We start from the raw sequence: 129,650 nt of genomic DNA on the forward strand, positions 1-129,650 counted from the left end.
GAAACAAATAAAGAATCATTGGACAAAAGACTTCTGGTAGATTATTAACGACAAGTATTTTAGTTTAGTTTAAATTTCATTGTTAAAGTGAGGCCATATAATGCATAATAACAGACCTATATCGAATCGATCCGGCGGTGCTCTTGGAAAACCAAGTTGGTTTTTTTTTTCAATTTAAACAAAAGTTCTGATTTATTGCAGCGTTATAGAGTTTCGTGCCAACATCCTTACAAGACATCTATTTCAGAATTCACCAATCAAATGCCCGCTTTTATTTGACTCTTTATAAAGTTCCATTGCAACTGTTGGGCTGCTTGTACGCGGCAAGTGGCTTTTTATTGCAAGCTAGAAAATAGCAAACTACCGTCCTCGGTTTCACTTCGCAAGAACCTCCAGTAACATCAGGAGTGCCACAAGTGTCCATCCTTGGACCGCTGCTCAGTATTCCTCTCATTTTTGTCTCAATATTCCTAATTTGTTCACGTTGGTTGTTTTGTGAAAAACCAATTTCATGTCGTATCATGTGCATACTCAAAAACTGTTCATTGAACTTTGTCACTCTTAATTATGATCTCTGAGACATTGAAATGTTAAAGTCTGTTATGTTAGTTTTTATGGTAAAAGGTTTACCAAAAGCTACAGTAATTAGAATTAATCTAGGACCAGCGTCTGGACTAGAGAAGCGTAATCATCTCGTACAACCAGTCAGAGTAACACGACGCAGAGTAAAAAGTATTCTTCAAGATGTGCAGTGATCACGTTACGAATATTTAGCGTCACGTGACCTTTCAATGCGGAAATTTGTGAAGACTGCACAACACAGCCGTTAGAGCTTGTTGACTTCGCTATCTATAGGCAGCGCAGATTTTCTTCCAAACCTTTTCTTATCGCCTGAGTTGGAAAATGAAATGGAAAGTGCTGTTTGTGGTATTATAAGCAAGACCATTGCTTCGTGAAGGTAAGTGGTTATTTCAGTGTTTAAGATTCGTCTTTTTCGCAGTCAATTGCTTACAGTACATTGCAAACATGTGTGTCTGGCTTGAGACCCCGCGTAACTAGAGGATTGTACTAGAGAAGTGTATGATGTGATGGTCAACGATGCAATTAAGATGTGATGCATATTGTCGTATGAATAATAATATTGCTAAAAAATAAAATAAAAATCTCTCTTGATATAAGTTTTTAGCAAAAACACCATTATTATGAAAAATTAGAAAGTTCACGAATCTAAAAAGCGGCAATGTCATCTAATGGAAATAGGCGACTTGCACTAAGAGGTCACGTGATCAAATCGGCCATCGTTTATTGGGAAAAAATTGAAAGGTAAATGTATATATTTCAAATGTTTGTCCGAGGAGACCCTTTTGAATGTCAACACTGCTTTAGTTCAATTCGAAAAATTAAGTATTCTTTTTATAGTCTCTTTTTGACAGAGTATAGTCGTAGGCAGAACAGTCTAGTTGTTTGTTAAAAATTCCTATAATTCCTTCTGAATACCTTTGAGTTTGGTTTGACTGAGAGAAAATTGTGCATAATGTCTTCTTTTTCAGATTCGAAGAAAAACGTTGCAAAAGAATTTCTTGAAGCAGTGCGCTGATTTAGAGCAAAGGGAAGATGGGCAAGAAAATGAGAAGAAGAAAAAGAGAAGAGGAAGGGAAGGAAAAGAAAAGGGAATCAGGTATTTTGGTCATTAAATTTCATCTAGCCCTACTCGCAATCTCGTACCCAGAGTCTTTATTTCTGAGCGCGCATGCGTAAAACATGATTCTATATCGTGCGCATGTGCATGAGCATATGTTAATGGACAAGTGCGCGTTACAAATAATATTCAAGTTCTATTGTCACTCGAAATCAAATATCTAAATTTCGATTGGTAAACTTTTTGATATTTACCCACACACACACAAAAAAAGGAACAGAAGATGTGCAATGTAATAATTCGTTCGACTGAATAAAAAGACACTCGACTCCAGACACCTTTCTTTCTTACTGCGCATGCTTAACCAAATAAGCATGCGCAGTAAGAATGACAGGGATCTGGGGTCGAGACTGCTAAAATGACTGTTTAGGCATGCGCACTACGATCCGCACCTCCTGATTAATGTAAAGATGGCAGCTATATTTCGAATCTTTCGTGGGGGGGAATTTAAAAAATCTAGTTAGAACGAAATAAGAAATCCATAAGAAAACGCATAAGAAAACGCATAAGACCAATAATTGAATGATCAAACGTCGAACTTTGCTATTTAAAACTTTCATGGTTTTTCAGTACGGTTGGGAACGTTTGTTTGCTAAATTTGTAAGTTGTAAGCTAAAGTAGAATCAGTTCCTTTAGCGAGTTTCGTGCAAATAATGACATAGTTGACAAGATGGACCGAATCTATCAACCTGAGAGGAGGGCGGTCTTCTAACGAACCTACTTAATTAGACTCAAATAAATAGACTTAATTCACTTATAAAAGTTCTTTTATTAAGCTAATCTCCAACAGACGTCGATATTCTCATAACAAGGAACATGTGATTTTGTAATAACGAGTTAGGGACATTCCTGATATGGTGAAGTCGGTGTGACCTACGCCCTCAAACGATGTATGGCCGGCATTTTCGAAGTGTTTTTTCATTGTCAGCACTTAACGGCACTGAAAGCAATCATCAACAGGAATTATATCATTTAATAACCTAATCAGTCAAAGACAGCTTCTGTCAAATAAATTGGTACCAGGCAGGGGATTGAAAGCTATGTATAATTGGATATGATATTAGAGTAATGGAGTGGATATTTTCTCATCCACCAACGTGCTAAACCCCTGTTGTTTCTTCATGTTTTAAGTACCCACTCCGTGAGGTATTCACTGATGCAGGAGGCTTTGTCTATGGATTCTGCCCTGTTAACCTGGCGAAGTGCTTCCGTCAGTGTTCTCTTCACTTGGAGATTATCCTCAGCGCTGTCACTTTGACTTAGGGCAGTAATAAATCTATGTGTCTTGAATAGTATCAAGATAGTTCGATAATGTAGCCGGTTTCAGTTCACAAAGCAAATGCTTTTTCAAGGTTTACAAAGCTAATTAAAATAGCGCATGACATACACTTTCTTGAGATCAGTTGTTCTTAAAAAACGGTCAAAAAGAAAAACTTAGAGAGATTTCACTTTGCTTTACAAGATAAATTCAGTACGAACCGGAAATGCAAAAATAGTAATGGAATACCTTAGTTAACTAGTTTTAAGAAGCCGTGTCCAAAATAAGCACTTGATGGCCAGTTGATGGCATATACCATTAACGCGGGAAAATGTCAGTTCTCCACAGGGTCACTAAAAATATTCCCTTCGAGACACGTGTCCCAAATATACTGGGAATATTTAAGCACTTTTTCGACTGGCTGAGTTGAAAATGAAAAGTTTGGTCTTCGAAGCAAAAACGAAGAGGGAAAAATGAATAAACTAATGGGAAAAAGGAAGGAAAGAAAGAAAAGCGGAAAGGAAAGAAAAGAAAAAATGGACAACTGAAGAGTAATCAACGACCATTTCCACGACAATTAAGTCTTGGAGCTTCAAAATTCTAAGATTTCTGCGATTCATTACTTATTCCTAATTCGTAGAGTTGTGTGAAAAGTTTATATTTTGCCGCATGGGAAAGTTTATATTAACCGATAAAGAGTCAAGTTACTGTTGTTTGTCTTTGACGATAAAGATTTCAGCAATTGTCAGTCGTTCTTCTCCAAGGTCCGATGTCAACCTTTGCATGGGGTAAAAACTGCAAATTTAATATTCGCATGAGGCTCTAGAACTCTCACTGTTACTGAATGCTAACAAGAACCATGAGACATGCTGTTATATTGAATAAATGATTCGTAATTTAGCTGAATTAGTGAACCAGCCTCAGGCAAGTTATGAGTGCGTGTCAGTGGTATTGAAGCACTTTTTAAGTGACAGCAGAATTTGAACTTGCACGATAGATAGAAGCGTCCTAGTTATTCAACGTCAGAACAAATGCGCAAGTCGAATTCAATATCCTGTTCAATGGGAGCTTACCGCAGCTTAAAAACTAATTATCACCTGATATTTAGGTTAGATTGTTCGCTTCGTGTTAAAACTGGAAACTGGAACCGCTTCGTTGAATTTGAAGCTCTTGTAACACTCCCCTTAGATTGATCGCACTTTATGATTAAGTGGAACCGATATTGCATGCGTTACTGACAGCGTGTGTTTGCCCGTGGGCTAATCTTGACATTGCATAAAAATACAGCAACTTTACGAAAATGACAAATTAAGAAATGACAAAAAAAAAAAAATAATAATAATAATAATAAAAAAAGCAAAAATGCTGGCATTACAGTAGGGTGACAGCACTAACAACCTTGACAATTGTTACTTAAGATCTTATCTTTTTAGACTTTATCCAAAGAGCTTAAAACTAAAGCCTTATAAAATAGCATAGAGCCACAATATTAGCTACCTAATTGTTTTGAACAGCAAGCGAGATTTATAAGAGTTTGTCAAGGCGACTTTCTTAATGCAAAAACAAGGAACATAAAAGATGCTATTATGATTTAGCAAAGCAAATTATACCCAAAACGATTGTCAATAAAACTTGTCCGCATTCTCAACCCTTAAAATGACCCCGAGGCTCTACTCTTGACAGCAAAATACACGTATTTAGACAGTGAAAAAGCAAAACCCGTTATTATAGCGTTTAACAAACAATATCTGTTACAGGACGTGATCTTCTTAGGAATGATAGCTGTCTAATCACTTCACGTTGGTCCGTGTCGTGACTTGTGACTACACCTCGGACCGCCTCGTCTTAATTATCGCTGATCTGTTGTACGGTTTTCTTTATTTTTATTTTTTTATTTTTTATGTTTTTTTTTTATCTGGCTATATTTAGCGCTCATGTGAGCTTGGTTAGTTAACAGCCCTGTATTTCACCCCTGTGGTCATGAAGACAATAAATAGATAAATCTCTCTGTCGAGTTACATCAACACTGCATAGTTCGGAAATACTTATTGGACCATGTAACTAGCGCATGCTGTAAACCAGATACTAATAATTGAAACCACAGCTTCTTTTAAAGATAGAAATGCACACACTTACAATTGTAACTACGGATAAAATATAAATGTTATAAAAAGCCGGCTTCCTGGTTGTTAATCGACCTATGAGAACAAGGCGGTGCAAAAGTCGGGGGAGGTGCGATGATAACTGCTACAGCTAAAGAGTTGCAAGCAGTCATGAAGAGTATATCGATTTTTAATGTAAAAACGAGGATGGTTTTCGGAAGTATCATTAATAATAGTTAAAAATCAGTAATAATAGTTTTAACAGCAGAGCACAGCAAACCCTGTAATAATAGCTGCAATAGCAGTAGCAGTAGCAGTAGCAGTAGCAGTAGCAGTAGCAGTAGCAGTAGCAGTAGCAGTAGCAGTAGCAGTAGCAGTAGCAGTAGCAGTAGCAGTAGCAGTAGCAGTAGCAGTAGCAGTAGCAGTAGCAGTAGCAGTAGCAGTAGCAGTAGCAGTTAAAGAATGATCCTGCCATTGGAAATGCATGCATAGATAATAACTACCTCATGCAACAACTGATCGACTTCCAATTCACATTATTATTATATTCTTGACCATGCAAGCCTTTGTAGTACTTGTACATACTGATATCACAATGTGGATCTTGTTTTATTTGATCTAATATAATTATTGCAAAGTTCTAAGCTACTATTAGCATTTTGATCTATATAAACTTTATTGAACAGCCCTGGTTTTCAAACTCAACATAATTTTGACTTCTATATATATATAATCGAAAATAAGTAGGCCAATGGTGCTGCAAGACGGAAAACTGAGCTCTCCATAATTGGTCTTAAGCTCTATCATTTCAAGTATCATTTCGATCTAGCATTTCTCATCCAACGCCAAACTATTTGAAAATTGTAAAAAAATTAACCCACTTTAACCAAAAACTGAATTTCAAAACTTAAAAGAATCAGAGGAAAATATCTCATAGATTTATAAACCCCTTTTGACTACTTTTTTTTCATGTATTTGTATTCTTACTTGATCTGTAAGAAATTCTAGTATTGAGCATACTTTTAGCTTTGTCCTCCCATTGTGGGGACTGTTTATGGGGACACTGCTGTGCGCTTGATCAAAATTAAGTTAAGAAATTATTATCGTTATCGTATTTAATGATCATATAACTTTTTTAGGAAAAATTACTCGTATAAACGTAGGCTGTTTCTCTATTATTCTTATAAATTAAAAAGTTTATTAATATTATTATTTACAGCTTTTCGTGCGAATTACTCAAACCACTATAACTGAACGCCCGTAAGCATTCACTCAGCCAAAAAATCTGATTTTTCTTTGATAAAATATAATTTACGTTTCTTCGTTTTTCACAGTTCTGCAGTATACAATAACGTACCATATTTGTTATTTTCATTTTCTACGTAGACATTTTGTTATAAATTTCTCTAATTTAACTTCTAATCTCTTCCGAATGTTTTCCTCGTCACAGTCATTATAGTTATAATGTTCTGTTTTTTTTTCTTTTTCTTGATTATCTGATGAATGTATGGAAGATTGTTTACGGTACCAGTACCTGATTCTGGATCTATTATAGGGTTATTTAGTGTATAAAAGCCATGAAGATCATGTTCAAATATTGAGACAACGCTATTGCTCCGTTTGTTTGATTACAACATCATACTCGCGATCGTGCAATTTTTACGGCTGTCTTAATTGAATCCAGTTATAGACTGAATCTTAATTTCTTTGTCTACGTTTAGGATTTCATTTACAATCACCTCCAAGTCACAAATCGCCCATTTACGTAGTATCGATGACTCTTTGACCCTCATTAATACTGAGTCGAACGTCAAAACTCAAGCGCTTGTCTTTCTTTCACTGTATATTTATATCTCTCCCATACGTCCATTATTCTTTTTCTGGCCTTAATATTCCATTCACCGGCACCCACAGCCCTCGACCACCATGTCTTGATAATTTTTAAGGACCACTTTTTCGTACTCGTCCATATATAGCATACTTATAGGGGTCAATGTTGTTGGTACACAACAAACGTTAGGTACCTTTGGATCTACACTGTTCATAACAGTCTGTACTATAGCATGATTAGTAGCGTTCAGATGTTTAGTAATGGGATATGGGCACTCTCCGTTGCAGAAAAAAGCATAATATCCCGGCGGTGCAACGATCCAATCATTCCAGCCCACATCACTGAAGTCTACATACAAAGGATGTCTCTTACAATACTGTGGCCTGGTTCTCTTCTTTTGCGAACGGCTTTTCGAAGCACTCCGCTTTTTTCGAACATGATGATGCGTTAGCGCATCGTGCGTGTATACAACAAGTAACGGTCTTTCGTCGTGCCATTGCTCCTTATCCATTGACAAATTCCTTATAACGTCGTCAGCCGAGATATTTAAACTGTGACCATTCTTCGTGGATATGTGTACCTCGATATTGTTTTTGTCTGAAGGATTTGAAATCCAATGCTCCACTGCAGAGCGTACGTCGAACGATTCCCACCCACTGTTTGCAGTATTCATAATATGGGAATCGATAAGAGTTCTATTCTCAAGACTCGAAGGTAATCGAGAGTGCGTGATTTGATAAACACTCACACGCATCTCTGGATCGCCTCCATGTCTCCACAAGCCATTTTTATGAAGGCGCAGCTCAGCTGATTTGACTTGCTCCAGTTTAGGCAGAGAGGAGACATCGAACTTTAGTCTTGGCCGACCAGGGGCGTCTGGATGACTTATGGGAAGGTCATCTGTCAAGATAAAAAACCGATCATTTATACGATATTCTAAAATGTAAAGGAATACCCATGAAAGGGAAACATTTAGTAAGAAAACCAGGAAGGGAGACCCGTGTGCCAGTTGTCTCTTTATACTCACCAAGATGATGAAACGCTCGCACTGTATTCACTGATGTCCACTTTTTGTTAAATCTGAAGTTTGTCGAGATCCATTCGGGATGTTCCTCATGGCTGTGGTACAGATCCTTCATATATTTAGGTATTTTGATTCCTCTTCTTGGCCTTGGCCGCGTTTTTATGCCCATTGATTTCAGGATAGCTTTTTCAACCCCTAGGAAAGCTTGACTGTTTTTGATTTCTACTGATGCCCGGGCTGAACTTGTGGAATCAACCGGCGAGGAGTTCACTTTAAAGGGAAAAGCGATTCCAAATATCAAACACCAAACTCGAAGGACCAACATTTTTCTTGCTTAGCGCTGACAATCTACGAAGCAAACAAGAAGTTAGAATATTTTGGCCCAGTTGGTTGTTGTTGGAAGGTTGTTGGGTGCAACGGTCACAGCGGAAAGGGCATGAATGATATCATGTAATGAAAAAACCTTAGTCGTAATCTATTGCTAAGGCATTTCTGGTAAACTACTTATCACTATGTCGCAAAGCTAGACCATTGCTTTTTAAATTACTAGCCGAAAAAATCGGGGGGGAAATCTTCGCTTACTTTACTCACTACTGAGGTCGGGTCAGATTACGATTTTCGCTTTAGAGGAATGTAAGCAATTCCTTCTTCAAATAAATAGCCTTGCGATAGAAGAATGTCGTTTAACGAGCCGACCCGGTTACATCAACGGTGCAGTTGCCGAGTACAGCAAAAAAGTACATCAAATAGCAGTAAGCACACATATTGCGCCTCAGTATGACAGGATGAGTTAATTGCCTTATCGAATTGCTATTTGCTTTCGATGGAGTGTGATCTCCGTTGGATCTAGCCATCCACACCTCAGCGGGGTATTTTGAAGAGTTTTTCTTTGATAATGACTGAGAGGCTGGTTGATGCGATGGATGAGTTAGCAGGGGATGACACATTGGAACATCGCAGAGGGAGACAATGAACCCGGCGGGTAACCCATCAAATAAGCCCCATGGATCTCTTGCGGCAAGAAAAAATACAACGCACGAGCCAATATCAAAAGGAATAGCTAGTAACCTTAAATACTTGACTCTTCAGCCCTCTTCAACTGACAATACACTGGGATTAACAAAGAGAATCCTTCCTATGTCCAACAATGGCACTTTCCCAAAAGCACCTTGGCTTTCAAAGCATCAGTTCTTGCTCAAGGGCTTTGTTTTTCTGGGCCAGTTTATTGTGGTTGTCTTAAGTTATATATATACATATATCAGTATATACAAGAGTTTGAAGAGCAAAACAACAGCTCTGTAGGAGGTCCATTTATGTACTAGAAGAAACGGAAGTTGCTGGGTAATTAAATAGGCCATTAAAAGTGAATTAAAGCTGTTGTTCAAAACCACAAACTTTTGGAACGACTATGCAGCAAACAAGCTTTTTATGATTCTCTTAAACTTATGGTTAAACAAAACAACAAAATGTATCAGTTAAAACGCCAGGAGTTGAAATAAACGATGAGAATATACTAGAAAATCTCGTAAAAGCTTCCGTGACCCAAAAGTGAGCGAATATCCAATATGTAGCATGACGTTAAAAATGACTACAAAAAGGTTTATCGTGAAAACACTTCAGACGACCCTGTTATTTCAATATGACTCGCGTATTTACGCCTCTCGAATGATAACCATGTCTGAGTTTATTATTTTTGTCGGACGGATTTTAGGCCGGAACAATAATCAAAAGTCATAATGTCTAAAACGTTAACCTGCCGGCGAAGAAGCGTTATGATTTAGGATGTTTGAGAGCTTGGAGGCTTAGAAGATAAATACTTGGCTACATTAGTAATGTCAAGGCATGGTAAAGTTGATCCCCCACTTGTTCTCATCGAGATTAGCCAGCGGATCACAACATGAAAGGAGAGCGGAATGCTTTTCGCGCGCACCGACAAAACGAGCTTGACTACTGTCTTTGCGTAGTGCCGCCAGTACGTACTAGGGTGCATGGGGTTTCGGTATACCTTCAGATAACGGAAGTGCATGTGTCGTACGTATGTACCTAAGTTTCTTATCCCTGAAAAACACGAAATATAATCCTATCGTTTTAGTAGCCAATTGACCATGTCTTCAGCACAATACAAGTCCGTGGGAAAACTGAGAGTAATAGTGGACATTAATGTATATGTTTGGAAACCTTATAGTATCGATCGATGGAAGTCAAATCTTTCAAAATGACCTTGACTCATTCACTTTATTTTCGACAATGAGTGCTTGGGATTCAACGTTCTGCAAAATACATTAAGAATGATTTATTTTCGAATGTTATCTTGCTGCTCTGTCCGCTGTTACTTAAAAAGACATTTCTTCTCGAGGGACGTTTGCAACGATGCCAAAAAAAGTCACTTCAGATCTAAACGTAATAAAACAGAGCATTGAAAACTCTCTAGAATGTATAGTTAAGCCATATCTTAAGTCTTATTTTTATTTGTTCTTTTTGTAAATTCTGAATGAATTGTTTTTTCATTTAAACTTTTCGTTCTCAAATAATGCTGTTTTGCAGCATACAAATTGTCTTCTCAAAAGGCGCATTAGTGCTAATATTCTTTTCCAATTTTATTGGATACATTTAAGAACTTAGGTTATTTTTGACTCAACATGTAACGTAATCTTGAATAGATGCAAAACAAATATAGACGATGACAAACAAATGAAAATTTTCATGCCCTGTCCAAACAAGTGACACACAAATGTGCATTTCTTGTGACATAAATTCCATTAATTTTCTAACCTTCATTGTCGTTAACCTTAACTCTGAGATTCCTGGAACGTATCAAGTCAATTCATATTTTTTATTCTCGTATTTTCTTTTACTTCTTTTGAGCCGCACTTTCTTCTCTAGGCCTTACAGTTTACATTCAAACTTCAGAAAACTGACAACCGCAAATTAGTCAAAGCAATCAAAGAATCATTAGGGAATATTTCAATAGCGATTACTATATAACATTTGCAGTTCTGTTGTATTCTGTCAAATAACACAGGTTAATAACGCCTCATGCTTAACAAGAGGTAAGAGTAAGCGACGTGAAATTGTTTGCATCGCAAGAAAATACTCTTCGGCCGGCACGATTCGTTATAATCACTTCAACAATATATCTAATTCTTACAGAAACCTGGATAGGAGTTAAAATAGTGAAGTATACGTTTATGCCAGCGGGAAAACCTGCAAAGAAGGTGTTTTAAAAAGTTTCGAAAAACTTACCAAAGATCTGATTTGAATCGAAGCTCCACGTTGGCTTAAATGTCCATAGTTAATAGGAAGATGGCTAGGTCACGGGCACCCAAGCGAAACTAAAGTGGCCTAATACCCCCGAATAAAGAATATCGAGCTAAGACTGTCACCCACACCAATTATTACTAACAGTTGATTGAACGAAAGGTTGGCTAAGCACGGTGCCAATTCCCCCCTACGTAGATGTTATCCAGCGACGAGAATACAACCTGCTTTTTCCATTTCCGATCCTGCTACCTACGACAGGCTGATCTTTTTTCTTCATGAGTCAAACGCAAATCCACCACCTTAGAACTTTTTTTTATGGATTTTTAGTGTATTTAAAAGGGGCATTCGGTCGGAACACAAGTGGAAATGTTCCTGTCATTTAATTGTTGAGAAGAATTCTATTTATCGTAGGGTTTGATCGATCTTTTCTCGCAGCTAGACCTTGTTCTAAATTTAGACCAATCTTGATAGCCTACTATTAGGTATTTGACTGCAAAACAAGGTATTTCTATCTTATCTTTGTACTATGCGTCATACACACTTCTTACTTTCTAAAGCACCCGTCTATCGTGCACTGGAACTCTTGGATAGAGAAAAATCAACTTGCTTGATTCTAGGGTAAGGCAATTGGCTTGTTTTCTGACATTTTCCCTGAAAGCTGTGGTTCAGTAAGATTTAGAAAGTTTGAAGAAAGTACGGGAAATATATGTTTCGGTGCCGGAGTGAATAAGACTTCTTCATTATATGGATCTGTAGTTATGTTTAGCATGCATGTTTAGCTGCGTGCAGAACGACTGCGTAATTAACCTTAGTATATTTTAAGTAAATTACCTTGATTTTAGCTTAGCCGGTAAAGTTAGTGTTGAACGCTGAATCCAAACGTGTCCACAGGGTCATCGTTAACCTGGTTCCATTCCGTAAAAAAGAAAACAACAAAAATAACTTACAATGATTTTTCGGCTATACAAACAGCACTGGGGGAGAATGATATACGTCACAAACAACAGAACAAACAATCGTATTCACCGTGCAAAGATGACTCTTTACACATCCAACACCTCGCGAAGATCTTTTAATTAAATACCTCGGGTTTGTCAAAACCTTCATAAGGGGTCAGGATCAACGGCTTCACACAATGGGCATGCATTCATTAAGGGCTAAGGCCCAGAAAACAACAAACAATTCGCCCAGAGCCTTAACGAGAACTGACACACAAAATATGTCATGTTTGTGGCTAGAACCATCTGTGTCTCTTATGGTATGCACTCGATCAGAAAGGAAACAATTTGGTGAATAACTCGTGGTAAATTAGCGCACTGCACTTGTTCGTTTTGACAGTGAAGGGAGATTACAGGGCTATTTTTTGAAGCTCGGGTTTTTTTTAGTTCTCCTTATTTAGGTCATGTTGTGTTAACAAAACTAGACATCGCGATCCGTGACGGGCTAGGGTTGCCCGTTGACAGCTCTACTTGTAAGTAATGTCTAAATATTTCCGGATCTAATTAGTCATAGTATGATCTAACCGTAGCACACGCGCGGGATACCCGGCAGGTACATGAGATTTGTATTTGCTCCGTAGCCTCTAACTTAAGCCAACACACACGTACGCATAAATCTTACACTAACAGAACTGGAATACTTTGTTTAGAGACTATAAAACTATGAAAATCGAATTTTGATCTATGAGGAATATTTATTTGGCTGTTCTAAAGTTCGAACCTCATCCATTAACTTTTTGCTCATTTCTTGCTGCACACTCTCTTTGGGGAGGTCTTACGCGGCATTACATACAAACTACTGCTCATGGTTCTAAAGAATAGATCAATTAGCACTGGTATTGTAGGGTATTAAGTAAGATAAGAGCCCCCACGAAGTTTGCAGAACAAAACGATAGTGTGAATAAGAATAAGGTACAGAGAACTAACTATGTTTCTTACAATGGCTATTGAAGAGAAAAGAAATCAAATCGGCGTGTGTTGTCCAAGAGACTTAAGATAAAGAGCAACTATTAATTCACACATCTTTGCTAACACAATGGATAACTAAGAATTATCTGTTTCCTATATGAATCTTCTGGATAATTCGGAAGACAAATGAATACGAATCTTTGTGCTTGAATTTCGACAGCTGTTGCATTTACTTTTAGCAAGTGCCTTTATTATATGCCTTGATTCCATTCAATGCGATTTTACGGTTTCTGCCTTGAGAATATATTAGAGTTAATGGTGCAGAAACACATAACCTTATCAAAAATACAAAACTGAATATTATTGACTTTACCTGAACGAATCTCTTATTATGACAAAACCTAATGAATTTTTTTTTTATTTTTAAAAAGCACGTTTTCGCCTATTTTTGTAAGCCAAAACTGAGCAAAGTCTGATAATCACTTACCACGACAATTATAGAATAGCCAAATTGAAAAGCTTAAGTCTTATTTTAAGTATTTTATGGAACTTTCTCAAGAAAGAAACAAAAGACCATGTTAATCTTCAGAACTTCATTCGGTAGAATTGTTTGATCCAAATTGCAGGAAAAACGCCATGTTGACCTGGGGTATTTAAGGTCTCTATTAAGGTTACACGGTAATAATTTCAGTAAATTTGATTTTAGGTTGGAATGACCTGTATTTTAAAATAAGAGCGTCTTATCCTAGTTCTATATGTTGTTCATATATGACGAATTCTTGGAATTCCGTAGATTTTTGTTTTATTTACTTAAACAGTGCACCATCCGCAGCTGTTGAGACATACTTTGAGAAACAACTGCCTTGTGGCTGTCAAATTTTAATTGAGCAAGAGTTTGTCAAGTCCAACCAATATTTGTTTTTTCTTTGAGTGCTTATTTACAGTAAAATGACAATAAAAACATTATACCAGCACAATAAAATAATGTGTTGTTTACACTAGATAAATACCAACATTGTATTCAGTAATTTGATTGATTGACAGCGTTGCCAATTTTGCCTAAACTTCCCAAAACTGGTCTGTCAGTTTCTCAGTGAAGAACGCCTGAACGACATGACCACTTCATATGCGTTTTTCTTCTTCTTCTCTTTATTGATATCATTTTTACATTCTTTTTTCACTTGTTCTCTTGTTAAACTAATGATTTTCTTGTACGAAGAATCACTGATTTTACCTTATTTCTTATTAATTCCATCGACTATCTTTCGTTTTCTCACTGGACTCTGAAAGATGATTTCCGCTCAGGCGGTCGAAACGTCAGCCTCACCAACAACAACAGTCTTTCTCAAGACTACACTCACCCGGACGGATCAAACTTCACAACAAACTGATTCATTTCGTTTAGCAATTCGTACGTAATTTTTCGATTTTTTGTTAATTTATTGCCCTTTTCTTTCAAGGCATACTACATATTAATTTTTAGTTTTTCTCTCTGATCCCACTCCTTCTCTCTCTTTTCTTTATTTCAGTTTCGCTGGTTTTATCGCTGTTGACTTCTTTTTCAATCAAAGCCATTCTTGCTCAATTATCTCAACAACAAAAAAACTTAGAAAAAAAAAATGAAGAAAAGCAAAAATACTTCTATTCTGATATAATATCGTACCTAATAGTTGCTTGTCTTCTGCAACATCTTCTTGCGAAAGATAGTATCGTAACTAAATTTTCTTCTCCACAAACGTATTATTCTCTTCATAATGCAGTTATACATCCAAAATGTTTGAACTCCAGCTACTTGATTTACTTTCTGACTTTTCAATCGACTCATGACGAGAGGGGCATCAAGTGCTGCCTTCCAATTGGCCTATTTCCGAGAGCCTTTTTCTCTTGATTGGGGGCCAATTCCTTGCTCGCGTGCGTGCTAACTTACAACTTGTTTTCATCAACAATCTGTAACCCCATGTTCAAAAGAGCGGACCGCGGTGACTGCATGGTTCATCTCAGTTTTTAATACAGAGTGACCTCGCTTCACTACATAGCTACTCGTTAACGGAAAACTTTGAAAATCCAAATTTTACGGAGATCTATGCAAGTACCCTTTATACTGAATCAGTCACGTGCTGGATGGCGTTTTATAGTTCCTGGCAGAGATCGCCCGAAATAGTACTTTGCGTTTGAACCAGAGAGACCTTAAAGACCCCAGGTTAATATGATTAAGTAGAGAATGATGTACAATGAAAAGACACGTTTAGAAAATCACGCTATGACTTTGTCGGTCCTTCGAGAAAAGTTATTAATAGTGGAAAAAATGTCGAACGTTCGTCTCGATGATATCGTTGTAAAAACGGTGGCAGTAAAATTAGACCACTCAACTCTGTGGAGGAGATGAAGCACATCCTCTGCTTGCAGGGTAATATGCCAGAACTTGGCGTTGTTAAAATAAATAAAACCTTCAATAAACTAATACTAATAATGATTATCTTTGATAGATAATGTTGAGGATTTAGGTGATAAACGGTTCAACTATGTTGTAAGGTCAGTAGATAAGTGTGCCATTTAGACAATCTTACCGAACGAGTTTGAAAAAAATAACATGATAGCATCTTCTAGATCCCCTGCCGAGGTCCAAGTTAAATTCTTGTCCTCTGGATTTGCCCTTGTCATATGCTTATTTATTCCTAATAATTGAAAAACAATATAACGATTTCAAAAAAAGCGGTAATCACGTGCGTAAACGTGCCGCATTATTCTCAATGACGTGAAGAAGTCGGATCCCTAGCAGAGATGTCAAAAGAGAAGAGCTACAGCAGCACATATATCAAGCAAACTCTCACGAACGTCTTTTCAAGGTAAAAAAAAGTCTTAATGCCTTCGGTAAATGACCCCGTGGCGTGTGAGCAGAGCATAGTATATACATTTTTCATTTTTAAGAGCACCTGAGAGCTACAATCGGTAGTTAATTGCCAGTAACAGCACAGTTTTTCGTGATGTATTCCTAATTAAACGCTTGTGATGTCTTTAACTTCTATTCTTCTACTTCCCGTCGTTTGAAAAAGCTGTGCTGCTAGACTCAACACACACTTGAGTCTCAACGATGCAGAACAAGGCCAAACAACACGAACAGATCTTGAAAAACACTTGAAAAATCATTGCGAAATTTAGGAAACAAAAACCTTTTTCTAAGCGTTACCTTTTCTATTTCTCAAGCTTTTGACGCCGGATTCTTCGTCTCCCTTTAGTGCGGTTTGACCGTAGCCCAATTTTAGTTCTCCTTAAAGCGACAACACATTTTAAATGCATGGAGCGATTTCTTTTGATTTGCTGAACTTGACCTCCTAATCAAAGATGTTACACAGATCCACGCCTTCTTTAGAATCCGTCATCATTTTTCATCATTCTGTTCATTGAATCGGATGCACTCTTAATTAAGACTCCTTTTACCTCGTGTGGGAGCAAGATAGAGAACCTGTAAGCTAGTCGCGACCGAGATGAACTTGACCTTCGTTACGTCCATAGACTCTTGAGTGGTTAGGTCTCATCTTTAATGCCAGTGGCGGTCAGTCAATTGAGCGCAGCCAATCTGCGTGCTTAAAGTCAGTTCCGTAAGGAATACGGTAAAGGTTCAGAAGAGTATATATTGCAAAGTTCTTATATCAATGATTATATTTTTAGACGTGACCTTCACTCTTAGCTAATGTTTACTCGCTTGTTTATGCTCAAGAGACTGAATCACACGGGGGTATTTCGTATTTTTGCCGATTCTTACAAAATTAATGACCGACCGACTGCAGTACAACTTATACAGTCAATTCAAAAAACGTTATCGTCGACCGGCTCAAGCCTACGCGACTGGACCGAAAGGAATATGGGTAAAAATATTCGTTAAATATTCGTTCTGAATCAATTGTTCCCACTAGTAATAAGATAATAATGGCGAGGAACAATCCATCAAATGCATGTCTTTGAGTTTAGGGAAAGAAAAACAAAGTAGTTATGATTCAGTTCACAAATCCGAAAATACCAAGGCATTAAAAAAACGTCTCCTTCAACACTTCCCGCTCGCCTACGAAGATTCGTGCTTTAAACTAGTCAGATAAAATTATGGAGTCAACTCGGCTTTAATGATTGCTACCCAGAGTTCCTTTCGGTCCAGTCGCGTAGGCTTGAGTTGGTCGACGACAACATTTTTTGAATTGACTGTATTTTTGACGAGTCTGACGTCGCGTATGAAAGTAGATGTCGTATTCTTGCAGACTCTAAAATGAGAAAACGACCAACTTGCCGCCTTAAAGCGACCAGTATGAATATCAATACTATCCATCACCTTATCAACCGTCCAATTAGTAACGTAGATGTATGACTAAGCTATTTTTATCATGTAAAAAGACAATTTTCAGGGTGGTCTTTCATAAAAAGAAACCTGAATATTTCTTTAAAAATTTATGATGATTAGTGGTCAAGCATTTGGCAACGCATCAATGACCTAATCAGCTGCAGATACTCCGCAACCCTCGTTTAGATGAACGGAAACAAAAGTTATGTTAATTAACCCATTGTTTTTAGGCCATTGCGAGACTTTGGATGCATTTGCATTTGCATGTATTTCGTTTGTACTTTAGTGGTAGCAGTATCTCGGACTACGCCTCTCACTTCTGGGCTCTCCCATCCGTTTCCTGGACTTGGCATCACATGTGAGCAGAGTTTGTCAGGTCTCTCCTTCGATTTGAGGTTTATTCCGAGTTCTTCGTTGTTTTTTTCTTCTTTGTTTTGTTTTGTTTTGTATTTTTGTTTGCTTGTTTGTTTGTTTTTGTTTTTGTTTGTTTTTTTGTTTTTGTTTTATTTCCTTCCTTTGATTAATGCTCTCCTGAAAAAAACCTAATATATGCTAAATTCCTGTATCTGTGAGTTACAGACTTCAGTAGATTATCACTAAGAGCGCGGTCGTTTCAGGGTATCGATAAAATTTGAACGTAATACGGAATGTAAATGTCCATTTATTTATCGTTACTATAAATTAATATTTGGAAGGACTTTTCCTCTTCAATCTATGGCACGCCATTGGTCAGGGATTGTTACAAGTGAAGTTAGGTCGCCTTTGATATCTTGAGACTGAGCCAAGTCTGGCTTACGTAGTACCGATAAGAAATTTTGAAAAATGGAAAAACAAAACAGAACTGGTTAATTAATTTGTTGCTGTTAAAGAGTCTTGAAATTTTAAGAATGTTAAATGTTAAAAAAAAAAAAAAAAAAAAAAAAAAAAAAAAAATCAAGAACATTAAAAATATCGGATTATTTTAATCATTATATATGTTTAAACTGTACTTGTGAATTTTCTTTAACTTGTCAGCTATGGTTAATAATCCCGAAAAATACAAAGATCAAGTACTGGAATTTTGCGTGTTGAGTTTTGCCTTAGAGAAAAAGCAGTCGAATTTCAGCCCTTATTTACCCTTTTACTATACGTGAAGTTAGGATGACCAATGACCTCTTGCTGGGGCTAAATATTTAGTTTTTATCGTCTAGGGAAAAACAAGAAACAAAATACTTGTCCCTAGCACTTAGGTCTATCGTTTACCGTACCTTTACGTATGCGGGGACTTGCCAATAACCTATTTTACACCTCTGTGAAATATTTTTGAAGTAGATGCGCTGGAATCGCTAGAATCTCTTTTTAAGCTCCGGTTCTTCCTTTTTCTTGTGTGTGTGTGTTTTTGTTGTTGTGTTGGTGGTGGGTGTTGTAAGTACTGTGAACTGAATCATTTTAAGAATGGAATCTTAATGGCACGAACCATCATACAAAATGATTTTCTCCGATGTCCCTGCGTTCATTGATGATTATTATTTATCTTCTCCCAACTGCCAGGACCATATGTGACGTGAATTACGTCACCACGTCCAGGCCTCAGGGAGGAGGGGAGTGATGACTAACGACACACTACAACTTCTTGTACATTACTGAGTATATTAATACCCACCCACGTGTACATGCCTCAGGGAATTGGATGCTCATGTAATTAAGTAAACTCCGGACCCCAAACTGGACGAAAGATCCTAATCCGGTTCGAACCACTCCCCCTACTCAAACAGAAGAAAACCTCTTGTTTTCTCTCAATTTTTTTTTTTTTAGGCTCAACAATCAACAATGATCGAAGAAATCCCCGGAACCAATGGGGATTATACGATATCATTGGGAAAGAATGGCTCACTATTCACAAATTCCATGCATATCAATGATGTTCATTGATTCCAGCCATTGGAATGATAAATGAGGTTTTTTTTCTTCAAAGAAATCCGAAGCGTTTGAGTAATTTACCGATACGATCAGTCTTTACCCTCATTATCCATCATTACGTTAAACATCAAATCGGCCTATCTACCTCTCGTCCAATCAGGAACGATTTCTTTTGTTCTTTTCTGGTGCTCTCATCTTGAACCAAAACATTAACACTCTCGACCGACGTTTGTTCATTTTCTTTATCAAGTTAATATTTCAATTAAGTACTACAAGTCTGTTAATGTTCTAGAGATAGATAAAAAAACAGTTGTTTTAGATTACTACACCGACCTGAAGAATTGGATACTCAAGCCTACCCTGCGAGCAGAGTCCAAGCCAGGAGACCAGCGTTCATTTTTGAGCCAAGGACTATGACGCAATGAAAGAAAATAAAGGAAATGGTCTCGCGATGACGAAATTACGTAAATATTAAGTGCTAAACGATTTAAAGCGAATTTAGCACCCTTTTGAGAGAATGTTAATGCTTTGAATCCCCTTTTCACACTAAGTTGCAGACCATTCTTGGTGAAATGTTACTGAAATGACCACAGGAATCTTGCCGGCTAGAAACTCAATAGATAGTTTTGCTATTTTTGTCGGTTTGTCTAAAGCTATTCGAGTAATTCAAGTCGCTTAGAGCGACAATTACAACCAAAACATAAAAAAACAATAATAAGATTCGAGTCTAGACGACATAACTAAGTTCCATTCATGAGAAAAAGTGACAAAAGCACAAGAAAAAGTACATGTAAACACTTGAGGCCACACTGTTACAAAACCTTGATAAATGGGGATAGAATGCTGAAATTATCAGTCTATAATAAAGCATTTTCGAAGCGAGAAAGAGGTGTTATTTCAAATAGTACATTACTATATAAACAGACCATCGCATTATCACGTTCACTGGTATGAATATCGCACCAAAGTTTACTCAAAAAATATAAATATAATCAATCGATACGATCAATATATCTAGGTAGTGATAAAGATTGACCGCTGGAATGTATGTTTTTGGTCACATACAACTTGGATCATCCTAGTACAATTATAATGGCTGTAAGACGAGTTAGTTCTGCTTGTTCGTAAGCCTCCTAAACGTGCCGAGCGATGAGTCTTAGTCGAGCCACTACTGAGGAGTTCAAAAAAAGATACACGTAGCATTGAAAACGTTTGGGATTTATCCGGTTGAAAAGCGAAAAATAAGAACAGGCTATTTAACATTCATTGCAACTGATAGAAAATGGAGAAAGAACTAGATGCGTTTATGGATTGCGATTCGAATGAACACGAAAAATACCGATGGACCAATGAACCCCAACATAATCTGTCTTGTTCCCGCTAAGTGACGACTTTGTTTTCTCTATAGGAGCTCCTAAGTCAAACTTCCTTTTCCAAGGTGTAACAGTAGCTTATAATCCGATAACCCATATAAATGTGGCTCCTTGCAGACTCGGCTCTTAGCAGATAGCAATGGGGCCGATGTGGTTTTTCTTCTGTTATCAACAGTTTAATGGAAACACAAGCCTATAAACGATGTCTATTAGCACTCTTAAAGCTTTACTCACCTCGATACGACGAGTCCTTGCTAGCTATGTCGAAAGATTCCCTTGAAAGCTTGTCGGTAGCGGTGGCTATGAAACAGCAGTTTACCTGGTTCACACAATCGTGGACTCAGTTCGTGCGATAACTCGTCAACTCTGCTTCCAGCGTTCGAGAAGTTCTTAATTACCTAACTAGTATCACCCTTATCGGGCAGCTCGGCAGTGACCAAAACTGATCAGCGAGTTCATCGGAAAGGTACTTCAAAAACGAGATAACAGATGCTACTCAGATATATCTCACGCAACGAGACACCAATCAATCCAAAACCATTAACTCATGCCCTTGACAATGCTTCCAATTAATCGAGAAAGAAAATAAAAATGATGGACCCGAGTGATTCCCCCTTGTTTGTACTCAATGCAACTCTACAGGATTCCAAACCAATCAGATGAATTCTAGCGAAGATTTTCTGGCCGAAATGCGAGCTTCTTTTTCCGTGGGTTCTTCTGCTGAGCGGGTCTTAAAACGGTGCGCTAATGTCCTTAATTTACGATGCTTTATAAGTGAGTAAAATGCCAGTCACCCCGAAATCTCTCTTACATATTCAGAATTCCCGTACCAAGTAGGTAAATAGCTGATAACTACATCGAGGTTTCTGATAACGGAAATACCACTAATATGAGGAAATTGTATCCACACCTCCCCTTGGTCTCGTCAGTGATGTCTTCAGTTTTCTCGCGCTTGCAAATCTTAGAACACAAACACTCAAGATTACAAATGACAATAGACAATCGAAAAAGGGGAAGTCTAGCCGTACTGTAATCATGCTCGCATCTTTGAGACAATGTACATAACCGATGTACAGTTACAAATTCGCCCGGTAAAGTAAATATACAAAGTGGTGGTCGTAATTCATCCTTTACTCAAATCTTTCTGGATGATATTATGACTTGGGGTCAACAATTGATTTTTCTAATCTTATTGAGATTTTGGGATTTAAAAAAAAAAAGATACTCGACTAAAGAAGAATAAAATAATAGAGTTCTTAGGTCTTTAAATGCATTGGATTAGCCCGACTAAAGAATTGAATGAGCATTACTGAAATATTCACTAATTTAATTTGTGATTCCAGAATTAGAACTTGAGGCATTTTTGTCCATTATCTAGTTATATTATAGCTAGAAATAGCTAGAAAGCTAGCTAAAATACGAAGCAAAGTTGAAATCCTATTAGAGAAATTTTTCATCTGTGCGATAGTCATGCAAGTTGCTCAGGTGTCATTGAGCAGATGAGAATTTGACTTAAAAGACCAAAGGGGTTGTTAATCGTGCTAGCAGATCTCTAAAGTTGTGATTAAGTTCATCGTTATCTCTCTAACAGTAGAATGGGGTTGAATGAGGCCATTGCCCCAAGCAATGTCAAATAACATTATCATGATCTGCAGTTGCAGTCGTCTTTCGGCTTTCCTCACAACAGATGAAAACTCTCGAAAAGAACTCAAGGAGGTCAATAAGAAGCATAAGGGGGACAGACAGACAGATATATGGGGTACATGTTTCTCTCGAAGTCAAAGGGGGATGGTAAACTAAGTTCTATCATTTCCAGATCACTGAATTATATCTGTATTTTGACTGAAGTTGATTGCCTTTGAAATGAGAGGACCGGAGAACATATAGATGTTATCTGGATGAGTTACGTCAGGTCGGCGCCAAGATGGAGATAGAAAAACCATATATATTGTATTCTAACAGAGGAAACGTCGACCCAAACTTAACAGAGCTTTCATATGGTTTCGATAACCCGGAGGTCTGCTAAGATGTTTGTATTTAGTGAATAGATTCTGGTGTCAATATTGCAAATGGGCTTTGGGGATTAGCATCAAACATTCGTTCGGAATATGCGCTTTGTGAATTAGATGATTCCATGACTAACTTCCCAGATTGTCTACAGTACATACAGCCGTTACAGCAATTATTGGTATTGACGGCGATACTGTACATCATGGATGCTAGCAACACACCTGGTACACACATGAAACATGCGGGTACTGCTAATGGAAATAAGAAAACTAAACGCGTGCGCTGAAGTTTTTGGATAGTGAGAGGAATTAGATCCAAGATGGTGAATTCTCGAAGTGGAACTTTTTCAATTTGGTGCTCAGGGCCGCCGGTTTTGTGGCGCGTACATGATTGGATCAAGGTTGGTGAAGAACGCTAAGACTGCGTGATCGCTATTCTTGGATGATGATCGAGAATAATGGTCCTATATGTCGACGTACGGGTATGATCAATAGCACCAGAAAGTGGTGTTATGTGAAACGTACCGGAATATGATTTTGGAATTGATGTTCTTATAATGGTGAACATAGTCGATGATCCGTTAGCTCACCGCTTCCGTCGCCAGCCAGGCACCAGTAAACCGCATTGTGGGTTTTTACAGTTTTACAGTTATAAGGTCTTATGAGTACAGAAAAGAGTTCTTTGCCAGCAGCCATGCAATACTTGTCATATAGTAATGTTTGGGGTTTATTCTCGTTGGATGATTATAAGGGAAGGCAACTCGTTTTATTATCTTCTTGAGTTCAGTTGAAGCGTTAGACTTTTTAAGGATTCTATCGTATGAATAGAGGTGACTAAATGGATGGATGGATGGATGGATGGATGGATGGATGGATGGATGGATGGATGGATGGATGGATGAATGGATGAATGGATGGATGGATGGGTGGGTGGGTGGATGGATGGATGGATGGATGGATGGATGGATGGATGGATGGATGGATGGATGGATGGATGGATAAGAACAAAAGGATCTAATAATCGATGATGGATCAACGAAAGAAAGAATACAAAACTTTACGAGGCGCCCAACCAACTTCCGTGAATAGCTTTTAAAACAAAACAACCAGTATTAATTTATATGAAGTGAATAATTTTTATGGAATTCAGCTTACAAGCTTAAATCATTACAGTTATTAGGGTGCACTTAGGTGGTACAATATAGCCTATTAAACAAAGTAAACTACACATATTATTTCGGTAACAAAGTAACCATTGGATAGTTACGATCACAACAGGTTTTTCACATGCGAGATAACTTTTTTGCGCATAAGAAAGTCACGTCAAAAGCATATCAGAGCACCGCTCTAATCTCTCAAGTGTTTCTCTCTAGTGTCGTTGTTTTGGCAGCTATGATTGTGTTAGTTTGATGACGTTAAAACGTTTTGAAAGTATTCCAATTTCGATTGCATGTTGTGTAAACTGAGCAGCAGCCTCAAAGGTGGCTGATGGAGGAAGCGTGGTCCCTTCAAGAAGAACCTGAGGCTGACTACGACTTTCGTTCAAATGATTAGGATTAAAACCGGTAGATTAGAAATCATGCAAGCAAAATATGTAAAACCTGCCGAATTAAATTTTAGCTCATTACAACGGAAAATCTAATTAGTTAAATAGTTATAAGGGTCAACTACTAGCCTTTTAAGGTATTATGGGGGATGAAATATGTGAGTCAATCATTACATTAGCTCAATCATCCCTTTACTTTGATCCTTTGCTTGCCGTTAAACATGTTAGTAATAGCCTATCGGTTTGTCAAATACATCTTGATCATGACTTCAATTTTTGTATTGCTTTAATTATAAAATTTAATGTTCTTTTATTTTTGCGTTCCTCTCCCCCTTTTTTGTTAAAGATTCATACCGCAGCTGTGTTTAAAGATGAACTAGGACTTATTGTCGTGCGGGAGCGAAAGCAAGACATGTGCATGTTTCTGTAGTACAAGGGTCTCCCTTCTCTCACGTAAATGGGGCTTTAAGCTAGCTTGAGGGCTTCTATACTCATTGACCTCTCTGCCTCTGTCTCTCCCTTTTTCAATACACAATTAATCTCAGAATTCTTAAAACTAACGGACCTCAAAGACTTAATCTTCTTCTACCCCCTTTCCTCCGACCTCCGAATACTACTCCTTCTGCTCTCTCTCTCTCTCTCTCTCTCTCTCTCTCTCTCTCTCTCTCTCTCTCTCTCTCTCTCTCTCTCTTTCTCTCGAATATAATTTCGAATCGGCACAGCATGCACTTTATCATTTAGTTTAGGTTCTTGTGATTAGGGTATTCGATCATTCTATTATGAAGACTCAGTCAAGTTTAATATTGGTTTAGCTAGATAAATGACATTCAAGACACTCTTTTTCTATACAAATTTAAATATGAGTACAAGCTCGTACAAGGCGATAACCCTCCCTTTCCGTGATATCAGTGCTAATCGATACCTTCCTATCATTTCAGTTGCATTCCTTAAGGAAGTGATTTCCAGATAAGGTAGAGTAACCGAAGAGTGAGAATGTCGGTGCAGAAATTACCTCGTGTCGAGCATCCAAAACCGCTGTCATTTTAAAATCATATCTCAATGTTCGGTCAAAGATATGTTAAGTCATTGGTTCATTTGCTGAATTGATATAATCTGTATTCCTCGCTTTCCTAGTGTGGAGGGAAGTTGAGGTGAAGCGTGGGTTGTACGGTCATTGGACTATTGCTAGGCAACGGAACACAGAGGGAGGGGTGGATGGGACGGGGGGTTACGGGAAGGGGGAAGTTGAGGTGAAGAGGGTCTACTTACTCATTGCTAGGCAACTGACCACAAAAGGAGCCAGGGTGGATATGGGGCGGCAACTACCGGTGAGGGAACAGGAAAATTGAGGTGAAAGTCGCGGCTGCTGCGCTAGTGAACTGCGCATGGAGAAATGTTTGGGTGGTTATTGATGAGGAGGAGTGGCGTGAAGAGAGGAATGCCATCTGCGCACGAGGAAGATGTGGGAGAAGATGGGTGGTGGTTACCTCACCGCATATCAAACCGCTGCCACCGCCTACCTAGACTAAGGCTTCGTCTTCTTTGGCAAGATACTCGAGAGATTACAAATGAGTTTTACGGAGAATTTTAAAGTGTTTCTTGTTTATCTTCTTTCCTCTCTGACTGCAGGACGATGCTGACAATGCTAGTATCGAGAAAAATGTTTCAGTACAAGGTTGATCACGCAACAGATTTATACTAGATTTAGCTACCCACGAAGGCATTAAAAGAGAACAAACAAACTGATAAGCACGAAACATACGGTTGCTCTCTCCCTCACCCACAGAAAAAAACCAAACAATTAATCACCTCGATAGTGCAAGTTGAGACGTTTTGGGATGCCTGTGTTTTGTCAGATATTTGGGCGTGCTGTGGTTTTTCATGGTAGGAACGCCTGTCGATAATTGCTGTTAATGCAGACATTGGAACTGATAAGTTACGTAACCTTGTAGTAAGCTTACTCCTTCATCTAAAAATGCTGTAGTTTAGCTAAGAGTTTAGATTTGCTCCTTACTGCACTTCTCCTTTCTCGTAAGAGTTTGCTTTTCGTTATAATTTGGATCTTCACTTTGCGGCATGTTTCGCTTGGTGTCTTCGATTCAAGGAGCTGTCTGCAATGGCGGGAATTTCAGTTTACGTCTTGCTGCCCTCACTCGTCCAAATATTTGGCCTTATTTTCCAAGTTTTAGATATTATTCCACCACGAGAACATTTTTTATCAACTCTCCCAAGTTTAATGCTCCTTTGAGAGTGTTTGGTAGTGATGGTCGAGGGTTTTCAACTGTTAAAGTTCATTTTCGATTTTTTAGCAATATTCAAAAAGAAATTGTTTCAAGAAATGGCAAAAATGCTAATGGTTCTGTGAAAAAGACACTGAAAAAGCCTGATGCATACCGATTATTGTCCTTAGCCAAGCCAGAGACTGTACATCTCATAGGTAAGTTAGTTTTATCTTCATGTGAAGTAAACTTAACTAATCCTCCTTTAATTCCACCCCTGACTGAGTAGTGGACAGGCATGTCTCAGTGCTGTATATGAATTTAAACATGCTGGGAGCTTTAGAGCACAAGAGAAGCAAGCTTTTAGGAACATATGTTTCTCTTGGCATTTTGTTTGCTCTACAGCTCACAGAGTGTTTATATCACAATACAGTAGACGTATATGCAGCCATTTTATATTACATTTAATTAAATATTGTTCAATGATTTTGCGTAGGCATGTTTCTGTCCTCTGATATGAACATGGTATCCAACCAATCAGCATGTGTGCTATATTTCAAATATTTTGTAATATCAATTTTAAAATAATTGAGCAGTTACCTTTCATGTTGATCATTATTATTCTTTCTATTATTATAGCTGCTGTTGGTTTGTTAATTGTGTCATCTGCGGTCACCATGTCTGTTCCTTTTTGCATTGGGAAAATCATTGACATTATTTACACTGCAAGTAAAGACCCAGAGCAGACAATGAAATTGCTGTCAAATATTTGCAAGATTCTCTTTGGAGTATTTTTGGTTGGTGGGATGGCTAACTTTGGTAGAGTTTATCTTGTTCAGATGGCAGGTATGCTACATACCTAGTGATAACAGTGACAATCCGACCCAATAGGACGTTTGCACGATGGCGTCATTTGACTCCCACTACCATAATGCTTCGCAAAATTTCTTTTTTATTTAAATTTGTATTCCCTCATGAGAATAGTAAGACAATTGGTGGTAATTAACTAAACAATAGAAAATGTGCAAGGGATTCTGGTAGTAGAGGTCAATGACGCCATCGTGCAAAGGTCCTACATGTATAACAGTGATAAAAGGACCTGATGTTGCTGCCACAGGTAGCCCACCAAATTACATTTATACATTTGAATTTTTTTAAATTTTAGGGCAGAGGATTGTCAAAAGACTCCGACATAAACTATTTAGCTCGATTATGCTACAAGAAACAGCATTTTTCGATCTTAACAAGACAGGTGAGCTCATTAACCGCCTGTCAGCTGACACTGTCCTTGTCGGCAAAGCTGTGACTGACAATGTTTCTGATGGACTTAGAGCAACTGCACAAGCTATTGCTGGGGTCTCTATGATGGTGAGTAGATGAGCTGGGGTTTGAGTTGCAGTCACATTAATTAATCTTTTATTATATATCACAGCTAGTTTGGCAGATGGTCCTGTTATCAGAGAGGCAGACAAATGATTTTTTTAGAATGCCGACTAATAAATTGATTGTAAATAATGATAAAGCATAACAATGTCATCTGTCAGGTATATGTCTCACCCAAACTAGCTGGCCTAGTCCTCGTGATAGTGCCGACCGTCGCAGTTGGGGCTGTAATATATGGAAGGTTTTTAAAATCCATTACAAGGAAAGTACAAGATTCCCTGGCTGATGCAACACAGGTAAAAAAACTAATATAAACCTTTTCTTGATATATTTTGACTAATTATTACAGGGCCGTGGAGCACATTGCTTTGATTGGGGAGAGCTAATCTTCGGAGTGGGAGGGGGGGGGGGGCTAGGGGAAATTGCTCCATGTCATCTTATGGCTTCCCCAGTTTCCCCTTGAGCCCCCTGCCTCTAAGGCACTTTAATTAAAGATGGATCTTATGGGTTGGAAAAATTTGAATTTATTATATGATGAAGCTGGTTTTGATAAAGATTGAGCACTGTGATTGGTTGCCTGAATCACTTGATGTTGTGTGTCTTTAAAATATTATTTTCTCAGCTAGACACCTAGTGTTACCCAACTCCCTAGAGGTGTTCTATAATGGGGTGCTTCTTATTTAACTCACACTCGTCCTATTATACCCAAGGGATGCCATGTGTTTTTATTCCTACTGAGATTTGGTAATCTAAATGCTTGCTATTAGGCTACCTGTGTTTATTATGTGGTGTGAAATGTTGATAGATCCTAGCTTCCTCTGCAGGAATCTCTTTGCCTTTATCTCTCTCTGTAGGAAACAAAGAAATGAAAACTCTCTTTACTTTTCCATGTTTGTGCTCAGTACTCTAAATAGTTAGATTGAGTCTCCAGCAGAGGAGGCTTAGATAGATAAAAAAAAAATCACTTTAAGTCTCTGACATTGTATGTATTCTAGGTTGCAGAAGAGAGGATTTCAAACATCAGAATAGTAAGAGCTTTTGGTCAGGAAAACAAAGAAATCCAAAGGTATTTTTTGCAGCAACTTACAATGATCTGACTTGGGCCACAATGTAATGCCAAATTCATATAAGACAAACTATATTCTTTTGTAAGTCTAATACTGTGCCGGATGTAGGCATATCAATGAAAAGAAACTTTATCTGTGTTAGATCATGTTTTTTCAATACAACAGAATTTTCAGCCTTCTTGACCATCATTCAATCATTTTATGATCATTCTTTTGTAATCTATTTATTCTGTGGCATTATCCCCATCATTACACAATTTATTCTTTTGGCAGAAATTTTAAAATAAAAAACATACATATCCATATATTAATACAACACTGTTTTGACAGGTTACAAAGAAAAAATAATGCATGGCAGACTCATTTATCAAACAGGAACTTTGTACTTTGGTACTTTTGCTTTGATTTTAGTCAAGAATGGAATGAGGTTGGGCAGGAAGTCTTAGAGGGTCTGTAAAAATACAGACTCTTTCTTTCATCACAGAAAAGTTTATGTTTAGACGTAAATGTAAAGTCCTGTTTACTAGACAGGAAATGACAAGAATTGTTTTTGTTAAGTGTTTTGTCTTCTGCTGTAGGTATGGTGAAAAGATCGAACATGTTCTCAGCTTGTCAATGAAGGAGACTTTAGCAAGGGCTGTGTTCTTTGGCTTTGTAAGTATAAAGAATAACAAAACACAAATAATAGGTCAGTATCTGGAGCACTCATAGGTAACCAAAAAAACGATTTCGTAGTCAAAGCATGTACAGTTGAGGCAGCTTATGGCCTGATGCATTTTGAAATGTAAGCACAACATTAATGAACTTCAATGAACTTAAACTTGAGCTCATACTATAACTTGGCAATGCCACGTTTATCAACATTGGAGTGCTGTGGTAGCTGGATAATGATGGAATCAATAGATGGTGGATGATGTAGAAATTAAAGTTGATGAGAATGTCAAGAAAATGTGATAATTTTGATTGCACACTGGTATAGTGTCAATAGATGCTGATGCTGATGAATGATAAATATGATGACGGCTGAATATATGCTTGATAAAACCAAAGTAACAAGATGATGATGATGATACTCTGATGTGGCAAAAATAACAATAAGCAAAAGTAATCAATCCATCAACAAGCAACAATATTTTATCCCAAATGTTTAGACTGGTTTTTCAGGTAATTGTGTGGTCCTCACTGTCTTATACGCTGGTGGATTAATGATGACAGATGCACAAATCTCTGTTGGAGATCTCACCTCTTTTCTCCTCTACACTGGCTTTGTAGGAATCTCTGTTGGAGGTAAGACAAATGTTTGATTTATTTAAAGTAAATTCCACATGCCATTGGGATCTCCCTACGGCACTGTAGTGTTATGTTTTTAATTCAGGTTTGGATTCCAACATGCTGCATGAAATTTTAATTAATTCCCCCCTATTTTTGCATAAAATGCACAGTTTCTAGGGACAGATCTAGGGGAAGGGTGCGGGGGATGCAGAGCTTTCAATATTTTTTGGAGTAAGTGGCTATTCTCAAATATTAGGGGGCAATAAATGGAATTTTAGACCCCTTTTTTATTAATTATGTGTACTATTAAGTCGAAAATAGCCGGCAGTTTAGGCAGAAGTATCTGCCGCCTTCTATTGAAAGCTCTGGGGATGCAAACTCCCTTCACCCTTCTAGATGAGCTCATTCTTACTGTGTTATTGTTACACGAGTTTATGAATGTTCAGATCATAGATAAAGCATCATCCCCCCTATCAAGAACCTGTTTCCATCTCTGGTTTCTGCATTATCTTTTGTGTTAACCTATGTTAAATTAGCTAGTAAGAAATTATTGTTTGTTGGGGGGTGGGGGGTGGGGAGAGAGGGAAGGCAGCAATAACTTATTTTCTGTCATTTGGGTACCCTTCCCACTGCCAAATAGTACACAAATCTTTTGAAGTCTTTCAAATTTTTATTATTTTTTAGAATTTTTAAAAAAATGTTATTTCTTATGCATTTTTTATTGGAAATTCCTCTGTAGGTCTAAGTTCATTCTATTCAGAGTTAATGAAAGGGATAGGTGCTAGTGAGCGACTGTGGCAGCTAATGGACAGGAAGCCCGCAATTGCAATCACAGGTATATTGACTCGAAATATTCTCTCAAAGTAAGGAGGGAAGACATTATTAAAAGGCTCGACTGGATTTGTAAAGCACCATGTTTATCCTTGCCAATACACTACACAAGGAACTTTCAAATTTTAATTAATTCTCTACCCTTTGTGGATCAAAAAAATCAATAAGGGACTGCTAACCTATAGGTCAAATACTGAAACATCCTCTGGGGTTGTGAAAGTCAGGGCACCTATCGTATTGGAATTTAGGGTGTAAAACAGGAGAACCCAGAGAAAAAGCCTGGAATCCAGAGAGAAACCTAGTAAACTATTCACACATAGGAAGAGTGTTCAAACTCCATACCCCTAAGGTGAGAGACGACTCTACTACTGCTACAACAACCTTGATTCCCGTTATTAAAAAAGTAAGATCCTGAATACAGAACACAGGAATCCCTAAGTAATGGATTTTCTTCTTTTTTCTCCAGGCGGTTATGTCCCACCGATTAATGCCCTCGAAAAAGGAATCCAGTTCCAGAACATCCACTTCTCGTACCCTTCCCGCCCTGATGTACCCATTTTCAAGGACCTAACTCTCGACGTTCCTGCCGGATCAGTAACGGCTCTAGTAGGTCCGAGTGGGTCGGGTAAAAGTACACTAGGGTCTTTATTGTTACGTCTGTACGATCCCGATCAAGGACACGTGATAGTCGGTGGGCATGACGTCAAGACGCTCTCTCTTGATTGGTTGAGGGGAAGTGCTGGGACAGTGCATCAGGTAAGATTGAATGAATAAGGATAGTTATCCAATCAGACGTTGTCGTATTGCCAAGTCACGTGTCACATGGATTGTGGCCGTACCTTGCTGATGCAATAGAACAGATTTTGTATGACTATAATATCCCAGTACGCATGCCTTGCCGTGCAAAACGTTCTGTCTCCGTGCATTCTGATTGGTCGATCATTGATCTCGCGCGCTTTGATTGATTTAAAGGATAACATGAGTTCCGTGCTGAACATGCTGAACGCGTTCTGATTGGTTGACCAGTAATCTCGCGCGCTGTGATGGAATCAAAGGTCTCCAATGGTTTTATTTGTAAACACAACGCGCCTACGAATTTCCCGCCAAACGTCCGAGCATGCGCAGTGCGTTTTTCACCTTGTCTGCACACGTAGTAGTCCATGTAGTATGCTTATTTATTTATTTATTAGTTTCGCCATATATTAAGCTGGAAATGTAATGACTGAAAAATTCTGTGATATATATGACAGGGTGACCGCAACAGCGTTAAGCCAATTACTGCGGGCCCAAAAAAATTTCTTAAATGAAATTTAGTGCATAAAGATAATTTAAGTAGATATATTGACACATTTGAATCAAATAACTAACAACAGGAGGTAGCAAGAGTGAGGCTTCTGCAAGAGTTACATTTTAAACAAACTGTTTTGAAAGTACGTGGGTCGTAACAGTTGTAACTGTCCAGTGACAGTTTTCTCGCTGTTGCTGAAACGTTGGAGTAAGAATACCTTTATATTTCTGTAGGATCCTATTCTATTCTCTTGCTCTATCGGCGAGAATATAGCTTACGGTGCTGCCGCGGACAAGAAAGTAACTGCTGACGATATTATCGATGCTGCCAAACAAGCTAATGCTCATTCCTTCATACAGTCTTTCACTAAAGGCTATGATACTGTTGTAGGAGAAAGGGGACAAATGTTATCAGGTAAATTGGAGGATAGCCCAGAGGGTGAATACCTTGCGAATGAAAGCGAGGGTGTCTCTTTTCCTTTCCTCTCTATTTAGTCTCTTATTGCTTTTTTTTCTCCTCTTTCTTCTCCTCTTTCTTCTTCTCTTTCTTCTCCTCTTTCTTCTCCTCTTTCTTCTCCTTTTCCTTCTCCTCCTCATCCCACTTCTTACCTTTCCTTCTACTCCTTTTCAATCCTTCTACTACCTTTTCTCACGCTCCTTCCAGCAATTGGTAAAAGATGCTTGAAGTTTACCATGCACACTAAATTACCCCTTGTCATGCGTTTCATCAAGAATTAAGTATGTCCTCTTCTTTGCAATAGGTGGTCAAAGGCAAAGAATTGCTATTGCAAGAGCCATTCTCATGGTACGTACGTACAATGTTTTGGGAACATGAAGAAAATTTCGTATGTCAAGTATACTGAGGTATTGCTTACTTTGATCATATTTATTGGCAAAATTTTAAATATTCTATTTCTTTTTAGAATCCCAAAATACTACTCTTGGACGAAGCTACCAGGTTTGTTTGTCCAAAATAAACATTTTTATTTTTTCATTTTTATCAACTTAATGATTTTTTGCAACGTTGGATAAAACTCCTTTGCGCTAAGTTTGTATGAGTGAATTGCCTTGACATTCACATGGCTTCCAATATATGTCAAGCATTGCGATTGGATGATATGCGTTTTCCTGCTTTTTGATTGGATACGAACTGAATCCATTCCGAAGTCACGGTAACGCAATCCTCAACGCTCATACGAAATCCTTTTTATTTAGCGCATTAGACGCAGAGAGTGAACATTTGGTCCAAGAGGCTCTAGAACGCTTGATGAAAGGACGCACCGTCATCACCATTGCACATCGTTTGTCCACCATTAAGAATGCAGATCATATTGTGGTGCTTGATAACGGCGCTATTGCCGAGTCTGGGTCTTATAACCAGCTTATGGCCCACGATAATGGACTGTTTAAGAAACTTGTTGAAAGGCAAACCATCGCAAATAGCAACAAATAGTTGAATGAGCAATGTCAAGGTAGGGTCGACTTGAGGAAAATCAGGGGAGAGGGGGTAGGGATCTAGTACGAGGAAGTCCCATATGTATGCTTGAGGAAAACATCACGATATAATTAAAAAAATCAAAGTTAATTTTAAGTTTTCAAAGTGATTTTTAGAAAACAAATAATTGGAGAGAAATTGAATGTTTAAATGAAAATGGATTTTAAAATATTAAACAGAAATTAAACTATTTGTAGAATTTTGAACATCTATATAGAAGAAATTGAAAGTTATAAGGCGTTTTTTTTTTTTTTTTGCTTATACATCCCCCAACAGACCTTGATAAAAAATAAAAATCTCAAAAGTAATAAAGTGCAGAATGAGCAATTTATTTTCAATCCAAGATCCAATATTATATTTTTGAATTTTATGAAAATAACAAATCTTACCTTATTTCTGCAAAATTTCAGCGTAAAATTACTAGTAATAGAAATTAAAATAAACGTTATAGAATATACGCTACAAATTCGGCGTTAAAAAAAATTGTTTCGATCCACGATCCACTTACCCGACGTCCAGTCCATTCCAATTATACGCGGTTCCTGATTTTCCAAAAAATAAAACCTCTTAAAATTCAGAATTTGGATGCATAAACCAAATTTTAGAGGTTGGAAATGTTCTTACTATATATTAAGATTATCCCTACTCCTTCAAAAGTTGAAAATGCATATTTTTTTTCGATTCAAGCTCCACTTAACTGACATCCAGTCCAATCCAGCTAGTTATACGCAGTTCCGGATTTTCCAAAATAAAGGATTTATTGAAATTCAGAATTTAAAAGCGTAAGTCAGATTTCTGAGGCTGGACATGTTTATGTCATACATTTAGATTTTCCCTACCATTTTAAAAGCTGGAAAGTCAATGAAAAAATTATTGCAATCCCATGCATTATACTCTGTCTATGCCCTCAAAACAGAAGCTTTTCTCATAAGATTTCATTGTCAATTATTTCTGTTTGCATTCCTGTTTCTTTATCTATTATATTATATTATATCATTTTTTTTTTTTTTTTCCCTTTCGAGTAAAAACTTCCCTTCAGTCTGTTTCTCAACTAGGGGGGCCTTTTTGCGCCTTACTCAACAAGCATACAGGTAACCCATAACAGAAGCTTCGCCCATACATACAAATTCCCGGTTCCCTAGCAACAAGCGTACAAGAACACAAGAAATCAAGATGGCGGGTCGCGATAGTCACTTCGCGGGCACCAAAACCCTCCCCGCCATGAAAGTAAGGAGAACAGATATACGAAAAACACGAAAGGCAATGAAATACAAGGCATTTGCTAAGCCATTGACACTACCTAGTATAGAATTAATGTACGCGGACTTGAATGATGTAAGTAGTTTGTTCTCGAAGAAGCAAGTTTGTAAAAAAGTTAGTGACTGGTTTACGAGCTGGAGGCCTTGGCAAAAACGGATCTTATTATGTAAAATGACTGAAAAAGTCTCTAAAAGTCAACTACATTCACTCATTACGACCTTAGAGCCAGTATTTCATAGGGATTTTGTTCTTGAACTGCGTGGCTCGTACCCCACGATATTTTTAAAGCCAAGATTTGTTCATACCATTTCGAGTTTACTTGGTGATACTGATCTGCGAACTTTGCGTCAAGACAAAGGAGAATCCATCGATGCTGGAGATGAAAAAACAAAGAAATCACTAGGAAAACAAGATTTAGAAACTCTTAGAAGAATCTCAGAAGAGCATGATGAGTTAGGGGATTGTTATCATGAAATTGCGGTCGAAAAAGGTGTTGAATACGAACATGTATCAGAAGTGGACGACGTAACTCTACCAAGTTTTGCTGTAACTCCAGCAGCAACGGTAGAAATACGTCCTTCACGCCGACACGAACATGCCCCTCCATTTTTGAGACTCAGAAAAGTCAGCACTCGAAACTTTTTTCCGGACAGTAAAATACCGAAATTAGGAACTATGAAAAGTGTCCTTCGTCCTGAAGACAAGAAGGTGTTTGGTAAGGACCCTGTATCTTTTAAATATTCCAAATGGTGGGAAGGACATGAGGGACCAAAGCTCTTGAATCCCAGACGAAGTCGACTGGCGAGGTTTTTTAAGGCACAGTTAAATCAAATCAATCAGGTAAGATAAAAGATCCTAATTTTAATTATGACTATCCAAGATATTTAGATAAGAATAAGCCTAAAGCGAGATGACGTTTTACCCCCGACTCTATACCATAATAGTTCTTAAAATTCTTTCATACTAAAATTTTTGATTCCTTAGAGAATACAGGAACATTAGTCATAATTAAAGAACAAAAGCAGTGTGAAAAGGATTATGGTCTAGAGACAGGGGGTAAAACGTCATCTCGCTTCAGGCTTATTGCCAATTGTTATTCTTGCCCCCACCTCCTCCCTACTCCCATCCATTTAAATTTAGGGGCTTTCATTCATTTATTGGCTAATGGGGAATGTCGGCTAAATCACATGGTGTTTCAATGCCATATTGCGTACCCCCCCCCCCTCCCCCAAAGTTGAAGGGGGAAATGATGGTACTTGTTTGACAGTGTTTTAGCAGCTCTACCCCACCACTACTATCAAGGTTTGGAAATCATTTCCTTATCTGGTTTATGACTCTAAACGGTCTCTCCTGGCATGACTGACAATGTATTGCACTTATATTTGACAAAAATATATTATTTTGATAAACTGTTATTGATTTATCTCAGTGGCTTGATGAATGGGCTCCACACGAACGAGTTGATATGCTAGCCGAAGTCGTCAAGTGCTGTGATGCAGATTGTCTGAATTTCTTTGCTTTATGTCTCAGTAGAAGGTACTATCAACAAACATGTGTTTCTTTCTTAGTCTTGATCCCCCAAAGAATTATCTCGAACCACTTCACCTTTTATATTTTATGAAACTTTTTAGGTTGAAAGACCAAACTGGTATAGATAGCATTCCAGATGTTCTGCTTCGTAAAGTCTTTTCTTATTTAGATATCAAGAGCTTATGCAGGAGTTCACAGGTAATTTTTTAACACTTAATTATATAACATTGGCACTTTTATGTCATTTTGGTCGGGCATGGTGGTACTATTTAACAAAAGATTTCACATTAGCATCCTTTGTTAATCTCTTGACTCCTTTGAGAATGATTGCATGACTGGGAATAAAGAATCTTACTTTAATCCTCTTACCTCTTCATTAGGTGTGTCGCCGATGGAGGTTCCTAAGTCAAGAAAGTGGCTTGTGGCGAAGAAAAGTTAGAATTTTAGGTAAAATTTTTTGTAAAGTTAGTGGAGATCTCTGAATCTTTCCCTAGTTTCACATTTATGGCTTTCAATCTCTAGATGACCCACAATCTCTAGATGACTAGATAACCCTTTGACTTCATATTATATTGATTATGTCAAAACGATTCTTTGACTGCATCTAAAAGCTCTTAAAGAAATTATTTCTTAGATAATCAAAAAACTTTAAATCGTTTTATAGTATAATCTAGTGCATTCTATTTTTTTTAAATCGTTTTATAGTATAACCTAGTGCATTCTATTTTTTTTAAATCGTTTTATAGTATAATCTAGTGCATTCTATTTTTTTATTTTTTTTATTATAATTTATTAACTATTCGTTATAATTTATTTTTTAGTGTAGGGGTTTTTATCTTGTAATTATAATTTTATAGTTTTTTATACACATATATTCATAGTTTATATTTTAGAGGGCCACAGGTTTGTTAGCATATTGCTATTTAGTGCTACCCTCAGTAAATAAAGAGTTTATTATTATTATTATATTATTATTATGTCCCTTTGACCTAGTCTTACATTGATTCATTATCTGTACCCTCCCCTCTCACTCTATTCTAGATCAGTCTGCAATTGTAGTTGGATTAAAATTTGGGTATTAAGCATAACAGCCCCTTCCATTGCAATTATTATCATGACAGAACTTGAATACAATCACCTGTTAATATCTTGTTTAAAGGCTTTAATGAAGGAATAGTTAACCTGCCAATGAAGATAATAACTCTCGGCAAGGGACACCTCGTGGACTGGAAACAGGCATATCAAGAAGTAAGAACATTTTACAAACAGTTGGAAAGCATGGAGACAAAAGAAGAAGTACAGGGTATGTCCTTTATTTTATTTTAAGTTGTTAACAGCCGTTGTCCTGATTCTTGTCTTATGATTGTGTGTTAATGGGTGGTGTGGTGCTTCACCTCTCCCCTCCCTCGGTCTGGGTTCGACCCCAGATTGGATCATATGTGAGTTGAGTTTGTTTGATGTGTTGTTCTCTCCCTTACCACAAGGGTTTTTCTCCAGGTTCTTTAGTTTTTCTCACTTTGTAAAAATCAACATGTGAGTTGAGTGTTGTAAGTTGTATATAGGGAACCAGTGATATAATATAACGTGTTGAACAAACCTCACGGAAGAGCCCCATACGGGGATCGGTGGTTGTAAAGTATGTTTTTTATAATTCCATCCTATAACAGAAACTCAAGAAGAAGTAGTTGTCAAAAAGAAACCTGTACAGAAATCTTTGGACGAGAAGCTGATCGGCACTCCATCACCAGGTGAGACAACCTAACATCCTAGAGGGGACAATTACTACTGAATTTTGATTGGATGATGATGGAGGGCTTAATCATGGCCCATTAATAACTGCATTATGTACTTAGATATTTACTTGTAAATGAGGGCTTACTGTGCAGACACACTCACCAGGACCACTTGAATAAAAATGACCAATCAGATAACAGTAACGCTATGCTATCTGATTGGTGGGTTAAAAATATCGAACTAAATGTTGGAATATGATTGGTTAATAATACTAGATTATCAAAGTGTTCCCGCTTGGAGTATCGCAGCACAGTAAAATAACAGCTAGCTATACAGTCAAACACCGATCATGATGACGGACCAAAATATATTTAGCTTGGGCATAACTCATTTCTGGCTCACAGTTACAATTTAAGTCAAAATGGCTAGCAAGGCAAAGTCCATTTAACCAGATAATTTCAAATTCTGGCTGGACATTGTCCAATGAACTGCTGTTATTTTAAGCCATTCAAGCTTGGAGATTTATTGATCAATTTAGCCAAGTTATTGTAACCTAATTATTTATATTGTCGTTGCCCCAGCTATTGGTTGCTGATATGGCTATGATAGAATCTACCCCTCCCCTCACATTTTTGTACTTATATTTATTTCATAGATGTTGTTAAACCATCTATCGTCAAGGAAGTACCTAAAGAAAGAGCTAAACCTCCTGCAGTTGCCAGTGGGCTTGGTCTAAGTATGTCTACCACTAAATTAAAGTAGATGATTTTGTAATAATTTACATACAGGGTTTGAAATTTATAAATAGACATATCTGTTTGTTTTTTAAACACTTAGTCGACATTAGTGTTGTCCAGACGTTGAAAGATATTGGCCCCGCCCAGTCACCTGCAACAACAGACCAACGAGGCCACCAAGATGAATTTGAAACCAAAGATGAAGACAAGAACGACTTGACTGGTGGGAATCTGAAGATGCTTGCAAAAAGCTTGCGTGCATTAATGAGAGAGAGACGTGAACCAGAGGATATTGCTTTAGATGTTCGACCGACACTGGTGCAAGCTCTTAATCTGCTGGTAGGTTTTCCTTCTAATAAATCTACAAAAATTTATTTAAATTCCAATTCAATCTGCTGTCACGTACTTGAGTAAGACATGAGCTTCTGGCTTATTAGCGTTTTCAAGGTTGATGCAATGTATTTCCAAGATGACATCTATTTTGTCCCCCAAAACAATCCCACAATGCACTGCAATGCCAACTCATCCCAGTTTTCTTTCCAGTAACCTTGGATAACCTTGGAAGGCTATTAAACAACCTTACTTACAATCATTGTTATTCTTGATCAGGATGCCAAGCGCACCCCCCGCTCCAAATTCCACTACATATCCCTAGCAGTTCAAGGAGTACTAGCAGTGCAGAGAGTTAAAAGACTGCAAGTAAGACGAACCAAAAATATCCTACTTTCAGAGTTTGTATTATAGACCTCCTTGGGCATAATGTTTTACCATTTCAGACCACATGTCATATAGTATCATTTCTTTGTTTAATGGTTGCACATGAGAAGTCACATGGATATGGATACAACTCATACAAAGAATTGGAATCTTTTTCTCAAATGAATGACACGTGGTCTCAAATGGAAATTCATTACGCTGAGGACTGTCTATTTTAACTCCTGCTTGTGTCTTGTTTTTTAGGGTCACATGGACGGTGTGTTGTGTCTGGAGTTTGATCTTAAGAGAGTGATAACAGGATCATCTGACAGAACAATAAGGTATATTGCATAACCTCCATGCTACTGTATGTTGGATTGACTTTTCTTAAAATACACAGCTGTATTCCTTGACAACAGATTCATTTATGCAGGGCTAAGCCTTGATTTTGATTTCGCATAGAAAGGACCATTATCATGTGCCAGCCATGTTAACTGGAACAATAATTTTTCCCAGCATGGCATCACCTTCAAGGGCTCGAACAGGATGAGGATATGTGTGGTTAAACAAAATAATATGCATTAGATTGCACTGATATACTATGCAGGCTATATTGTTGGAAATTATGACATCTGTTGCATGAGAAAATATATCTTCATCTACCAGTTTTTATTTCTAGGGTGTGGGATGTGAGAAGTGGAAGAAGTATAAGAAAACTCAAAGGGCATAAGGTAAGAACAACCCTCCTTATCATCAAGTAGCTTAGGTTGGATTATCTTGATATGACCCTCGGACATTGATTATATTGACACTGGATTTCTCATTTCCTGTTTGCAATTCTGACTGTCACTCAAAGGGAACTTAAAGGGAACCAGAATTGCGACCTGTTTAAAACCGTACAGAAATGTATAATAGATTCAAAGCGCTTTGATTAGAATTAGTATTCATTTAGAATGCTTTTTGTAATTAACTGCTTTTCACACCACCTATGTTACTTGTAATATGGTAATGGTTCCTTTATATTTTTTGTTCCTATATGTATATATTTTCTTTTTCTTTCATCCACATAACTATATATTTGCAATATAATTACAAAATAGACCCCCTCGATGAGTGTTATGCTCTTGGGGTTAATGTAATAACAAAAGATGTTTAAATAAAATTTTAAAAAAATTCCTGTTTGGGTAACTCCTCACTAATATCAGCAAATAAATTATCATCCAACCTTCCCTCTGGGGAATATAGGTTTTTTTCTTACTTAAGAACAAGGGGGACTACAGCGACCCTTAAGCAGGGTTTTAAATAGAAGCCCGAGCAGCCAGCAAATCTTGTGAGGTATTTTTCATGAACTCACCAACCATTTTGATTAAAATTCCCCAAAATTTAGGTAAAATGGGAAAAAGATTCACTCTCTATTCCCCACCTATTTATTATGTTTTTCTGCAGAATCAAAGTGGGTATTGAAAACCCTGTTTAAGAACCTCCTTTCTCGGCCCTTTTAATATGCTTGTAATGTCTTAATTTATAAGTGGACACTAATGTAATTACCTGGCCTTTTGATTCCTGATTTGGATTTTTTCCTTTAAGGGAGGTGTCCGTTGTCTTCAGTTTGATAGTAAAAAGATACTAAGTGGATCCTGGGATATGACTATCATGGTAAGTATTGTTAATCAGTATAAGAGCTTGTGAATAATTTAATATGCAGTCCTATTTCAGTCCACATGACCAATCCTTTAATTGTTTGTATCATATCCATATGAGGCAGCATTTATGTAGAACATCTGTTACAAATTTTTAATGATTAAAAATTTGACCTGTACATGCCGTTAACACGAAATCATCTCTTTATTAATAATATGTGTATAACAAATATGTTATGAGAACAGGCTCAAAATTTGCAAGGCTAGGCATACAAATTTTTGTTCAGAGAGCTCAGTCCTGTGTTAACTGAACCATTAAACGTATAACTTTTTAACCAGTTAAAAAATTTGTCCATGTGAACGCAGCCTAAAGCTGTCTGTACTTGTAAACAAATAGATCTATGTTCCAGCCCAAGCCTACAGTTAAAGTTTATGCTTGTGTTAATAAAATACAATTCCCTTAATTGCATTCCTTTATGTATTCTTAATAGGTATGGGATATTGTAAAATTTGAGTGTCTACGAGTGCTATATGGTCACAAGGGGTGTGTTTCTTGTCTTAAGTTTGATGAACATCACATGTAAGTTCAATTCATAATCTTCATCATTGATCACTAACTACTTATTTCTTAACCTTTTCTAACTATATCAAAAAAAATTGAGCATCAGTGAATTCTCTATTAAGATATTATTTATTACTCATTTTTATTACCAGGTGTGCATTGGTTACGGATGACCATGCTATAAAATATACTGAATCGAAAATATATGGCGACCAATTGAATATTATAACTATTGCTCTGGACAAAAGTGTTTTCGGATGTGATGAGAGGCTACTTAGTTAGTCCACAACAATAGTATTCAAATCTGTCACCATGTTTTGATTTCACCTATAATTAAACTATTATTTATTATTATTATTATTGATAGAGTGAGTGGGTCACATGACCATACTATACGTGTCTGGGACATCAATACATGGGAATGTATCAAAGTTATTAATGCACACGATGGTATGTACAGTAATATCTCTTCCCTCTTGCTAATAATCTTGCATGTTATTGTCATTTTGCCAGTCTTTCATCCCTCCTTGTAATTTGGATTTATTCTTTCTCATTGCATCCTCTTATACTGCTTGTTTCATGCTGTTACAGGAGTCGTGATGTGTCTTGAGTTTGAAGGCCAATATGTGCTGAGTGGATCCTTAGACAAGTAAGTACAAATCTAGAGCAAATTTTAAGGTAAGGAGGAGGGGGCGCAAGCCAGAATCGTTTTTTCTTCCATATGAAACTTAAACTAAGACAACATAAGATTTCACTCTCGTAAAATGTCCCCCTAGGCTGCATTCATGATGTATGAAAGAGGGGGGGCAGGTGAAATTGAGGGGGGATCAGGAAGATATTGGTAGGAAAAAGGGGGGATGGGAAAATTTTTATCAGAAAAATGGGGGGATGCACATTTTTGGAAGAACCTACAAGCCTTGCTTAGGGGGGATCACATTTTTGTTGCATGATTTTAAGGCGGGGTGTTATGAATTATTGTGGATATTTCAAATTTTCACCAGCCCACCCCCCTCCCGCCATACAATTTGAATGCAGCCCTAGCTCTGAATTCCCATAAGTCACTCAAAAACCCCTGTAACATGGTAACTGAGCTCTTTGTCTCTGTGTAAAACATGATCATCTATACCTACTTTTTTTATGGCATTGCTTCAGAACACTAAAACTTTGGGATGTAGAGACTGAAGAAGTCTTAAGAGTCTTTACTGGACACAGTGATGGTGTGACATCTCTAATAGTAAGTTGGTTTAGTGTTGGTGTATTAGCTATTATCATGGAGTACTCCTATTTCAATCTCTCTGTTGCTCAGGGTTAGCCTCAACTTTGTGAAGAACATTCATGTGTCGACCCAGTGAAGGTCTGTGAAATTTCAAAGTTTTTGTATTGTTGAAGTTGTGCATTCTTTACCTTACCATAATTTTGAATATTTAGGGTACACTGATACGAGGGTAAACCTGAGCAAATGAGTCTGTGATCAATTAGGAACACAGTGGTAATTTGGAACTCCAAAAGATCTTATAAGAATTTTAGAAAGCATGACAAATTTTGGTCTAGCTTAGGTACAGTTGTTTGGGTTGTTCACACTAGCTTAAACTAGATCAGTCACGAGTGCTCTCGATTTATTCTTATGCACTCCACGTTACCATTTATATCACTCGAGACCGACTCAAATTAGACCCCAAAAGAGGTGTTGTACTTTAGTTCAAACTACTTTACTATGTTATTGTTGACCTGTTTTAGGTGGTAGGAGGTCTTATGATCAGTGGTTCAGCAGATGGTATGTTGTTTTTCTGGGATGTTGATACAGGCCACTGTGAGGCTGCAATCCAAGCTCATGAAGGTTCTGTTCATTCTATCTGTGCTTCTGTAACTGGAGAACACTTCCTTTCTGGGGGAGGGTAAGCAATAATGTGTTGTTCTAACTCACAACTCTACTCCCATATGACACTACAGGGCCATAACCAGGGGGAGCACAGGGTGCACGTGCACCCCCCCCCCCCCCCCATAATCTATCTCCTTTTGCTTTAAAGTTGCATGTAAAAGTTTTTTGATTAAATGACAACCACTTTCCATCTGCATATTGTAGCATTTTTAAGAAACACTCGCCCATTATTCCCTTGTTTTTTTTATCTTGGTTCTGCTTTTTGTTTGGTTACCTGCATTGCCTGTGCACCTCCCCTGCAAGGCCCCTGGTTATGCCACTGCAACAGGGCTCGAATCCTGGACTCATTGGTGAGAGGAAGCCTTTTAGCAGTGCAGACCACCCTTGCTTCCCTGGAGGCAGGGGCGTAGCGAGGACCTAGGAGCTGGAGGGGGGGGGGGGGGGGATACTAACCCCCCAAAAAATTACTCCTCCCCCATAGAACAAATAAACAAATAAATGTGCAAACAAAAAAGAAACAAATTCGTATTCGTATAAACTGATTTATACAGCTTACTCTTCTAGGTTGCAATAATTTATTTTCCTCTTTCCTTTTGGTTGAATATGTTTTGTTTTTGTTTTTTTGTTTTTTGTTTTTGTTTTCAAAAACTTTTGTTTAAAAATTTAATGGGGGGGGGGGGGGGCACGTGCCCCACCATGACCCAATCCCCCCCCTTCGCTACGCTACTGCCTGGAGGTTTAATATTGGTAGTGAACCCCTACTCTTTTCCAACAGGAAATTCTGGCCTTTATTCTTTTATTAGTCTTTTATTCCTTTAAGATGACCCTCAATATTGTCCTATTTCACTATGACGTCACATCAAAACAATTGTTTAAACGCAAAGGATCATGGTCGTCGGAGGGGGTCAAATCAACGCAAATTCACCGAAAATTGTTCTAAAACACGTATCAATCCACGAAGAGAAGTAGAATAGCCAGCAAACGCTCAGAATATTTTTTAGTACATAATAACACATATTATATCTGAAAACCAGGTCATTTTAGATTTTTCACTAGGAGCAAATTATGTCGAATTTTCTATTGGATTTGGCGATTCTATCCCCCTCATAAACAAGCAGTGGCGTCATAGTGAAATAGGGCAATTGACACTAGAGTGCATACAATATATCTGAGAAAAATATCGTAAGAAATTGCACTAATTTGAACACTTTTTTCGCTGACATATATATAGTATGCACTCTAATTAATGAACTAAAAGCATGGATAGTTCAGAAACATTAAGGGAATAGTCAACCTCAATGTAACTCTTTTTTAATGCAAAGAATTTTTTTTAACAGGGATAACTTGATCAAGGAATGGGACACTGCAACATGCACTTGTTTACGGACGTTACAAGGACATAGGGGTGCGGTGCTGTGTGTTAGGGTAAGAAGTCGGTGTTGAATGTGTCCTTTTTTTCCTTTCTTTATTTCTTTTTAATTTTTTTTTTTCTTTTTTACCTTTTTTAATTTAAAAAATCAAGACAAATCCTCGACGTATTCTTTCGTGTTCTGGTGATGGAACTGTCAGAATTTGGGACCTCGAGAAACCTAATCCAGAGGTAAGATTATTTCATGTGTAACACATCGCGTTACTTAGCCTTTCAGATTGGTTCCTTGTTATAAATTGTTTTTAACTCAGCCAGCCACGATACGACAGACGAATGATAAATGTTTTAGAACGCGCTAAAAATTATACATGGCTTGACTTGAAATAGATGACAGTCAATATTCTCCTTGGCTTCTCGTTATTTGTATTTTATTTTAATCCAAAGAACAAGACGACAGACGAAATATGAGTTTGGAGTTTAGTGTTTTGATGACGTCTCGTGAAAGCCTAGAATATTGATAAATTTCACTTTACGTGATTAATAATAAGCAACTGTCATGCTTTCTTTGTTCAAGAAATTATGCCAAAAAATGAAGACAAAACTTCATAATTCAGGACCTTTTGAAATTCCATATTAAAAACAAAAAGAATAACGAATACATTTACATTTTTAGGGCCAATCTCGAAATATCTCAGTTCAAGGGAACAATGTAGATCCCGCAATGGTCAGAGGAGCAAAATGAGACAAAGGAAAAAACAGCAAGTTACCTATATTTTATAGCCAAATTATATTATAAATGATTTCTGTAATATAAAAAAACAGAAAAAACAAATAAACCTTGGTTGCTTTATTGCTTTGGCGCATAGTTATTATGGATGGAATGGATTCAGCTCCATTAAATTACAGTGTAATTACTGTCGTTGAGTGATTGAGAAGTAATGATCATGTGAATGTAAAAATACTCAAGACCATGCATATGATTATTTTCACAAAACAGGTTTTAGGCCAGTAGGGATGAGGCGCGATGGATTTTGACCGGAGTAGCTTGTGATAAAGTGATGGTTATATCTTAGCCTGCGTTCAACCGGTATAATTTCTCTCGTTATATCTTCAAAAAGCCAAGAATGCTATACGTGATTGAGAAGTAATGATCATGTGAATGTAAAAATACTTGGGACCATGCATATGATTATTTTCACAAAACAGGTTAGATTACACAGCTGTAGCCCACCCAGGAGACTACATGCATACATACATACATACATACTTTTATTTGATAAAGCAGGTTAGATTAAGATAGGCAGCCATAGGCTGATGTGGACCTGCATCAACATTATATACAAGAAACTAAAATTTCACTATGTTTATTTGCTACGCGGAGGGGGGAAGTACTCCCATATATGGACTATACGGGGATGAACCGCTGAACAGGGTATGGTTTTTCGAGCTTCTCGTCATAAACAGGGTATGCAATTTCACTCAAGTTCCAAGTTCTTCCTGAGTTTCCTGTCATATTTAGGGTATCTAATTTCGTATTGACCGAAACTGGTTATTATGGTCGTAAAACAACGATACGCGAGATGAAATGATAATTGAAACAGGAACTCAGTGCAATAAATTATATCTTTTGTCATAAACAGGGTTTATAAATTTAATTTTTTTTGTTATAAACAGGGTACCCCTTTCAGAATCCCAGCGGAGTTTCCCCCCCCCCCCCCCCCTCTCCCTCTCCCTCCCCCTCCCCCTCCCATTCCGGGTTTGCTACAACGTACCACTACATGTACTAGGAAAAACCTCCCTTAGGGTGAGGGATGAGGTACGATCGATTCTAACGTCTTAAATATAAAGATGAAAAGTAAACATCTCATAGTCCAGACTGACGTACGGCACCACGTGGTGTTTGCTATTACAGGCTCATCTCTTAGCTTCCCACGTGATACTAGTCAAACAGGTTTTCAAAACCAGTTTGATGGACCTAAGACAGCCGACGTTCCGATCGAAACGAAACGTGTTTCTAAATCCTGCATGAGAAGCTGTACGACCATAGGCAATCGAGAGATTCATCGCATTTTAACAAGGTATTTTGAACCAAATGCAATACTTTTGCTCATTTTCCAATATTCAAAGTGTAAAATAACATTTTAGTTTAGCTTGGATAGCGAAAATGTGGCGGAAAGTCAGACCTCTTTCGACCGCGTTTTTCAGTTAATTTGAACAGAATATTCGCTGGAGTAGACGCGAAAGCTTGCATCGAACAACACCTCTTCACACCTTGTTGGCTTCGTTCGGTGAAAAAGAAATTCTCCTCGTTCCTGTTATTCTTTTAGCGCAAATTTTCGAGAATCTTTCATTCTGGCTATAACTAAAGAATGCGTGTAGACCGTTTTGCTTTCTCGACGGAATAATCATATTATCCGTTGTTTTGCTCGACCCAAAGATGTTTTTGTCGTGGAATTTAACATTTTTTAAACATGCTATGTCTAGAGGACCGGGATTTCTTCATCCATATAGAAGTATTTATATTGAGTTATACATTTATAAAAAATTATATGAATTTTTATGCCAATACTTCTACACTTTCTAATTGAAAAAAAAGGTTTTTTTAAGGAATCATTTTCGTGATAAGAAGCGAGCGATAAAGGTCAATATTGAAAGAGGTTTTAATATTTACAGATAGTTTGGATGGCAACACGTATTCGTGATTGCGTGAGAAAGCTAAAGATACGTGCGAGCAGAATTTCCTTGAGAGACCCTGGTCCAAAAGTAAAGAATTACCTCATTATCAAATCGCCCTTTGCCAAACTCGTGGATACTAGTATTAAAGTTGCACTTTTCAGAGAGTAGGTTACCTCGGTAGTCTTCTACGCGTGTCGTCACGCAACGCTCACTCAGTAGCAGCTGCTTAAGGAGCCAAGCACAACATTCTTAAATTAGCCAATCACAGCTCTAGTCCCAAAATCTAGTATAATCACTACAAAACGTCAGGGAAAGATCGAGAGAGCTTTCGAGAAAGCAAGTAAAAAATTTCAAATAACAGATTTTAACGATTATCAGAGGGTAGCTATATGTTTCATAGGAGAAGAGAAAAGAGATGTGTTTATAAATCTGCCGACAGGCTTTGGAGAATTTCTTGTATTTCAAGCTTTAATAACTGTTCGTGTTTGATGACCTTACAAATGAGCGAGAACTTAGCACTTGTTGTTGTGTCATTTCTAATCAACTGAAGAGCATGGTATACATGGACATTAATAATATTCCAAACATACTCCAGCGGTGCCCCTGGATGCCTGGTCTACTGGCTAGATAGTACACATGGACATTAATAGTATTCCAAGTACACTCCAGCGGTACACCTGGATGCCTGGTCTACTGGTTAGATAGTACACATGGACATAAATAGTATTCCAAGCACACTTTGGCGGTACACTTGGATGCCTGGTCTACTTGTTAGATGGTACTAGCCTGTGTGCAGCCGAACTAACTAACTTTTAAGTTACAGATATTTTTGCATTTTTAGTTCTGGTGTTTTTAAACATTTTCATAATTTCTAAACAATTTACTCTCTAACTTTCTTTCTATCATTCTAATCTAAACTTTTAAAATTTATAATAATAAAGTGGCCTCCATTATTGCATTCGGTGCATGGCACACTCGTGGATACCCTATGAATTCTATTTGCACTTCAGTATAATAGAATATATATCATAATGAAATTTGTTTCAAAATATTATTTCTTGAGATATGTGAGGAGGTTAAGCCCAATTTGTGACGTCATTTTGTTGACACGTACTCTAGATTCAGTAGTAATGTACTAAATATAAAATAAAATAACAACAAAAGGCATATTCTATTCAGCTTCATTTGATAGCTTACGTAGTACTCTTCAAATTTTGGGAAACTGATACTACCTGAAATTAAGATTCTACATTCCAACATATTTCGTGTATTTGCAACTAAATCTGGCTGGAGACTCGTACGACTTGTCACAACGTCACAACTTGTGCTAAATTTTCTTGAATTTCTAGAGAAAAACGTTTTTGAAACAAATTTAACCGTGATATTTTTATTAATACCAATAAACTACATATTTTTAACATTAATTTTTTTTTTGTCATATGCACTTTAACCCTTGGGGGGGGGGGGGGGGGGTACTACAACCCCAACTTGGGTAGGGGTGTGCCGCCAGGACCTCAAAACCCTGACCCTATCCCAGACCTAAAATTTTGATTTTACATTCCCTACATATTGGTGTCTGTTATTAAGATAGGATTTAAACCAGTCTAGGACAATGCCCCTTATTAATTCCATAGTTGGATAGTTTCTTGATTAGGATTTCATGGTTTACAGTATCAAAGGCCTTACAAAAATCTAGGAATATACCACAGCAATAGATTCCTGAATCACTGGCTCTTTGAATTTTATCAGTATTTAAGAGAATTGCATGAGAAGTGTTATGAAGAGAACGAAAACCAAATTGTTTATTGTAGAGGCAATCACTCTTTTCAAAGAAATAGATCAGTCTTTTGTACATACGTTTTTCAAGAATTTTACTAATAACATATATATATATATATATATATATATATTATTAGTTCTTAAAATTATTTATTTATTTTAAATTAGGGGACTTATATAGGGCTAACCTCAATGTCTTCCTTTTCAAAATATGTAATCTGCATTTTTGAATAAAGTATTATTAATTAATTAACAGAAAGCAGTGATATTGGACGATAGTTTGAAGTCATTAAATTTGTCCTAACAGAGCATTTGGATTAATTTCCGAGTAGATTCTTTTAAAAATCTTTGCCTTATGAGAAAAGTATTTTAATTTAGTAATGAACAAAAAATTAGGTAAATGATCAGACAAATCAGATAAAATATTACCACTTATGGTAGAATGCTCAAGAGAGTTAAAAAATGCATGTTGAGCCTGCATTGTTCAAATCGCATTGAAACTTTGAGAAATTTGTCTTTATTTAGATAATTAAGACCGAAATACGACTGCTTTATTGTTTATCGGCTAGTTCTTATAATTTTTTAATCTTACAACCCGAAAATGTTTTCATTTTTTTTTTTTTTTTTACAAGCCGTGAATATGACTTTCGTACGCTGTTAGGTATAAATGTCAAGAAAGTTCGGGTAATCCACAACCGGCAGAATAAAGCCTGGGAGTAGATAAACAAACAATGAATGGTGAGATAAAACAAAGAACGCAGCTTACATGTAGAACAATACACATTGTTCACCATAATCCATGCTTTCTTTGTTTTTGTTATTTTGTCCATTCCCAAGGTTCGTTCTACCAGTGGACACCGACCCGTCAGTTCTGAGTTTCAGTCCTCTTTTTTTTTGGATATTGGCTATGGCTCAACAAAGAAACCGAATTCAAGGATAAATAAATATAAAAAATATTTAATAATTATGAAGTCTTTTCATGTAGATTGTGCAAGGGACAGCTCCCTAGAAAGCGTGTTTATTAGTATATAAGAATCTCATTGTAGTTGGATTGCCTGAGTATCCAACCATCGTCATTACGTTTGTTTGTCATTAATTTAGACAGAATTAGGTAGAAAATAATTTACGTTCGTTTGAGCACAGCGAATTAGAACGTAAATGCACTTTTTTGTTTTTGAAAATCTACAATTCCTAAACGCTAATGAAAGTTTGAAAACGTTAATGAACCCACGCAAACATATTCATGATTGTCAAATTCAATGCTAAATTTCTTAATGAAAGTTCCATTGCACTCTTGAGACTCCGTTCGCCTTATTGTATGCCTGTTCGCTGTAATGACAATACTTCTTCGCTTCAATGAATATTCTTTCGCGGTTAATGAACAGCAAAAGGTGTAGTACGTCTTAGTAGTCTATTGTACTAAGGTGGAAAACTAGTGAAAACTAGTGTAAACTGCGTCGGTGTTTTCAGTAAAACAGTTGATAGATAGATAATATGTAACACCGTATGGTGTGTAAAAATGAAACTGACGTTTCGGACGTTAGTCCTTCATCGGAGTGCTCCAAGCACTCCGATGAAGGACTAACGTCCGAAACGTCAGTTTCATTTTTACATACCATACGGTGTTACATATTATCTATCTATCAACTGTTTTAGTATTGTACTGATGTATTGAGACAACGGATTGCGTCTGCAGTTATCGCGCAAACTAATTACACCTTTAAGCAATATTAACTTTATTTATCTTCATTTATATCTTTATTTCAGTTTTAAAAAAGTCGACGACATTCAATGGAAAAAATCGACGATTTAAATCAAAACACTTCGGATAGTCTTTCTTTTGGAGAGTTCAACTCGTCGGACAAGAACGTATTCAACAAGAGCTTGAAAAGCAAGTCTCCCGATGTGGTTACTCTAGGGAGCCTCTACTCCAAGGACGTGCCGAATGGCTACTTTATGCCAGAGCGGCCATCCTCGTTCAATCCTCGGGCCAAGTTCCGTAATGACGAGCGGTACACCATTCATGACTATCCACCTTGGCCACTTTTTTTCGCCGAACGGCTCAAGCCTATTCAGATTTCCTTCGTCGTTGGCAACGAACTCCCAATTCTCATGCGCTACTTCCCTGCGGAAGAACTAAAAACTCATTGGAAGAAATGGATTCCTTTCTTCCCTCTGGCGGACGCCCGTGACTTGGTCACCGAAGACACTGGTGATAGTAAGTTGATTACTTACTTTCCAATTCAGAGCTTGCCCAAAGAAAAACACGCAAACGATCCTGATATGCACCACAAGGTACTCTGTAAATTAACCATCCCTGAAATGGGAGCAGTGACTCCTAATCATATGACAGTGTATGACTATCACGTACCCTGTATGATCAAGGTCACTCACGGTGTCTCAGGGCGAGGTACCTTCATGGTCAAGACTAAACAAGAAGCAGAAACACTTATCAATAAGTTACGCGACGAGGTCAAGTGCCCAGAGCCGAGTATCTCTGAAGTCATTGAAGACATCACAGGAAATTACTGTGTCCAGTTTTATCTTTTTAAAACTGGCGAGATACATTGGCTCGGCTGCTCCAGGCAAACCGTTACAGATGAATTCGAGTGGGATGGTGGTTACATTGACTGGAACAAACAAGACGAGCTGAAAAGAATGTACTTCAACACGGTTATGCCTGTCAAGGAATACCTACATAAGAAAGGCTATTTCGGTGTGGTTGGTATTGATGTCTTGTCCAACAAGGAGGACAACTATGTGGTCGATGTCAATGCACGAATTAACGGCAGCACTTCGCTTCTCTTGATTGCGCCTCACATGGCCGCTAAAGGCTTCACTTCCTCCGCTATCCTCATCATTCCTGATGTCAAAGGCAACGAAAGCGAGTTGATTGAAAAGCTTGACCAAATCAATTCCGAAGGAAATGGGATCGTCATTGATTTGGCAAGCGTCGAAAACCCAGATGGAAAATCATGCGAAGCCCACATCTGCATGTTTGCAAAATCCGAGCAAGGAGTGAAGAACCTCTATTCTAAAATAATTAACCAATGAACTGACGACTTATCTGCTTATTGCGTTGAATATATTACCAGCACACGATTACTCTTAAACAAAACATGCATATGCATAAGTATATATATTTCTTGTTTTTTCTTATATTTGATAAATTTGCACATTTTTAAGGTATTCAGTAATGGTTTGCAAGCATTCCCAACAGCATAAAAAGATGTGGCGACCATGTTGTAGGGCATAAGACCGTTCATATTTTGCTTTGCCTAGGCATAATTGGTATTCTCCAACCAGTTGCTGATCTTGATATCCCGAGGATGAAGCGAGTACCAGACTAGTAACGAAGTATTACATGAAATGCTTTGTTTCGGAGGCAGATCGTTCAGGTTTTTTCGCTGCGGGCGGCGGTAATCAAGCATTGGTCACAATCAATCGGCCCGAATAACGGGAATATAAAGGCTTAACTAAGATATGTTTAAAATGAGCAACAAAAACAAAAAAAATTGCTAGCTTATACTGGTCATTAGGTAAGCTAAGATATAACCGTGGAGTCGCCACAATAAATAAATGAGCTTTCTTATAGAAAAATTGTAACGGGAAAGACCTTTCTTATAGAAACAAATTAATGTAATGGGAAACAATTAGATTAAAAAATTATTCAAACCACCATTAGCCCTGAAAAACATTTATGGTCGACTCCAATTTTTTCATCTTCCCGGGAACCCAGGTGTAAAATTCTGTCGCTCGTTTCTGGCTCCCATAAAGAAATACTTTTTGAATTTTTTTTAATGGGAGCCAGAAACGAGCGACAGAACTTTAGCCCTGTGTTTCGGAGGATGATTTTTCCTATACGTTCAATCTGATTCAGGTCCATTCTTATTAATTTACGTTCTTCCCATCTATTTCATCTATTTCGGTGACACAAAAGCTAAGAGGTGTATTGAAGTGAGGATCCCCCCGTGTCTGCTTTGGTTTTACAGTCGAACCTCTATTAAGCGGTCACCCCTGGGGAAACAGTCGACCGGTTAAATAGAGGTCAAGTTTACAGTAAATACAGTATGAAAAGCGAATTTCGGGAAATTAAGTGACCGCTTAATAAAGGGTGACCGCTAAATAGAGGGCCGCTTAATAGGATTCGACTGTAGTTACTAAATGTGTAACTGCATGAACGTAACATTTCTCAGTGTTACATTGGTTCCTTTAGTGAGTGTGTCCATGAATGGCATTTCGACCTGTAAAATCATCAAGTGTCAAGAGCTTGAGAGCCTCCTTAAACTCGTGTTGAGATTCTAGATTATCACCATGGTAACCAGACCAGGGTTTACGTAGGACAAAGCAGGGACGTTCAACACTGCATGCACTGACCTCAACGACCTAAGCAGCTCATAAAATAATTAATATTTTTACAAAATATTCAAGAATAAGCACAATCTAGTACAAACGGTAGTCTTAAGCTGGTGACCAGCAGGACAGCCCGTACCTGATGATTATATCGCTGACCAAATGAGAAGAGCCCGAAAAGCCATGCCGACAATAGCAAAGAAGGTGGAAGGTGGAAGGTAAGAAAAGTCCAAAAAATTCTACAAGCTGTTAAGTATAGTACTTGACGTGACATATACGATGAAAGTTTGATACAGGGGCAAAGTGTCCAATTTATATTGTGCCCTGACGTCTTTGCAAATATTTTTAAATATTTTAAATAAACATCTTAAAAGACGGCTATAAATCTGGGAAGGATTCAAGAATATGTTTTATTTCATTTTATTTTTATAGGATGTAACATTACGGATAAAACATGTAGACTTGGTAAAAACATGATTTTTTTTTTTTTTTTTTTGGCGAAACTTATCAAGCAATGATTGCGTCAAGTTCTGAGCGTATAATAGCGCAGCGCACTGCTTCTAAAAATAGCTTTAATATTCGGACAAACTTTGCATTCTGTTTAACCGCTACGAGGATTATACGAACCGATTTTATTATTTTCACTTAAAGTTACAATAATAACCCATGTAAACTAATATCAACTGCGATAGGCTGTGAAAATTATCTGTTGAAAGTAAACTTGTAAGTTTATTTGTCCGAATTTCGCCTTTGTCTTCTTTCTCATGACGTCACGGTTGTGCTGCGCTATTAGTAGTTGAGAACCTTGAGGACAACGCCGTGCGCTTACGCAAAAAAATACTAAACTCAAAGCCCTTTTACCGTTGTGGTAGTGAGCATTTAGATGCAGGCTTTGTTACTATCGAGCACTGTGATTAGATATTATAAGAAATGATTTGATTGGTGTACAGCAAACCTTCCTTCAAAAAGAAACTCTTGATCGACTTCTTTAATAAATGAGCCGGTTATTACCAAAGTATGTGAGCCGCAGTCTGATTGTATTACGTATGTAGACACCGAAGAAAACCTTTTTCTTATCAAGGTGCTTGTCTTGATTGAGAAGAAGTTCCTGTTTGAATTCGAAATGAAGTGAAAGCGCTTCTCTTATAGGGATGTTCATCGATAATTAATCTGGATTCTGATGTTTTATATTTCGCTGGAGAGATAAAAATCACACACAATAAAAGTATTATAGAAGTCCTAGTTCAATTCAAGTGGAAGTATTAATATACAAACACATATTTGATATATTCGCTGTGGAATGAGAACATTCGTAGTTGGACGGAAGTTTCTTGGAAAACCGAGTAGCAAGTGTCAGAAAGTTTTTAATTGTCGAGAAGCACATCGTTGATCGTCGGAAATCTATACCAACTGTACAAACAAAAACTTTATTTTCCCCTCTTTAATGATATCTTGTCGAGGCACGCTAATCTCGATGGAGAAAGAAAAACACTAAAGCGTTTCTTGATGGAACGGAGCTAGTGCAGATTCAATTATTGCAAGACAATCTTTTCTCCCGTAACAGATGAAATAAAAAAATATTATTTCAAAAAGATCAAGTTAAAATGTAATTTAGAAGAAGGAATTTAATCTAAGGCTGCATATAATTTTAATCCAAATTTTCGCGTGACAATATCAATAAGCATGCAACTGTTTGTTTAGCGCATGATTAATGAGGTGCAACTCTTAAGTAGGATTCTGTTTCCTAATCACGAAGAGGCAGATATCATTCGTGATCGTTGTATTCATTCTATCATCGCTGCTTTTCGATAAATTATCTCATATACATTCGTCTCGCATTTTGTCACGTTTCTGGGTATTCTGGTCCACACACGTAGTCAGAAATTGTCTACATCAAATAACGGTGGAAAATTTACTGTGAGTGAGGTTAGTAGAGTTTATTTCTGCATGAATTTTAAACTCCATTCTTATATATGACTTTCTATCAAAAGCTATGTGAGGTCAAGTTGATATCTTGTCTATAGTTTTTTGAAAGACTTTTGTAGCCTTACACTGTCAAGTATCCTTTTTACTTTCACCTATTTGAGTATATTTTGCATGCTATGGCGGGATTCATAGCTGCGAGTAAGTTAGCGCCCGACTAAACAAACTTGTAGAAGTTTTGAACATTTTTACAAAAAGTAGTGCTTTCGAAAAAATGCATCGAATAAAACTTTCATTGGATTAAAGTCTAGTTAATAAGGGTTTTCTTTCAACAGCCCGTCCGCGCCCACCTACTGAGTAACACATCCCTTCTATTCAAAACTCTGTTCATTTTGATCCATACGTGATACGTGTTTCATTTTCTGTCGATCTGTCGTGAGATAGAAGACTTCCCTAATGCACATTCTAGCCTAGTCTTAAACGATAGAACAATGGACCGATCTCGGTCCTAGGTGCCTGGGGTAGTTGCTCTGTGTGAGGTCGAACCAAGTCGAAATTGTTTTTAATATCATAGCCCAGTTCTACAGCATAACATCAAGCAACAGACCCTTGCTAGACCAACAGTTCAAGATATACATTGATAGAGTCAATGACCGCTCATTTCCCCCAACGAATCCTATTGTTCCATAAACTTTTAAGACAGATTGACAGACTGATAAATCCTTTAGATCCGACGACGAGTACGAGAACGAATACGAGTTTTTTCACTTTTAAAGATTAGCGCTATCATTTCGTAGTCGTGGTCGAGTACATACGTAGTGCGGAAACTTTAGATTTTTAAAAAATCGGAAATTGACTACGATTCAGTGTTAACGCGTACAGAACCAGTTTGTAAGGCTCTTACTTCGTGTACTACAAGTTGCGAATTCCTTTGAAGTCTCTTGATTTTAAGAACAGCCTTATTGTTTCTGTTGGTAAATACTTAAAAAAGAATGTACAAATTCGTACAGATTAGTACGATGCCAGTTAAACGAATTCTAAATTTTTTAGGACGCGATAACGATTATATTATTAGCCTAGTGCCAACTAGAAATCAAATATAAAAATCAGGTCAGGTTTTACTTGGCTAAAATTAGAAAAACCTTAATTTTCAAAACTTTTGAAAATCATTTTGGCATTACTTATGATAATAATTAATAAATAAAGTATTTTTGGAAGTTGAGTTTTTTTAGTTTATGTCGCACAAAATAATATTTTTGCATATAAGGAATTTTCTGCGGAGAAAATCAAACCTTCATGATCTAGAACAGCTCTTTTAGTGTCAATGCGCTTAGGTTCCCTACCCACTTTCCTTGGGTACTAAGCATATCTCTAAGCTCGTCTGTCACACAGACAAAAACAGAAAAAATATGAGATTAACAGTGAGACATTGTATCACTTGTCGTGACGGGTGTCATCTTACGCTGATCCTGTTTGCTCAGTACTTTACTTTGAGTATTAAAAATGCAGAGCATCCAAGATTGTTAAAGTTTTGATTATCTAATCCCCACTTTCAAACAAATCGCATTCCTTTGTCTTAAATCCCTCTTAATTCAATTCATTACTTCCTTACGCTATGGTAAGATAGCTAGGACTAGTCGTGCACTTTCTGTTAACTCTCTTGGACTCGCAACAAGACACTGAATAAAGTAACAGAGACTAGGCAAGTAAGTTCGATAACATGATTTCATCTGTCGTCTCATAATAGCCATGAAAAGTTACTTTTTCAAGTGTTAATAACTTGAGTCTTAAATAACAACTCACAATTGCTACAAATGCGGTTTTAGCTTTCCTCTGGAAAAGCAGTCATCTTGTTTTAACTTTACAAATCAAGAAACTTCACCTCTTCACATCTTTATAAGTTTGAATTGGTTAAAAAGACACAAGAGATACTATACTAAGAAGATCCAACACAACTAGCTGCTCGTGCCTTTACTAGAAAAACTTGCTATAGTATTGATCACCACCCCAAGTACACAGCAGTGGCGAAGCTCAACGAGGTCAAACTGAAAGCATGGTGAAGGTGCGCGCCTCTGGCAGTCGCCGGTATACAGTCCATGTATGACGCCGGAGCACAGCTCTCTGATCAGTTTAAATTAGTTAGGGTCGGTTTGAGAGGATGGATAATAAAATGGAGACTAGAGAAACGCCCTCGGAGTCAGAAAGAGAACCACTTAACCGATTTTGAACCAACCATCTCATACTCACATGCTGGGCTGATTGGGATCTAATATGATTTTCGAATAGGATTCATTATTATTGGCATTTATGAACTCTGCATTTTCTCTATGATCACTGAGAGTTCTTTCCATCATGTCATTTGATTTCATGTGATTCGGGTTCATTTTATCTCAATCTGGGTCAAAGACCCTTGATTTTGTCGTTCCGCACAAGATAAGTGTGACGACATTTTTTTTCATTAGGGAATAACACTCGTACGGTGTAAAATGCTTATTTCTCATGAGCGCTTTGCCGAGGATACTGACATCAAGCTAACCTTTATAGCATTAACTAAAATGCGTATCATAACACCACAAGCAACAGCAAAAAAAAAAAAAAAAAAAAAAAAAAAAAAAAAGAAAAATCGCCAAGAAAACTTTTCAAATTCTGCGGACACTATATTTTATTGAAAGTGGATGAAAAAATTTCGCTTTCACAGGAATTTTCATTTTGACCCAAGATGCATTTCGCGTCGAGACTAATTCGAGACCCCCTCGTGTTGCAACATATTTAGGGAATGATAGCAGATAATCTGTATTATATATGGCCACAAGAGATACGTACGGAACTTTATCTTTAAGTGTTTGACTCAGATAACCGTTAACGAGATAAATTCTCTATCTTTCAAGTGGAATTGCGGTGTTGTCCAGAAAGTCACAGAATGTGCATGGAACATCGAGAAGTAATCTTGAACAAAATTAAAGAGTCCAGAAATCTTGAAGATCATTGGCAATAATCAAATGCCTCTCCAGAGGAAAAATGGACTCCAGAGAAAAATGTTCAAATTTAAATAGGGACCCAACAAATTTTATTCATTTGTGATGCCGTGTCCCAGAAATCGAAACCGGCCGAGAACCCAGAGCAAAATCCACAAAATTTTCGCAATTTAGCGTCAATAATTGCATTTTGTAAACGAGTGTGCTGGCTTTATTATACTTCTCGTAAGACGTAACCCGACTTTGCATGAGTAACTAAGATTTCCAAACAAGTAGGGCTAGTTCAAATATTCTTACTGCAAACTAAAACCATTAAAAGCAACGTATTGATATATTGTTTTGTCCAAATGAAAATCGATTATTTGCTTTTTTAACGTAGGCGTGAAAAGCAGCTCATTTTATTTTCTTGTCATTGTGACGTCAATTATATACACGTCAATCATTTTGCTGTTTCCCGATTTCTGGAGTTAATAAATTTATGTTGGTTGTTTTATGTTGCCTCGCGATGTAGTAAAATAATCTTTCTACTCCTCAATTTAGCTGTTACATGGGATTTAAGATCTTTTTAATCAATGCTGAGGGGAAATCACAGATAACGATTTAATATTTAATCTAGGTGGTAATATCAGTGACTACCATAGATAGTCATTCCATACTGTAAGTGCATCGACAAACACTTGAGAAAATTCATTACAGTAACGTGCGATTAATGTCGTTGTTGGACGGCTTAGATAATAATGCTGTTCTTAAACATCACCAAGTTTTCTTTCTTTCCTAGAATGGACGGGATAGCTTCTTCAAACAACGATGAAGACGTTGAACCAGAATTTCGCGTGCTGGACTTAATAGGGGAAGGTTCTTTCGCTCAGGTCTTCAGGTGCGTCGAAAGGAAAACCCAAGCTTCATTTGCGCTGAAAGAATTCGACACGACGAAAGAAGGATACGACCACAAGATTGTCCAACAAGAAATCAAACTCTGGAAAGGACTGGAACATGAGAATATTGTTAAGCTTTATGCAAACTTCAGAACAGGAAAATATTTATATTTTGTGATGGAATTTTTGACGGGAGGTAATCTTTTTCATGACATGTTAACGAGACATCGCTACAGCGAGCAAGAAACTGCTGGGATTACGAGACAGGTAGGAAATCTCGTGCTATGATTATTCTCAGTTTGCTAAATTAAAAACATAAAATTCATCTCAAAGGCAGTCGGTATAGACTCTCTAGAAGCCAATTTGCGTTATCGCGTTTTCATTTCAAAAGCCAGATGGAGGACTGAGGACTGAATTGTTCATAACTTATGGCTTTAATATTTTTATTTCTTAGCTATCCTAGCGCTCTTTTCTGTGGTATGTATTTAGTCGAACTTCAAGAAATGCCTTCTTTCTAAACGCTGTTAGACTAAAAAAAGTATTTTGGAAAAGTCCTTTAAGAAAAAAAGAGAAAAATCTGTTCACCATTGTCAGTTCAAAACACTATAGATTTAAAACTTCTGTAAACAAGAATTCTTTATTTTAATTATTTGCAAGAGAATAATCGTTCTGGCAATTCAGTCAAAACATTAGCTGTTTAGGGACTCAGCTAATTTTGCAAGATATTTTTTTTTTCCTTATAATTATCATCATTTGATTTTTATCAATTTTATCTTTACAAGAAAAATGTTGCTTTTCTTGACTGACCTCAGAGGGGTTCGTAGTCTAAACAAAGTGATAAAAGTACTTCCAAGGGCAAGATTGTGGACAAGATTGTATACTATTACTGTTGACTTAATATCTTATACACGCACCAACAATCAATTTTTGTGATAACTCCGTTAATTATCTGCGTTTTATGAAATCCGGAGGTGCTTCCCTAGTCTCCTACGCAGTAGCCTCCTTCGCAGCCGTTCTTAGGGTCGTCACGCAACGCTTCGTGACGACCCTAAGAACGGCTGCAAAGGAGGCTACCTACGCAGCCGCTGTTAGTGTCGTCACGCAACGCTACACTAATAGCGGCTGCGTAGGAGACTAGTGCTTCCCCGCTTCCCAGACTTTCACAAAGGATTTTATCTTAACTATTTTTTATGTCAGTCTTAATTCTCATGCTCATGGGAAGAAATGCATATGTCGGCTGAAGTACAATTTACTGCTCAATGAAGTTAACAGAAAGTGTGGTTTTCTTTTTTTCAATAGGTTTTAGAGGCACTCAATTATCTCCATGCAAGAAGAATAGTTCACCGAGACATCAAACCTGACAATATCCTCCTTAAATCAAAGCCTGTTCTTGGTTCGCGCCAACACATCGAGGCCAAGATATGCGACTTTGGATTTGCATTAAGACTTCCTAGGGACTCTGACGTTATTCATTGTCAGGCAAAAGGCGCGCCAATGTTTTTGGCGCCAGAAACGATCTTAGAGGATCCTATTGGGTGTCCTGTGGATTTGTGGGCTTGTGGAGTGCTATTGCACACTATGATCGTAGGGTATCCGCCATTTTGGGACGATAATAGCGAAAAAATGCTTCTCTCTGCAGTGAGAGGACAGTATTCTTTAACTACAAAATGCTGGGAAAACGTCTCTTCGTCTTGCAAGGATCTTGTGAAGAGAATGCTTACTGTACCATCGTCACAACGAGTAACAGCATCATCCGCCTTGAAGCATCCTTGGATATTCAAGATGTCATTATCCTCACCCCTCCCCCCTCGAAAATCAAACCGATTTCTTTCTCATCATACACTGAGCACTAAACTGAAGAGCACGCTTTGTAAGATGCATGCAAGTATGAGTGCGCAGTCTCTTGGAGTCGGACATTTCAAAGGGAAATTTTTTCCTCTTCATCACTCAGCGCATAACTTATCTACACTACAATGAAAAGGGCTTTGAAGGGCCTGCAAGAGGGTCAAGAAACTCAAATCCTTCGAAATTTACACTCAACATCTTGATTTACCCTGGGTCTGTGTAGACCCCTTCGAAAACTGAAACTGTTGCTTAAAAAACTCTTTGCGGCATTTGAATTGAAATTCTGATAATTATTGTTCATTATTTTTAAAATATGAAATATTGCTATTTGTGTGTGCCCCAATTGATGATATAAGCAAAAATGAGTGGGCGAATGTATCTTATAGATGCGTCTAATATACTGGAGCAGCTTTTGTATGACTGTGAGATATTTATGGCATGTGCGATGACGTGTTGTACCGTGATCGTGAAGGTGTGAACATTCTGGCATTCTGATTGGTTAAATCAGTAATCCCGCGCACTGTAATTGGTTGATGAAGTGATGTCGTACCGTGACTGTGCTCTAAGTTTTCACAGTCATGCGAAATCTACTCTTTATCAAACACTTCAGGTTAAGATCAATCTTGGCTGGCCACAAGATTGGGTCTTCTTTTTAATCATCGTGTTCTCGATATTACGTCATGTCATTTGAGAATGCAGTATTTATTAATATGTTGTCAGCGGATGTATTTTTGAATTTTGTAATTATATTTCAAATAAAGCTTTTAGAAATATCTTTTCTCTTGTCTCATTATGTTAGCATAATTGTTTGTTGGTTTTAATATTTAGGTATGGATAATATTGGATAAATATAGTGAAGAAATTCTAGTGAAATTAAAATACCAAGGCGTACGTCAAAAATATCAAATAGAGAATGCGGAGTGGAAAATTTATATATGTGAAAAAATAAAAATGACTTGCTAGTATAATCTTAAAAGGGTCTTACTAGGTCCACACAGGAGCCTATCCAGGCAAGGCAACAGTTATCTATATCGATCCACCATCCAGCAGTCCAAGTCCAATTCTATATTTTCCAGTCACGCCAGCATTACTTACGAGTCAGCGTTAGTTCTAGCCCCTGCCATATTGCCTGGGTCCCCCAAAGATCTTCCTCTTTCTCGTGGCTCCGCCATCTTGGATCAGTCTGAATGCTGTAAGAATATTCAACTTTTATTCAACTTTATCTTTAATATTCCAACTATTTGACTGCACAGAACGAACGTTTATATATTATTCTGTATTCTAGGTAAATTTGAGCCCGAAGCATGCAGATTTTCGTTAAAACTTTAACGGGTAAAACCATCACCCTCGAGGTAAGCTATCTTGGATTGCACGTGGTAGACGTGAATATTGCTAGACATTTTGTCCTTTTGTTACTTGTCAGTCATTTAATAAATATTATTTATAGGTTGAACCCAGTGATACCATCGAGAATGTAAAGACTAAAATTCAAGATAAGGAAGGTATGGATCTATAGTCTTGACGTATTCAAGCTTAGTCAATTCTTTGGCTGAAAATAAAATTTAAAATGAATATGAATAAAATAGGGTATTCTCACTTGCTTATTTTTAAAAACTGTGACACCATTAAGTTAATATTAAAGATCATATTTTGTTCACAGTTTTATAAATGATCAATCCCTTGAATATTGATATTGATGGTGTCAAACATTTAAAAATATAAGAGTGATGATTTGTAATTTTAGTCAAAGTTTTATTTAACATAGATTTGTAAAATTGCTAGCCCTCAGGTAGAGGAGAAAGGGGAGGAGGTAGTAGAGTAAAAAGAAAGAGGTTTAGTCACATCTTTCTCATTTTGTCACATCTTTCTCATCTAAGTCAATGAAATGATTCTTAGGCTTTGCAAATTATAGCATCTACAACTGTACATATAGAGCTTTGTCGTAAGAAATCACACACGTCACCCATGTTAGCTGAAGAAAATTATTTTTTCCCTGTATAGCCTTGCAAACAGGATGAGTTTTTCCAGGCATAAACAGTGTTCATTTGCTAATATAAAACCATTTTTGCCTTTGGTTCCTGAGCACAATGGACGAGCGTACATTTATTGCTGGGCCCTAATGACAATACAGTTAATTTTACCCATGCCAAAATTCAGTGTCTGAGCACTATAAATATGAACGGTCTAAAGGAACAGTTCAATTTGTTAGTCTAGTTTTGTTAGTCGAGTTATCAGCCATCGATTGCACACTTCTCACTGATTATTTTATTCCTCTACCAAACCTTTCCAGGTATTCCTCCTGACCAGCAGCGTTTGATCTTCGCTGGCAAACAGCTTGAAGATGGCCGCACCCTTAGCGACTACAACATCCAAAAGGAGTCCACCCTCCACCTTGTGCTGAGGCTTAGGGGAGGAGCCAAGAAGCGTAAGAAGAAGAATTACACCACCCCCAAGAAGATCAAACACAAGAAGAAGAAGGTCAGCTATTTGTTACCTGATATATTTGTTTTTGGATGCCTTACCTTACTATTTTTAACACCAGTATCTATATCAAGGTGTATAGTATTGGTATCGAGTTTACCAGTAGTTAGTAGGGTCAGCTAAAAACATGGTCAGAAAAACATTTTTCACATTCTATTTATATTCAATGTCACTAGGGTGAGACCCATCCCCATCATACTGTATCTATATCAAGGTGTATTCTAAATCAGACAACCAGTAATGCATAGGGTCTTGGCAAAGTGTCCTTCTATTTATATTTAATGTCACTGGGGTGAGACCCATCCTATTGGCCATGCCCACTATATTAAGATTTAGTCTTTATCATACTGTATCTATTTCAAGGTGTATCCTAAATCAGCTAACCAGTAATTAATTGGGTCATAACTAAGTGTCTTTCTATTTATATTTGATAATATTGGGGTGAGACCCATCGTGTTGGCTATAAAATTTTGGCCACCTCATCTATTATATAATTTGTACCATTTGGCTACTGGCGCGGTTGATTGATGGGTACTTCACCTCTCACTGCCAGCTATTTTACAATCAAATGGAATTTCATTAATACTAATCTAGTGCAGGACACAGTTACTTATTTTGTAAAGAAACCCTCATACTTGTATAATAATTATTACTTAAGGAATCCTCTGCGAACATGAGCAGAAATTATATGGGGCCTATACTTTTCCTTTCATTCTTCCTTTCAAATTTTTGCTAGATAAAATAATCTATCATAAATTTTGCTTTGATGCTAGAACAAATCTCATTTCTTCCTTTCCTTTTGTGTTTTTGTTGGCCCTCCTTTAATACATATTTATATTAAGTAAATTTCAGTTATTCCCTGCGTGCACGTGTTTTCCTTTCAAATTCTCACCACCAACACAAGTCATGAAACTTCTGTTTTTTAGACATTTCTAGTATGCACCAATACCCTATAAATTATATTTTTCATATATTTACTTAATATTAATTAAGATGTTTTGTTATACAGGTCAAGCTGGCTGTTCTTAAATACTACAAAGTTGATGAGAATGGCAAGATAACCCGTCTGCGTAGAGAATGCCCATCAGAGTCTTGCGGTGCTGGTGTTTTCATGGCCAGTCATTTTGACAGGCAGTATTGTGGCAAATGTTGTCTAACTTATGTCTTCAATAAGCCTCAAGAGGAAAAATAGATGGAATAAATAAATCTTCCTAATATGCATTTTGTGTCTTCATTTTTTCAATTATCTATATATCGTATACCCAAGTGGCCAATCACATTTTAGAATAAGGTCATCTTTAACATTCCTTTATTCAAGGAAATCTATTTTGTATGCCTATTCTTCTTGTTTTGGTCGTTGCTCTTCTTTATTTTGACAACAAAATTGATAAATTCTAAGTGTAAGAGATATCGAAAGAGATTTTGCGATTTCTTTTGTTATATTAACCAACTTGGCAAGCAGATAAAATATCAGGAACATTGGAAATATCACCACAGAAGAAATCCTACCCGGTTGAATGAATCCTTGGCTAGGTGCAACAGAATAAGAGGTAAGCCATGGTAATTTAGTATTTTTTTAAACTGGGATAAGAAAATGGGAATACCCCTTTTTACAGTTCCATTCAGTGACCACAAATAATAGTTCCTAGCTGAGGCTGGAGTTCCGCGCATATCAAAACTACAGTTTATCATGTGCGGTAACTCTAGTCTCGGCTAGGAACTATTATTTGTGATCACTGAATGGAACTGCAAAAAGGAGTATTGTATTTTTAATTGAAAAGAAATTCAAAATTTCTTTCCCCTCCTCTCTATCTTTCCCTTCCAGGCTACAATCTTGTATTTCCCAAAAATGCATGATTTGGGAGTAACAACGCTACAATAATGTAAAGGACAGCATTGACTTCTTTGATCATTTTTTTATTATGAAATAAATATTTTTTTTAGATTGATTTATTCAATGTTGATGTTACGAATTGTCAGTAAAATAAATAGTTATAAGGTTGACAAATGTAACTCTAAATATAACCTTAAAACCTAATAGCCAACTTGATTCATAATTGAAAAAATCTAGGGTAATTTTTCAGTGACATACTTGCCCTCAAATTATTTACATTATTTTTAAAAAAGAGTCTTAAATTTCTATCCATGTAATGAATTCAAAATTTGGAATATTGAATTCCAAGATCCAGAATCTACAATTGTCCAATCTATTTATTCCTCGCTATTCTTTGAATAGCAGTTAGGTGCTTCTATGCTAGAGCCTCTCTGCTAGAGTAGGCTAATTTTACAAGATTGTGAGATTCAGATTCCAGATATTCCTGATTCCGTTGTGGTGACGTCTTATTCAAATACTGATTCCAGTTCAGATTGAAATGAATGATTGTGATGGACTGGTAAAGGAGACTTCAGTTCTCCTCGTTCAGAAAGTCTTCTACTAGCACTTTTGACATTAGCTCTTTTAAACTTAATCATCGCTCTAATACCACTAATGACTGCCAAGAAATCTCTCTTCCTTTCTCGTTCCAACGAGACTTTCCTCCCAAGAGCTCCATCGGACACAGCTTGGTGGTTTAATGCTTGAGCAGCAGTGAGCCTACCCTCGGGTTGAGGAACGATAAGGCTTCTTACAAGATCTTTTGTCGTGGTTTTGATATTATCCCAATAAGGAGAAGGCATTGTATAATGCCCTCTTAGTATTGATAACAACAACTGTTCGTCACTGCTGCTCCAAAACGGTGGATACCCTGCCAGCATCAAATACAGTATAACCCCAGTAGACCACACATCAACTGCGCAGCCTATTGGTTCCTCGAGGATTGTCTCTGGCGCAAGAAACATGGCGGCGCCGCCAGCTTCACAGGTGATGACGTCAGAGTCACTTGGAAGCCTCTGTGCTAGCCCGAAGTCTGTGACTTTGATAATAAGATCGCTGTCGTCTTGTGGGCGCTGTATTAACAGGTTATCTGGTTTGATGTCCCTGTGGACTATTCTTTGGCTGTGGAGGTATTCCAAGGCTTCAAGTAACTAAAGAAAAAGTGAAATAACTTGTGAGAGGAGTCGTGAGATGAACGCAGAAATTGTAAGCTGGCCCATGCAGACAAAAAAGATATATGGCGTGACAACGTGACGGGGAAAATCCCCCGCCATATATTACCCAGAACAAAGACGAAAACCATTAACAATTTAACTGCCTGGTTCTTAAGAATACTAGCAATTTAAAATTGTTGCAGAATAATCAGTTCCCAAGAGCATATAGTTAAAAAGGTTTCATTTCACAAACTACATGATAGACCAGTCGATAGAGAAGCTGTATGTGGATGTTTGCTCCCTAGTAGACGAGTATGTAAGATTTTGAAACATCACAGGCTATGAGCAATTCCTTCTTTCATTCCCCTTCACACACGGACATCCATGCAATAATACGCTGTGCGCTTGTCGCACTATGCCGCGCGCGACAGATTTTCCAGGAAACCACCGTCGCAGGATACGAACACCGTTTCCTACCCCTCTATACATGAAAATCTCACGAACTCCGGATTTGAAGAAAAAAATTTAGATCAAAAGGACAACGTCTAGTGATGCAATAAGGGTAGACCTGTCTTGCGTATTTGAACTTAGATTTGGCTTCGACGCTAATTACTCTTGAGGTCTGAATGACGTCAGAAGAAGGGCTTCAATCTCTTTTGAAATAACTTTTAAATGATGAAATAGTTTTCGAAGACGAAAATTAACTTGTTTTAAAACCTCAGTCATTTCAAACTTGCAGCAGTTTACTAAGTATTTGTGGGTCGTGGCTGTCCAATTTCAATTGGGATATGAGTAATGTCCGTAAGTGGGCATCACACTAACGGCAAACGGCTAAATATATCAATGAAATTATACTCTCCCGCCGAGTTGACGATAAATCCGCATTCAAATTTTAAAAGGTTGTGTTTTAAAATCATATACTGATTACAGTGATCAGTGTAATTCAGAAAAAAAGTTCTTTTTCAAAATGATAGCTCCGTAGTTCCTCACAATAATCGCAAGTATCACTGACTGAAAAGTTAATAAAACCGGCTTAAAATTTTAGCCCATTTGTTTTAATTTCTTTTGCTTTAAGATTTTCAAGCTTGGGACGCATTTATGGTAGTTTGCCGCACATACCTGTTTTGTTATACGCAGCGCTTGCTTTTCTGTATAGACAGTCTGATTAATGATTTCATCAAATAAACTCCCACCATCTACTAGCTCCATCACAAGATAAATAGTATCCCCTTCTGTGAACGATTGATGTAGCACCACAATATTTTCGTGTCGAAGATCTTTCAGGATTTCTACTTCTTGTTCGATCTTGGCTTTGTATTCAACATCACCATTGCAATCTAACTCTTTTGCCGCAAAAGAACTCCCAGTGTCTTTATCGATGCATCTGAACACCTTAGCAAAAGAGCCCTCACCGAGTACTTCAAAAAAATCAAAAGTCTTTCCTAAAGTTCCTCTTTGAGAATTTTTTGAATCAAAAGGTTTGAGCATGTCTGAGTTTTTTACGTCCTGAAGAGGTAGAATGGTAGGCATATTCACTTGTTCTAAAGCCTTTAGTATATAATGAAAGTTCACTTATGGTGTTTATATATATAGACGAGGGAGGGCGAAACGCTCATTAAAATAAGTGTATCTCAGCACGTGATGGATAGGGATGATAGTAGCATACTCGACCTTTAGCTTAGCGGCTACTGTGACGTACGAAACGCAGGAAATACTAATTAGTTCCAGATTACGATCAAAATGAATTATCTTTACACAACATTTTCGACGCTCTAACGAAATGAAATATATATATATATAGATTTCTAGAGTTAAGTTTTACTAACGGTTATACTTCCTGAGTACTAGAGTTCTTTTTCGTTCACAATTTAATTTTCTCTTACCATCGCTCCCCATGTCTATTATTTTTCCCTCTTTTTTCGTCAAAGGCGAACCGTAGGGCTGGTCGTCACATGACCTCGCCCAAACAAACATCCAGATTCACCACACAAAGCATATTTTTAAGACGCTTTTTGAAAGGTCAAAAATTAAAGAAATTTTCCGGTTCGTCCTCACACCACACCTCGACCGCAACGCCTTAGTTGGTCTATTTATGGCGATGAGAACACACCCATACAATTCTCTGGATAACTATTACTGTAATTGGCTCAATTTCCTTTTTACTGATTGGTTAATAGCAGCGGTGGTCAGTTATCGATCCCGATGTCTACGGTCGTTTTCGCCAAGATGAATTTACGATCAATGATCTACCGTACCGCGTTTGCGAACCATATCGATGCTAGACCGAAGGCACTGTAGTTGTTCTTTTCGACGTGACTGAATGAGGATAATTTTCACTATTGAATGCTAAATAATTAGTATCCGCTAACTTAATGGTAACTCATAATAACTAGCAAGGGATATAAAACAAACCGCGAACAAACAAAAATCCAAATAAATTAAAAACAACTGACCCAATAATAATCCTCAGCAAGAGGGGTGGTTTGGAAAATAAATAATCTATTAGTCCCTTCGCTCTTCCGTCCGTTCCTCATTCCACTTCATCAACAGTACCGAAACAAGGTTCAGGCAAATCTGCGCAGTACCCTGAGAATAAGGAAACGCCGGTGTATACTTTTTTGGTCGAACTAGAAGTTGGCCGGTTTCTAAATGTGATTTTATCTTTGCCGGATTTCTGGAGATAAGCTGTTAAAGGCATGCATGTTCAAAACGGTTGGTTCACTTAAAGTCATCCAATACTTTCAGACTAGGCGACTCACACAGAGCAAAAAGAGCAAAGGACAGAAGGAGATGACAGCAGAGGAGGAGGAGTAAAGGAAATTAGAGTAAAAGATTAATCTCGACTTTGATTAATGAAAAAATAGAAGGAAGGGCGACTAATAAATCGAAAGTGATGCATGATGATCTGCAGATTCCTGTATGACAGCGAGGTAAACTGATATTGATACTAATCCATACGGGATAGAATAGAGAGGTTAATGGGTCATTAATGCTAATGCTCTTAGACATCACAGAAGTTAATGACCTTTTTTTTTTCCCAGTCGCTCTGGTTCGACGGCTTTCTTTCCTTAGTTGAATTAGTTTCGAATTAGTATTTCGAATCCTTTGTCAATTCGAGAAACCTTGAGAACGAACGCATGCAAATCAAAGTCTAATATAACGAAACTATATTGACTGCTAATCATCTTGACACCGTAGGCACTGAAGGACAAAAGCTGACGCGGGAAAATACTAGGAAAAAGCTCTTTTTTTATTACTATTATTGACAGCTACCATTTTTCATCTGATGTACGAGAATTTAATATAAATTGCATATTTTCAGTCAGTTGGTTCAGTATATTTGAATGAGTTTTTATGAAATTCGATTTAGTTGCCGCGTAGATGTTTTATTTCATCAATCAAAATGCCTATCCCTTCCTTTTCTCATTCTTCTCCACCCATTTAACACTCGACCCGTCAGATAGTCTGAAGAAAGTACACCACAAGAATCAGATCATTTTGAAAATTTCGCTGGAGAAAAGCCCTTCCCTTTTGAAAAATAAGGTAGCAAATAAAAATACAAGATTTCAAATTTCTGTGTAGAAGTAAAATCATTTTAATTGTTTTAATAGAGCGTTTTCACGTGACGTCACAGCAATACAATGACAAAACAATACATTTTCTATCCTCCGGAAATTGAATATACTTTGTACTTTCTTAAATTAAATTTTGCCGCCAATTTTGAACTCTTCGCAACAGACATTATTTTTGATGAGTCTTCTGTAAGGAGTCTTCTGTAATTAAGAAGACCCTAATTTTGGAGAACAAGGATGGTGTAACCCGTCTCTCACCTCTGGCGCGTGATCCTGACTCAGCATCACACGTGAGTAGAATTTGTTAGGATCTTTTTTTTTTTTTTTTTTTTTTTTGGCTCTGGGTTCTCCGGTTTTGCATTCAAATATATATAATTCAATTTTTTTCTTTTGTCAAAGTTTTGCAGTAGTCGTAGGACTTCTAGGTTTAAACGTCCTATACATTGTGACTACAGCAGCTCCTCCGATACCAAAGTTGTGTTGCAGTGCAATTCGTGCTCCGTCAACTTGTCTTTTACCCGCCTCGCCACGAAGCTGTGAACATAAAGAAAAAAAACCGGTATACAAATCAGTCAGTCACGCTGCTACTCAGCAGTGGGTCGAGCAGAAATATGGTTGGCAGGTCAGTCGGTTAGTTGTCAAGCAGATTCATCTGGTCGGTTATCTGGTCGGTTATCTGGTCGGTGGGTCGATTGGTTGGACGGCAACTACTCAGCCAAACAATGGGTCACTGAGCAGAAACATGTATATGGTCGGTCTTCTCGTTGGTCGGTAGGTCGGTTGGCAACCATTCAGTGAAACAGTATGTCAAGCAAAAACATATGGTCGGTTCTAGTGGGTAGGTTGGTTGGTTGGTCGGTCAGTCAATAAGACAGAATGACAAATATGGAATAAATATGGAATAACTTCTTTACCTGCCAAACTAGTTCAGCACATTGAGCCAGACCTGTTGCTCCAATAGGATGACCTGTGTGTTTAACGACAAAAAGTTAGGCATCATGACCAGTCGACATCTCCCCCACCCCCACCCCCTATGGCCCAACTTGTCTACTTGCCTTTAGATTCTAGTCCTCCTGAAGGATTCACAACCCATCGTCTACCGAGTCTGCATATCTCACCACCTGTAGAAAGGCACATATTTTTTTATTTTTATTTTAAATTTGTTGTACTATTCAAGCCTTTTACCAGGGGTGGTTCCAAGATGTAAACGAAATCCCCCTCTCCCTCTTTTGACTTTACTTCAACCATAAAATGGCAAATACGTATCCCCCTTTCTGTAATCCTGGCGATGGCCCTGCAATGTCAACACTCTAGCTCATATGCATATGCTAGTCGATGTTGTTGTTGCTGCTCCTGCTCCTGCTCCTGCTATTGTTGTCGTTACTGCTGCCATAACTTCATGTTACTTACCAGATTTATTAGGTATCCACTCTGCTTCATCTATTAACTGTCCTCCTTTGCCTTCACTACATAGACCAAGAGCCTCATACATAAACAACTGGAATAAGACAAATAAGACTTAACCAAACGAGCGACAAAGGGAAACCTCTATTCTTGGCAAGAAGATGTCATGAACTTAAGACTTTTGTTTACAAAAAAATAGATTACCTCATTACATGAAAAGCAGTCATGCACTTCCATGACATCAACATCACGTGGGGTCAGCCCAGATGATTTATAGCAAAACTGTGCAGCCTTCTTTGCCATATCATAGCCACACAAGTTTCTGTATGTATTACCAAATGATGATGGCATATCTGTGACCATTTGTTGTGCAATGATTTCCACAGCTTTATCCTATCAAATGTAAGGATAAAGAAAAGTTTGTTTACTGACAAATTTGTATTCCTGCATTCTGATTGGCTGTATTTGCTAAGGCGTAAAGGTATAAAGATTAACACCTGGTCATCGGAACTTGTCCAGTCCAATCTTTGCCTTACTGGTCAATTTGAGCTAGACTATGAGGCATGATCAAGCTAAAAACTAAATTAATCAGTTGTTATTTTTAGCCCTGGTGTAGGAACAATACCTGCAGTCCATGTGACATCATAAAAGCCTTGGAACATATCACTGCCGCAGCAGACCCATCAGCAGTTGGCGAAGACATCACCAATGAGATAGGATCGCATACCATCCTACTTGTAATTTTGTCCATTGGGATTTCCTTTCTTATGGAAGCATATGGATTGTGGACACTTTGTTTATGGTTCTTATGGGATATCTTTGCATATTGTTGCAATGAGGTGCCATATTTTTGCGAGTGTTCTCTTGCCGCATAAGCAAACATCTGTAAAATAGGGGGAAATGTTTGCTTAATGATGTTACAGTGCAATTACTATAACCGGAGACACTTAGACAGTGAAAACCAATTAAATTGTAGAATAAAAGCAAAACATTCCAACTTTGGGTAGTGGAGCCAATCAGAAATCAGCAGAAAGCAATAGCCTATCAACAGATCTTGTATTCCCATGAGAAAATGGCGATCGCTATTTAGTTGTTTAAACGTAACATCAGAATCAAATTACAATTATTGTGCAGTCTACGTTTCTGATTGGCTCCACTACCTAAAGTTGGAATGTATTGTTTCTATTCTACATTCTAATTGGTTCTCTTGTCTAATCAGTCTAAGTGGCTACAGTTACAGTAGTTGCAAAGACCTTTTCTGACAAACAAGGAGTGATAGAGAGAAGGAATGAGGCAACTGGAATGAAGGAAGGAAGGAAGGAAGGAAGGAAGGAAGGAAAGGTCAACATTTCAAAAGATTAGAATACCCCCATTTCAACTCTATGTACCTTAATGATATCAGAAGTAACAGCATTTAGCCGAGGATTAACCAGTCCTGGTTTTGCACCCATTTTCTCCATGTGGCTTACGTGTCTTCTGATGGGTGAAGCCCTGTCCTGAAATTTCTCTGACAGTCCTCGTTCCATCTTCTCAAAACCTTATATTACAAATAGCATTATTGGTAGCACTAGTAGCAGGTAACTCAAGAGAGGCTAAAGGATTATTTGTTGTACCTTTATTCAGGCAATAGCCATCCACTCAAAGTTGCAGCACTGAGCTATATCCCAGTGGAATTATAATTTTGTGCTGCAAACATTTTCTCATATTTTCATGAATTTTCAGGAAACAATTTAATCAAATATAATCAGCTTTTTGTGATCAGAGTTTTAGATTCTGGGATATTCTAGCTGAATCTTTGAGCTTGAGGGGAAATAGCAGCTAACTTAGGGGAGATGGAGCCAAGAATATAATGGACAAGAATGATTAACTTGTTGTACTTACCGACAGCTAGAACACACTGGTACTGTCCACTAAGAACCATTAGTCTTGCTAACATAATTGCCGATGATGCTGATGAGCAGTTGTTGTTTGTATTGAATACAGGGACACCTGTTAGACCAAGCTCTGCAATGGAATTTTATTATAATCATCATCATCATCAACACACCATCATCATCATCACACCATCATCATCATCACACCATCATCATCATCACACCATCATCATCACCACACCATCATCATCAACACACCATCGTCATCAACACACCATGCCCATCGTCATCACCACCACATCATCACAGCATCATTGCCAATATCTTGATGCAATCATCATCACCCTCTCATCATCATCGCCATTATCATCATCAAATCATCATCACATCATCTTTACATCATCATTATCAGCAGCAGCATCACCACACATATCATCATTATCTTTATCATCAGCATCAGTCATCATTATAACCTTCAATATTCATTTTATTCATTTATTTATTCATTCCACATTTAACTTTGGTACATGTTCTGACAACACTCTCTTACATACCATATACTGCTCTTTGCCCTACGAATAACAAAAATAAAATACATTAGGGAATGGTTTATTTGCTATGGTACATTCAAAATCTGACAAAACAAATCTTGCCAACAAACAACCTTGAAGAAAACTTGTCCCTAACTTATACAAACCTGACGTTGGTTCTCCGTAGCAATAACTAGCTGCTACTGCATCAACTAGACTGTATGGTATGCCAGCATCATTAAGAGCAGTCGTTCCTGCTTCCCGCGCCATATCTATTGAATTAAAAAAAAAAAAGATTATATGAGAGCACGAGAGAGATCGCACTGGGATCAAATTAAAGTCCACATAACAAACCTGGATAGTCCCAATTCTTGGTTAACGGCTTCTCAAACCTAAAATTAAGATAATATGATTTCATGAATTTGATTAGCTGAGTCGAAGTATTTGATTTTTTAAAGGATTTTTCACTAACTTTGTCATCCCAACTCCAACAACATAAACACTTTTGTCCGCCATCTTGGATTATATGTCTGCCACAGGAAGCCCAAAAGTAAACACAGATGGAATGGAGTCCTATGATTGGTTAATTTTGTCATCTGAGGCTAATGCTTTGCGGGACCAAGAAGAAAAAGAAAGTAAAATGTGATTTGACTCCGACTTTCGAGTCCCAAGAAATTCCATTTATCAGCTAATTTTTGAATCAAAATGTAAACCCTAAGCCGTCATGTCGGTGGTAGATGCTGCATCCTACCTGAAGGATGCCACAATAGGTGCAGGGAACGTTTTTCGGGACACTGTTGTTAGATTTTGTCTGTCATTTTGTACCGTGGTTGCTTTGGTATGGGTTGCGGTTCTCATGTACATCAGCTTCTACTATGCATATATGCCGACAGTTCACTACACTCAGCCAGTTTACTTACAATTCTCGTGAGTATTAAAACCATTCTTTCTTCTCCATTTATGTCTGCAAATGCTTCTAACTTATGTTTTTTTATATTCTTATTTACAAGGACGGACTGTAACAGCAGACCACGGGAAGGTCTCTGTTCTTTCCCTGAAGCTAATGTGAGCCTTAGTAAAGGCGAGAGGGTAAGTCAACGCTGAGTCTAAAAAACATAAATGTATTCTTTAAGATGTAGAATATTTATGAAGATAACACAGGATTTCATAGTCTGCCTTGATATTCGTGGTGGGAAGTCATGAGGGTGTTGACATGAAGCATGTCACTACATGTTCAAACAAATCACGTATGACAAAGCATTTTTTTTATATTCTTATTATTTTTCATTTTCTTTTTTTTTCACTCTATAAAGCTGTGCTCAAATTTTTTTGGGACAAGGAACTTGAAAGGGACTATTTGCATTAAGGTGTCAAACTAGATTGCACTTTTGCAGCAGTTGCGAGAAGTGTTGCCAAGGTGGATGTATGGTGCAACTTTGCATTTCCATGCTATGTTGCATATTGATTCGTAGATTGTAATAATAGCATTGTATTGACTATAATTTACTGAATAAATGTTGTCATTTTATTATCCTTTAGATATTGATGAGAGGCCAAAAGTATCAAGTGTTTCTTGATTTAGACATGCCTTATTCACCTGTAAATGAAAGACTAGGTACGTTTTATTCCATTTTTCAGATTCGTTTGTTAATAATAGTTATGTGTCCCAGGGGTCCAATTTTTTCTTGATGTTCTTTTGAATTCCTTATCTTTTACTAGCCAAAAGAAAATTGCCAAAACTTTAAAATAAATTATTGGGGTACATGTTACATCATAGCTAACATGTTGGTTGACAATAACAAAGCATTCTTCTGTTATACTCATACAGGAATGTTCATGGTGAATGTTAATTTTTTGTCAAACTCAGGGAAGGTTGTAGCTACATCATCAAAATCAGTAAGTAACCTATAAGTTAGAAATGTGCTTTAATCATTTTATAAATTATTGAAATTACTCCAGAAGCATAATACTTGAAATAAAATATTGAAAACAAAGCAAAGAAACTCGGTTTTTAAAAACAAGTGGGAGTAAAATAATAAGACTAGTTGAGAAAACTATGCCAACAAACAACAATAAATATCACATATGCCTTCTAAGATTTACTTTTCTGTCAAATGTTTTTTTTTTACCATTTCTCATCCTCAGATATTAATAAACCAATCATATCCCATAGCTGCCAAAACTTAGGGGTTTATTTAGTAAATAGTGTGGGTGATATTCTGGTACCATACCTGACTTGTTTGAGGGCAGATAGTGGAGGAGGTGATATCTCACTTTGTGGTTGCTGCATTTGATAATGCACATCATTCAAGGGACTTCTTGTACTATCACTGTATCAGCTGTCCTACGTGGTAGAGGATACAGCAATGATACATCAAATAATTCAATAAACCATTAATTAAAATTTAAGCGATCTGATAGGGGGTATGTGTTTGCAGTTAAAGACATCCGAAGGATAAAAGTAATTTTTAGAAAAAATGAAGGTACTCTAGTCAGATCTACTGATTATTTTTTAATTCTTAGGGCAAGGGGTTGGCATATTTTCTGGAACTATGTACTTTGGCTCACAAGTTTGATTTCCTTGGCATTTTAGTATGTGTTACAGCTTACAAAAGCTAACCTTACCTTTTCTTTCCATCCACAGTGTATGCTTCACTTTAGATCAGCCCATTTAAAAGTCATGTATTCGGTGTTCATGGCTCTCCCTCTTATATTTGGCTTCACTGAAGAGAAACAGAGTGTACCAGTGAAGTTATTTGAAAATTATGTTGATGATTCAGTAAGTACTTTGTCCATGCAATGATCCATAGGACTGCACACTACATTAAAACGTTTTGTACCAAGTGTTTTATAGTGACCTTCATGTTTTGAACAGTGTCTCACACAATTCTTGGCAAACTACAGTACGTTGTGGTTCACATCCATCGATCCATCCATCCATCCATCCATCCATCCATCCATCCATCCATCCATCCATCCATGCATGCATGAATGAATGAATGAATGAATGAATGAATGATTTATTCACCCTTTTCATTTATTCATGCTTTTTTTATTTATTCATCATTTTCATTCATTCATTTTCATCTTCTTATTTCAGTACCATCCAGTGACTAGTGTTAAAATCATTATCATGGCAAAGCATGTTGAAATATATGGTGCTTTACTAAGAATAGAAGCACAGTTTTCAGGTCTAAGGTAAAAAAATATTCTATTTTTCTTGCATTTCTTCTTCAGTTTTTCCCAGTTTGTAGAAGTCATAATATTTATGTTTTGTTTATCTTTTCCTATAGATTTATTCTGTTCAATTGGCCTATTACATCTGCCTTGGTCTGCATATCAGCAAATTTTATCGTCATCTGTATCATCTTTTTCTTTGCTTACAATGCCTTTACTCCTGAACCGGTTGAACAATCTGTTATTGAGGCAGAAACAGAAGAGGATGGTCAGGAAAGGCTTTACAGCGAAGCACGAAGGAGAGACTTAGGTAGCAGTGTGCGTAGAAGACCAAGAAGCCCAGTTAGAATAACATCTGCATCTTCTGCACAAGAAAATGGTAGGTCCAGCATACCAGCCATTTACACAAGAAACAAAGTACCTTATTTACACTACAGTGCTTCGTCCCTGCACATTTCAACTCCCCGCAAAAACATACCACCACAGCGAAGGCTAAGATCTGCATCTTTTCCTTCGTTCAGGTGGGAAACAAATGACTTTCAAGCAGCGTCTGGTTGGCATGTGGGAGAGATTATACGTAGTTCACCCTGTACACCATGTGGAGACCGTACGCCTGTGCATTTTGGGTTTCAGGTGGGTAATACTCAAAATTGTTCTATCCCTGGTTATGTTACTGCTAAAGACAGTAGAGTTAACGAGAGCAAGTCTGGGATGGATCATGAACCATCCACCACATCATTCACAGTGATTAAGAAAAGTGATTCAGAAGAGAAGATTTCCTTACTGAATAAGAATGATAATATTGGACATAACAGTGAAGCTAAGGTTGGTAACTCTGCTATTGAGGGCAAACCACACCCAAAGTTATCATCGTACACTATAATTGAACCCAAGTCAGGCAAACAGTTCTATAGCTATTCAGATTTTGAAGTCAAGAAAGCCATTGCTATCAAGGAAAAGGAAAATGATCCAATCACGGATAAGCAGTTGAATGGGAATGAACACTTGAAGATGGTAGAAGAAGAAAAGAAGTCTATATTGAGGAGGAGGTCTACGAACAAGACACGATCAAAGTTTGGATTGACTTTTAAGAGGATGTTACCAAAGAGATAGCACACCACGTGATAGGGAGAAGGTGAAAAATCACACAGGAAGACCAAAGAGAAAAGTCATTTATTTGGCGAAAGGAAGATAAGGCAGTCTAATTGGTTTCAAAATGCACCAAAATTCAAGGTAGACAATCCACAGGAAACCAGCTAGAGTATCTGAATCCACAGGAAGACCAGTGAGAGTATCAGAAGAAGACCACTTATGGTCTATGACTAGAGTATCCAAGAATCCACAGGTAGTTCAATTCATAGTTCCGACTCCCCTTAGTAATCAATGCTATGTCCCACAAGCTTAACAAAATAATAATGATTTAGAATATCTCAGAATTTTAGACTCTGATCGCGGAAAATTGATTATAAATTGTTTCAATAGTTTACTCTCATGCGAAAAGAATAGAAAATTGTCTCGTAGTCCTTGTAGTACTCTTTAAAACAGATGCTGTGTAGTTGTTCGTTGGACAAGCTTTTAATTCCACTGGAAAACTACTACAACGGTGATTGGTTCGCTATCATCTGAGTTAGAACTATGAATTATAGCCCACATTTAGAGTAAGCATTGTTAAAATTGTTGCATTGTATAGGTTGCTATCAATAGACGTCACTTCCGGTAATAGCTGCGTTTTTAATGGCTTGTAGAATCTTGGAGGTTGTTTTGATCTCTTGTTTTGTTTTTGTTTGTTTGTTTGGTTTTTTTTTTGGTTTCATGTCGTAAAAATAGTCAAATACAATAGTTTGAGGACTTACTTTGACATGTTTTGACTTCACATCCGCTAGTTGGATTTTATTGTTCTGCCATCTAACCACAGGCAATCCAAGCAGTATTATGAGTGTGGTCACGTGATGGTGCAAAGCCTCTATTTTCCTTACCCTGAAAGCTCAATGGGTTTCCTCTTCAAACGTGACTGGACAGTGTGCGCTGACTTGCTCTTTGATTGGAAGATTTAAAAATTTCAATGTGTTACGTGTCGAGCGCTTCCAATCACAGGTAGCCCAAGCTTGGTTTCTGTGGTGTCATGTTATAAGGAAATGTATGGAGATTCATCAAAAAGTTCAATAAAATCGTTGAAAAGTAAAATATAGCCTCGAAATTTCACCCGATCATTGAGAAATAACACTTCTTTTGCTCTGTGTGGTTATTTTTTGAGTTTAGCCCGTTTTAAGGATTTTTTCCCCCACCAGTAAGAAATAAGAGTAATAATATTTCTTACTGGTGGGGGAAAAAATCCTTAAAACGGGCTAAACTCAAAAAATAACCACACAGAGCAAAAGAAGTGTTGGTAGAAGGTATTACTAGTTACAATAAAAACACTAAAATACCTTACCTGACGTCATCATCATTAACATATATAAACCTTCATAACTCAGAGACGCATCACTCAAATCAAGAAATATTTCACCAATCAACTATTTACTTTATATGTATTGCCAATGGGTTCATTTGCACTTTAAGTCTATATTTAACAAGCAGTCGGGATGTATGCTATTTCTATCATTATAAACAGTCCAATAGTTTTCCGATGAACTTCGGCCACTTATTTTACCAATCAACTATTTACTTTATGCAGAACCAGTACTGAATGTATTGCCAATGGGTTCATTTGCACTTTAAGTCTATATTTAACAAGCAGTCGGGATGTATGCTATTTCTATCATTATAAACAGTCCAATATTTTTCCGATGAACTTCGGACACTTATTTTACCAATCAACTATTTACTTTATGCAGAACCAGTACTGAATGTATTGCCAATGGGTTCATTTGCACTTTAAGTCTATATTTAACAAGCAGTCGGGATGTATGCTATTTCTATCATTATAAACAGTCCAATATTTTTCCGATGAACTTCGGCCACTTATTTTACCAATCAACTATTTACTTTATGCAGAACCAGTACTGAATGTATTGTCAAAGGGTTCATTTGCACTTTAAGTTTATATTTAACAAGCAGTCGGGATGTATGCTATTTCTATCATTATAAACAGTCCAATAGTTTTCCGATGAACTTCGGCCACTTATTTTACCAATCAACTATTTACTTTATGCAGAACCAGTACTGAATGTATTGCCAATGGGTTCATTTGCACTTTAAGTCTATATTTAAAGGGCCACTTGGACGAAAATCGTTCCAAATTTAAAACTCTTTCATTCGAGCTGGAACTTTGCTGAAATAATCTTGAATACATTAAGAACCACCCACTGGAATATCTTTCTAATATTCGAAAGGAAAGGGCCAAAATTTTACGATTTATTTTCGTCCGCCATTAATTTCTTTGACTCACAGAATTCGGCTCAAGAAGACTGGCACGAGTACTTATGACGTCATTTACTCAACCCAAACCAAAACATTGGTGGGTAATGTATGTGCCATGTTCGTAAAACTCGGTTTATTTGGTTTATTCAGAAAATATATAATTTTTCATTCGGTTTCCTAACTACTATATGACCAAACAATGTCTAGGCGCTGAAATTTTTTACTTTCAATAATACTGTCGATCATAATTCGAAAATTTCAATACATCTCGGCACGCCAAGAATCACAACAAAGTAGGACGCATGGACGAGATTCTAGCGGTTCCATCGCGCGAAGTGACTGAGATATTCGGGATTTATTCGAATCATTTTAAGGATAACAACTTTTCAAGGTATATTTACATACAAGGGCAAAGAGCAACCCCACAATTTGGGTCCGCGAGACATCCGACACAATGAAAGAAAAATCTACGAGCTGAGTGACAGACGCCACTGTCGCGCGAGTAATAAATAAGAAACCTTTGACATGTTCTTTTACAAAGATAATATTAGATAATCGTATGTTTGTACCTATTCAATGCATAATAAACATTTTGAAGCAAATAATAACCGTCCTGTAGTAAATCAGCTAGGAGAATTACGAGCTCACATTCTAAATTATTCGGCACATAGATCTAAGTATATTGTCACAAATCTTTATATCACAACGCAGAATTCATAACATCAATCACTATTACATTACATTGAAACTTCAAATTTAAAATCTTTATATCATGGACAGTATGTAGCAAATACAAATAATGAAATGAACGTAAGGAATTTTTATGAAAACCTCTTCCCAAGCAATTCTTCTTCTTCTAGTTCGGCTTCATCTTCATACATTATAACTTATGGTTCTAACTCTTCAGGATTGACAAAGCGAGCGTCCAAAGGAGTTTCCATTATATTTGAAGAGGTATCAAAGGTTTAAAAAAAGTCTGTTTAGAGATTCTTTTCACGATAACGCGTTTAAAACATCAAATAAACTTCAGGTGATTTAACAAGAAATGTATGGTCAAAACGACGCTAACATGACGGTGTTGAGTAAATGACGTCACAGCGTAAAACTGCTGTACATAATGACTCGTTGGCCGTGACACAAAGAAATTAATGGCGGACGAAAATAAATCGTAAAATTTTGGCCCTTCCCTTTCGAATATTAGAAAGATATTTCAGTGAGTGGTTCTAAATGTGTTCAAGATTATTTCAGCAAAGTTCCAGCTCGAATGAAAGAGTTTTAATTTTGGAACGATTTTCGTCCAAGTGGCCCTTTTAACAAGCAGTCGGGATGTATGCTATTTCTATTATTATAAACAGTCCAATATTTTTCCGATCAACTTCGGCCACTAGGCCTGACCGAATTTAGGCATTTATTTGTAAGGTAACCAAAGTCGCTCGTCGCACATCATTTCTTGAAGTTTTAAATTTAGAAATTCAACCCTAACCGCAGAGGATAAAATGACTCATATTCAAAAGTAAATGAACTCTAGCTTCCGTGATTGTTAGCTCTCCGATTTGAAATTTTTTGACTGTTCTGGCTATTAATTAACTTACAGCAAACGTCAGTTATAACATACACATAAAAAATACTTTAGAATTAGTAATTTAAAATTCGGGAAAACCTCCAAGTGGTGGATATTGATAAGATATGATTGTCTTTGGTGAGAAGTCACTTCAAAAAGTAAAGAGAAATGCAGAGAAAAGGTGGTCACGTCTGCCATTTGCGGGGGGAAAACGTGATGTTTTATCTGTCTATTTAATAATATCGTTTGTTTTTTGGCGTCAATAAGTTCCATCATCTTCTTTTTTTTAACTTGGCGGGCTACTGTGAAAGTTTATTTTTAGAAGCGGCAAAGGAATATGAAAAAAACATAGAACCAATTTGTTTTGAGTTTATGACTGATTTTCGTTTATCCCATCGAAAATTAAAGAAAAAGATCCGGCGGACGACGAAAAATTAAATAAATGAAATCTGGCTTTTTAGTTTACTCAAGACGACCCATTTATATTTTTTACTCCAAAGCTTAACTTACTCGACTTCCCGTCGTTCTCTTATTTAGTATTGCTGTGAAATCGAAATCAAATTGAATGGAAATTGAAGGCAGTAGACTAGAGCTCAACGTGACATTACCGACTCTCGATTTATTAATTGCAATACCTCTGATACATGGCTGGTCATGACACATGGCCCCCGACTGTGTTAAAATCCTATATCTTCCTATGATCTCCATGACTTCCATTCGGAATATTCGAGCCTTTATAGTCGGAGACGCTCATTCTACAGACTCCTAATCGGGAACCGTGGGCAGCAGTAACATTTTAAAAACGGATCAATACAAAAAATATTTTAAGTCACGTCTACAATATTCAAATTTATTTTATCTCAAAAAAAAATTAAAATGTTTGCTAGACCCATGGTATTGTTGCTGCAGTGACACCTGTTTCGTTTGATTGATTCGTTTGATTTTTATTCCAATTGATGTCGAAATAGAATCCGTTTTTTTTCCTCCAGAAACGTGACATCCTGCGCCCTTTTTCAACCAATTACTCGCGTTCACAGAGATATCAAGTACTTTCAAGCGACTGACAAATTCGAATGGCATCAGTCAAGCTGTGAACTTGATTTGGTAATAACCTGCAGTCGAGATAAAGAGAAAGTAACGCAGTGACTTTTCGTAATAGGGAGGTAACAGCTGATTTCTATTGAAGTAAGCCTTCAATTTTATCTCATTCGTCCATGCATTTATTGCCTGAGGGCAAAAAACAAGACTCGGTTTTCAATTCATTCTCTTGAACCAACTCAAGAGCGTTTTTGGCGTAGAAACCGCAAGTGCTTTAGTAGCGAACAGCTCGATGAATAGCAGCGAGCAGACCACTGTTGCCACTTTGGCCGTATTTTTCGCCCTGATTTTTCTCTTAATAATGATTACGATGTGCTGTATCTTGAGACGGGGATGCAGGAAAGAAACAACGCAAGAAGGACACAAAAGATATCGTTTTCGTTCAGACTGGGACAAGTCTGGCACTATGACAAGCTCAGAAACACGAATCACAGAGGCAATTCCCCCTAACGACAACGCAAGTACTTCAGCCGCTACGGGTGATGGTAAAAACAATCAGGGGACAACTGGAATTCTTGTTCGTATTGAAGAAGAAACCGCAGCTGAAAGCGGTGCGAAAACAAACGGTTGTTCATCAACAAAAGATGAGACGAGCGACAACGGAATGGGAAATGAGGCTACGAATCTGGAAGCCGGAGGAAATGGCTGCCAGTATGAAAACAACAAAGAGAGTTGCGAGGCCGATGAAGAAATACATCTCATAGATGGAGAATGTAAACGTGGTTTAAACCACGCGAACACAACATGTACGTGTATAACTAGCCATTTGAGCTCAAAAAAGAAACGCGAGAGCCGAAAAGACAAACATCTTATGAATTTGGAGGAGGCTGAGTCGTCGAATTGCTCGATGGGAGAAAGTTTTAAAGAGCTCATTAATGATTCGGATACTGCTGGGCTGTCGGAGGAAGAATGAAAGTTGTGATGAATTCGCTAAGGAATTTTCCACTGGGAATTGTCGTTCGGAGGAGTACACAAATTGTACACCAGATAAGTCTTAAGATATCACAACATCAGCTTTATTAATGCAAGCGTGTTCAGCTCAGTCCCTCAAACACTCTAATAAAACTATTTTGGTATTTATAATTGGAACATTCAGTTTTAAAGCCCCATTTATCAAGCTACCGTCTTTTGTTTTCTTAAAACAAAGCATCTTCCTGACCAAATGGTTCCATCAGTTCGGCTTGGAATCTGAAGTTAAAACGAAAACCTAGAAGACGCTTTATTTATCTGGCGATTGATTAATACTCGGCGTTTTCATAGCCCAAGTCAAAAGCTTTTTCTCTAGTGAAAGTAATATTGATTTAGTCTCAATAGCGAGTATGTCTCTTACGGTTTGCCTTAGATTCTTAGTCGACACACTCTGGTATGACACACTCATCAAATGAATGTAATATATTTGTCTAGCTCACAATTCGTATTTTATTGTAATTTATCTAGAAAGTCTTTCTGTAAGTGTAAATAATCAAAACCTGATAGTTTCGAAGCCGTTTTGGCGATTTATATATTGAAAAATTAATATTGTCCTCGTGTAATAACGTGTTTTGGCGGCGATGATCTGAAGTTATGTAAATAAAAATTAAACGTTGGAATATTATAAAATGTGTTTTCCATCAAATGAAGTGTTTTTTTTCCTTTTCGAGTCAGTATTCAGTGGAAAAGAAGGTAAATCTTTCAATATTTGTTTTATCATTTATTGCATATATTTTCACTTTTACCGATTGTTTGTACTAGACATGGCTTTCGCTGTCATTTTGCGTTGGAGTTCTCATCCTATTATTTTATAGATATTCAAAAATTCTACTCTGTTTATCATTTTATTTTTCCATTAGTTCGCCTGAATTGTAGATTAGTTTAGCAGTTCATTTTGAGAATATTTTAAGTTGATTGAGCAGTATTGTAATTGCTGATGGATTCTTCGTCCCTATTCTACTTTACTTTAATTGTTTTCTTGGATTCTCATTATCATCATCACCTTCATTATCCCCGCCATTAGGGTCCGTATCAGCACCATCATCATGTTGTCACGAATAATTTTCAAGAGCATCTCTGTTAAGAATCATCTTCTGATTTCCTGACTCATTCAGTTAAAGCAAATAGCTGGTATAAAATGGTTGGACGTTTTAACAGAAAACAGGAATACTTCAATCAATGCAAGGTTAACTGGTTCAAAATGAGATTCCCTGATTTTCCATAAGACCATTAGAAGCAATGTTGTAAATTATATTACTAAGACGCACCTAATCGACTAAATGCTATATTTCCGTAAACCATTAACGTACATTTGTGTCTCCATAGGCGTAGCTAATAGCAACGACTTAGATTGCCAACTACAACAGAAACAAATGAATTAAAATGTTTATCATTAGATCTTGTAAACTATCAAAAAAAACTTTATGGTTGGTGATATATATTCTTGTCAATCACATATATTGCGGACGTTTGGACGTCATTTACAGTGCTGCCATGATCGCTAAGTAGACGTTTAGCAGGTCATTTAGAAAGTCGGAAGTAATGCTCAGCTCATATTTTAAAATCGATAAAGACTATAAATGCGGGCCCCCTTTCTCTCTCCTCTATCTCTCTCTGTCACCTGTCTCGGTTGTTTCTTGCAATCGATAAAATTTGAAGGTGTGAAGATTTTTTTTCCTTCCCCCCCCCCCTTTTTTAGACAGAATATCCGTTTAAAAAAAACATTACATAAAATCGTTTTTCCTTTTACGTTTTATTATCCATTAAGAAATATAAAATCAGAACGTCCTGTTCTGGAATTTTCGTCCAAGCATCTGGAGTGCTCGTCCTGAAAAACAGGACAGGAGCACGGCTAGCGTAGCGGGTGCCGCACTTGAAACTCAGTAGAGCACTCGCCTCTCACCAATGCGACCGGGGTTCCATAACCGAACTCGATTTCAGAAGAGGTGTTGGTAGAGTCTCTAGTTGATTTTTTCCTGTGATTTGAGGGTTTTCTTCCGGGCCCTCTGCCTCCCTTCTCAAAAATCTATTTCTAAATTGTAATTCGATCATGGATTAGGATCAAGTTCAATACAGAATAGATCCTGAGTTAAATACATAAATGAAGTTATCATTGGCCAACAAGCCTGTTCAGTTGCGCACGGTGGTAGTGAACAGTCCGGCTGAAATATAAATAAATATCAGTGATAATGTTCTTAGAACAACATACGAACAAACAACAAGCATCGAAGACTTCGAAAAATCTCGAACGAGAGCCTTCTCAAAGGCTTTTTAAAGAACTTGAATGACAGTTTCCGAACTCTTGGCGCCTTTCTCGACTGAGTAACAAATTTATTTCAAATTCATAAACCCTAAGTCTCTCGCTATGATTCACAAAATATTTCTGCGATATATATATATATATATATATATATATATATATATATCACATGGAACTACTATAAAGAAGGGAAAAACAAAGAAAAAATGAAAATAGCTTTGTACTAATTTTAAATATAGCAGGCAACGCGTACGCTCCATCTTCGATCGGCTAAAGACGCGTCTGCGACCATTTTCCCGCCACTTTCTGGAACATGCGCAGTAGCTTCGCACGCAAGTCTTTGTATTTATAGTTTTTCATCCAAAGAATCTAAATATAAAATATTGGTAATTCGAACAGTAAAGTTGGATATTAAGACAGATGGCGCCACATAATTAGAATTGCTTTAAAAGGGTCAGTTCAAAGCATAAAAAATATTGGGCGAAAAAATATAATATTGTTGTTCTATAGCATGCAAAGCTACAAATGGACTTTCGAAGACAATTAGACTACATACTATAAATTCGAGAGTACTCGGTCTAAAAGGTTTTGCGGAAATTGTTTTTTAAGCTAATGACAATTGGATGGCAAAAACGCGAGGTTTGATAAATTACTTACGAAAAAATTGCCAATACGGCGTGGCTGACGAAATTTTGAGAAATATTGGCTTGCTTTTTGAGTAAAAAATGGCTTTTGACTAGTGAGAGAAAGAGAAAGAGAAATTGAGAAAGAAATTGAAGAATTGAGAAAGAGAAATTGTATTAATTAGTGCACTGAATATTCAAGGAACAGGCTAGTCTAAAATAATACATTAACATTTTAAAAGCTATTTAACTCTTTGGCTCTTAACCAATCAGAATGCATCTAGTTGACAATATGACAAACCAATCAGAACGCATGTTATATCATCTTTGACAAAAAATGCTTCTGTCTAATCAGAGTGTGATATTAGTATTAGCTCCGTTCTCGGGACCCAGGGGTAAAATTCTGTAGCTCGGTCCTCGCTACCAGAAAAAAAATTTTCTGGTAGAGAAAACGAGCGACAAAATTTACCCCTGGGTTCCTGAAGATGATATTAGCTCCTGTTTCTTGCTTATTTCCAGTCGGCCACTCTTTTTACTTTAAAAGCCTGCTTACTACTAGCGACGCAAGCCAAGGCAAGCAGACACAATTGCAAGCTATTGCATGCGGCTCTCTGAGTATGAAAATAAGCAAAGCAAGCGCAGTAGAACGGCAGATTTTTTTCTTGCGTTGGCTTGCGCTTATGCTTGCGAGACCATTACAGAACTATAACTTTTTGAGCAATACCTTAAGAATAAAATCTGCTTTAAATTTGAAAAAATCCCTAGAAATTAAAGATTTTTGCTTAATACTAGGGTTTCAAATGACGTGCAAGGGTCGACGTCTGCCGTCTGTTGTCGGCTCCAATACTGACAATCAATCTACTCTTTAGTGATTTAGGATCATAACTAAAGCTATTAGGATTAACTATATGCCGATTCCATGACGTCACTCTACCCTCCAATAATAAATGATTAGCTCTCTGCATTATTTGTTGACACTTTAAGAGGCGTATATGAGACTAGACTACACTTTTATGATCAGTACTTATTGTTATGAAACCCTTTCCTATATAACCCAAGACAAAATATCATTGTAACTAAAGAATACATGATTTAGGAGGCCCATTAGAAGAAGTCATTGATCCACTCATCATGAGAACTGACTCTTTATTTCAGTATCGAATGGGGTTATTTTTAAAGTCGGCGGCGTAGCGTATTGGTGTACGACGTGGTCACAGCGTGCCGAACTGCTCGATCCGATTCTTGCCGATGTCAGGGTTAATTAATTTGAGATCCTTGGGATATTAATAGTTCAATCTCTTGCTACGAGTAATTTTTTTCTTCGATCAGGAATTCCTTTTCTCATTCTCCTCCCTTGTAAAGAATATTTAACATAAAGTATCAAAGGCTTCATTAAGGGACGGACAATTAGATAATTGAGGGTGTGGGTGGGTAAATCCTTAAAAGATCTCGAACAAGCACTTCACCTACGAAAAATTATCGCGCAACTTCTCCTTTTAGAAAAGAAATATCGAGCAAACACAAAAAGATGCGTGCAAAGATTGTTACAAAAAATAATTATCGTACCTACATAATTTCCTTCAACACCCCCCTCTAATGGTCCATCCCTATTAACAATAGATAATATATGCTGATCTATCGCTAATATCTTCAATAAGTGTTTGTCAATCAGTCGTAAACTGTTGAAAGAACTAATCAAATGTTTTATCAGGCATAAAAGCTTCTCAACGCCCCTTTGCTCCACTTCTCATCCTTCTAACCACTTGCAACTAACATTGAAAACGGTTGCAAAATATCAAAGTACCCCACGCGAAAAAAAAAAAAAATTCATGTGAGATGATAAAGTTTCGCGTACTAGTACTTTTCCAAAATTTCTTTTTTAAGAAACAATTTCGCTGCACCAAAGAATACTCACATACACCTTAAAAAAACTAGTTGACATTAAACTTCCGTCATCTCATTCTCCAAATTTCATTTTAAAGACATTTTTGCTGCACGAAATACAACTCAGATGCAATTTAAAACCTGCCATGAAAACTAGACATGAAGTTACTCTTCGTTGCTTTGCTGTCATTCAAGAAAAAGATTTTCGATGAAATTGTGAATGAAATAAAGAGCGTTGACAGTTTCTTATCATTCTTCCGTGTGTTCCCGGATTTAGCTAAAGAGATTTGTACTGTTTTTGAGCGACAACCAAACCCCAGTACAAGTACATTTTGTAAGAGAGCTTTTAAATCCGTCTGAGAGGCTGACAGTTAAGTTTGGAGATTTCCTTTCCTTATTTTGATGGTTATTGTCTCTTTTCTCTTATGTTTAACTTTCAGTCCTCTGTTTGTCAGTGGTTGTTTGCTTCACTGTGATAATTCCTTGTCGTTTTGAACGCATAGTCATCTTTGTTGAAATCTCTCTTATTTGGAGAAAGTACAAGTGCATGCATAGCTTGTGTACTTAAGAAACTTCCTCGTAGGGCTTAGAGATTTGTACTTGCCCGTAATATCTTATGCAAAAACTATGTGTGTGAAGAAAACTGATGAAGTGTGCGATCCTCAGTTTTTTTGTGATGGCGTGCCTGTAAATGGCGCGATTGATAAAAGCAATTCTTAATCGCAATAAAAAAATTCAAGTACTACTTCTTTAGTTGTGTTATAGGGAAAATGGATGGTAAACTGTAGTGATCTCTCAAAATTTCTCAAGATTTTAATTTTAATTTTGATGCGTACAATCACTGTAAAATGGCGAGATAAAGCGAATCTCAATCGCAAGAAAAAAAAATCAAGTACAAGGTCTTTTTTCTAACAACTTTGGCTTAGTTGGTTAGTGGCTTTCCAGTTATCAAGAGATTAATATATCTAATTTCTCTATATCCCTATATAAAAGCATGTTGACTTTTCTTTAATCCGTGGTTTTAGATAACGCCTAACACGAAGCGATGGAGAAGAGAGGTATATAGGTGCGCAACACTGACTTCCTGTGAGCTTGGCAAAGAATGAATATGTTTTATTTGTGTTTTTAACTGAACTTTGTTATGCACACATTAACCTTCGTGGTTTATGTAAAAACCAGGAGACCTTTGTGGTTCCCTTTGGGCCCAGTCAGTACTCTTTGTTTAGTTTGTATAGTTCTCACTTAAAACATTTATGTAAACCTCATAAGTTACCTCGATTTCACGAAGGAGAGAAAAAAACCCTCAGTTATGGTTGAACTTAAGAACTTCAAATTTACATTCAGACGTCAATGCTTTAAAAATTTTAGCGACCGCTTTTTTCAAATATTTCTGGAGAAAAAAAGACAGGAAAGATCTTGCACTGACGAGCTTCATAGTAATTTTCGCTATTTTATTTCTTTATCTGTGGGCTTTCGAAGGCGGAGGAATCTGAAATCTGATTTATCAGAATTAAGATGTTTTTGACAAGAGAATTCCTGAAGGGAAAGAGATATTCCAGCGTGACGACACTAATAGCGGCTGCGTAGGAGAATAGCCGTTTTACTATGATACATTCAGGTATGGGGGAAAAATGGAAAACAGGCAAGCAACAGAATTTTCTTGGTTTTTTTTCTTGCCTGATCTAGCAATATGGCGGCCATCAATGTTGGGAAGTCATTCCTGGCCAATGAGATCTAGTGTTTCAATTTGAACAACAGTCTCGACTGCGTATAATATTATTCATGTTATCCGAGTGAGTAAGATCTTAAGGTGTTTGTGTTCTTGAAGTTGAGCAGCAGTAAGGGGGACTCGCGGTCAATGTCAAAGATTTACGGGTTTAACAGGCGGTTTAAGGAAGGCGCCGGCAGCGGGAATAAGCCGCGCGATAAGTCCTTACTGCTGCTGTGTTGGGAATCAAAGATAAGTGTTTATAAAAATGTACGATATATATACGATGCATGAATGTAAAGAGTTTGTGAATGACTTCTGTATAATTTGCCTAAGATCCAAAGTTAACATACCTAAGCCCAAGGGTTTCTGGTGTTGTGGTAAGAAAATGCAAATAGAAGACGACACGTCAGCGCAGTGTTACGAATGTGGTAAGAATATTCGTAATGCCGTACCAAATGCTACCAGAGAGCAGTATTACGCCAATGGAGGTCGTAAGAAAACGCCATATAAGAGAATAAAATACTTCAGGGACTGGATGAGTCATATCCAAGGTTTACATCCGGTATATTTAAGCGACGAAGTAAAGAAGAAAATCATAGACCATTTAGAAGAGCCAACCCCACAAAGCCTACGGAAAGCGTTGAAAAAATTAAAGCTAGGGAAATATTACAAAGCTATTCCCTATCTTTTGTCTGAAATTACCGGTAAGTCTATTCCTGAGGTTTCTGATATGACAAAAGCCGAGTGGATGTTTTGTCGGCTGAATAAGGATATTCCTTATTATCCTGACGTAATCTACGAAATATTTTACAAAATAGACCCCAACCACCCCCTGTTAGGATGGATTCCGAGAAAATAAAAATGCAAAACTGGCGTTTATTTTGCCAGAAACGCCACTGGGGAATGCATCGCGCAGAACACCAAGCTATCCCCAGTGGGGTTTTTTGCATTTTGGGCTTACGGGGCTTATTTCATCCCGCGCCAGAGGCCCTCTAGTACATACACATATATCTTTCCCACCAGAGGGTGAACTCCGGACAGCGTCCCGAGACACCCCCTGACTTTTCCAACTTTTCCTCGCGAAACCCCCCATCGCGGGGTTGAATCGCACTTTCTACCCCTCCCCCCACGGTTGCTGTGAGTGGGGGAGGCTTTTTTTTTCACTCACAGCAACCAAATCCAAATGCAAATGCATCCAAATGCATCTACAGCGAGGCTCGAACTCGGGACTTTAGGCCTCCCCAGCCCCAAAGTCCACGATCACAAGCGAACGCCAGACACATCTGGACGCTTATGTATGTGAAAATTATTATATTTAATTTGCATATGAACCAGACAGCCGGCGTTCGATATGTAAATAGAATCCCGTCACGCTCTTTTCGAAGCAGATGTTTACTGAGCAAGCTTTCTTTGAAGCTCTTCTTTTGCCTCCTGGTAGATCTTTTTGCGAGATTCCTCGGAAAGATCTTTTACGACTGTTTTTTTATTCCTTATGTCCGTCTTTAATTTCTCGTATTTGTCTTCTTCGGCCAGAATAAGCGAGAATTCTACGTCGTCTATCTTTCTGTCACGCAAAGCCTTTGAGACAAGGTCGGTAATAGTATTTACTTTAGCCCTAGACAGAGCTATTGTCGTGTCATGCTTGGATATTTTCGTGGATAGCTTTTTCATAATACCCGTAGCAACAGCCGAAATAATACCACAAGCTGCCCCAACGCCGGCCAAAGGAACTCCAACGATTATTCCCGGCCCAGTAAGCGAAGTAGCAACGCCAGAGCCCGTTAACACAACAGATATGGATCCTGAAGTTATCGCAATCTTATGTAGCGTACTCCGGGCTCTAACGTACTTTTTTCTAACTTTTTCATAGTGTTTTGCCTGCCCTTCCAAGTAAGCCAGGATTAAGTTCGCTTTATTCAGGCGAAAGTTTTCGGCGTTTAGTTCGTTAGGTGTAGTATAGGGAACATCTGGGTACAACTGAGGTGCTGATGGTATAACATCCATTATATATACTAATGTACGACGCTTTTGGGAATAACGTAGAGGAGCAGCCACATCACGACAACCGGGATTACTGGAACTGGAGGGCCTTTAGGAAGATGTTTCCGCATGCAGACCCTAGTAAGTTCGAAAGGAGACCCGATGGGATTTACTATAACGGCTCTAGGATGTACAGCAACGAGGATTTGAAACCTACGCTGGTCGATCAGATAGATAATCAACTGAAGAATTCTGGTTATATCGAACATAAGCCCGTGCAAGGTTGGTCAAAGGAATTATTGCTTGGTACCGGTACTTATCCGATACCCGCGGTTTCATTTGATGAACATCCAAGTTTGGATTTGACATTGAACATGCGGATCTCTAACAACCATTCCTTTCCGTTAAAGGTGCGAGATATCTTCAAAAACGTGCCCATTAATCATACCACCGCCAAGGAATCTCATGAATGGTTAAGCGGTCCTAACATGCATTATTGGCCGCAGCAACTAAACTTTGCAGTTTGGTGCGCCACCAGTGGCTGTGGGGTAAGCGCGAACTTGATGAAGAATTCAATATTCATGTTTCACTTCCACTTCACGGTTAGAAGAATACTGCATGAGATGGGTGTTATTGCGCTGCCGGGAGATGCCACGTTTTATCCAAGAGATAATAAATACAACGTTCCTGCTTACGACCGACTTTGTAAGGAGTTTGGTGTTGTAGGGAAGGATTTCAGGTGTACCGCGGGTGCTAACAATGGGCTGGGACACGTTTGGGCTTATTGGGGGATTGGTGGACATGAGCTAAGCAACAGGGAAGTGCATTCGCTGCAGTTGCGATGGAACACTGGGTATCACAAAGAAACCTACGACAGCAGCACCTTCTTTGAACCAAATGCCAAAACCACTAAGGAAGTCAGAGACGGACCTCTGTTCAAAGACGAGGGTGGTAAGTATGGTGGAGCTAATCCACTGATTATCAAAATTACCAACGACGAGCAAACAAAGCAATATCTTAATTTCATACCCCCAGAAGGTAAAGGACTAACTAGAGCCGGCCTTGCCCGTTTGAACCGCAGCATAGAAGCTTACGTGTATTCCATCCTTGGAGCTCAGGTAAATACCCGATCAAGTATAACTGGAAATACGGGCGCCGCAGAAGAGACGCGAGCCGAAGCCTTGATCTTATTCGAAAGTTCAATCTTGGAGGGTGATATTAGCAAGGGCGTACAGCGTTACCAACTAGCTATACAAAATTCTAAGGCCCGACTGGACTATGCCGTAGCCCCGGGTTGTTGGTTAATGCCCAGTAATTTATCTATAAATACTGGCTCTGTAGTAGGATACAACAACAAACTTCAACGAGCTACTAAGGATATGAAGTTTGGGGTGAATGACGTGAACTCTGACATGACCAAGGGCATTCCTCACTTTGTAGAGGAGCCAAAAAAGTCACACGAAACGAAGCTACCCGTAGTTAAGAAACCATCAAAGAAGGCCCTGCCTGCGATACCTGAGGAATATGACCATAACTTACTAAAAGCCGGGTTAGCCACCGCAAGCATTGGTCTGAGCTATTATATATGGCGATGAACAACCCCTACGTAGCTGGAGTAGATTGTGTTTATACGACTTACACAGGCGAGAAAAAATACAACCAGGCATCTTGGGTTGATGTCACGGGCATTTCCGTGAATTTGAACTACTCAGGAAAGAAGTTAATCCTTTGTAGTATTTGCATTGGCACAAGCAGCCACGCCAACGTCGGCTTCAGGTTTCTAGATGACAACGGCATACTGCAACCCATACGCGCGAAGACGAACAACAGGGCGGCCACACATTTTTCAGTAGAGCCGCCAACGACGAGCGTTGAGAATCTATCGGTTTGGACTTTCCACATGGTCGCCGATTGCCATGGGAAGGTAAAGCTGCAGATAAGAGTAGATGACACCGGGAGCGTTTGCATAAATAGTATAGAAAATCAGAGAGATACGGTTTATAATCACGCAACCATTAGCACTTTAACGGTGCTTAGTCTTTAAATATATGAACCCACACGCGAAGGAAGATTGGTTTTTTCATTACTTAGGGGAGGAGTACTACCAGGGGGATAAGTGGTACGATACCGGGGTGTGGGTAAAGGTTGGGGGCTTGGGATTAGTTATGTGCACCATTAACGTTAACCTATGGAATAGCTGTAATCTTGGACTTAGAATCGTAGATGAGGCCAACACCACATTATTACCATATAGGAAAAAGATAAATAAGAGGCACCCATCACACTTTACGTTTGAAGGTGTGCTTGCTACCAGGGAAAACCAACAGCCGGTAACTTTTCACATGGTAGTTAATTGTCAATATGCAAAGCTTCAAGTTCGCCCCAGCGATAACTTCCCAGGTAATCCCAATAGTAAAGGCTTTGTCGTATTTAATGCCATAACGCAAAATGGTGGCTTGCCGGATGCTGTTTGGAATCATAAGACCATTAGCACCATGACTGCCATACCCCTACTACCAAATTATCAAGGCGGTGCGAATACTATCTTTACTTATCCCCAGTCGAGGACGCCTCGGGCGCCTGACGACGATAAGCCACCAGTAATACACAAGGATAAGATCAACCCTTCATCTTCTTCAGGAGGACCACCCCAATAGCGACAACCAAGATCCAAATGTTGTTACCCACAAACTTTAGCAGTTCTCCGCCGGTCCTAAGTGCCAAGGAAACAACCGAACCCAGCAGCCCAGGAAGACCGGCTGCCATCTTTTTTCCCAAGTCCGTCAGTCCACTGCCTAATTTCTTTACGCCCGCGCCTGTAGCCTTAAGCGTGGATAGGATAACTCCTACTACGGTGCTAATAGCAACCGCAAATGCCAGTGGAACGCCATACTTCAAGAGGGCTCTTTTTACCTTTTCCTTGGTGGTAAGCCCCAACTCCTTTTCCAGGTTTTCCTTTTGCGCCCGTAATTCCGCAAGGCGTATTTCGAGCGTATCTACTTCCTTTTGAGCTGCTTCCCTTTCTTCCTCGGTACGAGTTTGGTCCTCGATTACTTCTTGCTGCCGCTCTATTTGCCCCTCCAGGTCTTCGATGGCCTGATCTCTTTGCCGGATTTGTTCCTCCTTAGTATTGATTTCAGCCATTAACCGTCGCCGTTCCACTAAAGAGCCGGCTATGGTGGTTTGCAGGTTATCGCTATCGTCTTTAATTAAGTCTAACTCTTGCAGGGCGAGGTTAAGAGCCCTTTGAGTTTGATTTCTTTCACGTCGAATTTGGGTTCTTTGGTCTACCAGCTCGCTTATTTCTTGATTTTTAAATTCGACCTCCCTTCTATGTGCGTCGGCAAGCCGCTGGTTTTGCTTCATGTATTCCTCCTCCCTTTCTTCCAACGTTTCCCGCAGTGCTTCCACTGAGGCGCCAGAGCTTTGGGCTTCTCCTAAGTCCTCCCGTGCTTTGTCTAATTCGCGCAGGGCCTGATCCACCTGATTTCCTATTTCTTTTATTCTTTCATCTTGATGGGCGGACTTCTTTTCAGCATCGGCAAGTAGCTGACCTTGCTTTGCATATTCTACATCTTTTTCTCTTAACTCCCTTTGCAGATCCGCGGCACGTTTTTCCGCGTTGGTCCTTTCGGTTAAGTTGTGCAGCCTTTCTAACAGGCTTCTAGTAGCACGCTGAAAGCCTCTTAATCTCAAGACGTCACCCCTAACGTTGCCCTCCTCATCAAAGAGGTTTTGCGGTTTTGTCCAGCGGTCTTTGTCGGGAAATCTTAAGTCTTGGACGCTTATGAGGACTTTGTTTCCCTTTTCCGTGAGTTTTACGTCGTCAGCATCAAAGTTGTCGTAGCGCAGCTCCAGCTCTTGCTTTGCCCACTCTACGGTTTCCCGCGCGGCTGCTTCCGGCTCGCCCATGTTTTGAAGCTCTATGTGCTCACGCGGAAACATGTACTCGCGTGCTTTGGGATGTCTTAGGGCCTTTGCAATCCTATCCCTTAGGGAATCGTCGACTTGTTGGGTGGGAAGCAGCGGTTCTTCATCACCGTCGTTAATGTCAGCCTGACCTTCCTCAGTGGTGGGATCAAAGTCGGGGTCTGTTCCTTCTACTCCATTATATATGATAAGCTCAAAGTTAAATCCCAACGCATTACCTAAGCAGGTTGGCGGACTGAAAGCAGAACGCACCTTTCACCGGGTCACCTTTACCCCCAGCAGCGCTAAGCCAGGGGAAACCCTGTACGTAGGCGTGCCCCGCCTAACGGATAACCTAGTATTGGTTCCTGGTACCTTGGCTTTAAGGTTTGACCTAGCGGTGCAGTCAAGCCCCACAGATGAAAGGATTATCGTTAACAATGTGGGTCGCAACATCGTTTCTAAGATGCGCGTAAAGTTCGCCGGGGAATCCTTGCTGGACTTAAATAGGTACGATCTGTATACCACCTATAAGGATCTATGGTTGACAGCCTTTGACCGCGCGCAAAGGATAGAACAAGGAATTGGTAGTGTCATTCTGCGTAAGGTTCGCACACCTACGAAAACGCAACCTACTGACGGCAGCGGAGAAACCGCAGTGGCAGACGCAAAGCGAATAAAGACCGCCTATGGTAGCAAGTATGTCATACCGTTGGACTTTGAAGTAATCACGAATCACGGTGTGTATTACCCAAGACAGTTATCCGAGTTACAGTTCGAAGTAACCTTAGCAGATGCTAATAACATCATTGGTGGGCTAAGCACTGCACTTACCACAACAACCCCATACTCTATTACCAACTTAGAGCTGCAGTATGAGACCGTGTACAGCGAAGAGCTGGCCCGTAGCGCTGGCATGGAATATAGCGCCGGAAAGGCATTCCTTTACGACCACGTAGTGATGTATAAGACGTTCAGCTTCCTGGATAAGACGGATGAGGTTATCAACCAAAGTATTAACCTCCCCCGAAGAAGTCTCACGGGGTTGATGTTGGTGTTTGCCAAACCCTACGAGGCTGGTAAGCGCGACTCCGAAGCCTTTCACAACCCTAACATTACTAACGTAGGGGTCAACATAAACGGCGTTCCAAACAAGGTCTACTCGCAGGGAATAAAGCCCGAAGACATCTACAGGGAAGCAAAGCGTAAGTTTGGCGACCAGGTAAGTCCCGAGGAATTCTTTAATGATAAGTACGCGCTGTGGATCGACATGCGCACCATTAACGACGAAGACCTACATGGTCAGGGTTTACGTCTAGTAAACACCCAGGATGGCATAACATTGGAGATCAAACGCACCAAGAACGCCAGTGCCGGCGACGGCGACAAAATAAACTGCTACGTCTTCGTCGTGTCTGACGCGCAACTGAGCATAGAAATGAACCAACTTAAAAGTGTTGCGTATTAGTGTTAAAATATTTCTTAGATATACGATGCTTCGCGTATTTGAAAACAACGACACCAAACTGCAATGCATAATGCAAGGCGAAACTTTGTACTTCAAAGCAAAGGAGGTGGCCTTGGCGTTGGGTTATGAGCGCCCTAGAGATGCAATTAGAGCACACGTATCTGAGAAATACCAGAAAAAATGGGTTGATCTACAAGGGGCTGCGAATCACCGCTCCTTTACTACGCAACCAAATGCCGTGTTTATATCCGAACCTGGTTTGTACGAACTGATATTTAGCTCCAAACTACCCAAAGCTGTGGAGTTTCGTGATTGGGTCTTTGAGGAAGTCCTACCCGCACTAAGGAAAACGGGTAAATATGCAATAGAAAGGCGGTTTGGCGGCCCAAACAAGTTAGTATTCAAGATCGAAAATGAAGCCGACCTACACGCGAAGGTCGTCGACTACACACGTAGGTTTTACCCCGATTTCATCATAGCGCCGGGTCTTGGCGAACTTCAAGATTCAGACAGCAAGCGAATAACCTGCTGGCGAAAAGGCTACCAAGCCGGTCAACCCGACCTTTTAATCCTAAATGCGCATAAGAAATACCGCGGGTTGTGTATTGAGTTGAAAACCCCAAAAGGACACGGCGTCTTATCCGCGAAGCAATCTAAGAAAATCTCACAGCTTGACGTAAATGGTTACCTAACGATGGTTAGCAACGATTACGACATTATCTGCCGTGCCCTGATGGATTACGCGGATGGCATTCGTATTCCCTGTAAGGGCTGTGTAAAGCGGTTTAAGTCCTACGCCACTTTGAAAACGCACCTAAAGATATTCCATAGGTATAATGAAGCTCAGCTTGACTCACTGGCGTGATCTTGTCCACGGTAAAGCATACGAAATAAAAAATTACGTCGTCTTCGAAGACATCGACCGTTTACGGTTAGTCCTCAAAGACTTAGAAGGCAAGGAATATTCCCTTTGGGCGCCGGATTGCGTGCGGTACGTAATTCAGGGCGGGGAATTCACCCACTTACGCAGCTATGGCAAGGTAAATGGCCGATGGAAGTTTGACATTGAAAGAAGAGTCACTCCATCTCCTCTTTGTAGTTAAGCGCGTCTGCTAAAGTCCGCTGCGCTTTAGGATCCGCGGAGCACCAATGCCCCACAAAGGATCCTTCCAGGAATACACTGTCGCAATGAAGGCAGGTGTATTTTTTACGCGGCTTACGAGGGGTAATGCAGTCGGCAGGTAGTTCGCAAGTAATACAGTCCATATATTGAAAGGGCGATTAGGAATCCTCCAAAGAATGCGGCTGCGTAGGCTAGCATATACCTTTAAAAGGGGTCCTTATTTTTATTTATTATTATTAGATTATGCAAGCGCCCTTAAAAGGGGTCTTTATTTTTATTTATTATTATTCATTATCCTTAATAATAATAAATAAAAATAAGAATGGGATTTGAGACTCTTTGCGCAAACCCTACCTTACTATCTTAAGCCGCCTACTAATCCTTACGGGCTTTCCTTGCCGCCTCATTGCCGGCATGCCAAGCTTCGAATCGATCTAAGTACTCCTTAAAGCCGCCTTGACCGTCGTAGAGGCACTGCCAAATATGCTGGTCACTTCTTTGACAGCCGCAGCGCTCACAAGTTGCCTCCCAATATTCTCTATCCTCCCACCTTACGCCTTCGACGCAGTCAAACTCCGCAAAGCGCTGGTCAATTTCCTTCTTCCGGCGCGTTAACTTCCTTTGGGTTTCCTTTGGGCAACATCGTGCAGCAACGTCGCCGTGCTCCTCGCAAGCCACGCTCAGCAGGTCGTAATTGCCGCGGCACCGATGTCGATGCCATTCGTCGTTCTTGTCCTCCTCGCAGCGCTCACATACGTTCTTTAGGCAAACGCGGTTATTCACGTGGTAATCCAACATCTGCGCGCTGCTAAAGAGGCGATTACACTCCTTACAACTTCTTTCGCGTGCCTTCTTAGCGCACACCTTCTTTTCCAGGTGGTATTTTAACATTTGCTTCGAGCTGAACTCCTTGTTGCAGTGCACGCACTCCATATATAATAAGGATTTAATAACCCTTATATGGGATACCGCATGAAATCCTTAACGGCCAGAAACTATTTCAAAGAGTGTCTCAGAATGTTGACGTTTAGGTTAAATCTTTGTTAAGACGTGCCCTTCAAAGGGGTTCTTATTTTTATTTATTATTATTAAATATCCTTAATTATTCTTAATAATAATAAATAAAAATAAAAATGGGATTTGAGACTCTTTGCGCAAACCCTACTTTACTATTTTAAGCCGCCTACTAACCATTACGGGCTTTCCATATATACTTAACAAAGATTTAACCTTATTGTTAACATTCTAAGACACTTTTTAAATAGCACATCCTTAACAAAGATTTAACCTTATTGTCAACATTCTAAGACACTCTTTGAAATAGTTTCCGGGCATCCTTAACAAAGATTTAACCTAAACGTCAACATTCTACGGGGGATATCGCATGAAGTCCTTAACGGACTCCTTAGCCCAACCGGCCATCGTTATCAGCGCACCAAACCTCTCCGCGCGCTTCAGGCCGCACATTTCATCGTACAATTCCTGCACGCGCTCTTTTAACCGATCGATCTCCTCCCTTTGCATTTCTATGGTGTCTCTTTTATCCTTTGCGTCGGCGACAATTCTTTGCACTGCGTCCACTGGGTCCATCGTATATATAATGGATCCGAACCATATTCCCTGCAATGCTCTGATAGTAGGACCCACCGGCTGCGGAAAGACCCAATTCGTGGTAGAGCAGCTATTAGGACCCTTTAGATACCGCTTCGACTACATCGTACTGCTTTGCCCCACCTACGTGAATAACCGCACCTGGACGGGCATAGGAGTGAAAGACGACGACTTCTTCGTAGATATCTTAGACCCCAACGAGTTATCCAGCCATCTTAAGTTCTGGCACAAGCAATTCCCTAAAGATACACAGACTTTACTCATACTGGATGACATTGCCTGCGGGGACGACGTAAAAAAGCGCACCTCCGAGCTCGTTAAGCTCGCCTTTAGCGGCAGACACGACAATATCAGCGTTTGGTTGCTTTCCCAGCAGCTTACCAGTGTCTCCAAGCCCTTCAGGGAAAACATAGGCTCTCTCGTAGTATTTTATACTCCGAGCAAGTCTGACCTGGAAACCATCTTAAGCGACTACGGCGGTGAGATATCCAAGGAACAGTTACACGAATACATGCGGCACCTAAAAACGCACCAACATTCCAAGATGATCTTCTCTTTGAGGTTTCCGTATTCCATAAAGATATATGGACATTGAGCAGCTCTTAGATGAAGTCCCCGCGCAGTTAGACGAAAGTAACCTTAAGGAACAACTTAACATCCTTGTGTCTTCGGGGAAGTGTAAAGAAATGATAGGTAAGGAACTTACCCATGAGCAAGTTAATAAGTTGTCAGAAGAGGAAGTTAAGAAGTTCCATAAGAGATACGAGGCCGCCCTTGCAAGTAAGACCACGGACGCCGTAGCAGACTCCGCTATCCGACTTGCGACTAAATTGCTTGGACTTGCGCTGCCCATAGACGACGTGGAGCAACTGCGGAAGGACATAAGCGAGGACTACGTTATTGCTCAAGAACTTAAGATAACCTGCGGCTGGGTGTCTTTGAAGTGCGGTAAGTTAATGGCAGTCGCCTCTGCGGCACTTCACGTAGCTCAGCACGTTGACTTGAAGGAACTTACGATGTCTTGGAAGGACTTCAAAAAGGACAGAGAAGTCGAAAAGGTCTTCCAGGCAGCACTTGCTGAGGTACCTGATCAAGTCGCCTCAAGTACTTAGTCAAGTCGTCCTTAAGTACTTGGTCAGGTTGCGCTCAGGTTATTTCCAAGTCGTCCTTAAGTACTTAGTCAAGTACTTATCAAGTCCTTCAAGTCCTTAGATATAAATGAGTGAACCAGAGTCGAAGGTAGAGCAGCCCGAGCAAAAGATTACCAAGGCTAAATCTCCGGGCAGAGTCGCTGCCGGTAAGAAGCTCGCGGAGATGAATAAAAAGAACAAAGCCAAAAAAGAAGAAAAGGTGGAGGAAAAAGAAGAGGAATCCTTTATTAATCCTGGGTACGTCATTGGCGCGTTAGGAGTTGCTATAGCAGCAGGCAGCCTTTACTTACAATGGCGGGCTACGAAGCCAAAAGTAGGACCACCAACATATCACGCGCCCGTGCACGCACCTGTGGAACCAGCTGTTAGAAAAAGTAAGATCCCTGAAATGGAGTAGATTTATCACCACGTGCCGTGGCGACCTAGATTTTCCTTCTCGCTTTGTAATATAATGTCAACCGCGTTATTGAAAACTGTTGAAGAAGCAGCTATCATTACTTCCATCGTTGCGGGTATTGGTTGGGTAGGTAAGAAAGTGCTCAAAGAAGACTTTACTGAAGACCCAAGCAAGAGCTTCGCTAATTTTGCTAAAATGACCGCTGCCGTAGGCGGGGCTATCATGGTAAAGGATTACCTACGGAAGGAAAAGTACCTACCTACGGTGTGATTTTCTAATATATAATGGCTAGCGTGGTCGCAGGTGGAGTTATTGCAGCTTTAGCATTCACTGGAACTAATTATGGTGGTCAATATTTGGATAGATTAGTTAGAGGTGATCGCAGCGGAGATTTAGCCGCCGAAAGAAAGAGTCACGACTTAGCGCTGGAGAAATATCAGCGAGACGTGGCAGCTTGGAATGAAAAAAGACAAGCTTACAGGGATTGGTTGGATAAGAACTACCAAGATAAGATGCAGGCGGATAAGAACTTCGAAAACACAGACTACGCCTTTAAGCTCTATGCGCAAGCACACCCCGCGGCATTAACGGGGTTAAAAAGGCCTCAGTTTAAGAATTACTATCAGCCTTCTAAGAAACAAAAAGATAGCAAATTGGTCTTCGTAGGAGTCGCAGGGCTGGCCGGAGGCGTAGCTTTGGCGTATCTGCTCTAACGAAGGAAACTGTGTTTCCTGAAATATATGATCGTCTTTTTGGAAAGCGATAAAAATAACTTTACCACTTATCTGAATCCCCCCATTAAAGCCCATAAAGTTCGGTTGGTTAGTTGTTCTTTGTACAATTCTTGGTATAATTTAGTCAATGCCTTGATCACTGAGCATAAAGGCGGCGGCAACTATCAAGGCGTATTGCTGCCCGATGGACATTACACACCAATCACCCTTGCTAAGGAATTAGCAAAACACGGTTATACGCTCACCACAGGATTGCCGCACGAAATGACCTTCAAACATAATATGCCAAACTATTCAGTAACTTTTGGAAAGTCTGACCCATTGGGGTCATTATTATGTGCCTCAGGCAAGACAATTACCGACACAGCCATACCTGTGAAATGGAAAGTCGCATCCTCTTACGAAGTCTATTGCGACTTGGTCCATAGTTACAACGATGGAGAAAAGTCTTCTCTTATGTCCAAGTTTCTGCCCAAAGGTAATCCATTTGACCTGGTAGAATACACCCCCATTTCTTTGAGCTATGACTTGTCCAATTTGGTAGAAAGCATAAACATCACCATTAAGGTGGACGGAAAGACGGTGGATTTTAACGGACGTAAGATCAATCTCGTTTTGGAATTCATATAATGGGCCGCGTAGAGGACAAACTCAAAAGGATTTACTATGGACCTGAAGGTTATTGGAAAGGAGCGTCAGCTATCAAGAAACTCGCGACCGCGGCCAGGGTATCAGAAGAAACGGCTAAGAACTGGCTAAGAAAACAAACCCTCTGGCAGGTCTATCTTCCCGTGCCGAAGTACATTCCCAGGCCCAGCTTCACCGTAAATACCCCCAATGAAGTTCATCAGGCGGATTTGCTTTTCTTACCGCACGACAAGGTGAGAAAGAAGACCTATAGATACGCTTTGACCGTAGTCGATATCGCAAGCAGATATAAGGACGCCGAACCCATAACCAGCAAGGATTCTGGGGAAGTCGCAGAAGCCCTAGGTAGGATTTATAAGCGCGTCTTGAAATGGCCTAAGCTGCTGCAAGTGGATGCGGGGACAGAGTTCATGGGCGTGGTTACTAAGACCCTGAAAGACCACAGCACTAAGATTAGGAGAGCCGAAGCAGAGTACCACAGGGGTCAGAGCATTGTCGAAAGATTCAATAAGACCTTGGCCGAGCGTCTCTTTGGGTACCAGTATTGGAAAGAGCTGGAAGATCCGTCCAAACGCAACAGGGAATGGACTCAGCGGCTCCCCCAGGTCGTCGCGGCTTTGAACAACGAGGCGGCCAGGGCTACGGGAATGAAACCCAAGGATGCTATGAAGAAGAAACACGTGGAACACAAGTCCTACGTCAGAAGTTCGAGGGCGGTCGGACTAAAGGAAAAAAAGCTCCCCCGCGACATAGTGGTCAGATACCTCTATCAGCCGGGGGAACTCGAAGGTGGCAGCAAGAGAGCCACGGATCCTAACTGGTCTTTGGAAACCTATGAGATTTCAAAGTCCGTCACCAAGGAAGGGCAACCCGTGTTGTATTACCTAAATGGCCCGAGTCGTGGATTTGTCATGGAAGAGCTGCTCATAGTCCCCAAAGACTCAGAGTAGTGCTGCTCCACGCGCCCGATTACACTCTAGGCATGTCAGTCTTACGTTGCCTCTGCAATGGCCGCGCTTGTTGTTGATACGATCCACGGAGAACTGTTGATCGTCATTCGGGTCAAACCTCCATAGTAGAGGTATGTTACATTTGGCACACCTTGCCCCTTTCTTATAGACGTCGTCCACGCATAGGTCGAACGTCATATTTTTTTCTTCGTCGTGCCGCTTGTAGCGAAGGAGTTTCTTAGCAATGTTCTCTTTGGCTATGTCCTCTGGCGTTTTATCGTAACGCAGTTGCGGACCCCAGCTTCTTTTCAACTGTTTGGCATACTCCACACGACTTACGGCGGTGTAGATAAGGTTGCTCCAACACAGCCGCTGGTCTATGATCCATAAGGTTTCTTTTATGGTAAGCCCTTGCGCGCTGTGGACTGTCATGCAATAACCCAAGCGCCAGTCTGGATGGGAGGTTATTTTTTCCACCTTTTCTATGGGTACCCAGGCTTTATCATGCGTTACTGCGTTCTGCAGTTGGATGTCGGTACCAGGTACCCAGACGTCTCTTTTTTGCATGCGGGTGTCGTGGGGTTTATAACAAACAGGTACGGGATGCGTAGGGAAGCGCTCTTGGTGTATTTTGAGTAAGTCTTTCTGTATGCGAGACTGTGCTGCGCGTTTGCTGCTCAGCACCAGATCCTTTGGATGCCACGTGTAAAGGAAGTCTTCGTATTTCTTCGCTCGTACGCGTTTGCGCAGCGTCTTGCATTGGTCGGCGTCACTAAGGCCCCTTAATTCCGCTTTCAGGTTTCTTACTTGATCCTTGCTGCGGTAGTCGGTGTTAATTTCCTCCGCATGGTCTACGAACCCCTTTAGCCATTCGTGGGGCATCTCTCCGGCTATTGGAGGAGGCTGGCAGGGATCTCCGGCGAATATTACTTGACACTTTCCACGGAGGAACTCTACGAATTCTTTGAGGATTTCCAAAGGTACGGTGCAAATCTCATCCCAAAGTATCACCGGAGGTATGTCGTGGATGGCTTCTGGTACCCACTTTTGGCCATTCCAACGAAAGAAGCTGTGGTAGGTCTGCGCGTCGTAACCCATTTCGCAGAGTTCTCTTTCCAAACGATGCGTTGGCGTTAGCACCTTTAAGGCCGGAAAGAGTTCTAACACACGCGTAGTCTTACCGCTGCCTCCCGTACCGTAAAGGTAAGAGAAGCGTTGGTAGGAAATGGGGTCCTTTACGGTTGGCATGGGCCTCATTGTGGGCATTACGACGCCCCAAGTATTTTCTCCGTGATATTCTACGCGTTCTCTCCAGGCTTTTATTTCTTCGTCTTTGACGCGCCATTGGCCACTTTCTGCTAATTCATCGTCGGTGTAGAATTCTTGCATCTTTTCTAAGACGTGCGGTTTCACGTATAGGGAATCCGTGGCTACGCGCGGGATGTCCTCTTTGTCGAACCGCAGCAGCATCGCGAGAAGGTTAATATGCGCATATGCTAACATACTCGCACGCAGGTGGTAATATTGCGGTCGATGGTCTTGGTAGTAACACAATGCATTCCATTTCTGTTCTTTCTGACCTTCTATGAAGTAGTCCCATTTCTCCACAGACACCATTGTTCCTTGTTCATGGGCGCGCTTAATAAGGAAACTTAACTCTCCTTCGTCTGTTATCAGGCGTCGCTGCATATGTTTTTCTCCTTCTTTGGCGCCCTGTGTGAATTTACCTATAACAATTCGCGCTGTGGGGTTGTGCTCTGGGAGCCATTGTGTAAAGGCGCTATGACAAAGTATGGCTTCATGCGCCGCGTAGGTAAGCAGCTTACGCTCTTCGAAGAACTTTAACAGCGGTATGGGTATCCATTCCTTCTCCTGCAAGTGCTTTCCATACCACGCGTAGATTATTGGATGCAAGTTCTTTGCGAATTTCCAACTGGTCAATCTAACGAATCCTGTAGCTGGCGCATCGTACTTACCATCTAAAGCCACGCGGAAGAACTGGGAGTCCGGATGTCCGTAACGGTCGTAATATTCCTTACAATCGCCGAGGCCTTTGAAACTGGCAGGATAGCAATGTTTCATATCCAGCGACACGTATTCGTCTTCGTCGTACTCCATGTTCCATAGGCCTCCGTGGCCGTGTTCTACGCATGCTTTGGCTACGTCTTTGAACTCTGCCGGCGTGGGTTTCCAGCCGTTTCTTTTCTTGGCAGCCAGAAAGTCCAAACTACGGGAGCTAAGCACTTCGTCTGAGAAGTCTTCTCCTAAGGTCTCGCACGCGCTTTGGATGCGCTGGTGTTCAACTTCGGGGCGGTAAAGAGTACCGTCTTGCGTCATAAACTGACTTCCTTCTGAATCCATTAGCCAAACGGAGTTCTCGTGGATTAAATCTGCAAGTGGCGACTCCTTGTAGACCTTGGTTTCTTTTTTTCGTGGGAATCTAAGTTCTCGCCACGCATGCCCGTTGTGTTGGTAAATTACGATAGGCGCACCACGGCCGCCGTACTTATGCGTCCCGGAGTAAATGAAGCCGTCGGTAATATCTTTCACATGGATTCGCCTCTCCAGCGCCGTTTCTAACTTCTTGATGTTGTCTATCGACCCTCCGGTCCTATTAGTATCTTTTTCCCATTTCCTGATGGCTTCTCTTCTCTTTAAAGTCAGTTTACCGCCCCGAGAGGAGTCTTCAAAGAACTCTCTTACTAACTTCCCTACGCAGTTACCGGGATGTCGCATCGGTTTCAACTTCTTAACGTCTGGCGTCTTTATCTCGTACGCACCGTAAATGACTACGGTAACCGGGTAAGCAACCTCGTAGAACAACATGTCTATTCCTACCAATGCTCCCGGGCGTGTGTTTTCGTTTAAGACAAACAGGTCCTTCTTACCAGACGCCCTGATAGGATTGCGCCCCTTTTCTATCATCCACTCGCCGTCTAAATACTTTATGAACGTTAGCTCCAACCGGTAGTTACCTTCGGGTATTAAGTTAATTATTCTTTCAGCCCTTTCTTCTGTCATCGTCTCGTCCGTATCTCCCTCCATAAATGTTGTGAAGGCAAAGTCAGCATCCAGGCGATCCAACACCTGAGTTCGCAGTCGGCGCACAGTTTTATTTCGAATGCTTGTGATGGTGTCCATCTATATGTAAAGGATATTTTAACCTCCGTTTGCGGTTCGACAACTAGCAGCAGTAAGGACTTATCGCGCGGCTTATTCCCGCTGCCGGCGCCTTCCTTAAACCGCCTGTTAAACCCGTAAATCTTTGACATTGACCGCGAGTCCCCCTTACTGCTGCTAGTTGTGCATTCTTTACTTCAGAGATGGTATGTGTGAATAATCTGACGCTAAAATAAGGTTAATAACTCTGTAATCAAGTAACACAGCTCCGTTATTTCCCTCGAGGCTTTTTCGTCTGAAATTCATAGAACATCATTTAGAACATTGTTCAATAAATTATGTAAATTCTTCGCAAACGTTTCTTAAAACTCACTCGAAAAATTAGGATTACAACTCTTCAGTGAGGAGAAGGTCTAATATAAAAAAGTAAAAAGAAAGTCCTGAATTTGGCGGGCTCTTATAACAAGACAGCAGACGCGTGCGCGCACACTACAAAAAAAAAAAAAAAAAAAAAAAAAAAAAATCACAGGAAGCGTATGTGGTATGTAATTTTATCTAAGTATTTTATCAATAATATTTTTCCAATCTTTTTTTTGACATTATTACAGTCATTTAAGTAAATGTCCGAAATTCGAATAAGATAGAGCGATTCGTTGGTGCCAGTAAAAGTACCATCGTAAGATAAGCTACCTTCTACGACAAGCAGAATTATTTATAACTGAATTTCCAATTGTGCGCGATACATATCAGTATATTCCTTTGGATTTAATTTCTATCTCATTTAATAACGCTGGCTTTGTACCTGATGGAAGTTCAGCTGTAGTGTGTCTAGTCTGGTCAGGTTTCATGTAGCTTATCTTCTCGTAGTTACCTTATTTTCTCCATTACACAACCTACAGTTTGTTGCCTTCCTCGGTAGCTAGTTATTCAATACAATGTACAATGTAATACAAGTTCATTTTGCTCAAAAATTACATAATTAAAAGCAGAAGAAAAAAATCCCAAACATTTTTGCCGTCGTATTTCATTTTTAACACGTATAATATATAAGACAGCAATATTTTTTATAAAGTGAATTAACAAAATACAAAATAACACTGTGGTGATGCGTTTTTTTTTTTTTGTTGTTGTTGTTGTTTTGTTGTTGTTGTTTTTTTTCATATTGTTTTATTTTATTTATTTATTTATTTTATTTTATTTTATTTTATTTTTTATTTTTTACATTTTCTAAATTTGCCTACTTCGTTCTTCTGTCGTGGTTTTCCTTGGTAATAATGTTTTTACTATGTATATATCACCATATATTTATTAGTAAATGTATAAGTAAATTAACTTTATAATTGTAAGCCTTGATTAATTATTACTATTTTTTTCATTGTATATTTTTTAATCCAAAGTTGGATAAATAAAGCTGTTATTAGGTTTATTATTACTTGACTGAATAGAAAAAAGAAAAAGAAAAAACAACAAGATGGGACACAGCGTAGATGGGATGGACGTTTATTACCGGATGTTTCGATAGTGAACAAAAGCATCTGTCGGTACCTGGCGTTTACTATTAAAAATTCCTTTTTTCGTTCTAATATTTACCCTTCTTTTAGCTTCTATTTGTACAGGAATATAAACAGCTTGTAGGAAATGTCAGTGGTGTCAAGTATAGAGATGTGAATTTTACTCTCTTATTCTTTTATCCTTGTACAAGCCTCAAACAGCGTCGCCTCGGTGTCTATACACTGAAGTAATAGGTGCTTGAAAATTACATAATATAACCTACAATGTTTAGGATTAAAGTAAAACGATTAGTACTATGGCGTAGACAGTGTATGATGATGTCATAACCATATTATCAAGGATTAGAACCAGAATACTTTTATTATGAGTCTATGACGTCACCTGCTGTTTTTGCAAAACTTAGTTTTTCAGTTGTATAAAAGAAAATAAGGGCGATCATCTGCGAATTTCAAGCTGATTTGATATGATTTTGGCAGCTTTTCTTATGGTTTTTCTTTGCATGACAGTTATTTTCTTATCGATATCGGTCATGAACTTGGTCAAGAAAATTTCATGTGTGAAAAGGTTGTAATAATTTTTAAAATTTTGGAATGACCTTGTCGCTCACGAAAGGGTAATGATTGTCTTTTTCTCGAGAATCGCAAGTTTCGTTAGCAGCAAAATATTCATTAGTATGTTGTTGTTGTTGTTGTTGTTGTTGTTGTTTTCAGTTTTAATTGTAGGGGAAAGTTCAAGATACATTCCTTTTCAAACTGTAATAATTGCTTAGAGTTTTGAAAACAGAATCAATACGGGAAGGGAATGCCAATGGATAACAAATTTTTTGCTTCATATAGAAACTCAAATCAGTCATTATCAAAATTTAAAAACTAGGTTCAATATTTCAACATCATTTCTACTTTTGCTTTCCCCAAAGCCTTGATTCATTTTTGCTTGAGGCAAGAGTTGCACTCTAAACTGAACTAAATGCTTATTAGCCAAAGTTGGCACTATTAACGCCTAAAAAACACGTTAATTCAATAACATGTCATTACCTGCGAAAATGGATATTCATTATTTCCTCGTCGTAATTTAATTCTTTGACCAAACTCAGAGCATTTAGACGAAATAACTATGAAAACACCCGGGCCATAAGCCAAGTCTAACCGCAGTAACACGGAATCTGAAAAAAAAAAAAAAAAAAAGACGTTCGTGGGAGGCTTATTGGCCTTCATAATTAATCTCAGAATCAGAAATTTTGAGAAACAATAATATAGTAGCTTAGAAATTCTATTGACACTTGAAATATACATTCAGATTTAACTTTACTTCCTTGGTTTAATGAATTTTTCCTTCTATTTGTTCGCATTTTATCTTATTTAAATTCTCAACACAGTACGAACGATCAACCTGTCGATTTTTTGACATTATTCCTATCGAAGCAATTTATACATACTGGATTTTTCAGATTTCGTTATCTCTGAAATCGAAACTTTTTCCAGTTTTTTAAAAATCCTTTCACGTCAATTTACGAAAAGCCGTAATCAGTACATACCAGGGTGATAAATCTTTTTATGAAAAAATAGCCTAAGATAGGTCCCTATTCTATTCGACTAAGCTTCCTTTCTGTCACATATGTTGTCAGTCAGATCAACTTCATATAATTCGCATGTATATGCCCTTATCAAATTAATTTTCTACGAATAAAATCAGTCGATTTTGAAATATTTTGTTCCCTTTTTGCAGTTTATCTTGGAGTCATTTACTTTAATTACTCGGCACCGGAAAACCTTTAAATCTTCACTTTGTTCGACGAAAAACAAAACAAACACAGAACTGGATTTTCCACTGTTAATTTGCATGATTTTTAATTAACAAAATAGGATCTAAACACACCATTTTTTCGTGTCGAAAATAAATTCGAACCCGACTGGCTGGCAGTATTAATTACTGAAGAACTTCTTATGCCTACTATATATCGAGTCAAAGCAAAAATAAAAATTTATTTTTCACACAGTCAGTTGGTTCCTTGGTGGGTAAAGCACGATTCCAGAAAAGATCAGACAATAAAATCTGGTTTCATTCAACAAATCAGAAAAGAAAAAAAAAAAAAGAAGCTTACTATTATCCTTCTTTAAAAAATTAATTATTTCAGCTGATTGTAAGGAAAGAAGAAAAACAAAAACGACAGCTGAACTGCTAATTATACTCGGTCTTTTTTTATAGCAATGATTATTTTAACTGACTTTTTAACTAAAAATAAAATAAAAAGATTAACAAAACCGACCTCTGAAAATGCCAATTACAATGAATTTCTTGTAAGTCTGATTATTATGGCTTATTCTATTTCCCCCTCCATTGGCAGTGTTGCTCGCGGTATCTTAGCAATTTCCCTGCTTATACTGGAAAATTCATTTTTCACTTAATATCAAGAACCGCTTTTTACAGGTTCAGTTTTTCCGCTTTTCTCTTCTGCTTTTTGGATAGACCAAAAATCCATCTCCGACGCCTTGAAAGAGTTTTTTCTTCTTCACTTAACTTGTAGTTTTTCTTTTTGAAGTTATCATTTCCTTAAAGAAATATAATATTCATTGTAAACTTGGCTGGTTTCTTGCACGATCTCTTTGCATAAGACCTTTTTTTTATCAGTGTTTTTCCCCTTCTTTTTTGGACTAGCTTCCCAGTGCCGACTTACGGTCTCTTGGCGCCATTTATTACTTTTACTGACTATTTTATGTGGCTGAATGTACTGAATAATTTTTTATTATACCGACCTAGCTATTTAGTCCAAGAAGGCTCGTCTGCATAATCTCAAATGCAAGCTAACTTCTCAGTCTTGTTTACTTGTTTACTTCTCTTTATCTCTCTTCAGCTAGCTGGATCCGGATATAAGCGTGTCTCCATTCTCAACAACGAAGGCTTTTGTATGTCTTTCTCGTAGGCTACTGACGCCAAACATATTAAAGTCTCGGATCCTTCTATGTCGACGGTAAGCACAGCACAGGATAAAGAAAAAAACCAAAATAACAGCAATACAAAATACTACCGACACAGCAGCCCATATCTCTTGGCCAACACTGGCTGGTGTAGTTTCTGTATCAGACATATTACAAAAAAATTTAACTTTGGTTTACTACAGCACGAAAAGCCGTATCAGCAAAACTCTTGTCCTTCCATGTCCATGTTCAATGAATGACTGCTTCAAAAATCCAAAGAACAGCGCACTTTAGCTTTTAAAATCGATTTCTTAGACTTCTAATAAAGACGTCGTTCAAAGTCAAAATCATTATCGTGAGAATGCTCACATCGGCCTGGTTTTAAATTGAAACGCTGCTTCGGAAAAATTCTTGTATAAACCCGAAACATCACGGTACGTCGTCATAAGTGGACTATAATATGCATGAGTCAGTAACAAATAATAATTAATAAATTGATTGTTACTGCAGCTCCATTGGCTCTCTCGTTTGCATATCAATAATTTTGACACCATTAATATACCCACCTTATCCTAGGCTTTTTCAAAGTCACTTTGGCTTTGCTCTTTATATGAATCGATGCCGAGAGACTGACGACGTCTATCTTATTACATTAAATTTCACAACTGAATCCTATTTCCTGTGTTTATTAGAGGATTTACGGAACAGTTTGTCAAATGTGTCGGGGATGACTATGGAAAAGTGCTTTAATTCTTCATTAAAGGTGACTCCCTCGCCGCCAGAGATAAATTTTAGTTAAAATGAGATTCAATTAGAACATGAATCCATGACGGATCAACACTCTAAGGTATCCTCTAGCTAAAATGGTTTGATTTATCAGTCCCCAGGTTGAAAGGATAGTCGTTGATAGTTGATGGGGGTCTCCAAGAGACAATAATCTAAATGATTAAATCTATATCCATTCTATTAGCTCTTTAGTTTTGGGGAAACTTTTATCTCAGTCTTACCGAAATCTCATCGAGAGCTCCTTAAAGCTGGTCAGGTTCCAGTGAAATTGAATTCGCAGGGAATACGATCTACTTTGCCAAAGGGATCGGAAAAAGCAAATAAGATAAATTCTATATCTAGCCTCAGTAGACAAGTATTTTCAAGTATTCAAGTACTGAAAATGTAAGTACAGTGTCAAAAAAGCTAAAATCTGCACAATGTTATTCTATAATAAACGTGTGCTGTGGACTTAAAAAGGTTGCTTTCACTTCTATAAAAAGCTTAGCTTAGCAACGAGACTGTAAGGTAGTTGCCGGCACTTGTAAGCGACTGAAATGAATATTCCTGCTTGCAGAAAATCGAACCCCGCGAAGATAATACTTACTTACTATATACATTAATCAAGGCATTTACTAGCAGTTTCTGAAGTGATCTTATGTTTATACCGTATTATTGGGTATAAGTAGCTTTTTGCAAAGGACTCAAATGTAGCATAAGTGGTTCTTTTGAAGTGTAAGAATAAAAGTGCATGAAGCCATTATCATATGATAGCTTGTCTTACTATTCATTCATTATTTTTTCCTTCTTTCCATGTTCTTTTGTTCGGCTTTCTGGGTTTCTTTCCTTTCTTCTTTTTTCCATTCTTTCTTTCTTTCATTTTCTTTCTTTTTTCCTTTCCCTCTCCCTCTTTTAGTTCCATCCTTTAGTACTTTTTCACGGCTTTATCTTTCTTTCATTTTTCTCCCCATTCTCATCTTTCATTTTTCTACCTCTTCTTTTCTTTCTTCCTTTCTCCTTCCCTTTCTTTTACGTTCTTCCATTTCTTTCGTCAAATCAGAGTCGACAAAATCTCCTTGGTCCACATGCATATCAGTCCTTCTCTGGATCATCATTTATAACCTGGCGGCATGTTCATATATTCAGTGCAAACGTTATCAGTTCAACTCAGTGAGTGTCCCATATAAGATCGCCTGCCTAAATTCTATAATACAGAAGTCTACTTTCTCGACGCCAACTCAGTCTTTTACAAAAATGATTCTTTTAATGCCTATTGAGAAACAGGTCTTAAATTCAGTTTCTGTAAAAGGCCAATATTTTTGAGTACTTAATAGTTATGTTGGACCGAGATCTAGACAACATGACCATATTCAATAAACATACATGCTTATTTATCATTCTAAATTATGACAATCACCTGAATATTGGTGCCTAGTTCCGAGACGTTTTTAAACGAATAAACAGTACGATTAAAAGCGATATTATGAAGCCGTAGATTGTATTATTTTGTTTTGGCTTTCTTCCTTCCTTCCTTCCTTCCTTCCTTCCTTCCTTCCTTCCTTTCTTCCTCCCTTCTTTCCTCCCTTCCTTCCTTCTTTCCTTTCTTCCTTCCTTCCTTTACTTTCGTTCAGTTATCATTCATTTCATTCATTCTATCCTGAACTTTCAGTCTTTTACCTCCTTTTTTCCTTCTATATCAAGGTTATGGGCTTCCTGTGTTCGTCACCAGAACGAGACCATCTATTCCAAGATGGTGGACAAACACGAAGGAACTGTCGCCAAAGACATCGCCATAATAAGCATAATTCAGTTAACAATAACCACTATATCCAGCCTGTTTGCTAATTATCTTTTAACAAGTGTATCATTTGTGTCCAGTCCAACACTTTCCTTCAAGATATTCGTTGTTGTTTATAGTATTTTAAGCCTTTGTATTCTGATGTCAAAGACCAAGACGCGATGGAGCGTAAGTGTTAAAATATACGCACTGACAAGATTGATTCCTTTCTAGGAGAAAACAAAAGAAGCAACAGTGAATCTTAGGGAGGTAGCTTTAGATTTTAAAATATTATAGACTAGTATGAATATGGCTGAAGGGGAGGGGGGGGGGGGGGGGGGGCTGGAGAGGTTAATCTAAGTCGTTGCAAACAGTCGTGTCGGAGACCCCTCCCCAGCCCCTTGAAAACCCCAGTCAACCTTATTTAATATTAGGTTTTCCTGATAGAGGTATGTATTGAAATATTTTAGGGTTTTCCCAACTTTTAGCAAAATTTAAGACATTCAACTTGAATATTTTATCGTGCATGATTTTTATGATGGATTTTATTTCAGCTTGTTCAATTGGCAAAGTTACCTTTTATCGTTGGGAGCTGTACTTTGATATTCTACGTTATTGCTGTGTTATATGGAGCACCTTTCCTATCGTAAGTGCAAGACTTGTTAAAAATCATAAAGGTTTTTTATGGTTTCCTATGCTGTCTACTTGATTCAAGGAATCTTTTCTGTCACTCTTCAGTTTTCCTTCTCCACAAGTAAGGGTTTAGTAAACACCAAGCATCAATTTTATAGATAATTTCCCTCAACCTACAGACTGATCTTAGTAAGGATATAGTCCAGACGCTGCACCCTCTCCTTTGCCACTCCGCTTTTTTGGGGGGGCTTCAACACAGGAAGCCCAAAAATAAAAGCAGAGTGGCAAAGGAAGGAGTACAACGTCTGGACTAAGTTAGGGTATGGCTAAATCAAATTGGAATTCAGGATGTTGGTTTTATGTAGGGAGAAAATGCTATAAGAGGGAGAAAATCCTTTTTGTCTGCCCCTATCCCCCTTGAACCAAATTCCACTACTACTACCTGACCCCCTCTCTGGTAAAAATAAACCTTATATAACCATTTCATTTCACCATTTCATAATTTTTTTCTGAAATATATGTTGTTTGATCTCTTATTATTTTTGTCTAAACTTTCCAGGAAAACAGATGAAACAATGATGTTGGGTCTTGTCATGGCTGTCCTGTGCTTCTTACCACCATGTTGTATCTTAGGAGCCAATCTTGATGTTTTGTACAGAATATTTATCAGCAACTGGTAAAATTATCATGTTTCTTCTAAATTTCTCTGCTCTTCAATAGCCACATTTGACAGGGTGGTTCACACCTTGGCCATGTTATTCCCATGAGAATATAAAATGGAACAAAGTCAGAATTCTTTTTCTTTTTCTTTTCTTGGCTCAGTACCATTCCTACCACGATCTGTCCTTTCCTATCATCCACATGTAGTCTATAAGGCATTCTGAGGTTCAGGAAAAACTGGATTGTGTCAGCATTGCAATGCATTGTGGGATTGATTTAGGGGACAAAATAGATGCCATCTTGGAAATATGTTCCCTAAAACAGCCCCACAATGCACTGCATGCTACTCACTTTCTCCTCAACCTCAGAATTGCTAATAGTTACAGAAATCTTTAACAAATAAAAAAGCTTTTTCCATGCTCCATTCAGTAATAAAGCATGCAAGAAGTGACGTAAGCACGAAAGGAGTGTAAGGAGAAGCACAAGCTGTAGGTGAGTGCGCTTCCTAAGTGCTTTATTACCCAAATGGACCACCGAAAAACCTGTTTTATTTGTATAGTCATTGATTTTATTTTGGTATTGAATTTATTTGCTCAAAAAGAAAGATGGTTGCAGGATCTAGCAGCACTTCCTGCACGCAAATGGTGTCAGCACTGTGTTCCGTTCACTAATAAAGCACAGTTTTTGAACAATCAGCGCGCTCGTACTATCCTAACTATATAATAACAGTGTATAAAATGTCATTTTATTTTCAAAGGCTCGAATGCACTGCTGAGTCGTATTTCCAGTGCTGTATGACACTGACTGTATTTGGTGCATGGTTAGGTGCGTTTCCTATTCCACTGGACTGGGATAGACCTTGGCAGGTCAGTATGAACATCACCACATGGGGGGGGGGGGGGGGGAGGGTGCAATGTACCTTTTTTCCTCCCAAAACCCACTCATATGGGTTTTCTCATTGGGGTTTACTGCCATATACACAGGTTTAGCAAAAAGTTTTTTTTGTGGGGGGGGGGGAGGGTTCACTTATCCACATTTACTCCAAAAGAATAATAAAGTAATACATCCCTAATACACCTATCTTTTCTCTTTCTGTCATTCCATTTCACATCGTCTGTCAATTCCTTTAGTATTCTGTCTTTGTTTACTTGTAATGCATGAGTAGCAACAAAATATGAATAAGACCTAAACAAAGATCATTATTCTCAAGGAAGTGATGCATCCAAATTTACAAGCTGATTGTCGAATCAGTTTTTTACAATAAAGTATAATTGATTTCCAGGTTTGGCCAATCCCTTGCGTCATTGGAGGAATGTTAGGAAACACCTTGGGAGTTTTCATATCTGGAATTATTTTCTACTGTACAAGTAAAACAGGGAGGAAAGATCTATAATAGACATTAAAGGGAAGGTACCTTTCCCAATGGGGGAAGGGCTGGGGAATTCCCAATAATTTTTTATGAATGGTTGAAGCCCTACCCTGATCACTCAATAAGTAAATTATGACCCTCAAATTAAGGTAACAAGAAAGCAGCTTTTGTCAAAATAAAATATTCAAATTTGTACTTAATGACCCTCCCCTCTTAGACCACCTGGCTGTATAAGGGAGAGTACAGTTTTTTCTGTGATTACTATTTCCCTCAGTAATAAAGAGTATCTATCTCTCTGTCTTCCCTCTCCCTCCCTCCGCAATACAAAAAGGTACCTTTCCTTAGGCATTTATATAGGCAGTTCTGTGTAAAATTGTGAAGCAGTTGGTAAGATATTTATTTGTAAAATAGATTACATAGCTTACTTTTTCTTAGCAACGAACGACAGTCCCCTTCACAGTTCCCTGTGCCATTTTGAAAGGTAAACGTGCCTGTGCACCATAGGCACAAAGGCGAATACCTTCCAATTATAGAGAAATTATATGTACAATATTATTGAAACTGCTTAAAAAAGTCTTTATCAAGGTCACCACCTTTCTACCTTTGATACAATTGGCACAATTTCCTTTTAAGACGGCACAAATAATATATCCTACAACTGACCAGTCCGTCATAATATCTAATATAATAGGAGATTATCTTTAAAACTAGTTATTTTTTAAAAGCATAATTTTAAGGATTAAATAAAATTATGAAGCATTTTGCATTCTTCAACAATAATTTGGATCTTTTCAAAAGGTTTGACAATGGTCCAAAATCCATCAAAACCATGGGCTATAGTCCATGCTTTTTGCCCGAAAATGGCCCAAAATCACTTATTTTGCATCCTTCATAAATGATGGATATTTTTTGAAAAGGTGTGAAAATCGTCCAAAATCCATCAAAACCATGGGCTATAGTCCATGCTTTTTGCCCAACAATGGCCAAAAATCACTTATTTTGCAACCTACTTAAATAATGGATATTTTTTGAAAAGGTGTGAAAATGGTCCAAAATCCATCAAAACCATGGGCCTATAGTCCATGCTTTTTGTCCGAAAATGGCCCAAAATCACTTACTTATCATCTTTCATAAATAATGCATATTTTTTGAAAAGGTGTGAAAATGGTCCAAAATCCATCAAAACCATGGGCTATAGTCCATGCTTTTTGTCCGAAAATGGCCCAAAAGCACTTATTTTGCATCCTTCATAAATGATGGATATTTATTGAAAAGGTGTGAAAATGGTCCAAAACCATCAAAACCATGGGCTATAGTCCATGCTTTTTGGTCGAAAATGGCCCAAAATCACTTATTTATCATCCTTCATAAATAATGCATATTTTTTGAAAAGGTGTGAAAATGGTCCAAAATCCATCAAAACCATGGTTTATAGTCCATGCTTTTTGCCCGAAAATGGCCCAAAACCACTTATTTTGCATCCTTCATAAATAATGGATAATTTTTGAAAAGATGTGAATATGGTCCAAAATTCATCAAAACCATGGGCTATAGTCCATGCTTTTTGCCCAAAATCACTTATTTATCATCCTTCATAAATAATGCATATTATTTCAAAAGGTGTGAAAATGGTCCAAAATCAATGAAAACCATGGTCTATAGTCCATGCTTTTTGCCCCAAAATCACTTATTTATCATCCTTCATAAATAATGGGTATTTTTTGAAAAGGTGTGAAAATGGTCCAAAATCCATCAAAACCATGGGCTATAGTCCATGCTTTTTGCCCGAAAATGGCCCAAAATCACTTACTTATCATCTTTCATAAATAATGCATATTTTTTGAAAAGGTGTGAAAATGGTCCAAAATCCATCAAAACCATGGTTTATAGTCCATGCTTTTTGCCTGAAAATGGCCCAAAACCACTTATTTTGCATCCTTCATAAATAATGGATAATTTTTGAAAAGATGTGAATATGGTCCAAAATGGGCTATAGTCCATGCTTTTTGCCCAAAATCACTTATTTATCATCCTTCATAAATAATGCATATTATTTCAAAAGGTGTGAAAATGGTCCAAAATCAATGAAAACCATGGTCTATAGTCCATGCTTTTTGCCCCAAAATGACCGAAAATCACTTATTTATCATCCTTCATAAATAATGGGTATTTTTTGAAAAGGTGTGAAAATGGTCCAAAATCCATCAAAACCATGGGCCTATAGTCCATGCTTTTTGTCCGAAAATGGCCCCAAATCATTTACTTATCATCTTTCATAAATAATGCATATTTTTTGAAAAGGTGTGAAAATGGTCCAAAACCATCAAAATCATGGGCTATAGTCCATGCTTTTTGGTCGAAAATGGCCCAAAAGCACTTATTTATCATCCTTCATAAATAATGCATATTTTTTGAAAAGGTGTGAAAATGGTCCAAAATCCATCAAAACCATGGGTTATAGTCCATGCTTTTTGCCCGAATAAAGCCCAAAATCACTTATTTAGCATCCTTCATAAATAATGCATATTTTTTGAAAAGGTGTGAAAATGGTCCAAAATCCATCAAAACCATGGGCTATAGTCAATGCTTTTCGCCCGAAAAAGGCCCAAAACCACTTATTTTGCATCCTTCATAAATAATGGATAATTTTTGAAAAGATGTGAATATGGTCCAAAATCCATCAAAACCATGGGCTATAGTCCATGCTTTTTGCCCAAAATCACTTATTTATCATCCTTCATAAATAATGCATATTATTTCAAAAGGTGTGAAAATGGTCCAAAATCAATAAAAACCATGGGCTATAGTCCATGCTTTTTGCCCGAAAAAGTTCCAAAATCACTTATTTTGCATCCTTCATAAATGATGGATATTTTTTTAAAAGGTGTGAAAATGGTCCAAAGTCCATCAAAACCATGGGCTATATTCCATGCTTTTTGGTCGAAAATGGCCCAAAATCACTTATTTATCATCCTACATAAATAATGCATATTTTTTGAAAAGGTGTGAAAATGTTCCAAAATCCATCAAAACCATGGGTTATAGTCCATGCTTTTTGCCCGAATAAAGCCCAAAATCACTTATTTAGCATCCTTCATAAATAATGCATATTTTTTGAAAAGGTGTGAAAATGGTCCAAAATCCATCAAAACCATGGGCTATAGTCAATGCTTTTCGCCCGAAAAAGGCCCAAAACCACTTATTTTGCATCCTTCATAAATAATGGATAATTTTTGAAAAGATGTGAATATGGTCCAAAATCCATCAAAACCATGGGCTATAGTCCATGCTTTTTGCCCAAAATCACTTATTTATCATCCTTCATAAATAATGCATATTATTTCAAAAGGTGTGAAAATGGTCCAAAATCAATAAAAACCATGGCTATGTCCATTTTGCCCGAAAAAGTTCCAAAATCACTTATTTTACATCCTTCATAAATGATGGATATTTTTTTAAAAGGTGTGAAAATGGTCCAAAGTCCATCAAAAGCAGGGGCTATAGTCCATGCTTTTTGGTCGAAAATGGCCCAATAGCACTTATTTTGCATCCTTCATAAATAATGGTTATTTTTTGAAAAGGTGTGAAAATGGTCCAAAATCCATCAAAACCATGGGCTATAGTCCATGCTTTTTGCCCGAAAAAGTTCCAAAATCACTTATTTTCCATCTTCATAAATAATGCATATTTTTTCAAAAAGTGTGAAAATGGTCCAAAATCCATCAAAACCATGGGCTATAGTCCATGCTTTTTGCCCGAATAAAGCCCAAAATCACTTATTTTGCATCCTTCATAAATAATGCATATTTTTTGAAAAGGTGTGAAAATGGTCCAAAATCCATCAAAACCATGGGCTATAGTCAATGCTTTTCGCCCGAAAAAGGCCCAAAACCACTTATTTTGCATCCTTCATAAATAATGGATAATTTTTGAAAAGATGTGAATATGGTCCAAAATCCATCAAAACCATGGGCTATAGTCCATGCTTTTTGCCCAAAATCACTTATTTATCATCCTTCATAAATAATGCATATTATTTCAAAAGGTGTGAAAATGGTCCAAAATCAATAAAAACCATGGGCTATAGTCCATGCTTTTTGCCCGAAAAAGTTCCAAAATCACTTATTTTGCATCCTTCATAAATGATGGATATTTTTTTAAAAGGTGTGAAAATGGTCCAAAGTCCATCAAAAGCAGGGGCTATAGTCCATGCTTTTTGGTCGAAAATGGCCCAATAGCACTTATTTTGCATCCTTCATAAATAATGGGTATTTTTTGAAAAGGTGTGAAAATGGTTCAAAATCCATCAAAACCATGGGCTATAGTCCATGCTTTTTGCCCGAAAAAGTTCCAAAATCACTTATTTTCCATCTTCATAAATAATGCATATTTTTTCAAAAAGTGTGAAAATGGTCCAAAATCCATCAAAACCATGGGCTATAGTCCATGCTTTTTGCCCGAATAAAGCCCAAAATCACTTATTTTGCATCCTTCATAAATAATGCATATTTTTTGAAAATGGTCCAAAATCCATCAAAACCATGGGCTATAGTCAATGCTTTTCGCCCGAAAAAGGCCCAAAACCACTTATTTTGCATCCTTCATAAATAATGGATAATTTTTGAAAAGATGTGAATATGGTCCAAAATCCATCAAAACCATGGGCTATAGTCCATGCTTTTTGCCCAAAATCACTTATTTATCATCCTTCATAAATAATGCATATTATTTCAAAAGGTGTGAAAATGGTCCAAAATCAATAAAAACCATGGGCTATAGTCCATGCTTTTTGCCCGAAAAAGTTCCAAAATCACTTATTTTGCATCCTTCATAAATAATGGATATTTTTTTAAAAGGTGTGAAAATGGTCCAAAGTCCATCAAAACCATGGGCTATATTCCATGCTTTTTGGTCGAAAATGGCCCAAAATCACTTATTTATCATCCTACATAAATAATGCATATTTTTTGAAAAGGTGTGAAAATGTTCCAAAATCCATCAAAACCATGGGTTATAGTCCATGCTTTTTGCCCGAATAAAGCCCAAAATCACTTATTTAGCATCCTTCATAAATAATGCATATTTTTTGAAAAGGTGTGAAAATGGTCCAAAATCCATCAAAACCATGGGCTATAGTCCATGCTTTTCGCTCGAAAAAGGCCCAAAACCACTTATTTTGCATCCTTCATAAATAATGGATAATTTTTGAAAAGTTGTGAATATGGTCCAAAATCCATCAAAACCATGGGCTATAGTCCATGCTTTTTGCCCAAAATCACTCATTTACCATCCTTCATAAATAATGCATATTATTTCAAAAGGTGTGAAAATGGTCCAAAATCAATAAAAACCATGCTTTTTGCCCGAAAAAGTTCCAAAATCACTTATTTTGCATCCTTCATAAATGATGGATATTTTTTTAAAAGGTGTGAAAATGGTCCAAAGTCCATCAAAAGCAGGGGCTATAGTCCATGCTTTTTGGTCGAAAATGGCCCAATAGCACTTATTTTGCATCCTTCATAAATAATGGGTATTTTTTGAAAAGGTGTGAAAATGGTTCAAAATCCATCAAAACCATGGGCTATAGTCCATGCTTTTTGCCCGAAAAAGTTCCAAAATCACTTATTTTCCATCTTCATAAATAATGCATATTTTTTCAAAAAGTGTGAAAATGGTCCAAAATCCATCAAAACCATGGGCTATAGTCCATGCTTTTTGCCCGAATAAAGCCCAAAATCACTTATTTTGCATCCTTCATAAATAATGCATATTTTTTGAAAATGGTCCAAAATCCATCAAAACCATGGGCTATAGTCAATGCTTTTCGCCCGAAAAAGGCCCAAAACCACTTATTTTGCATCCTTCATAAATAATGGATAATTTTTGAAAAGATGTGAATATGGTCCAAAATCCATCAAAACCATGGGCTATAGTCCATGCTTTTTGCCCAAAATCACTTATTTATCATCCTTCATAAATAATGCATATTATTTCAAAAGGTGTGAAAATGGTCCAAAATCAATAAAAACCATGGGCTATAGTCCATGCTTTTTGCCCGAAAAAGTTCCAAAATCACTTATTTTGCATCCTTCATAAATGATGGATATTTTTTTAAAAGGTGTGAAAATGGTCCAAAGTCCATCAAAAGCAGGGGCTATAGTCCATGCTTTTTGGTCGAAAATGGCCCAATAGCACTTATTTTGCATCCTTCATAAATAATGGATATTTTTTGAAAAGGTGTGAAAATGGTTCAAAATCCATCAAAACCATGGGCTATAGTCCATGCTTTTTGCCCGAAAAAGTTCCAAAATCACTTATTTTCCATCTTCATAAATAATGCATATTTTTTCAAAAAGTGTGAAAATGGTCCAAAATCCATCAAAACCATGGGCTATAGTCCATGCTTTTTGCCCGAATAAAGCCCAAAATCACTTATTTTGCATCCTTCATAAATAATGCATATTTTTTGAAAATGGTCCAAAATCCATCAAAACCATGGGCTATAGTCAATGCTTTTCGCCCGAAAAAGGCCCAAAACCACTTATTTTGCATCCTTCATAAATAATGGATAATTTTTGAAAAGATGTGAATATGGTCCAAAATCCATCAAAACCATGGGCTATAGTCCATGCTTTTTGCCCAAAATCACTTATTTATCATCCTTCATAAATAATGCATATTATTTCAAAAGGTGTGAAAATGGTCCAAAATCAATAAAAACCATGGGCTATAGTCCATGCTTTTTGCCCGAAAAAGTTCCAAAATCACTTATTTTGCATCCTTCATAAATGATGGATATTTTTTTAAAAGGTGTGAAAATGGTCCAAAGTCCATCAAAAGCAGGGGCTATAGTCCATGCTTTTTGGTCGAAAATGGCCCAAAAGCACTTATTTTGCATCCTTCATAAATAATGGGTATTTTTTGAAAAGGTGTGAAAATGGTTCAAAATCCATCAAAACCATGGGCTATAGTCCATGCTTTTTGCCCGAAAAAGTTCCAAAATCACTTATTTTCCATCTTCATAAATAATGCATATTTTTTCAAAAAGTGTGAAAATGGTCCAAAATCCATCAAAACCATGGGCTATAGTCCATGCTTTTTGCCCCAAAATGGCCCAAAAGCACTTATTTTGCATCCTTCATAAATGATGGATATTTTTTGAAAAGGTGTGAAAATGGTCCAAAATCCATCAAAACCATGGGCTATAGTCCATGCTTTTTGCCCGAAAAAGGCCCAAAACCACTTATTTTGCATCCTTCATAAATAATGGATAATTTTTGAAAAGATGTGAATATGGTCCAAAATTCATCAAAACCATGGGCTATAGTCCATGCTTTTTGCCCAAAATCACTTATTTATCATCCTACATAAATAATGCATATTATTTCAAAAGGTGTGAAAATGGTCCAAAATCCATCAAAACCATGGGCTATAGTCCATGCTTTTTGCCCGAAAATGGCCCAAAATCACGTATTTTGCATCCTTCATAAATGATGGATATTTTTTGAAAAGGTGTGAAAATGGTCCAAAATCCATCAAAACCATGGGCTATAGTCCATGCTTTTTGCCCAAAAATGGTCCAAAATCACTTATTTTGCATCCTTCATAAATGATGGATATTTTTTGAAAAGGTGTGAAAATGGTCCAAAATCCATCAAAACCATGGGCTATAGTCCATGCTTTTTGTCCGAAAATGGCCCAAAATCACTTATTTATCATCCTTCATAAATAATGCATATTTTTTGAAAAGGTGTGAAAATGGTTCAAAATCCATCAAAACCATGGGCTATAGTCCATGCTTTTTGCCCGAAAATGGCCCAAAACCACTTATTTTGCATCCTTCATAAATAATGGATAATTTTTGAAAAGATGTGAATATGGTCCAAAATTCATCAAAACCATGGGCTATAGTCCATGCTTTTTGCCCAAAATCACTTATTTATCATCCTTCATAAATAATGCATATTATTTCAAAAGGTGTGAAAATGGTCCAAAACCATGAAAACCATGGGCTATAGTCCATGCTTTTTGCCCCAAAATGACCGAAAATCACTTATTTTGCATCCTTCATAAATAATGCATATTTTTTGAAAAGGTGTGAAAATGGTCCAAAATCCATCAAAACCATGGGCTATAGTCCATGCTTTTTGCCCAAAAATGGTCCAAAATCACTTATTTTGCAACCTACATCAATGATGGATATTTTTTGAAAAGGTGTGAAAATGGTCCAAAATCCATCAAAACCATGGGCTATAGTCCATGCTTTTTGTCCGAAAATGGCCCAAAATCACTTATTTATCATCCTTCATAAATAATGCATATTTTTTGAAAAGGTGTGAAAATGGTCCAAAATCCATCAAAACCATGGGCTATAGTCCATGCTTTTTGCCCAAAATCACTTATTTATCATCCTTCATAAACAATGCATATTATTTCAAAAGGTGTGAAAATTGTCCAAAACCATGAAAACCATGGGCTATAGTCCATGCTTTTTGCCCCAAAATGACCGAAAATCACTTATTTTGCATACTTCATAAATAATGCATATTTTTTGAAAAGGTGTGAAAATGTTCCAAAATCCATCAAAACCATGGGCTATAGTCCATGCTTTTTGCCCAAAAATGGCCCAAAATCACTTATTTTGCAACCTACATAAATAATGGATATTTTTTGAAAAGGTGTGAAAATGGTCCAAAATCCATCAAAACCATGGGCTATAGTCCATGCTTTTTGCCCCAAAATGGCCCAAAATCACTTAATTTGCATCCTTCATTAATAATGCATATCATTTCAAAAGGTGTGAAAATGGTCCAACGTCCATCAAAACCATGGGCTATAGTCCATGCTTTTTGCCCAAAAATGGCCCAAAATCACTTTATTTCCATGCTTTATAAATAATGCATATTTTTTCAAAAGGTGTGAAAATGGTCCAAAAATCCATGAAAAACATGAGCTATAGTCCATGATTTTTAACCGAATATGGCCGAAAATGACTTATTTTGCATCCTTCAAAAATTTCATTTTAAGAAGTTTAAATAGACAATAGATAATAGTTTTACACACTTATCATAAATAAATAAATAAGGGTACAGCAGGAATAGTGTTTAGGATATGTGCCCAATTAGCCGGCCCTCCCGACTTGGTTAAAAATTTTAAAATTTCGCTTCAATACACCGAATCAAAATATGGCTACCAATTTGAATTACAATTGTTCTGGACTATAGCCTCTCATATATGTGAAAACGCTTTTATGTATCCTCGTATCCTTGTCATTCGCTAGTCAGAGCAGAACAATAGCTATTCAAATTCAGTGACCTCCTCTTTTAACTTGTAAATATTTAATGCCCCTTCCCCCTAATAATTCTCCCGCCCCCTCCCCCTCCTAAAAAAATGAATGCTCTCGTAAAGGAACTAGCGATTCATTCTGGTGGGAAAGGACATGAAACGACTATTGACGTTTGTTCCATACAAATTATAGCGCTGAACTGGTGGTGTCGTGGAGAAGTGTGCGTGCAGGTGAGTGCCTCCACGCGTCATACATTGCCAACTGACTGCAAAGAAAAGCAATTCGCCGTCGTAAACAACTTGTAATTCTATTGAGTTTCAAACTTACCAGTTACAGCATGGAACCGAAGCTCACAGCGGGAACTTGTTACTCAAGAGGAAAAATATTACACACAAAAAAAAAAAATTTGCACGAAAACTGTTTTCCTTAATATTTGCCTCAAACAGCGGGAACTTGTTACTCAAGGAAAAACATTACACAAATAATTTGCACGAAAACTGTTTTCCTTAATATTTGTCTCAAACGGTTGTTAGTGTGTGACGAAGCTTCAGGCACATTGATTTCTTAAACCCTTGGAATATTTGAATAGTTACAATCAAACAAAGACGATTAATTAAAAGGGCCAACTGTTCCGTGATGCCACAATAACTATAAAGTCATTTTACCTAGTGCTTTTGTAATATAAAAGTTAATATATTTAGAAAAAAGTCGAAGAAAACTAAAAGATGTGTAAAAAACATTATGAATAAGAGAAATGTCAGGATGGAAAAAAATTGTAAATCAAAAGTTATAAGTTCGTTAGTAAATTACGTAATTGCCCAAAAAAACTGGCTTATTTTACCTTTAGTCAAGCATTTGGTAACTTTTTTATCCTTGTATATCATTTTTAAGCACTCTTTTGGTCAATCATTGGTTAAGTGTTCCTAAAGCTAAGAATATAAAACTGCATTAAGCTCCTCGTATATTAGGGGAGGTGTACTAGGGGACAATAAGTGCGTTGGAGTTTCTGGACCTGCAGACTGAAAGGGCATTGAAACCACCGTTGGCCGCGTAGTGGTGAGAGCGCTCGCATCTCACTGAATAAGTATTGGCGTCGTACCTGAGTAGAGTTGCTTATTGGTTTTCTCCCGTGCTTCTAGGATTTTCTCCGGTTTTTATTCCTTCCAATAAAATCAACTTCTAAATTCCAATTGTAATCCAGTGGCAGAAGAGCCACCCTGTGGAATCCCTGTTGATTCTCATTCATCATTTTATTTTGTTAAGAAATAAACCGACCTCCGTTCCAATACCACTGAAGGAATTCCACTAATCAAGTGTAAAAGAGTTTTTCAATTTTATTACCTCTTTTAAATTGCAAGTCAAGTTTTAATAAAGTTATTATTATAAGACTACTACATTTGGTATCTAAAATTTCGTATCTACGCTCACACAGGATTAATGTTCCTATATTTTTGAGATGGCAAAGACTATAAGCAAACCTTCATAAAAATGCATCCAAAATTGTAATTCTTAAGTAGGTGTATATGATTGTGTACAACTAATCCACTAATCCACTGAAAGCTCAAAAGCTATTCATCAAAGCTGGTAGTATGACGGTGCCAAACATGCCGACAGACTAACACCAGTTATTCGGACAAGCGGAAGATGGATATTGATTATAGTCAATAGCGAGGACTTTAAATTTTGTCAATAGCTATGGCCACGCGTTTTTCGTAGATATAATTCAATAGATTTCGCAATTTTAGGTGACAGTGGAACACGTTGGATATCTCTTGGGATAGTCGGTTGCTCACTTACAAATAAGTCATTCATAATAGCGTTTTCAATGATACGTGTCTTGGATGGACAGGTATTTGAACAGAAAAATAGATTTGGTACCACGTTGAACCAACTAAAAAATGGGTTTATTTATAATCATAAAGGACAATTCACTTGTGGATACGGTATTTTCAATCGTAGAAGTTTTTTAGGGAAGCAAATAAGCAAAACAAGAACAAAAATAAAAACAAAACTTTCAAAACAAAAATAAATAAAAAATTGAAATTCTTTTCCGCCATAATAAACAGTAAAAAATCGCAAAAAGTAGGTGTTTATCAACCAACATTTTCTATCTACACATGGACAACCTTTTATCAACCCCCGAAAAGAGCGGGAAATTTTATTATATGGTAGACGTGCGTGTGTGCAAGGTACGAAAAGAGCGGGAAACGTTAAATACACACACATATTTATACAAAAAAGAAAAAAAAAGAAGAAAAACAAACAAACAAACAAACAAAAACGGCGACAAAACGAAAGTAAAGATAAAATTTAAATGTTAAAATGAAAATAGAATAGATAGGGATTTAACCCTTATTGCCTTTTTTCCAACTAATGTGATTTTGCATTACTAATTGTTGGTGTTAAAATTCGTGTTGATTTATAAAAAGACTAAAGTCTGCTGGTCCATCAGCCGCAGCTTCACATCTTTATTAAGTGTTTACTT

At 38.0% G+C, this 129,650-nt stretch overlaps 10 protein-coding genes across 20 annotated transcripts; 7 read left to right on the top strand and 3 right to left on the bottom strand.

Moving 5' to 3' along the window:
• Positions 1-6,156: 6,156 nt before the first annotated feature.
• On the bottom strand, positions 6,157-21,435 carry LOC116302105 (bone morphogenetic protein 2). Of its 7 annotated transcripts, none has more exons than XM_031711305.2 (4): positions 20,919-21,433; positions 12,007-12,079; positions 7,918-8,262; positions 6,157-7,790 (listed from the first exon to the last, which is right to left on the bottom strand). In XM_031711305.2, the coding sequence occupies exons 3-4, from the start codon at positions 8,237-8,239 to the stop codon at positions 6,958-6,960; spliced, it is 1,155 nt and encodes a 384-aa protein (XP_031567165.1). In that variant the 5' UTR covers positions 8,240-8,262; positions 12,007-12,079; positions 20,919-21,433; the 3' UTR covers positions 6,157-6,957. The 7 variants fall into 7 exon arrangements, with proteins under 7 accessions (XP_031567165.1, XP_031567166.1, XP_031567168.1 ...); XM_031711306.2 differs by lacking the exon at positions 20,919-21,433 and adding an exon at positions 16,270-16,521; XM_031711308.2 differs by lacking the exon at positions 20,919-21,433 and adding an exon at positions 14,746-14,917.
• On the top strand, positions 15,849-33,983 carry LOC116302104 (ATP-binding cassette sub-family B member 10, mitochondrial). 2 transcript variants are annotated; one of them, XM_031711304.2, is made up of 14 exons: positions 15,849-15,928; positions 26,549-26,676; positions 27,098-27,304; positions 27,624-27,826; positions 28,003-28,137; positions 28,837-28,907; positions 29,487-29,562; positions 30,060-30,195; positions 30,920-31,015; positions 31,478-31,767; positions 32,533-32,713; positions 33,060-33,103; positions 33,222-33,256; positions 33,514-33,983. In XM_031711304.2, the coding sequence occupies exons 1-14, from the start codon at positions 15,864-15,866 to the stop codon at positions 33,749-33,751; spliced, it is 1,905 nt and encodes a 634-aa protein (XP_031567164.2). In that variant the 5' UTR covers positions 15,849-15,863; the 3' UTR covers positions 33,752-33,983. The 2 variants fall into 2 exon arrangements, with proteins under 2 accessions (XP_031567164.2, XP_031567163.2); XM_031711303.2 differs by lacking the exon at positions 15,849-15,928 and having other exon boundaries at positions 26,019-26,676.
• Positions 33,984-34,933: 950 nt separating this feature from the next.
• LOC116302096 (uncharacterized) lies at positions 34,934-46,052 on the top strand. The gene is made up of 20 exons (XM_031711295.2): positions 34,934-35,893; positions 36,483-36,589; positions 36,685-36,781; positions 36,964-37,030; positions 37,743-37,886; positions 38,251-38,331; positions 38,973-39,053; positions 39,155-39,393; positions 39,664-39,753; positions 40,015-40,091; positions 40,430-40,481; positions 41,338-41,406; positions 41,882-41,970; positions 42,320-42,402; positions 42,544-42,601; positions 43,105-43,186; positions 43,690-43,847; positions 45,169-45,256; positions 45,354-45,431; positions 45,874-46,052. The coding sequence occupies exons 1-20, from the start codon at positions 34,967-34,969 to the stop codon at positions 45,940-45,942; spliced, it is 2,736 nt and encodes a 911-aa protein (XP_031567155.1). The 5' UTR covers positions 34,934-34,966; the 3' UTR covers positions 45,943-46,052.
• Positions 46,053-47,131: 1,079 nt separating this feature from the next.
• Positions 47,132-53,336, top strand: LOC116302097 (uncharacterized). The gene is made up of 2 exons (XM_031711296.2): positions 47,132-47,278; positions 51,423-53,336. Exon 2 carries the CDS (start codon positions 51,447-51,449, stop codon positions 52,707-52,709), a length of 1,263 nt encoding a protein of 420 aa, XP_031567156.2. The 5' UTR covers positions 47,132-47,278; positions 51,423-51,446; the 3' UTR covers positions 52,710-53,336.
• Positions 53,337-54,066: 730 nt separating this feature from the next.
• LOC116302108 (calcium/calmodulin-dependent protein kinase type II subunit delta) lies at positions 54,067-62,401 on the top strand. Of its 3 annotated transcripts, none has more exons than XM_031711313.2 (3): positions 54,067-54,226; positions 59,685-60,048; positions 61,081-62,401. In XM_031711313.2, exons 1-3 carry the CDS (start codon positions 54,171-54,173, stop codon positions 61,756-61,758), a joined length of 1,098 nt encoding a protein of 365 aa, XP_031567173.2. In that variant the 5' UTR covers positions 54,067-54,170; the 3' UTR covers positions 61,759-62,401. The 3 variants fall into 3 exon arrangements, with proteins under 3 accessions (XP_031567173.2, XP_031567174.2, XP_031567175.2); XM_031711314.2 differs by lacking the exon at positions 54,067-54,226 and adding an exon at positions 55,747-55,934; XM_031711315.2 differs by lacking the exon at positions 54,067-54,226 and adding an exon at positions 59,471-59,563.
• A 328-nt stretch (positions 62,402-62,729) lies between these two features.
• On the top strand, positions 62,730-65,328 carry LOC116302103 (ubiquitin-ribosomal protein eS31 fusion protein). The gene is made up of 5 exons (XM_031711301.2): positions 62,730-62,818; positions 62,912-62,978; positions 63,074-63,128; positions 63,917-64,104; positions 65,117-65,328. The coding sequence occupies exons 2-5, from the start codon at positions 62,931-62,933 to the stop codon at positions 65,297-65,299; spliced, it is 474 nt and encodes a 157-aa protein (XP_031567161.1). The 5' UTR covers positions 62,730-62,818; positions 62,912-62,930; the 3' UTR covers positions 65,300-65,328.
• Positions 65,329-66,008: 680 nt separating this feature from the next.
• Positions 66,009-68,710, bottom strand: LOC116302102 (calcium/calmodulin-dependent protein kinase type 1). Its single transcript, XM_031711300.2, has 2 exons — positions 68,254-68,710; positions 66,009-67,131 (listed from the first exon to the last, which is right to left on the bottom strand). The coding sequence occupies exons 1-2, from the start codon at positions 68,662-68,664 to the stop codon at positions 66,448-66,450; spliced, it is 1,095 nt and encodes a 364-aa protein (XP_031567160.2). The 5' UTR covers positions 68,665-68,710; the 3' UTR covers positions 66,009-66,447.
• Positions 68,711-70,705: 1,995 nt separating this feature from the next.
• Positions 70,706-75,572, bottom strand: LOC116302101 (sterol carrier protein 2). 2 transcript variants are annotated; one of them, XM_089040672.1, is made up of 12 exons: positions 74,987-75,045; positions 74,869-74,906; positions 74,682-74,786; positions 74,539-74,556; positions 73,992-74,114; positions 73,499-73,647; positions 72,736-72,993; positions 72,315-72,503; positions 72,117-72,204; positions 71,762-71,827; positions 71,621-71,673; positions 70,706-71,240 (listed from the first exon to the last, which is right to left on the bottom strand). In XM_089040672.1, the coding sequence occupies exons 1-12, from the start codon at positions 75,028-75,030 to the stop codon at positions 71,100-71,102; spliced, it is 1,272 nt and encodes a 423-aa protein (XP_088896798.1). In that variant the 5' UTR covers positions 75,031-75,045; the 3' UTR covers positions 70,706-71,099. The 2 variants fall into 2 exon arrangements, with proteins under 2 accessions (XP_088896798.1, XP_088896797.1); XM_089040671.1 differs by lacking the exons at positions 70,706-71,240; positions 71,621-71,673 and adding an exon at positions 75,435-75,572 and having other exon boundaries at positions 71,752-71,827; positions 74,987-75,122.
• On the top strand, positions 75,134-79,875 carry LOC116302098 (uncharacterized). The gene is made up of 7 exons (XM_031711297.2): positions 75,134-75,441; positions 75,525-75,603; positions 76,054-76,129; positions 76,343-76,410; positions 77,159-77,293; positions 77,615-77,712; positions 77,808-79,875. The coding sequence occupies exons 1-7, from the start codon at positions 75,239-75,241 to the stop codon at positions 78,802-78,804; spliced, it is 1,656 nt and encodes a 551-aa protein (XP_031567157.1). The 5' UTR covers positions 75,134-75,238; the 3' UTR covers positions 78,805-79,875.
• Positions 79,876-115,171: 35,296 nt separating this feature from the next.
• Positions 115,172-118,641, top strand: LOC116286668 (GPI ethanolamine phosphate transferase, stabilizing subunit). The gene is made up of 5 exons (XM_031693237.1): positions 115,172-115,406; positions 115,772-115,863; positions 116,410-116,526; positions 117,268-117,376; positions 117,793-118,641. Exons 1-5 carry the CDS (start codon positions 115,191-115,193, stop codon positions 117,901-117,903), a joined length of 645 nt encoding a protein of 214 aa, XP_031549097.1. The 5' UTR covers positions 115,172-115,190; the 3' UTR covers positions 117,904-118,641.
• Positions 118,642-129,650: the final 11,009 nt, after the last annotated feature.

The sequence above is a fragment of the Actinia tenebrosa genome, unplaced genomic scaffold (genome assembly GCF_029948245.1).
Source record: "Actinia tenebrosa isolate PJP-AT-01 unplaced genomic scaffold, QUT_ActTen_1.0 PGA_scaffold8__29_contigs__length_14323225, whole genome shotgun sequence".
NCBI lineage: Eukaryota > Metazoa > Cnidaria > Anthozoa > Actiniaria > Actiniidae > Actinia > Actinia tenebrosa.

What these genes read in the sequence shown, in the direction of transcription:
- LOC116302096 (XM_031711295.2), top strand. Translation starts at nt 34,967, where the DNA reads ATGGCGGGTCGCGATAGTCACTTCGCGGGCACCAAAACCCTCCCCGCC. An exon ending in AGTTAAATCAAATCAATCAG is followed by an intron (nt 35,894 to 36,482) that starts GTAAGATAAAAG and finishes GATTTATCTCAG; the next exon opens with TGGCTTGATGAATGGGCTCC. An exon ending in AAGAAAAGTTAGAATTTTAG is followed by an intron (nt 37,031 to 37,742) that starts GTAAAATTTTTT and finishes TCTTGTTTAAAG; the next exon opens with GCTTTAATGAAGGAATAGTT.
- LOC116302105 (XM_031711309.2), bottom strand. Translation starts at nt 8,239, where the DNA reads ATGTTGGTCCTTCGAGTTTGGTGTTTGATATTTGGAATCGCTTTTCCC. An exon ending in GCGAGCGTTTCATCATCTTG is followed by an intron (nt 7,791 to 7,917) that starts GTGAGTATAAAG and finishes TTATCTTGACAG; the next exon opens with ATGACCTTCCCATAAGTCAT.
- LOC116302102 (XM_031711300.2), bottom strand. Translation starts at nt 68,664, where the DNA reads ATGCCTACCATTCTACCTCTTCAGGACGTAAAAAACTCAGACATGCTC. An exon ending in CGCTGCGTATAACAAAACAG is followed by an intron (nt 67,132 to 68,253) that starts GTATGTGCGGCA and finishes CTTTTTCTTTAG; the next exon opens with TTACTTGAAGCCTTGGAATA.
- LOC116302101 (XM_089040672.1), bottom strand. Translation starts at nt 75,030, where the DNA reads ATGGCGGACAAAAGTGTTTATGTTGTTGGAGTTGGGATGACAAA. An exon ending in TGATGTCACATGGACTGCAG is followed by an intron (nt 72,504 to 72,735) that starts GTATTGTTCCTA and finishes TACATTTGATAG; the next exon opens with GATAAAGCTGTGGAAATCAT. An exon ending in ACTGCTTTTCATGTAATGAG is followed by an intron (nt 72,205 to 72,314) that starts GTAATCTATTTT and finishes GTCTTATTCCAG; the next exon opens with TTGTTTATGTATGAGGCTCT.
- LOC116302098 (XM_031711297.2), top strand. Translation starts at nt 75,239, where the DNA reads ATGTCGGTGGTAGATGCTGCATCCTACCTGAAGGATGCCACAATAGGT. An exon ending in CCAGTTTACTTACAATTCTC is followed by an intron (nt 75,442 to 75,524) that starts GTGAGTATTAAA and finishes CTTATTTACAAG; the next exon opens with GACGGACTGTAACAGCAGAC. An exon ending in TAGCTACATCATCAAAATCA is followed by an intron (nt 76,411 to 77,158) that starts GTAAGTAACCTA and finishes TTCCATCCACAG; the next exon opens with TGTATGCTTCACTTTAGATC.
- LOC116286668 (XM_031693237.1), top strand. Translation starts at nt 115,191, where the DNA reads ATGGTGGACAAACACGAAGGAACTGTCGCCAAAGACATCGCCATAATA. An exon ending in AGACCAAGACGCGATGGAGC is followed by an intron (nt 115,407 to 115,771) that starts GTAAGTGTTAAA and finishes ATTTTATTTCAG; the next exon opens with CTTGTTCAATTGGCAAAGTT. An exon ending in TATGGAGCACCTTTCCTATC is followed by an intron (nt 115,864 to 116,409) that starts GTAAGTGCAAGA and finishes TAAACTTTCCAG; the next exon opens with GAAAACAGATGAAACAATGA.
- LOC116302097 (XM_031711296.2), top strand. Translation starts at nt 51,447, where the DNA reads ATGGAAAAAATCGACGATTTAAATCAAAACACTTCGGATAGTCTTTCT.
- LOC116302108 (XM_031711313.2), top strand. Translation starts at nt 54,171, where the DNA reads ATGAGAAGAGCCCGAAAAGCCATGCCGACAATAGCAAAGAAGGTGGAA. An exon ending in AAGAAGGTGGAAGGTGGAAG is followed by an intron (nt 54,227 to 59,684) that starts GTAAGAAAAGTC and finishes TTTCTTTCCTAG; the next exon opens with AATGGACGGGATAGCTTCTT. An exon ending in CTGCTGGGATTACGAGACAG is followed by an intron (nt 60,049 to 61,080) that starts GTAGGAAATCTC and finishes TTTTTTCAATAG; the next exon opens with GTTTTAGAGGCACTCAATTA.
- LOC116302104 (XM_031711303.2), top strand. Translation starts at nt 26,316, where the DNA reads ATGTTTCGCTTGGTGTCTTCGATTCAAGGAGCTGTCTGCAATGGCGGG. An exon ending in GCCCGCAATTGCAATCACAG is followed by an intron (nt 31,016 to 31,477) that starts GTATATTGACTC and finishes TTTTTTCTCCAG; the next exon opens with GCGGTTATGTCCCACCGATT. An exon ending in TTGCAAGAGCCATTCTCATG is followed by an intron (nt 33,104 to 33,221) that starts GTACGTACGTAC and finishes ATTTCTTTTTAG; the next exon opens with AATCCCAAAATACTACTCTT.
- LOC116302103 (XM_031711301.2), top strand. Translation starts at nt 62,931, where the DNA reads ATGCAGATTTTCGTTAAAACTTTAACGGGTAAAACCATCACCCTCGAG. An exon ending in TAAAATTCAAGATAAGGAAG is followed by an intron (nt 63,129 to 63,916) that starts GTATGGATCTAT and finishes AAACCTTTCCAG; the next exon opens with GTATTCCTCCTGACCAGCAG. An exon ending in TCAAACACAAGAAGAAGAAG is followed by an intron (nt 64,105 to 65,116) that starts GTCAGCTATTTG and finishes TTTGTTATACAG; the next exon opens with GTCAAGCTGGCTGTTCTTAA.